This window comes from Uloborus diversus, chromosome 1, assembly GCF_026930045.1.
Source record: "Uloborus diversus isolate 005 chromosome 1, Udiv.v.3.1, whole genome shotgun sequence".
NCBI lineage: Eukaryota > Metazoa > Arthropoda > Arachnida > Araneae > Uloboridae > Uloborus > Uloborus diversus.
The window spans coordinates 145,486,302-145,630,480 of NC_072731.1; the positions used below are offsets into that span (position 1 = coordinate 145,486,302).

At 33.3% G+C, this 144,179-nt stretch overlaps 3 protein-coding genes and 1 long non-coding RNA gene across 12 annotated transcripts in view; 1 reads left to right on the top strand and 3 right to left on the bottom strand.

Moving 5' to 3' along the window:
• Nucleotides 1-11,339: 11,339 nt before the first annotated feature.
• On the bottom strand, nucleotides 11,340-20,510 carry LOC129221852 (heparan-sulfate 6-O-sulfotransferase 2-like). Its single transcript, XM_054856202.1, has 2 exons — nucleotides 19,866-20,510; nucleotides 11,340-15,971 (listed from the first exon to the last, which is right to left on the bottom strand). The coding sequence occupies exons 1-2, from the start codon at nucleotides 20,417-20,419 to the stop codon at nucleotides 15,290-15,292; spliced, it is 1,236 nt and encodes a 411-aa protein (XP_054712177.1). The 5' UTR covers nucleotides 20,420-20,510; the 3' UTR covers nucleotides 11,340-15,289.
• Nucleotides 20,511-27,695: 7,185 nt separating this feature from the next.
• Nucleotides 27,696-68,777, bottom strand: LOC129221859 (protein FAM204A-like). The gene is made up of 6 exons (XM_054856214.1): nucleotides 68,517-68,777; nucleotides 61,741-61,898; nucleotides 47,573-47,687; nucleotides 37,834-37,923; nucleotides 37,430-37,536; nucleotides 27,696-27,839 (listed from the first exon to the last, which is right to left on the bottom strand). The coding sequence occupies exons 1-6, from the start codon at nucleotides 68,673-68,675 to the stop codon at nucleotides 27,797-27,799; spliced, it is 672 nt and encodes a 223-aa protein (XP_054712189.1). The 5' UTR covers nucleotides 68,676-68,777; the 3' UTR covers nucleotides 27,696-27,796.
• A 1,794-nt stretch (nucleotides 68,778-70,571) lies between these two features.
• Nucleotides 70,572-139,889, top strand: LOC129221867 (probable ubiquitin carboxyl-terminal hydrolase MINDY-4). Of its 9 annotated transcripts, none has more exons than XM_054856227.1 (13): nucleotides 70,572-70,707; nucleotides 74,758-74,871; nucleotides 94,218-94,309; nucleotides 106,397-106,495; nucleotides 108,682-108,754; nucleotides 115,650-115,715; nucleotides 117,563-117,633; nucleotides 117,722-117,785; nucleotides 127,554-127,715; nucleotides 131,634-131,817; nucleotides 136,442-136,514; nucleotides 137,659-137,705; nucleotides 139,632-139,889. In XM_054856227.1, exons 1-12 carry the CDS (start codon nucleotides 70,705-70,707, stop codon nucleotides 137,699-137,701), a joined length of 1,044 nt encoding a protein of 347 aa, XP_054712202.1. In that variant the 5' UTR covers nucleotides 70,572-70,704; the 3' UTR covers nucleotides 137,702-137,705; nucleotides 139,632-139,889. The 9 variants fall into 9 exon arrangements, 8 of the variants coding, with proteins under 8 accessions (XP_054712202.1, XP_054712228.1, XP_054712211.1 ...); XM_054856245.1 differs by lacking the exon at nucleotides 70,572-70,707 and adding an exon at nucleotides 77,033-77,116 and having other exon boundaries at nucleotides 74,757-74,871; XR_008580551.1 differs by lacking the exon at nucleotides 131,634-131,817 and having other exon boundaries at nucleotides 139,632-139,647.
• A 4,188-nt stretch (nucleotides 139,890-144,077) lies between these two features.
• Nucleotides 144,078-144,179, bottom strand: part of LOC129232724 (uncharacterized) — an 11,564-nt gene continuing 11,462 nt past the window's right edge. Inside the window, exon 3 of the long non-coding RNA XR_008581385.1 lies at nucleotides 144,078-144,179. This exon is cut by the window's right edge and continues 6,682 nt beyond it. This is a non-coding gene — a long non-coding RNA (uncharacterized LOC129232724).

The window sequence follows — 144,179 nt, forward strand, 5'->3', positions numbered from 1 at the left end:
GCGCATCTATGGGCTTTTGGTGTGGTCTTTTCAATATTTTTCACTTTTATTATATATATCTATATGTGTATATATGTATATAATATATATATATATATATATATATATATTATATATATATATATATATATATATTAGGGTGGTCCTTATTTATATGGGAAATTTTTTTTTTTCGGAATTCAGCAAGTGACGCCCCCTAGTTTTGTGACACTTTAATAAAAAGTAACGTGTGCAAAATTTGAACTTGATCGGTCAATAATAACACGTGCCCCTAGGCCGTTGAACTTCAACACTTTTGATAATTTTTCCCACAAATCTTCGAGTTTTTACTTCAAACTCAGTACATCGTTTCTCCTAGGTTTGCAAAATATTTTTACAGTGAGGTAGCACTAAAATTAATATTTATAATTACTTTATATCATCTAAAGATTTTACGTTGAATAAGAATGAAATACTGCTTTAGAAACTTTCCTTAATCGTACCCTTTTCTCAATGTATCTCCATAGTGTGTATTTTTTTCCGATAGTCTTGAACGGTCTATAAAATAAATTGTTTTTGTGACTCATATTCGGTAAATTAGTTGCGAAATTCTTCGATTAATTGTGTTCCTCTTTCAGTTGTATCATTCACAATTTTCAGTATTTTAACGATCTTTCTTCCCTTTAAAGAGTTTCCTTCATTTTGCCGTGAATCAGGATCAAATAGAAAATAATCTTTTAGTACTTGTAACTTATCAAACAGATTCATCGACTCGTAATTGATTCTATGAAGAGGAAGATCTTTACCAAGAAAGTATTCCAAATCATCTACAGTTATCTGAAATTTGTTAAACAGTCATCAGACACGTCTTCCTTGTCACAAGCATTTTTTGGACTAGTGTTTTCCTATCTTCAAAGTTAAATCCTCTATCCAATACGAACAAAGCTACTAGTTTATTCCCTAAATACCATAAGTGATTTATAAATTTTCCAATCACTGCTTCTGCTGCATGTTTGTCGTCATTTTGTACGCTGCTAGTTTTTCAGACATATTATGTTACTCAAAGGAGCATCGATTGGGTTGCTGTGAAAAACCATGTCTTCATACAGCATTTAATTGTACAACAGCTTTGTAAAACAGCTTTGTAGGGCTTTCTTTTCATGTAAGGTCAATTTAAATTGTTTCCTAAATATAAAAACTTTCAAACAAAAATAAGCGCTTAAATAATTGAATATCTGATCTGGAACTAAGAAAGGCAAGAACTTCTTTAAGGACACACTCTGCAGTACGATTTCAAGTGCATGATGATGGCAATCCTAATGTAATATATCACCGTTCAGTTTTGCTCTAAAAAATTGCATGCACAATTCATTGGTATTGCAAGTCGTTGTATCGAACGCTATAGCTAGAACAGTCAGTAATAAAGAGCTATCATATAAGATATCATAAGCAACTTAAGAAATATCTAAGGAATTCCGTGTAACTGTTCAATATTAGGACCTGAAGCTATCACGATAATTCTGTCGGCGTTCTTTTTCCAGTTACATCTGGATGTAGCTTTGTATCCCAATGAATAACTACATGATCTAAATTTAAATTCATGAAATTTAATTTTACCTCTCGAAGATTTTCTCTTGCTCTCTTAAGGAATGTACCATTGATCACTAGGTCATTTGGATTCAAATTTACTGCATTTATATAGGCTGTAAATAAATGAACAAAATCTTTATCCCTAATATGGCATTTGTCTAACAGTGATGAAAGGCGAGCAGATATCAATAGTTGTCAAGCTTTTTTACATTGAGGTAGACCAGCTGTAGAAAACAAAAGTTCAACATGTTAGGATAGATATCCATTTCGGTTTCTAAATCTTGTGAATCGCAAGAATTTGATGATAATAAAGTACTATGTACTGAAGTAGAAGAAAATTAATTTAAAGTATAGATCTCTACATTGTTCTGATCTGGATATTTTTTCAAAATTTATATTTTAGCTATGGAAAATACAGTATATTTTTATGTTAGGAGTAATCGAGGATTTTTCGAAATTTATATTTTAAAAACTAAAAATTGTATAAGCATTTAGGTATGTTTATAACTAAAGACCAGCGAATTAAAATATAATTGCAATTACTTATATTTATAGCATTGAAACCTTGCGACTCTATTTGCCACACCTATTACATACACAGGGAATTTTGTAAATCAACACCCCCAAAGCCTGGAGGAGGCAATTTGTTGCTGTCAAAGATCATTCATTAATGGTCTAGGCCATTCAATAATGGCCTATAGAATCCCTTGTGTCCATCTTGGTGGGAAGAAACGTTGCACTGTTTCTTGGTTGGAACAAGCAAAGAAGAGCAGTACGTTTGACCCAAGGCCATTGGTGCACATGTACCCTCTGTAACATGTTAAATTTTACTGAATGAAGGTGAGAGAATGGTCGGTCTGGAAGTAACAGCACCTATTGAGGTTCAGAATTACTTCAAATATAAAACGTTAGAATTATTTTTACATAAAAATGAGAAAATCTGCAATTTTTTCTTCGAAACTCAAAAAAGGGGGCCCTAGGGGCACGTGTTAATATTCATGGATTTACTTAAAATTTTGCAGGGATCATTTATTTGTATAATGGAACAAATTGAGGGGGCGTCGCGTAAAATATCTGCAACTTCAAAAATAAGGACCATCCTAATATATATATATATATATATATATATATATATATATATATATATATATATATATATATATATATATATATATATATATATATATATATATATGTATATTTGTAAAAAAAAACTCTTTTATAATATTCAACATATTGAACACACAAAAATATGTTTTCTTCTTCCCACTAGGCAGAACTTTTGGGATTTTGTGGAAACATTTTACAGTATGCTACACAGTGATCTTTGCTTTTATAGCTGACCGCATTATTCATCTATTACAGCAACTATGCATAAATTTTATGCAATAGTTCAATTCAAATTTTGATATATTTATTTTCAAAATTTTAAAGGGTTGTATGTGAATGGAAATTAAAATCTTCTTATCTGTATGAAATTCGGCCATTTTAGTTTTCTATTCTAAAACAACTTGCTTTTACCATACTTTCCTAGTCTTTTAGGCGATGAGTCTCGGGCTGTTATTCTGATTCTTTAGTATTTTGCAATGACTTTAATTTTCATCATGCTAGAGGTTACTAGTCCAGTTTGTATCTTTATTTTTAGTGTAATGTTATTCCGTAAAACTGTTACCCTTTTGAACACATGTGGACAGAATGAAGTGCTTATTGGTGATGTTTACTCTCTGCTGCGGTTTTTCTCTGTGCTTGAATCACATTTGTTACTATATTTGTAATGTTAATATGTATGTGTCTTGTGAAACATGAACTGCCTTTTTCGTGCCATACTTATGTAAATCTGTTACTGTCTAAGATCTTATAACTCAAATAGAATTAACATATCATTCAACACTGTACTGACAGTGCAGGGATTGCCAGACACACTTGTATCATATGAGCAAGCTCGTGTGTTTGTAACAGAAACTGTACCCATAGCTATATGTTCTCTAGGTTTATCGAATTTATAGATAATTTTTATCGAAAGAATGAAATATGTGATGGTTGAATTTGGATTGAGCCTTGTTTCTTTTGTAAAACATATGCATTTCTCTTTTATTGGAAGAAATAGAAAGTAATTATCATCAGTGTTTAATTTTATCATTATTTTATAAAGATACTTAAATGCTTGACTTGTAAAAATGGTTTTTGAATGCTATCTGAAATATTTCTAAAATGTTGACGTTTATCTTGCTATTTGAAAACCATAAAGAAACTTTTGAAAATTATCATTCCTATTGTTTTGCATACATTATAGCCAAATAATGTGACTCTGTAATCTACATTTAATACGAGGTCATAAATATAATTTTTGTTAAAAAAATGTTTTCTTGTCAAAAATGATGTTGCTACTTTGAGTGTGTGTTGCTTTGGTTTGAACATCAAATGTTAATTAATTTATAAGATACTTTTGTCAATAATTGTAAAACAATATTTTGCACGATAGATTAATAATTTTGGCTTGGATTTTCTTAGTCTTTAAAAAAATTTTTTTTTCATTAAAACATTGAATTAAAAAAAAGTTGAATTCAAAAAAAGTTGTCAAAAAAGTTGAACATGAATAGAAATATTTGTATTTACCGTTTCTTGCTTAATTAATGATTATTACAGTGGTATTTTAATTTGTAAATATTCTCTAAAATTTGGACATTCCTATGCTTGAAAAATAAGTGAAATCAAATTATATTTCTTCTTATTTTCTAAATATACTGCATTGTTTTCCAATGTGGCTTGCAACTAATCAAGATCTGGCTATCCCTGGCTTCCACTCTGTGATTTTAAGCAAAGGACTAGAATGTTCTAAATATGTATGGTATGCAATGTATTTAGTATACTTAAGATTTGAAGTGAATACTGTTAAGGGGCTTTTAGGTATCAATTTCTTTAGCATAATATTTTTAATCGTAAAATTATATTTCTAGAGCATGGTGAAACTTTTCATGTATGGTAAATTTTGCAAATTCAATGATATGACTACTTTGCAAACTGAACTAATCTCTATTGTAACTAAGCAAAGAGTTTAATTATTTGTCTGTCAGTTGTTTACAGACAAAACCAAAAGGCTCAGGAATATGAAATTTTGGTCATATGCACTGTATTTGAAGCTTGATGTATTTCTTTCAAAATTCAAATTTGCTCAATTATGAGCAGACTTTTAACTGTGTAATTTCTATTTGAAAGCATTTCTCTACATTTCAATTTTTATTACATTTTAAAACTTGTAAAAAAACAAAGAAGTTTACTTGAAGTTAGTGCAGAATATGCCTAATAAATTTCTAAGCTATTGTAGAACTTAAAAACAAGGAGTAGCAATGTAATCAACTCCTTACACTATATGTACTTGAACAACTGGTTAAATACAACTCATTGTTGAAAGAAGCAGATGTAGTGTATGTTAACCTGCAGAGATTCCCTGGAAATGCAAGAATCCAGAGCAGCTCCATGGGCAGTATAAAGTGAATAGTCAGTGAGACAATACTTTACATGAACATCTTTTAAAATTAAATTCAATAGTTGGACACAAACTGTCATATGAATTTGACAAACGATGACGAATGTCATGTTTTGTCAAATTCAAACAACATTAAAACGATTAATGATTGTCTCTTGCTTCCCCAAGTTTTTAGTTTTGTAACTACATTGTGTTGTGTATAGCTACGCAATTATTTAATCACAATCTGTATGTTTAAAGCTGTGTCTTCAAAGCTCCCAAACTACTCTACATTAATCAGCAGAGCAGTATATACTTGTACTCTAAGGCCAAATGCAGACTTAATTCTCAACTACAAAATCCAATCACTGCTTTGCTGCATCCACAAAACACTAAACAGTCTGAAATAGCCTACTTCTTTAACAATAAATAAGTAACAATTTAATTATTTTCCGAAAACCAAGAAAAATATCTGTGTTCTACAATAAAATTAGCTCATTTTTCACTTAATTTCTAAATTTAGTGTTTACTTAAAAAAAAAGTGCCTATGCTTCAGATAATTTGTAACATTTTCTTGGTTAAACTGCCTCTTGACACATTTTGAGTATGTTAATGTGATCCCAGATAATGGAGCATTATAAAAATAATTTTTATGGCAAAGTAACTCTCCTATTAAGCAAGCCCGATTATATATATATAAATATAAAAATTTAACATGTATACACATTAGAAGATACTAAATAGTAATTTAGTAACGGATTTTCCGGTACTAAATGTAAGTGATATCTGTAAAATACTATTCAAGCATTTGATTTAGTTACTGCAACATTTTAGACATCATCTATTCAGCATATTTCAGCTTTTATCGTAAACAAAGGTTTAAAAAACAGCCTATTGGTCTGTCTGAACTAAACTTTATAGGAGGTAATACAGTTGATCAGTGCACATAGGCAAAGTTTCGGAGGACCGTTGATAGATGTGAAAGAAATCGACTTAAATCACATGCATGTTTGTCATACTGTAACTCCTGGTTATATCGCTCATTTGGATATATCACGCTTTTTCTCTGTCCCCTGAAAAATTAAAAGTTATCAAACTTAGTTCTAAATTTTGAGATCACTAAAGTAGTAAAAACATTGTATTTCTCAGGAAAATTATTTTCCTTTTTGGCTCATAAATAAAACAAGGATGCATTTCATTCTTCTGACTTCTCTACACTTTTAGTTATATCAGTTTTATAAGAAGTTATACTTATTGTAGACGCACATATCAGTTGCTTGAATGTTAGTTCCATCCTTAGTTTTGACGATCTCGGTTATGTTGCAGTTTCAGATTTATTTTGCCCTTTTATTGTCTTTCGACAAGCGCAATATAACGAGGGGCTACTGTATTATGAACAAGCAAGATGTTTTACATAAAACAAGTTAATAGTACATGATCCATAATGAACTAAAATATTTTTTATACAAGCAATTTAACAAATGTTTATAATCATAAAAATATTGTCTTCACATTAGAATTTTTTATCACTTCAATAACTTTTTAATGAGTACCTAAAAGCCACTGTTAAGTGTTTAAATTGTGCTTCTGTATTTCTGAATACTTATATTACTTTTTATATATTAATATTGTTTATCCTAGGCATATTGAGATAATTTAAGTATAGAGATTCAGATCTTATAGATGTGGATGTTTGTCTTTTATTTTGTGAAATATAGAATATAGTTTTTTTGATTATTGTGATAGTACACTCAAAGCCAAATAAATTTTTACAATAAACAATTGATTTTCATTTATTTCTTTTACCTTTTTTGTTTGTTGTTTTCTATAGCCAGCAATCACTTTAATGATTTCTCAAAAAAAAGGGTGGGGGGGGGGGAGAGAAAATGTGTATTATAAACAATGCATTATAAATTTATGTAAGCAGTTGAATCCTGAAAATGTCAGTTAAGTGCATAAGAAATACTTTCGCGACTGCTGTAAGACTTGGAAAACCATAAATAAGTGATACCCATGAAAAATAGTTTCAAATTTACATTGGTGTTTCCCCCAGACATTTTTAGGAGGCTGCTGTACCCTACCTCCTTTCAAGGAATCTTCAACCCTCCCTGCCCTCTTTTTTGCATTGCTAAATGCTCCCTCCTTTCACCTTCAAAATGTATCAACACTTGACCACAAAAGCAAATTTTCTTGCTCAAAAGGTAAAAATTCACGCCAGCATGACTTTGAGAGTTTGAAGACTCCTTGTCTATTAGAATGAGCTTGGAAACAAATTATACTACAAAACTTTGTACTTTTTTACTACAAAATTCTTTTGGGAAAATGCTGTTTTATCAGGAAGCGCCCTGCCCCTATTTAGATCTATGAGAAATGCTGCAGGGGCGGATTTACAGTCGATTCAAGAGGGTGGTGGTTGAAAACTGTAAAAGCCATACTCCTCCCCTCAAACCCGTCATGTAGGGGGGAGGGCAGGGAATCAATTGCCCCCCCCCCCCATTATGCTGTATTTTAAATACTAATCGCCCCGTCATGCCCCCTTGAAGTGTTAAATCTCCCCTTCGGGGGCTATCACCCCTGTGAAAACCTCTGTTCTAACTCAGCAAAATGTATTATCATACCGGTATAGTGTAGTCCATGGAAGAAAAGGGTTGGAAGACACATATAAAAATATTAAAATTAATAAAGTTTAAAAAAGGGGGGAGGGACAAGCTTAAGTTCAAATTAAAAAGTGGGTAATGCTGTCCATCCTCGACTACACTAACTGCCCAAACTTACTTTAAGACAAATTTGTGGAATGTACTTGAGAGAAATTAGTAGCAATAGCTAGTAATTCCTTCAATTCTATATTATTGGTTTTAGTAAATGACAGTCATGGAGGGGGCGGTCGCCCCCACTGCCCCCCTTGTAAATCCGCCTAGTATGAAACTATGCATACTAGAAGTAACTTCTGCAGAAGTTTGGAGAAAGAGAAAATTATTAATTCTTATCTCATGTGACAATTTTCTTCTTAACAGTTTGCAATTTTTCATTCAAACATTTCACTCAAAATATACAGTGGCTCCCAAAAGTGTTCGTACACTTTGAAATTTTTTAGTAAAACCAAAATGCAAAACTGAATTCAATTATGAAGTCCAATATTTTTTCACATCATTCCTATGTCATCTATACATATAATAAAACAAGATGTTTGTATGTATGTGTGTGTGTATGTGTTTGTGGCGCGCATTCTGGGAAAACGGTAAGGCCTAGAAAGATGAAATTTGGTATACAGATGCAGTTTTTGCCGAAAATGTGCACCTCGGGCTTCGATTTTTGATATTTTAATTAGAAAAAAAGTTATTTAATGTTTTATGTGTTTTTTTGCACTTTTTACCTCACAGACCCCAAACCAATCGCACCACACAAATATTTTTTGTACTAGAGTGTAGGAAATTTAATTTTAAATATGATGAATGAAAAAAGTTTGAAGATAGAGCAATTTTTGTATTTTTTATAAATTTTTGAAAAAACCTTTATTTTGTATTTTTTTCTGGGTTTAATTTTTTTCGAAACCCATTCTGCAAAAAGTATTGAACCCTCAATTCTAAAGTTTTAGTTGGTAATAGCAAAAACATTCTGCCCCCTTCAGAAGAAAAAAGTTTTGAAAAATATGCAATAGTTTTTTTTTTTACAATTTTTTTAATGGCAGAACACAACGCGAGCTGTTCGCTTGCCGGCTGAGTTCCGAGCTTACCTCATCACGTGATCCAACTGAAATCGTTTGCCTTCTCTTCACCTTTTTTTTTTTTTGCAAGCGTTACTTTTTGAACACTACGGGGAACACAGAGCCTTTTTTTTGCGGGCTATTTTGATTAAATAAATAAAGCCCGCGATTTTTTGCATGATCTTCGTTTCTGTTACGTATTGGCGGTTAGGTTAGGTAGATACAGAGATAGATAGAGGTTGAGTGGACAAAAAAGATTTTGTTTTCGAATTAATACTTATATAAATAAAAAAAAGATTGTACTGTCAGGAGGTAGATATGCACAGATCGTATAGATTGATAGATAGACAAATATGGAGGTCGATATAGTAGATGGACAGCAAGAAAGAGGCATGCCCGTCATTTAAGGAGTTTCAACGGGGTGTCAGTGCCCCCCCCCCCCCCACACACCATGACTTTGAAAAAACAATGCTTTAACATAAAAGTGGAAGTGCTTTTTGTTATTTTTCGACAAAATTTGCATGAAGAGTACGTCGTTTGTGTCTCCCCCTCCTTTAAAAATATTCCAAACGACGGAACTGGAGATAGATCTAGAAAATATTTTATTCAAACTACTAATGATATAGATAGATATCGATTGATTGATACTGCCACGAAATTTGTTTAAGCAGCCGCTGAAGGCGGCAACATCGGTGTAAAAAGGCGAATGATAATATTGAGAAAAAAGCGAAAAACATTGATTAATACCGTCGCTAAATTGTCTAAGCAGCCGCCGAAGGCAGCAACAGTGGCGCAAAAAGGCGAATGGCGTAAAAAGGCGGACCAGCTGGTCGCCGCAGGCGGTTAGTTCTAAATAAAACCCTGTGGTTTTTTCAAAATATTGACGGATCTTCTTTTTAAAATGGTTCAAAAAACGAAGAGACAGAGAAATAATACACCACAAAAATGATCGTACACTCAAATATTTTCGAATAAATTCATGATTAAAATTATCATATGTCGTTTTTTTATTATTTTTGCATTGTGTTGACCCTTAAAAGTCATTTGGCTTTAATTTTTGGTTATTCATTCCTTAATTGTGCTTATTACTTAAAAATGGCTGCTAACAAATGAAAGTAACACGACATGTGCTGCTAATTGTTTTTTCTTTTTAATTTTTAAATATGTTTTCTTGAGAAATGAAAAATTTTGTTCTTAAAACTTAATTTTATCCTCATTTCCTTGAACATAAATGCGCTAAATAACTTTTCAATTGAATTGTAGTTTCATGAAGATTTATTATTTTTAAATTGTTTTCATGCTACAAATTCAGAAAATTATTTCTTAATTGTTGGCATTGCCGCCATATTAGGTCATTCCCAAGATTTACGTACAGTAGAATTTTTCAGTGCTTATGTTTCCTTAAACGGCATTGGATGTTTATTGCAATGCAAACTATTGAAAACAACGCAAAATGTGCTTTTTTTTTGGGGGGGGGGAATGGATATGCCAAAAAAGTATGAAAACAACAAAGCCAGCTCACTGCACACTTTCAAAATTCCAAAGGGTTCAAAATCCCATTGAGATTTGTGAAATGGTGCAATCTTGCATTATTGGGCAGTTTACATGAACTGGACTCACACAGGTCATTGCAGTTGAATGCTGAGTTTGCTTGCTTTTATTTAACAGAAGTGAAACAAATTTTGAATAATCAACTGAATTTTTGAAAAATGACCAAGACCTTGAGAGGTGGCGTTAACACTTGACTATGTTAGCCAGTATCACTAATGAAAAAACAACTGTTCTTAAAAAACATGCATACCTTTTTACGAAAATACTGTTTGTGTTTGTATTTATTTTTTCCTTTTTTCAAAGCCAAAAAATATGTGTCAGGCTTGTCAAATTTTAAAGGTTCTAAAGTTGATTATATGACTTTAAAATACTTTTAAAAAAACTTTAAAACTCACTATTTTTCATCTCAAATTTATAAAATTTCCCACGGCAAGACCCCCCGGTATGCCCCCCTCCCCAACTTTTGTTTTATCTTAACTCAGAGTCTCTGGGAGTGCCTTTCCATGCAAATCAAGTGCCCTAACTTATATCAATGCCTAGCTACGGCAATGCATGGCTCCCCATAAAATAGAACAAAAAAAAAAAAGTCTCTTATTAAGACAAGTGACATGATCTAGTAACTAGTTGAACCAGAAAAATTGAACACCAATTTTTAGATTGTTTTACTTCGGAATCGCCATTCACATACTGTTCGTTTGTTTAAATTATACACACCAGTGAAATATGAAATTTTCAAGGTATAAAAATTAGACCTTTATTTGTTGTGGGGGGAGGGGCTCTGTGGGATTACATAATCCCCTAAACCCCCAGTGATGTCTGCCCCCCCCCTCCCCTATAATTTTTGAAAGTCGGCGCCCCTGGTAAAACCTCTTAAATGCGGACACTAACGGGACAATTTTTTTTCCCACCTTAGAGGGGTGTCCGTATTACAAGGGTTGAATAATGTTATTTGCCTTGGAATCAGGGAATTGAAAACTATCCCTACGAAAGGGGTGTCCGTTAAGAGGGGTTTTACCGTATTTGAGATCACAAATAACAGAAACTATACAAGCAAACATGTTTTATTTTCATAATGTACTAAATATACACATATACTAAAACTTCCATTAGCTGCACAATTTGACTCATATTGATAAAATAAAAAAGCTGACATTAGCTAAAATTGTTTTATTCAAATTTCAAATTATAAGTCAGGTGAACAATTGAGTATAAACCTATGATGAATATCTCCAAAAAAAAAGGGGGGGGGGGTGCTAGATATATCAATAAATAGATGCTCTTTTTAATGCTTTTATAATAGTGAAATATCTATATGATAATAAATACTTTGAAGATAAATAAATATTCTAAATTATGATACCTAGCAATGTGCTGCAGGTGATTGTCTATCAAAGTCATTCAAAACAATGACTAAAATCATGTTATATTTACAATAGTTCTGTTAGAACAAAAAATATTATCATTGCTGATAAACAGTTTTTTTATATTCCTCCAAAAGGCATAACAAGTCTAGAAAATTGAAGGACTTAAAAACATAGAATATGATGATGATTTGAGAGCTGATGAATTTGCATGAAAGTAACCTGTTGACATATTTTTAGGGATGTAAGGATATTTAGTTTCGTTATACATACAGAGAGTGGACAAATTATTATGCTCAAACAAGCTTGTTGTTACATTTTTTTTATTATTTGAACATGTTTTAAAGTTTATTTAAAATATGAATTAAACGTAAAGTAAGATAAATATTTAATATTAAGTAACTAACTCTGCCTTTTGCTGCTATCACAGCTTGGATGTGCTATGGTATGCTTTCAATGCATAATATGGCTATCTAGTATTATATCTGAAGTCGTTATTTTTTTTCAAAAAATCACACTTACAAGAAGAAGCTTGTAGCTTCAAATTTTAACTGTCACTTGTGTCTGCCATTAAAAATAATAATAAAAAAAAACAACAAAAAGTTAAGTGTTGCCAGAATAATCTTTAAACCTTTTAAGTACTTTTTAAATGTGTTCAAATAATAAAACTAGGTAACAACAATAAAAGTACAGAAAAGTTTGAGCATAATAATTTGGCCATCCTCTGTAATAGGTGGCCCATCAGTTACAGCTAAAGATCATGTTTAATGTCGCTCAATCACCACCTATTCCCCACTCTCCACAAGTTCACCTGTGATATCAAAAATTTGAAATTGTTAGAAAATTTTCCTCTTCAGAATGAAATATCCTGCTTGTGCACTCAGTTGCACAATTAATGTCAATGCCATCAATGTGTGCCATCATCAATCTTTATTTAAACTAATAACATACTTCAGCAACAATTTAAAAGGTAATATGGTATTTAAAAATGATTGATATACTTCCCTGTTGTATAACAGGGAAGTAAAACGTTTCCCTGTTATACAAAAGTTTCACATCTATAATGTGTCTTTATGGCACACTGTTTTTGTGTTTGAATAGCATATGACACCACTTCACTCTAATCACATTTTTTTCGAGGTTCATATCCTCCAGATGACAAAAGTCAAACATTAGAGCTGCCAACATACATACATTTATTTAAAAAATTGTGGGAAATGTAAATGTGATGTACTCAACAGGCTACTTGTTATAACTATGTAGCTGAAGTCAAGAAAATTTATTTGTGGTTTGAAACTATTTTGTCAAAAGCAAAAAGATACAGTATTTCAGATCACATCTGATCTGTGTCATAGAAAGGCGGAGGTTGCCATGTTCAGACCCCTCCCTTGAAATTAAAAATTTAATTCCTAAAATTAAAATCCAAGTAAGTCTTCCACTTAAATAGTTTTTCATTATCTAAATAAATTTCATTCGTGTATGATGACCATCAATGTAAAATCAAAATTTTCAAATTCTGATTACATCAACTAACATTTTTATGTATCAAAGTTGGCTCTTCTTAGATCTGGACAAAAATTTCTCGAAGCATTTATTGTAAAGCCATCTAGTCTCAAGTTGGCTGTTTTGCTGTTGTAGCATATAAGCAAAATATGGGCACAACGTTTCATTTTTTAAATTAATAATGGAAGTAAAAAGTATTTATAAATACTTCCTTGATAAACCTATAACTTACAAATTGTTTTTTCAATATGAAAAAATATATTTGCAAATATAAATGCAGCCTCATGACTGTTTTTCAAATAAAATAGTTTCTACTTAATGATGAATTTTTCTTAAACCATGTCCACACTTGAACACAATAAAGTTGAGCAAAGTTGAAATATAGCTTCAGCATATTTCCCCAGTGACTAAAGTAATCTAAGTGATCTACTGATAGATTCCTAATAGCTCAGGTTGAACTATGCTCACATCTAGACATGGTTGGACAGGCTTATAACTTGGTTTGATTTACCAACATCTAACATTAAAAGGAAATGATTATATATTCAGAAATGAAAGTTGTCAAAAAGTTGTCAGTTGAGTAATTTTGAGTGTTTGATCAAAGTTAAATAAATGTACTATCTGACCACGTTTGCTATGGAATTGGCTGGTACCCAGTTAAGAGATTCTATCTGAATGAGGGGGAAAAGGAAAAAAAATGTGTGTGTTTCATTTGTACTAATATGACTCTACTTAATTAAAAGGCTAACACACATCTCTAACAACAAATTGGCACCCCTGCAAACTAATAGATGCATCAGTTTTCACCAGTAAACTGGGTGTTTACCTTTCCATCTCATCAGTGGACAAACAGTATCTTTGGCACTTGCCTAGTAGGTGATCAACTTTTAGTAGGGCTCAAGTTGAGTCATACTCATATCTGGACATGGCAAAATAGACTTTTTACTTGACCTGCTTTATGAACATACAACTTGGCAGTGTCAGAAAATGGTTCTAGACATAAATGATAGCTGTCAAAAGTTGAAATTTATAGCAGTAATAGCTATTAGTATAATTAAGTCTTTCTTCTTCTTTCAAAACAAATGCAGAAGTTTTTTTGTTTAATGCATTGAAACTTTGATGAATTTTAAACATTGAATTTTCTTATCAGTTACTTTCCAGAACAAGGCATGGTTATTAAAAGACATTTACATGCAGGGCTTAATTTGCATTGAAGCTTAGATTATGATTCTTTTTATTTTTCAATGAATGTTTTGTACAGTTATAGAGAATTCAAACTAATTCCAGACTAATATTTACAAGAGAATGAGTTCAGAAAAGTGTAGAGCTTCTGAGCGTTTTATGTTAGCAATTATGCGTTCATGAATAATGATTTTAATACAGAATATTTTTCCAAACATCAATATAATACTAAATGGACAGATTTTTGCTTTAAAAGTGACTTTAGGATTTAAAATCTAAAATTCAATTTTTAAAAACTCAACCACTAAAAGAGAACTGGTCTCCCCCCCCCTTTAAAATAAGCTCATTTTTATTTGAATTAAAATACTCAAAGTATTTGAGAAAGAGAAAGAATAATGTAAAATCAAAACAGCAACAAGTTAACTTTGCATTTTGATAAAACTATAATAATAATAATAGTAACGAGGAGCAATACATTTATCTACAATCCCTAATTTTAATTTTTATGGCACTCAGAAAAAGAAAATATGTAACATTGATATGGTTGAACAAAGAGAGATTAAGAGAACAAAATTACTCAGAAAAAAAGCATAAAAAATCATTTTTGATATAATACTGATAAATGAAAAGAAATTAAAAACTATTTTCATATTATAGTAGAATTTTGTTAATGAATTTTCGAGGAATCATGAATATTTCATATACTTTAAATATTTATCCAATGAAAATTTTACTTTAAGCCAAGAGAAAACTAATTTTTGGCCCTCTCCCCCACAAGTTTTATTATGAAACCAATATATATATGTATTTACCATTCAGAAAAAAGAAACATTTTGATTGGAAACATTTTTAGCAGAAATCCACTGAAATGAGATTCTACCCTGCATGATTTTTAAAATGAGTAACAAAACTATTCAAAAAATTTGCAAAATTTTAAATTTGAGAAACAAAAATTTAGTCAAGAAGATTGTCAATGAAGTCTTCTCTATCTGCCCAATCTTCCACTGATAAATTATTATGGTCCAAGACTTCAAAATTATTTTTAAAAGAAGGATCATTTTTTTTAAGTTTTTCAAATCTAAAAAAAAGAAGTTCTTTGGCATAATGATAAAGTTCTATGTCTAAGTAATTAATATTTTTAATGGTTTCAATATCTTTGGCACTAATCTCTCTAAACAGTTCTTTTCTTGTGGATCTATTGAGTGAGTCACGAGACAATGAATTTTTTACTTTAAAATTCATGCCAAATGTTATTTCAAACATATACTGTGACACTTTAGGAAACTCTGAGAGCCCAAAAAATGACATTTTGTGTAAGTTGTTTTTAGCACTGGTCAAAATTATAAGATCTCTGTCTTGTTTTGAAAGAGATGAATTATAGCAGCCGACTAGTGCAAGATCAGAAAGCATTCGCGCTTGGCGATTAATGGCTAAATTATGGCGACACTTTATAAAATGATCCAGAGTTAAATTTGCTAGTTCTTCATTGTTAAAACATGGTGGTAATTCATTTTCAGTTGCTTCAATTCCACTGCACCAATGTCGAGAAGAAAACCAACTTTGGCCTTGACGAACATGCCAAAATTCACTCAAAAATCTCTTAACAGGATCACGCAAAACTGTCATAAAGAAATATCTGGAAAAAATCATATTATTATTTAAAAGCATAGCAGAAAAAAAAAGAAATATATTTCATAAAAGCTCAAACAGTTACATAATTAAAATCTATATTTTAAAATGGTTGAATCCCATAAAACATCAAAAATCCAAGGGCTGCTCATCTCCAAGAGTTATATTGCACTCCAAAACAGAAAAATTCCCTTAAAAATACCCTTTAAAAATTTCAATGGTGCAGTCTGTGTAACAACTCCCCTTTATGGGCACTGCTGGTAATCAGAAAGAATGCATACATACTAAGATGAAAGTAGTTAATTATTAGTATAAGATATTTATAACAATTCAAAATATTACTATTTTAACTATAAATATATTCATTGTGTTATGGCACTACATCCTAGCAAAATTTTTCCTACAGTAGAGACCCAATAATCTGAGCTAATTGGGAATATAACCAGTGTGGTTAACATATAAGCAGCATTCGGAAAGAGGCACCGGTGACACCACCTACTACCCTTCAAAAATGCTGAGGCGACACTCTGGTGGTCGATCCCCTTGCAACCGCTCTTAACATGGTGTCCTAATTGGTAAGGTATCAGACTTGTGATCACCAGGCTTCAATCATAAGTGAACACAGCTATTCTACTGGGCTCACTAGAAAAATTTCTCCCTGTTTATCTGGATCGAATTTAGCTTTACAGAAATGTGTTCAAAAATACAATCTTAAATTATGATAGCAAGGATGTCACTACAAAATACTATGCCTATCATTTGCTTTTTATTTTGATTAAATGTACAACAGCTCCTGCATTGATTGTACAAATGTCAACCTAACAAAAGACAAAGCCTGTACTATAATGATAGAACATTAAGACTGACGATGCTTTATTCAAACCACACACTTGTTTGAACCATGAGACAGTTGACCAAATCTTTGTTACGAAAATACGAAAATTGGTTTGATAGAATTGTTTCAAAGACATAGGGTCTGGTGGGGTAAAGTGGTCATAAAATCGTAGGTTTTTAACTTAGTTGGATAATAAATACAATTAATTCTTTAAACACTTCAACTTTTTTTGTTGTTATTTTACATTGCATTATTAAGGAACACGGTACATAGAATTTCAGGGGAAAAAATATTGATTTAAGTTGTTTTATAACACTTTTATTTCCCTATGTATTTATGACCACTTTACCCCATGGGGTGGGGAAAAGTGGTCATAGCATGGGGTAAAGTGGTCATAGCTAAAAATGGATGCAAAACCATTGTAAATAACCTTAATATTTGTATATTTCGGTTATTTTTATAGTTACCAAGTATATGCACAGGTATATGTGTGTATGCACGAGTATATAGTGTCGTGTAAACATGAGTAAACACATTTATATATGAGGGGAAACATATATCAGGTACATGTATGTTCGTGCCTACTCAAGTATATACGTATATACATGAGTATATAAGCATGCATACGTGATTACCTACAGGAGTGTATAGTATACGTGTCTACACGAGTATATACGTGTCACGTGTATATACGAGTATATACGCATAAACGAACGTCATATGCGCGTATACACTTGCATCTCGGGTATATACGTGCATACTTGAGTATATACGTGTATAGTAGACGTATATACGCAAATATAAGTATACATTCTTACATAAACGGGTATACACGAGTTAATTCGTGGATACATCCACTGCGTCTTTGTACGTGTCTACTCACGCATATATATATATATGGAAGCACAAGTACATACGTATGTATACGTGTAAACACGATTATATACCTGTATAGACGCATATACGTACTATTACGCGCATACACCAGTATATATATGCATACACAAGTATATACCCTTACATACATGTATGCCTACAGAGTGCATCCAAGCTCTTGGGCAAAAATCTAAGGGGTGTGAGAGGGGAGGATAAGAAGTAAAGAATCATAAGGAACTTATGGTCGCAGACGCGCTACATGCACACAAAGCCAAAAATTGATGGATGCAAAACAGGTCACGAATTTGTTGCACAAAGATGATTTTACCCAAAGTTTTAGTTTTTAAGAAATATTTAGAGCAGTTCTTAAAAGTTACGGTCTGTAGTAGCTCTAATACAAGCATCGCAACAAAGACGCAGCGACTGATGAAAGTTTTTCATAAGTCTTGTTATTGCAACAGAGTGATTTGTGATTGGGACAGATATAAAAAACAGCTGAAGGCCGCAAATTTTCATCAGTCGCTTTAAAACTTTCTTAAGACCTCAAATGTTGTGTAAAATTGTCTTTGTGTAATAAATTTCTGACCTGTTTTGCATCCATCAGTTCTTGGCTTTGCGTGCATGTAGCGCGTCAGCATTGTGTTTATGACCATATGTTTGTTCCTATGGTTCTCGCTTCTTATCCTCCCCTCTAACACCTTTTAATAATTTGCTCAAAAATGTAAACTCACCCTGTATACTTTTATATCATATGCTTGCATGAAAGTGTCTACTTGAGTACGTATGCGTATATACGTGCCTACCTGAGTATATAAGTGTTCGTATCTATACGAGTGTAAGCGAGGATATACGTGTATATATGTATAGAATGTAAATATGTATAGATAAAAATGTTTGCAGATGCCCTTATACGTATTCATTGGTGCATTTATGTGAATATATTTGTACACGCGCCTACACGAGTATATATACGTATGCATAAGCATATACACGTATATTTAACCCCGTTTACTGTAAAAACAACACATTAAGTAAAATTAATAATTAATTTATATCTGCCTTATACTTAAAGATTAAATGACATTAGATGAACAATATTCGTTAAGTCTAATATTATGACCACTTTACCCCATCTTATTTAAACTGTTCTAAAAAAGTATCTAAAATGGATTCAGATAACTGCTAATGAGTAAGAGTTCTTGAGACATGTAGGAAGCGACCTGTGCAGTTAATTTGTTCATAATTTCAGCAAACAAAATTTCCCAAGCAAGTTAAAAAAGGTGTTTAGATTTTTAAATTTTTCAAATTCCCTCATAATATTTTTTCTTACCAAATAAAGTTTTAGCAGTTGTAAAATTTTGTGTTCAAAATGTAGTTTCTAACTGTCCTACTCTAAAATAAAATTTTCATATTCATTCGAACATTTATTTCCAAGCTATAACCATTTATTTGACGAATGACCACTTTACCCCATTGACCACTTTCCCCCACCAGACCCTATTAAATGTGTTATCTTTCACCAAAATGTTTATAAAAGATGTGCAGACTCAATTTCACAAAACTTTTATTATTTGAATCAAGCTTGTTCTTTTTCATTATACTGTTAACCGGAAACAAATTGTGATTGTATTTAAAAAAAAAAAAAACGGTGCATGGTTCGTGCTCAGTGGAGGAGTAAAAAACATTGATTTTGAGAGAAATTTGGTTGGCAGTAAACTTCGTACGCAAATCTAGACTCCTGGAAATGCGCACCTAAGGAGTTTTTAATTGAAAGTTATTTCTTATTTTAAACAAACAAAGCTTCAAGGAAAACTTTTTTTTTTTGACAGTGCTTGATTATAACAACTCACACTTGCTTTCAATCGATTTTGTAGAGCACATGTCCATGGAGGAGTGCAAACAATCCTGAGGTGCATTGTACTAGTTGTAATATTGCTATTTACCATTATTGTTAACTACACAACATTTGAGCTCAGACACTAAGAATAAGTTAAGCTTTTTGTTAAACTTGAAACAATATTAATTATTTTCAGGTGTATATTTTAAGACATTGCATTTTCTGCTTTCCAATACCTAACAGAAGTTCAAATCTGCTGTTTGCATTTTTGCCATTGAGGAAAATTTTAACATAAGATATGAAACAAAAAATAAATAAAAAGAGATTGAGACAATTATTTTTGGGAGAGTTACCTTCGTTTGACAGGTTTACCCTCATCTTCATCCATCACTCTGTCGACACAAGTAGATAATTCTGACCAATCGGGATGGACGCCACATTTCCATCCTGTTGTATACCGGCTGAAAAACCAAGTACTTCCATAATTATTTGGCCTATAACAACGACAAAGGCGTCGATACTTTTTACAGCGACAAGGTCTTTCCAAAATCAAATCCTCCACCATATGACGAGCAAACACGCTTCCACCAGTGTTTTGAATATGCAAGAACACAATGACATCATAACCTTTGATTTTAAAATCAGATTGAGCAACGATTATTTTATCATCAGGCACTCCATTATCATCTGTCATAATCTTTGGCTTTGGAAGAAAGTTCCGACTAGTTATGAGTTTTCGCCATCGTGATTTCGGGTAAGATTCACTTTGTGAGCTTAAAAAATCAAACTTTTTCAACGTACATGTTTGATTTGAACATAAATACCACATGAAAGACGCAGCAAAAATACAAACAAATATTATAGACAGTCCACAATACCTGAACACTCGACTTGATAATATTTGCATATTTATTATGCCACATTAATGCCATTAAACACAATGACAGATAGTTAACATATGATTGATTCTTTTTTAATTTTGTCAGACAGATGTCAAGACCCATAACATATCAACTTCCAACAATAACACAAACAAGTTTGTTATTAAATTTTACAGTTACAGTTAAGCTGCTTTAACTGATGATGGGTATGTTCGAATAGAGCAACCGGTAGGGTGAAGAAGGACTGATTTTAAGCTTTTTGTAGAGCTATCGATGAAAAGTCGCCAGTTAGAATATATGCATGGCATCCAATGTCCTCGAAAAAACCCGTCAGGGCCGATTCTAGGGTGTCGGCCGCTCCACAAGAGTAATTTGCATATTTTGACTAATCTTTAACGTCTATATAAATCTTTCTTCAATTTCTATAATACTAAAATTTACTAGTCGTAAAAACGCATTTTATAACCTTTCTTCGGTGACATCAGAGGCAGGACGGAGGACGAGGATCAGGGAGGAGGATTGCTCCGAGAAAATTATCGAAATTGGCGCTGGGGAATGAAAAATACTTGAAGTTAATCTTTGGGGCCGTGGTAGCCCGATCGGTAGAGTGTCGGATTCGGGGCCGGAGGGCATAGGCGGATTTAGGACTGAGTTCCTGGGGGGGCAGGATTTTTTTTAGCAACATTTTTATTGTCCCCCCCCCCACTCTCATGTTTTTGTCTTTTACCTGTGATGCATAAGTCCATGCTTTACTTTTTTGTGTGTCGTTTTCATTAATGTGTGTTTTCATGCTGTCCTTTTTGAACTGACCTTAAGAGAGGGAGCCGGTATCAAGAGAGTGATGCAGGGCTCCCTTTAAAGTGGGAAATAGAATATCTCCAATTTTAGGGGGCTGGGGGTTTCTCCTCCGCAGGAAATTTTGTAAAATGGATATAAAATTCTGCATTTTGAAGCCTTTTAGAGGTTAATTGGATAGACATAGAAATTGATAACTAGATTATACAGTTGTACAGTTTAGTTCAAACTTTGTAAGAGACAGCCATTTTAAGTTTGTAAGAAAAAATAAACTATAGATTTCTCATTATAACAACCTTTTTTTTAATTATAAGTAGAGTGCAGAAAATGAAAAGGAATAGAGGTAGTGTATCATTCTTTTTTCCTGGCTAAAAAGATTAACAATCTGCAGTAGAATTAGAGCCCATTTTGCTTAGGATTTTCAAAGTCTTATCTAATTATTTTCAAGGACTCTAGAGTAAGTAAAATAAATAAAATTATTTAACGCACTTCATTTGTACTTTCCAGTCTCTGATATTTTAGTACTTGATTGTAAATTTTTACAATCCTGTTCTAACTTTGAGAAATAGCTATTTTAAATTTAAAAGAAAAAAGTAACCATAGATTTCTCATGACAGCAACTTTTCTTCTGTTGCAAGTGGGGCAGAAAACGAAAAGAAATAGAAGTAGTGTATTGTGTTTTTTTTTCCCCTGTGCTAAACAGATAGACAATATGCAGAAGAAGTAAGATAAAAACAATCAATACAAAAGAATTTCCAAATTACTGCATTCGGGATTGAATAACTAGCAAGATATGAAACATATGAGTCACAAAAATTTATTTCAAATATAGTTACAAACGTGAGAACCATTATTTTTACATTTTTAATACAGGATGTGGCAAGGAGCTGAATTTGACATAGTTTGGCATTCCTCCCCCCTCTACCATTTGTTAGACATTTTAAAATTTAAGGTTTGTAGCCACACGTTTTGAAGTATTCAAGGTTTTCAAGCACTTAAAAATGAAATTAGTTTTTTCAAGCAATTTCTATTTTTTAAGGAACGAATTTTTTTTTTGGGAGTTAGGGACCCACTTCAAAGCAGGGGCCTTAAGCAATAGCTTGTTTATCTTATAGGCAAATTTGGCCCTGTTTGTAATTCACTCTTACCTGCAAATTTTTGTTTGATTTTTTGTTATTTTTACGAAAATTTGTCAGCTTTTACGGCTAAAGGATTTTTACAATTTTACCAATCTTTGTTAGGTTTTTATAGACTTTTATGAAATTTCAGCAAAATTTTCCAAAAATTTTGATGACTCAATTATATAGATTTCAATAATGGCAAGGATTTTTTGTTTTAAAATTTTGGAAGATATGTTGTTACTATATAAAGTCCTCCCAAAACTGGGGTTCATTGCCCCCTATGCCCCCCCCTTATAAATCCACCCATACCCTTCTGAAATATTCAAAAAAGAAAAAAAAAATTTTTAATTTTTGGAAGATGTGTTGTTACTACATAAAGCCCTCCCAAAACTGGGGGGGCATTGCCCCCCTCTGACCCCCCATAAATCCGCCCATGCCGGAGGGTCCGGAGTTCGAGCCTCGATGGTCGAAGATCCATCTCGTCATTAAAGGGGACTTATCGCGACGTTAAATATGCTCGTGGTCACAATGTCCTCCAAGTGAAACGATACCTCTGGGGGTGCTAGCACCAGGTAGCTATTGGCTCCTGGTCCCAGTTCTAAATTCTAATTAACTGTTCGATCCGGTGATGGTGCTGCCATCTATCAGTATAAAAAAATAATGGAGGCAAGGCACTGAGTATTCAGTCCTTGACATAAATACTGTTGTACTCAGTTGTGACTCGGAATCGGAAATCTTTGGTTGTGTTCGGTTGCAAAGACAAAAGAGTCGAGTATATTCAAGGTGCATGGAGGAATTTTTGAAATTGACGTGAAATATCGCAATTTTAGGAACTTTTTCGAGACTTCAGCGAAAAAGTAATATTGGAGCTTAGGAAGGATCGGCGTTCTTCAAGAAAATTTTCCGAAACTGAACTTTTAAACACACAATTTTGGGTTACTTTTGTTGACGTTGCAAGAGGGAGAGAGAGGGTCTACCATCGAAAGTTTTGAAATGGAAGTTCAAAACGCAAATTATGCTGTGTTTGGTGACGGTAGGGGATCTTGCAGCTTTCCTCCGGTAATTTCTCGACACTATTGTTTCAAAAACCCATTTTTGGCTGTATTTGAAAACGATAGGGGGAACGTGAAAATATTCCGAACCGAAATATTTTTCTGAACTCAAATCCATTATAGGCTATTTTTGGGAAGGAAGGGTTTTGGAGTGCTTAAGCGGATACTTCTAAAAGCGCAATTTTATACTATCTTTGGTGACGTTAACGAAACTGGGAAGCTTCTACGGATCTTTCAAATATTTTTTGATATTAATAATTGAAAAATACAACTATAGACTTTTGTCCACCTCACGTCGACAATTGATGCGTATGCCCTAGCTCCGTGAAAAGTTATTTAAGCCAGGCAGTTCTCCTTCGGAATTTTTTAGAAATTGAAGTCTCAAAATCGTATTTTAAGCATTGTTTGACAACGATGGGACTAAGATCGGACGGGGGTTCAGTGTGCCCTCACGAACTGTTTGTTTTTGAAAGTGAAGTCAATTTCAGGCTAGTTTAGGCAGGAAGCTGTAGCTCCACGGAACAGTCTAAAAACGAAATTTTGAGGTAAAGTGGTTGCGTTGGAGAATTGAGGGATCCAGGGTCCTTCCCTGAAAGTTCTTGAAACTGATGTTTGAAAAACGCAATTTTAGTTAGTTTTTCAATAATACGTTAAGAGAGAGGGGGTGGGATTAGGGGCCTCCCTAAAGACGCTAATTGAGACTGGGGTAGGAATGTTTGCAAATGGATTTCGGGGTCTCCATCGCAAAAATTTTGAAAAAGAAATCCGAAAAGTGACATTAAGAAATTTTTGATGACATTAGGAAGGGCTGTGCTCTGAAAACATACACTGCTGGACATTGAAAATGCAACACCGAGAAGGATTCGTCAGAAAGTGATGAAATTTGGAAAAAAGACAGAGACAACAAGGAATAATAAATGATCTTAATTTCAAAATGATAAGAAGAACGGCGTCGGCTCAGTAGGATGTAGGACCACAGCGGACAGCAATACACGAAGAAACACATCTAGGCATAGAGTTAATAAGGGTGCAAATGGTGTCCAGAGGGATGGCTCTCTATTCCTTTTCAACCATTTGCCACGGTTCGTCTCCTGAATGAGGCAGGGACAGAGTCTACAAACGGCGTCCAATCACATCCCATACATGTTTGATTGGTGACAGGTCAGGAGAGTATGGTGGCCAGGGAAGCATCGTGTGCCTTGGAGAGCATGTTGGCATATGCAAGCACTGTGTGGTCGGGCGTTATCCTGCTGAAAAATTGCATTAGGTAGCCCTTGAAGGTAAGGGATTGCCAGCAGAAGCACATTATCCAAGTATTGTTGGGCCGTCATAGTGCCCTGAATACGAACTAGAGGTGATATGGAATTTTACGCAGTTGCGCCCCAAACCATTATGCCACGTTGTCGTGCGGTGGGACGTTCAGTTACTGCCGGATTAGATCTGTCTCCACGTCTACGCCATACACGTATGTGGCGACTATCACAGGATAAACAGAAGCATGATTCATCTGAGAACACGACAATTCACCATTCTGAATCCACTTCGATCTAGTCCGGCACCATACTAAACATTGCTGTCTATGTTGTGGGGTCAATGGCAGTCTTCTTAGCGGACGCCGTGATTGCAGAACATACAGGGTATCATTCACCTGCTACAGAAATGAGGAACAAGTGACTTGTGGGTCTGCTACAGCTTGTTGGTGGATCACTCTGGCTGCCCCTGCACCCCTCAATCTTGCCACATTTTGTTGTTCCAACCATCTTTGGCACAACTGATGTACCGTGCTTGCATCCATGTGGGTATCAGCTGCGATTTGACATATGGATCAACCTTTCCTTCTCAGTCTGTTCACCATATCCCTCGTAAAATCGTCTATCTGCTGGAAGTTCCTTCGTTGACGTCGGCCTGGCATTCTCTCGTGTTACACGTATTCTCCAAGATAAAATATTTCTTCGATAATTCTCCAGTCAGAAATAACGACACGAATATTGCCCATTCTGCAAGTTCCTTCCCTTATATCTTACTTCATGTGTGTTGGAGAGCTGTGCATTTCACATCCTTTACATTACTCAGTGATGTACTTCTACTCTAAAATTTGCATAAATTTTTGAACAACTTCTTGGTGTTGCATTTTCAATGTCGAGCAGCGTATTTTGGATTTTGGAGCCAACATTTTTAGGCTATGTTTGATTAAGTTAAGGTGTAAGGGGTGAATAAGAGACTTAATTGGGTGCTAAAGATCGATGGTTTAACCAGCGAAATTTTCCGAAATTAAAGTCCTAGAAACGCAATTTTAAGCCTTCTTTAGTTTCGTCATGGAAGTCATGGTATGTATTATTATCTTCGTTTTGGAGATACATTTAAATTTGCTTCTGGGGGCAAGAGACGTGTCCTCCTACCTGATCTGAAACCCGGCAGTTCATTCAGGATTTTAATTAGAAAAAGTCGTTGTAAAGGGGAAAAATTGCAAAATTTTGGTTCGTTACTCATATGTGTTTGACTCTCAGGGGAGTTCGCAATTTTCCACTTTCTCTCCACGCATCCACGATTGTTGAACACAGAGTTCGCTGTTTGAAATACTTGCAAGAGTATTTAATCAGTATAGCTTTTTTTTTTTAATAAATAAAATATGTCTTCATTGTTTAGGTCTAAAAAAAAAGGTTTGGGGGTAAACATTAGTGGCTGCCACTGTGCTCCTTTTAGAAAGCACCCTTTCATGCTTCAGGACCGAAGGGGCCATTTCCCCTCCCCTGTATCCATGCCTGATATCAGCTCTGTCACAAATTTTGCAACCAACTGAAGCATGTGTGTTAAGAGCAGCTATTAATGGACAATGAACCAACACAATGTTCCTTAACATTCTATATTTCTCAAACTATGCTATGCTGTCAAGAAATCAACACATACTTTGATAATTGAACATTTAAAATTCAGCATATTTATTCGACTTATTATAAGTGATCTTGTGAGAAATTCTTGAGGAATTTTGCTTGATTATAAGAACTATATGATGTGGCATGCGGTCGCCCCTTGCTTTAGGTCGGTGCACACGCTGCACACTAAGTAGGATCGGCCCTGAAACCCGTCACATTACTACAGTAACAAAATCCATCTTCTTTGGTAAAAAACACAAAAAGAATTTATGACAATCTCTTTGATCAGTTATTTTCACTTCATTTTCAAGCAAGTTCCACTGTTTTAATCAGGAACCTACAGTCTGCTTTATGCTTGGGCACGTTAATGTCTCGTACTAATTCATTGAACTTTGTCGAGCTGATGAGTGGGATCCTAGTGTTGATGCTGTCAAACTTTTCCAAGAATAGTTTCTTTTATTTCAAGAGGGGGAGGGGGCGCCAAAACGAGGTCGTGCTCTGTTTGGAAATGGCCTAGTTAAGTCCCTGAGCAGACGATAAATTTGCAAGAAGCATATTTAAAAATCAATTGAGGCAGTGAGAAGCAAAGGGATGCAAGTGGGCATTTCCGGGGAGATTGCCCCACTCGCCCCCCCCCCCCTTGAGACGGCCCTGTGAAGGTGTAACGCTTCTGTCTGATGTCATCAACAATGAAACTCGCGCCGCAGCATGATAACTTGATAATGTTTTTTGGTAATGTTTGACCATAGCTCCACTAGATGGCGCTGATGCTTTATTTGCTTATAAGTGTAAGCAAACCAAGTGGGGCCATGATTTGACATGCAGGGAAAGGCCTTATTGTGACAAGGCTGAACTGGATCCGGTAACTTAACAGTTTTACTGGTAAGACTGTCAATTCAGGGGAATGAAGAAACAAAAAAGTGGTCAGAAATGAACACTATTTACTGGAGCTTAGGGTTAATTCACTGGCGTTAGGCTTAGAATTTCAACTATCAAATTATCACCAAACAGGCAATTGCTTCGTTCAAATGTTCAAATGACAATTTTCACCCGTCATATCTTGACGGGCGATTTTCTAGTTTACTGAATGAAACACCAAATAATAAAATGTGAGTATGACTATATACCAACCTACATCAAATGAGAAGAGACATTACGAATCATTATAAACAGATTTTTTTGAAATTGCAATACTTCATTATCGTATCCAAATTCGCCAAATAAAGATTTTTTTTTTGGGAGGACCTTGCATGACCTTGTACTGGGGCCCCCCTGTTCAGAGGGATGAATGTATACATTCTCCAAAAACAAAAGAACTTTGTACAGTAAAGTACATTTTATAAAGATTTTTACTTTTTAGTATGCATATAATTATTCACCAACTGTATATGTCATAGTAATAAAAACAGAAAGCAAATGTGCTCGGTAAAATTAAGGTTGGAACAAAATTGAAAAGGAGCAATACAAAGTAATTTAAGTAAAAACATAAGATAATTTTATTCAACATGATGTATCTTAAGGTCTAAAAGCACAAAATGAAGAGACATCTTTATGTATTCTGATCACATATTTCCTTTCATCTGCCACCTTTCTTTAGCTTCAAAACTAAATTTAATGTAAAAAAAAAATCATTAAACTTTAAAAGCATGAAAGTATGGTTATAAGTAAAACTGAGTAGATTTTCATAGAAAGAAACTGGATAAAGGCACATCATTCTTTTGCAGTGAAGTGCTTAAATTGGAAATTTCAATATATGTTTAAAGCAGTACAGTTTAGCTATTTTTATAAGTTTATTTCCATAACACAAAAATACCATGCACGTTTATAAATATGTTACAAACAACTAAATTTTGGAATTGAAAATTATTTCTTTGTTACACAAGTTTCATCTCTAGCTCCATTAATACTTTGAGAATTTATTTATAGTTATCATATTACCGTACTCGAATAAATAATGTTTTTATGCATAACCTTTAAAATATAATCGCAACAATACATCTACAACATACAATTAAAAAAAAAAAAAACCTAAGTACTTTTCATAATGTCCTCATCAGAACAAAATAACTTTTCCCGATCAGAAAGGACAATTTAAGTATTCTTATAGTTTTAAATTATTATTCCGTCAAAATGACACCACAATCAAAGAAAAGTGCAGCTCAAGTCATGTAGAGAATGTTTTATCATTATCTAGCTTTTAATCATAAATTTCAGTGTTGAAACATTCATACTTTTCTTAATAGGAGAGTTTGGTTTGAAATGACTTGAGCTGCATTTTTCTTTGTTTGTGGTGTCCTTTTGATGGAATAATTGAAAACTACAGGAATACTTAAAATTTGCTTTCTGACCCAGAAAAGTTATTTTGTCTTTTTGAGTGCCGAATGAAAAGTGCTTAGTATTTTTAAAATCTCTTTACATAGCCAGGTAATTGATTATTGATACAGATGAGGATAAAAATCCTACGAGAGCAACAGTAGTGAATAAAAAATTTCCTGCTTGCTTTAGAGAAGCCATAATTCAAAATTTTCACTATGGTTACTTTTAATGTTACTGCTGTAATGCAATGAATTTTTGTAACAAAGTAACAACGGGTTTTATATTTAATCATTAAATGGAGAAATTACATGAAATGTACTGTTTTCCATCTTAAACCAAAGAAATAATTTTTTTTTCAGAATTATTTTTTTAGCGCTGAGATGTACCTTGAGATTAAACAAATCATTTAGTAAAATCCCGAAGCCTCTAAGTGGTTTAGATGCTGAGATATAAGCATCAAAATTTCTGTGACAAACAAGCCAAATAGACCCTCGTTTTACGTTGGGGGAACGTTTTACGTTCCACAGAAATGCCAAATTTCTCCAAATTTTAGCAGTAACAGAGCACCCACAGATAATGAATAGCTAGCTCCTGCTGGGGGAGAAGCAAACTTTCTCTCACATAGACAGTAATATGTAGATTAAAAATAAGTTCTGGAATTGCATTCAACTTAGTGCTTATATTCTAATTATACTCTTTAAAAAAAATTGAAAGTTTTTGCATCAATCTTACTTCTTCATGGGATGTGAGCCACACAGTAGAATCAGATTACCCTAATGTGAACTCAAATTCAAAATATTATTGATTGGTACGGAACTTCTTCTAATCATGTACTAGTGCTTTAGATTCTACTCTCCTAGCAAGGAAATTCCTGCCTAGCCTACTTAGCCAAATATAAGTGCACAACATGGTCAATCATTACATTAAACCTTAGAATTATAATAAAATGCGCTAACGTAATTATTACTCCTCCTCCCCCCTTTTACTTTGTGAGGAAGTATGAAATTTCTATTTTTATGCTTAGGTAAAAAATGGCACAAGTTAGTGCAGAAAACCTATTTTGGCACTCTCTAGTAATAATCAAGGATTCCTATCCCAGGGGAGAAAATTGGTTCCAGTTCGTATTTTTATGCCTTATATGCAGGGGTGTGTGCAGAGCTTCAGTAATGGAGGTACCACTATACCAGAGGTAAAAAAATTAGGTGACTGTATGAACAGGTGGCATCTAATTTTTTTCAAATGCATCTTGAATACAGAGGATTTAGCTTCTGGTTTAAAATGGACTCAGAGGGTCAAAACTAGAGCTAAGTATTAGAAATATGAACCTAATCGTAAGCATAATATATTCACTCAGAAATGGGGGGTCTAAAGGTTTCTCCCCCGCTAATTTTTCAAAATTATGGTCAAAAAAGAATATTTTAGACTATATTTGGTAATGTTAGGAGGGAAAGTTCAGGATCCCTCCTTACTTCCGTCCATTTTTTCAAAATTAAAACTTTTAAAAATGCAGTTATTATCTCTGATTATGTTGATAAGTAAAGGTTAAGGGGCTCACTCCCACAAATTGTTTGAAATATAGCTCTAACAATGCAATTTTAGACAATCTTTAACGATGTGGTAAAGAAAATTTGGTGGTTCTTCTTTGGAAAGTTTTCAAAATTAAATGGAAAACTTAAAACAAAGTTTAAGACCATCTTCAATGATGTTGGCGAGAGTAGGGGGGTGTTGGATGCTCTCCCGGAAAATTTCCGAAGTTAGTTTTTAAAATGCAGTTTTTAGAGGATCTTTGGTAATGTTAGCGGGCAGAAAAGTTTGCAGACACTCCCTTAGCATTTTCCGAAACAAATGCAATCGTAGATCTTCAATGGTATTATCAGGGAGTTCGGGTGAGCTCCTCGGAAAGTTTTCGAACTTGAAGTTCTAAATTAGAAATTTTAGACAATCTTTGGAGATATTAAGTTGAGGGGTGGTTCGGGGGTCCCCGGAAATTTTTACAATATGAGGTCCTAAAAACGAGATTTCAGACAATCATTAATGATGGATAGGGTGTGTTTCTTGCAGATTTAGGTTGAGCGTTTCTCGAGGATTTGAGGGGGAGCGCTACCCTTAAAGCTTTTCAGAATTAACGTTCTAAATATGTAATTGTAATCCATCTCTGATGAAGATAGTGGAGAGGATGGGGCTTTGGAACTCTCCCCCCGGAATTCTTTCAAAGTCAAACTTTCAAAAATGCTCTTCTAGGCTACCTTTGGTAACGTAAAATAAAGGGATAAGTTTCGTGGATTTCTCTCCCTTCCTCTTTTAAGCTATGTTCCTATCTTCTTTTTTGTTTTAAATTTTCATAAAAATATTGTGGAAACCCTTTCTTGAGTTTTTCTTTTCCAAAAATATTTGAGTGCTTTGGTTTTAAATAATGAAATTTACGATTTCCAGCCTGATAATTTTATTTCTTGGAATTACAAGCATTTGTGGTCTCAGTAAAAATATTTTAATATTTTAGACCAGCGGTTTCCAACCAATGGAGCGCGGCCCACTTACTGGGCCGTGGACACTGGTTGAGGATGTTAACCTAGACAAATCTTGGGGTGTCAATTTCCATTTTTTGCGAAAATTCACCTTTTAGATGTACCACCATTCAAAAGCTCACCCTGGCTCATAATACCAATAAGGAACTTTAAGATTAAGATTATTCATATTTCTTAGGAACCTTCCCTTATACCTGAAAATGAAATCTAATGAATCAGAAGCTTCTCTAAAGAAAATTGCCAAAGAAACTAGAATTAGCTTCAAGCTTTTAGTTAAAAATGGTTCTTCTTTGTGGTACTGGCATGATTAACCAGTGAGTTGAGACACTTGAAAGGCTTTTTGACAATCTACCCATTTGAATGAGACTTTTCATTGCAGTTAAAAAAAAAAAAAAGGTTGAAATGCATTGAATGTTGCAAGTTATTTGAGACTAAAACTCTCCAGTTTCAATCCAGCTATTAACTCTTTCAATAAGGAAAAGCAGCATCAAAAATCATATGGAGCTTTAACTTTGATGACTTGTTTTTGAGTTTTCTTAAACTATGCCAGCTAAGTGAATGCAATAAAGTTATTTTCGTAAAAATTATTTTGCAAATTGTTCTTATACAGTGTATTTATATCAGTGGTTCAGTATGAATGGAGAACAGGATTAACGTCTCCAGAACTCTTGTTTTTAACACTTTCAATCCTAACACCGTATATTATTTACATTTAAGGACAGTTATGAGCAGATTAGAGACGTACCGAGTACTCGGTAACTATTCGGTACTCGGCCTACTCGGCCAATTTGCCGAGTACTCGGTACTTGGCCAAATTTTTACCAGATACTCGGCCAATACCGAGTAGTTGCAAAAAATTGAATATTGTTCAAGACAGATATTACAATTAATAATAAGCGCAGTATATAATATACTGCAATCAGTAACAATTCAAATTTACAAGCCAAGGTTAAATTTTGAGAAGAATGAAGTTTATATTGCTTCAATGGAATAACCTTTATTTTAATGTCCCAAAGGTAATAAAATTTATTTATGAAAAATTGGGCAAAAAAGGTAAGTATAAAAAATATGGAATTTTTATATCATTAAATGGATTTTTGCTACAAACAAAAATTATTTATAAGGAATATAAAAATAAAAGCAAACAAAACAGCGTTAAAAGCACAAATGTGCAGGAACACTGCAGACATGTATTTTGGCATGACAAGGAACGCCTTTTTCAATTCATAAAATGTGAGCTCATGGATTTAAAGACATCCGACAAAAGTTGGATTTTTTTTGTTGAATGTCTTTACGTTCATTGACTCACGTTTTATGCCCTGAAAAAGATGTTCCTTGTAACGCAGAAGCACGTGTCTGCAGTGTTCCTGTATTTGCTTTTTCAAATTTTTTATGTTAGGCGGACTAGAACTATAATAGATTGGTATAATTTGTTTTAATTCCAACTTGATTAATCATACCTTTTATTTATTCGTTTATTTTTAATTTAAAAAATAACTTTTTTCTAATATTTTTGACACAAACAAAATCTTTTAAACAATGCATAATTAAATTTCAGCTGGAATTTTGTTTTAAAACTATTATATGGACATGAAGGTCTATACTACTATTCCAATAAGTTCAAAATGTACTACGTATGTGTCGGCGGTTTTTCTTAAAACATAATTGGTACTCGGTAACTCACTACTCGATAACTCGACCAAAGTGCTACTCGGTACGTCTCTAGAGCAGATGCCACCCCCTACCCCCTCCAGAAAGTAAATTTTGGCTGTAAAAGCATTTAGAGGACCTCAATGGTGTTTTCCACAAAACTGGTGGGCTGCAACTATAAAGGTTGGGAACCGCTGTTTTAGACTGATGAGGTACCATTTAGTGATACAGGAGGGCTCTTGCCAAGTGTGGAACAGGAAGAGGGGTGGCCATAATTTGCCAAGATTATTTCGAAAAAATATTATGAGATCATTAAAGTTAATTTATTTAATGATTTTTTCAAAGAAAATTAGTTACAATAGAGCTAGAAGGAAAAATGAGACAATACAAACCCTAATGCCCCCTCCCCTCCAAAAAAAATTAGAATTTTGCATGCATTTTCCTGGGTCTGCTTAGTACTCCTACACTGCAGTGACCTACCTGGGAGGGGTGAGGGATTTTTGAGACATTATTCAAATAAAATATATACTACAGGGTTCGTACTCAATTTTAGAAATAAAATGAAGGAGTTTTGGAGGAGTTTTGAAGGAGTAAAATGAGATGATTTTCAAGGAGTACTAATGGGCTGTCCTTAAATGATGTTGCACTTATGTTTTTCAGCATGTTTGACTTTAACCCCTTCCGCCTTCATCACAAAGTGCAACACTTCATCTTTCTCTTCCTCTTGTCACATGTAATATTGTTTTAAAACATATTGTTATAATAACTGTGTGATGTTACTTTTTGTCACCCTCTCTCTTCCCCTTGTCACAATTTCATGAACCTGTCTCCCTCTGCAGGCATGACATCACTTGTGAATGAGCCATTTTACAATATCATAACTGCGATTTGCTAAACAATTGTTTTTCTTTTTAAATCACTAAATATAGTATATCTGCTTAGGTATTTTCAAACATTTAAATAATAATTAGACAAACTGACTTTTGCAGTTGAGAGTGTGGTGGAGGGAAAAGCAATAATCATAAAACTTGAAAAAATAGCCAAGCACCATTTAAAGCATGGTTTACTTCATTTATAAAACTCTTAGTCACCTAATAATATTTTCACCTTCAACTTTTGTAACTTCTACGATCAATATGTAAATCGCATCTTTACGAAAAAATAAACACTTGAAAATACTTCATTAAAATCACCCTTATACCTACGCCTTTGTGAGGAAGTTAAGTTGTCAATCGAAGTATTTCAAGTTACTGTCATAGAGGAAGACTATGTAGTCTTGAACTAAAAAAGAAGGAGTTTTGAAGGAGTTCAAACCAAAATGAAGGAGTTTGAAGGGCCCTTCGAAAAAATTTCCTAAATGAAGGAGCGTACAAACCCTGTACAAATTAAAAGGGGAGTAAACTCCCCCCAGAAATAATACAAAACATCATCTAAGCCTGCATTTTTAACCAAAAAAAAATTTCCAGAGAAGCGTCTCCCTGTCTATCACCAAAAACATTCTAAATCACCTCAATTTTAGCTTCATACATGTTCAGAGTGGGAGTCCCAGAAAACTCCGCCCCTAATATTATCGAAGGTCGGCTAAAAATAATATTTTTGGAGCTTCGATTTCGAAAAGTTTCAAGAGAGGGCATTGAATCTCTCCTCGTTCTAACACCACTTGAAATCGTCTAAATTTGACGTTTTTTCAAACTATAGTTTCGAAAATTACTGGGAGAGGACCCCTTGCAGCCCCCTCTCTAATTTGGTCAAAAGTAATCTACAATTGAGGCAGTGATAAGCAAAGGGAGGTAAGTGGACATTTTCATATTTTGAGTAAAATGCATATAAAGATAACTTCCCAGGTAGGCTTCCATTGATTTTTTTTCTTCTAAATCATGCTGTACAGTAGCACCTACCAGGGCTACTAGTACTAGTTCCTGCCTCAAGATAGAGGAGAGGTTCACCTACCATTTGCACTGGTTCAAGGGTGCCCATATGCAAAATTTTAAGGGGGGAGGGGAGCTCAGATATTTTCCCCATGGTTTAACAGGATATTTTCCCCATAGAAACTGATTTCAGTACAGATTAGAGTTATTGAAATTTGACATTTTTAACAACTTATTCATTAATTACTGGAGAAGAAATGTTTTTACATTTCTGCAAAGAAAAAAGTATTAAAAGCAAGAAAGTCCTAACTTCAAGGGGGGGGGGGGCTTCAGCCCTCACTTGCTCCCTCCCCCCATAAGGGCGCCTTTGTACTGGCTATCTCTGAATTTTTGATTTTGCCAGTTACATCCCTTTGCTTCTCACTGCCTCAATTGCGTTTTTAGAAATTCAACTGCAAAATTTGCCAGGGCAGGAATCGTGAACCTCTCTTCCTCCAACACCTAACATAATGAAAGATCGTCTGAAACTGCGTTTTTACAACTACAATTTCGAGACTTTTCTAGGGGAAAAATGGGGGGAGGGTGTCATCCTTAAAGTTCACTTGAGATGCTAGACCCCATAGGAGCTCTTCTAAGCAACTTAATTTTTCACACGAGCATCTTTATTTTTATTTCATGAAAATTCCTTGATATCTTTTAAAGAGTTAAAATGTTATGAACTTCATTTGTGTAAAAAAGGGGCAAACAAATCGTTTGAAGGGTGTCAAAAAGAGCTCTAATTCAAATTTACAACCTGACTTGATTTTACAAATCAAAAGTTATTCCTTTCTGCAGTACCGTTTCATGAAAACTTTTTTTTAAAACTATCATAACAAAGATGAAATGCGTAAACAAAAAGAAATGATGAAAGCTGGGTGAGTGATGCAAAAGCTGGTTAGGAAAAATTTCTTTGTCAGTCAGCCACAGCCACCTGAGCCTCATTTCAGCTGCCTGCACATTACAGCAAAACTAACAATATGGTGCTCTGGACTTTTAATCTCGTTGTTGTTTTATTTTTAAACTAATGGCGGTACCCCTGGTGCACGCCTTTGGCTATATGAAGTTCTACTCTCTCCTGGCATTGGTATATGACTAGAAATGGGGGCTAACTATAGACAGAGTATCTGCTACATTTCCAGTTTTGAAATCCATGACTTTCCCTGACTTCTGCTTGTACTTTAAATGACTCACGGAATGAAATTTTTCCAGAAAAAAACATTAATTTTTCACAAGGCTATACCAATTAAAGTTTTGTGAAAATTCAATTGTAACCATCTGATCTATGCTTTGAACACATGTTTCTAAAAACTCAAATTAAAGTGAAACGTAACTAGCTCAGGTACTATTAATTATTAAAAAAAAAAAAAAAAAAACTTACAAAACTTTTATGGCAGATAAGAATTTACATGTAAACAAATTTATTTTTTTTTCCGAAAAATTTGGTATAATACACAATATTTTTTAAATCAATAAAAATAGTGAAAAAAAATGCAAAATGATTTTTCAAAATAAAAGAAACTTCAAGCATGCAGCAATGATGTAAAACTACTGGTCAACAGCGAATTATTTAAACTTGACGTCTATTATTGTTTTCTTTATTTTTTCTTTTGAAATTTTATAAATAAATATTTTATTTTATGAACAAATAATGAATCAAAAACTTTTTTTTCTAAAGCTAGTAATTTTCTAAAAAAATCTATCACTAGCAATAATTTAGTAATTATTAAAATTATGTTTAAAATAAATAAATAATTAGAAAAAAAATATTAAATTAACAATTACTTAGTTTACCAGACATTACCCATATATTACCAAAGTTTTAGGATAAGCTACAAATATTGTACAATTCCTAAATTTGGGTGACTTTCAACATTTTCAGACTGTTTAAAAATTTTACATTTGAAACTTCCTGATTTCTGAATTTTATCAATGTGCTTTATGTCTTTAATTAAATATTTAGACCAATTTTACTTTCTAAAATCTTCATTAACTTAAGACACTGCTATGACTCTGTTCAATTAATATGGATGACTTAAAAATCTGAGCAGCAAAAAATGAGAGCAGCAAAATTAGAAGTCTAAAAGTCCTCACTACACAATTAGACACATAAGGAGGGCTAAAAATAATGCAGATCACATTATTATAAATGTCCAAACGATAGAATCACATAATAAAGAAAAACGAGCGAGTATTATAGAAGCAGATGTAATTGGATTTCGAAATGTGTGAAAACTTGGAACTGCCGCGTAAAAGTATAAGAAACGGCTAAGATGCGTAAGTTTTGCACTTAATCTGTAGAGTTCGATAACTATGCACATTCTAGGACTCAAAATACATGACTAGTTGTCAGTTTCTACGATTTTTGAGCATTTTTTGCTCAAAATCATGACTTTCTATGACCATTTTCAATCATAATCGAAATCCACGACTTTCCAGGTGGGCGGACACCCTGTATAAAGAAAGAGGGAAACTTTTTGATAATTGATTGAAAAAACTAAAAACAGGAGAAAAAACGGGAAATCGGGAGATGGACGGACATAAAAACCGGGAGTCTCCTGTAAAAAACAGTATATCTAGTAAGTATGAATATTTGAATATGTAAAGCAATGATTTTCATTGTTGACAAAAAGTTAAAATAAAAATTAAGATGCTGCAGATCGATAGCATAGCTAGAAATTTTAAGCAACTTTTATTCTGGAACCTATTTCTAAATAATTCTAAAATAAACAAAAGAAACAAAATAACAATGCCAAGATTTTGAAAATTAAAGCATGTACAGGAAAATTATAATACTTACGTCCAGTGAATTTTCTGTTGTTTTTTCAATGTTTTAATAGCATTTTGTTGCTCTAATTTTTCAGAACATTTTTTTGCTTCAAATGCTTTTGCAATTTTAACAGCAAACTGAAAAAAGATATAAAATAAATGAAAAGATCAATTCCAAAAATTTTGAAAATTTTCTTTGTGCACGTGTTAAAATTCCATCAACCATTTTTGTTAAACTAGAAAAAGCTTTGCCAAATAATGAGATTACTAGAATATACTACTAATACAAAACATGCATAAAATAACTTGATGGTTTTTACTCCTTTCCTTATTACTATAATAATTTGACACATTAGAAGAGTAAATTTGGGCCTGAATTATGCTAACTTTCATGGTTGATGGTATTTTGCACATATTTTAAATCCAATATTTTACCTGTCTGTTGGCAAGACTATCACTTAAAAGTTCTGCTTTTTCAAAGTCACCTTCTTTTATTGCATCTTCTATCATGTATTCTAGTTCAGTCTTAAAAACAAAACAAGATAATAGTTAATATAGCAAAATTAACAAACTTTAACTGTTTTCACCCAAAAGCTCTTTTTTATTTTTTGCATTGAAAATGGGTTTATGCTGAAACATTTCTGATATTCTTATTGCTGTTTGGGCAACTTTAACATTGTTATTGTGCTTTTAACATGCTGTTAAAATGTGAACACTTTATTTATAATACTTTGCAAGGATTAACTAATAGGGATGAAATTCAATGCACAAGAACAAAGTTTAAAATAAATAAATAAATGCTCAGTTACTTAAAAACTAAAGCAGGACTTAATGATAACATTAAAAAATAAATTAAAAAAGTCACTTATATACCTTTATTTAAATAAAGTTTGCATACATTTTGGGTAGGTAAAAATAATTTCAGTTTTAGAAGAAAAAAAAAATTCTCATATATTGAAACATTAATAAAATTTTTAAAATTATGTTATGTGTGACACATGCCAACTCACATTGAATTTTTCTACATTTTGTTTTCTTTATTTTATTTTACCTGCATGAATAAATTAGGGCTTTTTTTATAACAAAATGTATTGGAGCCCAATATTCATGCATAGTCTGAAACTTCATTAAATCTAAAAATTCTTCGACAGAAAGAAGTGCAGAAGTTGAGCTCTTGCATAAGCTCTCATGCAAATATAAATAAAAGCAAATGTGATGACTAGAAACAGGCTCTGGGCCCAGCTAGGCTGGTCTTAGTCAAATTATTAGTCTCCAATGAAGATCAATGGTCTTCTTAAAGCTATCCACCCCTTGCTCATTACCGCCTCTTTAGGTAAGCTATTCCAAATGCCCACACCCCAACTAAAGTAGTAATTTTTTCTAATTCCTAGGTTAGCCTGAGAAATAATAATTATTATTGTGGGTTGGGTACTAAATTTAGAACAATCAACCAGTTAAGTTAGTGGCAGTTTTCAGGAACAGGATATGCATGGATTTTGACTAAAGTATTTTTACAAAACTCATTTTTAGTTCTAATGAATCATTTTGCGACACTATCATTAAACTACAAATTTGTATTAGTATTCTAATGGTGAATATGTATTTAAAATGGAGTGATGGTTGGGAACCGTTTGAGGATAAAAACTTAATTTCTTTGATAGCCATAATTGAAAGATATTTTTAAAATTATGCTAACTAATATGAATACAGGATATTACTATCATTTACTAGTTTCTCAATTTCTGGTTAGCACAAGCCAATTCTATAGATGCAGTGCAGATGTTAGGCCCAAAGATCAACGCCACGATAACTCAACGCCAGGAATTGGAAGATGGAACCTCTACCAAAAATAAGAAATTTCCCTTTTTTTAACCATAGAAAGTAATCATATCCTTTCTAAAACTTAATCACATCCTCCTCTGAATTTTTATTTGAGACTGTGCCACAGCAATTGTAGTAAATGTATATAAATGTCTTTAAAAAACACATTAAGATACTCCACTTGAGAAAAAATTAAATGACTTTCTCAAATGAAATACTTTTATAGCTATACTATGTAATGATACATATATACAGTAGACCCTAGTTCTACACTGATTTGATTATACGTGGATTAAGATTTGATCCTTTTATTTTATTTTACGCAAATGAGTTTTGATTCTATGCGGATGCGTAGAATCCTCATCTGCCACCGGGTTTTCTTCTCTGGGTCGGTTGACTTGTAATCATTATCAGTTTCTCTCTTGACTGAACAACTTGGTTGTTCTTCATTTGAAAGATCAGATTCATCTTTCATGACTGAAACGCACTCAGTAACTTTTCGTTTTAAGGCATAGGCTTTTCTTTGAAATCTTTTTTTCAACCAAGTTCCAAAGTTCCAACTTTTCCTATGCCATGTTTCCTCTGAAGATAGGAAATCTATGTTCAGAGATCGGTATCTTCTTAGATTTTTCACAAGTACATTTCATGTAAATTGGACATTCACAAATGTCTGGGGTCATTTTACAAGTGCAAATAACATTCATTACGCACTTACACGCAGAGACGTCAAAGAGTTTCCTTGCTTCACTTTTAAATTTATCAATCTTTTCTTTAAACTTTGGTTCATCCTTGTCTCGGTTGTAAGATCTCATGAAATTGAGATATTTTTTGTAGAAGATATCAATGAGCTGAGCAATTCTTTTCAGGGAAACTGTAGGAATCAAGTCCTTATCAAAGATATATTTTGCGCCACTATGTCCTTAACAATGGAAAAACTTACTTTCGTGTTATTGACTTTTATAGCTAACTCAAATCTCTCTTGAAAGCAACTGTGAAGTACATTTTCATAAGTAGGGAGCTTATTTGTTGGCAAATCTCTCGGGTGGCCAAATATAGGGCACTCAAAGGACTTTCTCGTAATTCTTTTCTGCAAAGATGGATTCATGTTTGAAACACGTTTAGCAGAGCAAATCGACTTCACACGAACATTAGAAACATTGAGAAATACTGATGCCAGCACGACTGCTTTATTCATTTATGTAAGATACCTATAGATACAAGCCAACTAAAAAGCTCATAAATTCAAGATCGTCAGGCGCTAATGGGGCGTATTAGTTGCATACATTGTACTGAGCGGCATAAACAAATATGAGTCTCGTGGGATTAAAGGGCCATGTGGACAATATCACAGGCAGGCTAATACTAAAATATCACATTTGTTTTATAAACAAACGTTCTTTCATAAGTATTTCATACCGAACTTATGAGGATCGTTAAACTAAAATAAAAAAAAAGCTGAAAAAGAGCTTAAAGTTTACATTTTTTCAAACATGTAGGTTCGTTGCGCGATCGGAAGATACTGTTTTATTTCAAAAAGATATATATATATATATTTTTTTTGCTTTGAAGTCTTCACTAAACGTAACTTCTCCGTTCTGTAGCCTGAAAAAGTACATTGAACCAAAAATGTTAAAAATTAGGAAAAAACCTGAAATTCTCAACTTTTTCGATTTTTTAGGCTTGTTTCCGGATCAGAAAGTATTATTCGATTTCAATTTTTTTTTCTGAAGGCTTTACCAGTCGTAACTTTTCCATCTTAGAGCCTTAAAACAAAACATTAAAACAAAATTTTTGAAAAATCACTAAGAAAACGCGAAATTTTCCATTTTTTTCAAATATTCAGGCTTGCTGCGGGATCGGAAGATATTATCCGATTTTTAAAATTTTTGTTTTATTTTGTAAGTCTTTACCAATCGCAACTTTTCCGCACTATTACGATTCGAAAATAAAAACTTTGTTTTTTTCGTTCCACCGTAGTGTACAATTTTCTAAGAAATGTGTTTCACAAAGCCTTTCTTCCCTTGTAAGCGATTGCGCTGACAGAATTTGTTCTAATTCCCAAAAAGACTTAACTAGCTCACCAGTAGTAATACTTAAACTATTAACAGACCTAGATTCTAAGTTACAACAACTAAATGTTGTGGCTCCTGCAATTATCCACCCTAATCCAGAACTTACTGCGAACGGAAGATTTTCACCATGTTTTATTACCTCTCCGTTTGTTTACAAGCGAAAAAAAATACATTTACCCCAAACAGAATGTTTATACTATCTTTCTTAAAATAAGAAGGATCTGCCAACAATAAGTCCTTACACTCATTTAAAAATTTCACAGGGGTAGTTGAATTGGGTAATTCCTCACAAATTTTATCAATTACGTAAGCGGAGTTTGCTATCTTAAATTCAGTGTCAAAATGAGGAGAAAATATTAACTCGACTGCTCCATAGTTTAGCATGTTAAAACTTCCTAGACAAGAAACTGAAATTTGAGTAGGGTTATTTTTCAATCCCAATTTCTTAGCACACTTTTTCCTAATGAAATTTTTTTTGGATGCCGTATCAAGCAAAAATTTACAACTAATCCACTCATTTTGAGAATTCCTAGTCTTAATTACAGCAGTGCATAAAAGAACAGATGAATTTCTATTATTCATACTAGTTCAGAATTGATTGCCATATGAATTATTTGTTCATACTATAGGCGTTATTCATTTTTATGATTTAAATCTAAACCCATTTCTACTAAACTGGAAATAAATTCTTTACACCTATAGAAGGAAAACTAGGTTTCTCCCTATTTTCATTTTCATAATGTGGTGGTTCATTTTCACTATGGTACTTTTTCCCACATTTGAAACAAGTATTACCGCTTTTACATTTTCTAATTAGATGCATATTTGAGAAGCAATTGAAACACAGTTTGTTTTGTTTTACGAAATCAAATCTTCGCGGTACAGTTAGATTACGAAATTTTGCTCACTTCAATAAGTAATGATTATCTTTACAATATGAACATACAGAAACCGCAACCAACGCATTAACTTTAGAATTCGTAGGTTTTTGAACTTTACCGATTCAACTCTTACTGTTTTGAAGCATTCTAGTGTAACTTTTTAGAAACTCGATTAAATCCCTAAGTTTTGGAATTTCAGAATTCTTTAACGGGCGTTCCCACCATAATTTAGTGGAAGTGTCTAATTTTTGTAATGTTAAATACAATATTAAGGTATCCCCAAAATTATCAACCCTTTGACCCAGCGTTTCTAATGAACGAATTATTTCATTGACATTATCTACCAAGGTCAACAAAGCAGAAGCAGATTCATTTTGAATGCCTTGAAGATCCAAAAAAGCGTTTAATATGAGCAAAAGTTTGCTCTCTTGTATTTGAATATCATTCATCTAACAAATTATATGCAATTTTAAAATTACTATCAGATATTGGAATAGAATTGATAATTTTTGCAGCATCACCTTTCAATGAGGCTTTTAAATATTGAAGCTTTTGAGCATTAGATAGATTCATTTTTTGTTACTGTTGCATTAAAAAAGATTTTTAAACGTTAGCCAGTTGATAATATTGCCACCGAAATTTGGCAAGGAAAGTTTCGGTAGCTTTATTGTTTCACTCCTGTAATTTGTTTTATCTGCGCTATTTAAAATGGAAACGTTTAACTCTGGTTTTTTCTGCTCGTTTAGTTTTTCTCAGCACGAAATTTGTATTAATTTTTCGTTATACGCATTAACACTTTCTAGCTCGCTATGTAGTTCTTCAAGATTTTCAATTAGCGCTTCAATCTTGCAGTCAATATCTTTCAATTCAGACTCCTTTTGCTTTAACAGTTCTAAATTTTCAGATAGTTCCTCAAAGTTAATGTCTTGGTCTTTTAGATTGCCTTCAATTTTCTTTATGTAATTTGTCACTGCTCTTCCTATGATAGAATGTTTTGCTTTAACACGTGTCAACTCAATTTCACTTTCCTTGGTGTCTTTAGACATTTTCGGCTATTTAACAGTGACTAATTTGAAACTTGAAATTGCTACTCACCTCCTTTCATGTAAAGGATTCGAATTGTAATGTGTAAGCTATTTCACTCTGTACGTCTTCAACTTGCGTTACATTCCTTCACAAGCCATTTTTTGTAACATCTGGCTCAATGAAGCATGTTTCTTCTTTAGTTTAACCTATCAACAAGTGGACTGTACGATTTTTATTGAAACTTAATTACTTACAAGTGCAAGCAACATGCTTTCAGCCGCTCGGAACCATAGACTGCTCATTCGGTTCACAGTCAGGGTTTTTAACCAAATATAGGTGGCGCTCCAACCGTGAGTAAACAAATAAGCAAGCTGCTCTTCCCCACCCTGTGTTATGCTGCTGAAATACACCATTTTGCTTTCATCTATTCAAAATTCATTAATTGCATTTTATTTTTCCTCTATAGATTACAAAGTTAAATCTTTTTGAATTTTTTACATATAGTCAACTCTCGATAACTCGAAGCCTTATAACTCTAATATTCCTTTATCTTCTCATTTGATCCCAATCCAAACACTGAGAGAACTTCCTATAACTAAAAGGTTTCACCTGGTCCTTGTGACTTCAAGTTACCAATAGTTTACTATATAACTATAAGCTAAACTTAAACTATACAATATTTATCAAATTTTCTTTTTGTTCAACAAAAAAAAAAGTGTTTTGCCTTTAAACTTGAGTGTTGCAAAAATGCAGCAGGTAATTTATTTTTAGGCAAAAAATTATCACTTTAAAGTTTTTAGAGAATAGGGAGGGGATAGATATTCAGTACACATTATAGTAAAAAACAAAACATGTATAATAAAGTATAAATACAGTATGTTTCCACACCTTAGGCTGGGAGGTAGAGGTGCAGATTAGCAATCACCATTAGCCAAATGGCGACCAAAAATTCTGAATGGCTACCAAAAATTTCAGTGCCAATCACCACTGGGTGACCAAAAAAATAAAAAATAAACTTCTCTGAAATTTTTATTATCTCTTGCATTGTGCTTCGGAAGCAGTTTTTCATGCCCCTCTAGAGCGTGACATCACTTATTGACGTGCAAGAAAAGTTGAAATGTTGCCTCTCTCCTTACTGATTCACTGATGCCTTGCGTTTGATACGTAAAACCAGCTGCAGGCATTGTGCATTCAGGGGGGGGGGAGGGGGAGTGAAAAGCCCCTACAGTCCAGTAGGAACGATCCCCAAATCCAATCAAAGTCAAATGATTGATTTTATTTAGGGAGCCATGTTGAATTTGAAATCGTATTTCGCGCAAAAAATTGCATCTTGTGATAGAAATTTCAATCCTTTTGTCTCTTGTAAATATTTTAATATTTTTGATAATCAGAAGTTATTTTGACACAGGCTACCTTAGATTAGCTTATTTTATGTTTATGTTTAACCAATGGATTTATTTTTGGACCAATTCTTCCATTGTGATCGTACATCGTGGGGAACTGCTCCTCGTGATTGAGATTTCGATCTCTTTGCATATATGAATCGATCTTTTTGCATAATCTTGTACATATTTTGATATTTTTGACAAGAGAAAGTTGTTGTGACATATGCTACTTTAGATTAGCCTGTTTTATATTTTAATTTTAATAAATGGATATGCTTTTGAAGCTGAACTTTGAAATCATACTTCACGGAGATTTGCATCTCGTGCTTGATATTTCAATTCTATTGCATCTTGTAAATATTTCCATATTTTTGGCATCTGAAGTTATTTTATGGCAGGCTACCTTAGATAAGCTTATTTTATGTTTAATTTTAATGAATGGATTTATTTTTGGACTCATGCGTCCCTTGCAATTGTACTTCGCAGGAAATTGCATCACATGCTTGATATTTCAATCCTATTGCATCTTGTACATATTTTAATATTTCTGACAATCGGAAGTTGTTTCGGCATAAGCTACTTTAAATTAGCTTATTTTAAGTTTTATTTTAATAAATAATAAATGCATTTATTTTCGCGAGACATGATGACATTACACACGGGATTCATGAAAAATTATTTCCAGCATTTGAAATTTCAATCTATTTATACCCTTCAAATGTTTCAAAGTTTTTGACACTTGAAAACTTTATTTTAATGACTAAAAATGAATAAATTCTGCTTATATATTTATTTTTTGTAAAAGGCTCAGTTAAAAGTTTAACATCTTATCCCACTGTTTTTTTTTAATTTGCCTTTGCAGAGTTTTTAGACATTGTTGCAAAAACATCTCAAACATTGGAAACAAGGGATATTTTATAGCATGTTGCTATGTCAGTAATGAAAAATTTTGTGCAGTGACCAACTGGGTCACCTCAAAATAATGCAAAAAGTTCTGGATAGCTAAGCTTTGCATTACCTACAGTAATGCTGAGGTGAAGAGTGGAGTTTCAGGAGATATCATAGGCATGAAGAGCATGTCTCTAAAACGAGACACACTTGAAGCAAGGTTGAGAATCAAGTGTAATGCCCAAAAAATAGCAAACAAGGATTTCAGTAGAGATTAAACTTATAGTGGCAGGCATCCATTAAATCCAGTCGGGTCAATCCATACAGGATCGACGGATGGGTGCGCTCGACCAGCAGTATGAACTACTCATTCATGCCTAAATATTTCTAAGTTATCAAATTAAAATAATTATTTTTATACTTACAATATGTTTTTCAGCATAATATATAATGTAAAGCACAATATACATAATTTAAGAAGGTGCAATGAAGTTTTCACACTTTTTATTTCTGTTTTAGTGTGTGAATTAACTAGAAATATTGCTCAATTTCAAATACCTGTATCTTTTTTACAAACCAAATACACAAAACAATATATACAACATGTATAGTACTTGAATGGAAGAAATGTTATTTTTAATTCCATCCCCTTTTGGTTTACAGGAGTCTAAAAATGTCATTTTTCCGACTTTTGAGGGGCAGCGGTCTATAAAGGGTTAAAAAAAAAACACACAGCAACAGTTACATATACTTATTAGCATGGTTCCAGTGATTAGTTTTTGCCGTATTTCATTTTGTGTTTCCGTCCTCAACACATGTCATCCCCCTTTAAAATGAGTAAAGAATTTTCATTTGACCCTGAACTTTAACTTGTTGCTATTATTTTAAGTATTAAGTTACAGCCACGTAACTCAGCAGGTAAGACTATCATCTTATGCACTTTAACATCAAAGCATAAAATTAACTGCCACAAATGTAATTCAAATGGATTTTGGCCAAAATACAAAGGTCTAAAAGTTCCATTTTTGACTACGAAAACCACTTTTGATGACCTCTAAAAAAAATCCAAGGTCCCGTTTAGAGAAAAAATATAAGTGGCTTTAAATATCTTCATATGCAGCTTTTAGGGATATGAGTTTCAAAAAAATTAAAAATGGTCGAGCACACCCATCCATTGAACCTGTATGGATATTGACCCACTCGCTCTAGGCGTCAAATTTTGCAGAATTATATTAAATTGTTCAAAATGTACTAAGTCTAATTTTTTCTGTTTTGATTACTGTAGTAGATGCTTTTTAATATTAATATTGTATAAAATCAAATTAATCTATGCCGAATTTGTTGCATTTAACAAAATATATATTAATATCCCTAGTGAAATGTCTCTGCTATTAGAACTTTCAATGATTTATTCTTTTTGAAGAACATAAATAAATTCTGTTAATGTAACAAAGTGTTTCTACATTTTGACTTTTTTTTTGGCTTAAAATATGCATTATATGTGCTAATTTCTTCTTCAAAAATAATATTTATATAGTACAATTATTTCTCCATATTCAAAATATGTAATGTGACAATGGTGTTACACATGTACATATTATCATATACAAGCTGTGACTAGTTACTGTAGAATATTTTCCAGAAGATTACTAACTAGTTTTACACATACATACGTGCATACTGCATGTATCATGTTTTATATTGAATGGATCTGTAAACTGAAATTTTAATTAGCATTAATATTAGCAACATTATATTTCAATTCAAATCATACTCTGATTTCTTCAATGAGAAAAAGAAAATAATGACTGGTACTGATCTTTATTGGGTAGGGTAAAGATTTTTAACGTACACATAGAGGTATGTGTGTGTTTGGCTATCAAAAATTTGAAATGACTACCAAAGTTTTTGGTGTTAGTAGCCACTGGCTACCAAAAAAAAAAAAAAAAAAAAAAAAAAAAAAAAATACCAGTCTACACCTCTACTGGAAGGGGGTGCAGGTTGCCATCTTTCACCTTCTAATTGACAGTATAAATATGTGAGTTTGTTAAATTAAAAAAAAAATAATAATATGAAAAATATACATTGCGTTATTACTGACTTTTGGTCCACAATCTCCATGGGATACAGGTCCCTGTAAGTGATCATTTATAGTCAAAAATGGTTTCACTTCTAACCACTTCTGAGTATTTTCTGGATTAGAAGCTTTAGTACAACTGAAAAAGAAATGAACAAAATGTTACTAGCTTAAATGCAAACACTTCAGAAAAATACAAATCTACAGACATTTAGTGTCTGAAAACCAATTTGAGCATATCTATTGAAAAGTAGACATGATGTTTCAAATGTTAAAATTGTCCTTTACTGCAAGACAACACTATGAAGTTTATTATATTACAAAGAAATATTCATAAAAAGTAATGTTTCATTAGTCATTTGAGCTTAAAGATAGTGAAATAAAAAATAAAAATTAATTAAAAAAAAAAAACTTTCAATTAAGGAGAAAAGAGTATTTTTATGCACTCAGAATGCCTCCACATAAGGCCTGTTCACAAACAATACTTATACCACTGCAATAGAGGCTGGAATAAAAAAGGTCCTGATAAAAAAAAATTATTATTATTATTATTATTATTTTTTTTTGTATACCTATTGACAAAAGTTTAAGAAGTTTGTGGCAAAACCTGGCACAAAAGATCGGCCCCATGCCACTCCAAACTTTTTACATCACTTGCATTTTCATTGAATGAATGACCTTTGTCTTTTGGAGCATTTCATCTTTCATAAAACAAAATCATTAATCCTGATTATTAAAACAAACATATTGATAGGATCTTCTGTTATGCCAATCTCAAAAATGATACTTACTCCATACCATAGCAAATGCAACCTTCAATGAAAAACCATGAAGCTTTGTGAAAGTCTAATTACTGTAGTCTTAATAAACATGAAATCCTAAAATTTGATAAAATTTTAAATTTTGTAAGAAATTTTGACATGATGAGTTAGACAAATTTCATTGTGGAAGTTTTGAGAATATCTCAGAAAGTTTAAAAACATTTCTTAGGTGGAACAGAAGATTAGACCATTATAGTTTCTAAGAAACATTGTAGTTTTTAAAAAAAGTTAACGGTCTATTTTGTAGAAATTTAGGCCTGTTAAAAGACATTTCACAGAACATTTCATCATGAAAATGGACTGTTTACAAAATATTTTATTGAAAAATCAACAGTATTTTCAATTTTAAAAAGAGACATATAAGGGTTGTCCAAATGAAAAGTGGACAAGTTGAATACAAATAATACTTCTAATGTAAATCAAAAGAAATCACCATAGGCGTTGAAACACAAGCGCCAGCGTTGGGATTGATTACAGGCCTTTTGTGTAGAAAGATCGGGGCTGATTCCTGAGAAAGTCTTACATGGCTTCCTTCACTTGATCATACGAATGGAAACGTTTCCCCTGTAATGCTCTCTTAAGTAGCCCAAAGATGTGGAGGGTTGCCTGGGTTTCCTAGGAGAAGTGTGGGTGGGCATTATTATGCAGAAGGACCAATCGTTGTATGAGAAGGCTCAGCGATTTGTTTTTTATTGCTTTTCACAGCTTCATCAGAGTATTGCAATAGTGTGCTGAATTGATAGTGCTCCCTCGGGGCAGGAAATAGATCAAAAGTGGTCCACGGCAATCAAAGAAAAATGAAAGAATCACTTTCCTTGCAGTCACTGTTTTTTTCGATTTCTTTGGTGGAGAAGATGAGCAGTCTTTCCATTACATACTCATTTTCTTGGATTTGGGAGTGTAATGGTGGCACCAGGACTCATCGCCGCAACGATGCATTCCAGAAATGTGGAATTCTCCTCATAACAGATCAAGTGCTGGGGACACAAGCTTATTTGTCATTTCTGATGATCAAGGGTCAGGTTTTGTGGTACCCATTCCCGCACACTTTATTGTCCCGCAGATGTTTGTGCATGATAGTGTGAACCGTTCCTTTACTCAGGTTGAGTTTGTCACTGATTTCATGGGTGTTAATCCTTCAATAAGCTTGGATCATTTCATTGACAAAGTAATAGAATCATTAGTGATTGAAATGTTTGCTTGACCCGGTCTCGGCAGATCCGATGTCGTTTGCCACTCTTCTTGAAAACTTTTAGACCACTTGTTTACAGCTGTACAACCTAAACAGTGGTCGCCACCGACTACTACCATTCGCTGATAGATGTCCGCATTACGCTCACGTTCTGCAACCAGAAACATTACTACCGCACATTGCTCCAATCTGGACGCATCCATAGATAGCACAACTTTCCTTTTGTAAAATTTCCTCTACTGCACACAGGTTTCACCGCTGAATGGCATTTGAGGTGCATACCTCATATGTTTGTGTAGTGGTGCTGTAATCGAATCATTCATTCTGACATTATTGCATGTGTCCACTTTACCCATTTGGGAAAACCTTATATATATCATAGAGTAATAATACCGTTCCTCAAAAAAGCTGAACTTCTCAATTTCCAAAATTGTTTTTTAGAATCCTTAGATGGATTTAAAGAAAGTGTAGTCAATATTTCACATCTACTATCTCTTCTGCCAGAAAACAACTAACTTATTTTGAGTTTAAGCTTTGAAATCTACTGGCAATAGATTTAGTTTATTCAAGTGATTTTCTATCTATATTTTAGTTGCATTAATAACTCATCCTATCTCCTTTATACTCCTTGAGTCACAACTAATTAAAAAACAAATCTAAAATTTTCACTTAAAAAAAAAGGTATAAAAGGCTAAATCCTCAGAAATTCTCAAAGTGGGTGCTGCAGGGAAAGGCCAGGGGTGCCACCAATTGTCCATGGTTTCAATGTACAGTGGAGCAACGATTATACGTTTCTCTTTTATATGTTTTTATCAATTACATGTTTTTCAAATTGGTCCCTGCAGAGTCTAATACACATTACCGTTTACCTATTATACTTTTTTTTCATTTATACACTCTTTTCATACAGTCCCTTCAAAAACGTATAAACTGTGTTTCACAGTATATATACAGAAGTACATAACAGAGATAGACCAGGGTGCCATAACAAAATTCTAATTCTTCAAAGGATGCCGCGAATCAGAAAAGTTAGGGAATTCCTGATAGATAGTCATTGTTAGGGGTGCACCAAATATTCACCGTATTTCAGTGGAGAGAGAGCTTGGAGTACTGATTAGTGATTTAATCCAAACTTTGAACTAAAGTTGTTAGCTTCATCTTAAAAAACTATATTGATTGCAGGTACTTATTTTGTGCAGAATTTCAAGCTCTACAAGTAGTCTCAGTAAATGTATGAGCAAGATAGGAATTAATTTTGAGATATTCTTACATTGAATGAAAAATATGTGCTTTTTGTCACAAATTTATATTCAGCAGATAAAGCTTGGTATCTTGATTCCAAACTCATTATTTCAGAATTCAACTTCCTAACAACTGAGCTAATACCAAGTACCATAGGCGGATTTAGGACTGAGTTTCTGGGGGGGGGGGGCAGGATTTTTTTTTAGCAACTTTTTATTGCCCCTCACTCCTATGTTTTTGTCTGTTTCCTGTGATGCATAAGTCCATTCTTTACTTATTTGTGTGTATTAATGTGTGTTTTCATGCTGCCCTTTTTGAACTGACCTTAAGAGAGGGAGCTGGTACCAAGAGAGTGACGCAGGGCTCCCCTTTAAGTGGGAAATAGAATATTTTCAACTTTAGGGGGTAGGGGGTTTCTCCCCCGGAGGAAATTTTGTAAAATGGACATAAATTTCTGCATTTTGACGCCTTATAAAGGTTAATTGGATAGACATAAAAATAGATAACTAGATTATACAGTTGTACAGTATAGTCCAAACTTTGTAAGAAACAGCCATTTTAAGTTTGAAAGGAAAAATAAACTAGATTTCAAATTACAACAACCTTTTTTTAATTATAAATAGTGCAGAAAACGAAAAGGAATAGAAGTAGTGTATCACTTTTTTTCCTGGCTAAACAGATTAAAAATATGCAGTAGAAGTAATTGGAGCCTACTTTGCTTAGGGTTTTCAAAGACTTATCCAGTGGTTGGAAGTAGCGCGCTACAAATAGCGACGCTACTCTAGTAGCTACATTTTATAGTAGTTTGTAGTGTAGCGTACTACTTTTTAAAAAAAGTAGAGTAGCGAGTAGTTCGCTACAAAAAAAAGGAGTTTGTAGCGATTTCTTGAAACTACTTTTGAATAAAGTTTGAAAAAAAAAAAAAAAGCATTTTTAAACAAATCTGGCTAGTGCAAGTCTTACGCAAGTAAAACTCGCACCTATCAGATTCGTAAGACTGAAAAATACGAGCTGACCTCTGACATATTATTTTGATGCCATACATTGTATTTGTTTGACGCCATTAGTTTGTTTGGCGTAGAAACTTTCACATTTTCCCAATATTCGCCTTGAATAGAGCATGGCTTAGAAAGAAAGAAACGAATTTTTTCCGTTTCATGAAAACTTTGCCCGTTAAGCAAAAAGCTTTCGGCATCAATGCCATTTGCACATTCAGTCGAACCTCAACTTACGCGAGGGATGCGTTTCAAACTTTAGATAAACAGCTCGCTTATGCGAAATTATATTTCACTAACTTCATATTTAGAAAGAAAAAAATGTTGAGCGGCGATTTGTACGTTAACAATCTGATGTTTCGACAAGTACGGTGCAGGAAATTTTGTCTTTGAGTGATGCTAAAGGGAAATTCCATTCACCAAACTAATATTCAGTACCCAAGAAACAACGTGATATAAGCCCTGCGCTTCTGCTCCAAAAATTTTCGTGTTGCGGGTGAGGAATTCGCGTCAACTGCAAAATGCGTTTCTCGAGTAAAACTCGCTATATAGACATTTTGTGTTAGTCGAATTGCGTTGTAGTCAGAGTCCACTGTTGTTTAAAATTGCACATTGAAATAAAGTAAGTATTTTTAGTTAAGTTTCATGTTTCGGATAATTAGTAGCACCGTTTGGGATATTTTTCCTTTTTTTCTTTTTGTTTTTCACTGATCGAGTATTGATATATTGACATATTAAAAGTCAATGAGATGGTGTCTAGGTCCGGAACCCTAGCTTGAAGCTCAAAAGCAATTAATTCCTACGAAATATAAGTTCCTTTAAAATTAACTCATATAATGAAAATTAAAGTTTCTCTTTTGTTTAAAAGATGCTTCTCATCATCTAAATCACTTTCATGTATATGTATGTCTATGTAAAATTTAAATCAAATTATGACTGGATTTATCTCAATTTCAAGTAGCCGAGTTACACTTCTTGAATGAAATGCTACTTACTGTCAGGAAAGGATTAAAAATTTGAAGGTTCAATTCCTTCCACTTCTTAATCCTTTCTTGCAGGGAATACTCGTGCAAATGGTAAAAAATGTTTGGATTGACGAATTGTTTCAGTAAAGGAAAGAAAGAATAAAAAACTTATTGCAATATTCCATGTTTAAATGAGCCAATATCAGGGTTCATACTCGATTTGAATGAAAAAATTCCATGACTTTTCCAAGACTTTTTAATGACTTCAATGAAAATTTTCATAACCTCGTTATACGAAGAGAATAGCACTGTTTAATCTCAAACTTGGTAATATTTGGAAATGAGCATTAGCAAAACATCTATATGAATGCCACAGCCTCATTGAAGCACTTACTCGTAATAGAAAAAATACAAATGCACACTTAAAAAATTAAACTATTCTTATTTGTCTTCATCATATAAATTTAAGTAAAGCAAAAATGCAGTGAAGCGAATATGATGATGCTTAAATGTCTGATATTTTTTTTAAAAACAGGCAGAATGATGTTGAATGGGACAAAGGTTGAATGAGTCATCACTAAGTTTCAATACATTTATTTCAAAAGTTACCTTTTAGTGTCAACAGTGCCTTTAATCATCCACGTAACTTCACAGTATTTTGGTTCTTTAAAGTAAAGCCACATAGTTTAGTTCTTTATATTTCTAAACCAGATCTTTTTTGAAAAAACCATTCAGTAATGAATCAATCTTCTGATTCAAAAGTATATTTGTTTTGTTTACAAATTTGCATACTTTCAAATGCATATAAATTAATAGGTTAAGAAATTCCAGAACACATTTACGAGTGATGGAATCAAACCCGCATGCAATTGAATTGCATTTTTTTTTTTTGAGTGGGCGTGGCAAAACATAAAATTTTGCTGCTACAGAATATGAAACATAAGAAGTGTTGAAACTAACAGAAAATTCAAAATAAGTGATGTCCAGGCAGTAATCACATCGCAAAAAATGGCAAGCGGCTGCGACAGAAGTGGAAGCAATGAGATTTCAAAATTCAGATTTGATCTTTGGATCATTCAATTTTCCACTTTTAATAGCTTTTATGTGCTATACTGTTAAATCACTCAAGATTTCTAATGCTCCTTTAGCTACTGTTCCTTTCCCTTTGTCCAGGACATTTTTCCATGACTTGAAATGAATTTCCATGACTTTCAATGAAAATTTCAATTTTCCATGACTTTTTTAGGTCTGAAATTCTGTTATTTTTTTTCCATGACTTTCCAGGATTTCCATGACCCGTACAAACCCTGCAATATATAATCTGAACATTTTTTAAATTTTTTCATTCAATCCTCAACTGGTGTGTATGTGTATGTTATTTATTTATTTATTTTTTAAAAAGTAGCAAAGTAGCGACTACATTTCAAAAGTAGTTTGTAGTTGCTACATTTTGAAAAAAGTAGTTGTAGTTAACTACATTTGTGCCAAAGTAGTTGTAGTTGTAGTTCGCTACAAAAGAAATGTAGTTTTTCCAACCACTGGACTTATCTAATTATTTTCAAGGACTCTAGAATAAATAAAATTATTTAATGCACTTCATTTGTACTTTCCAGTGTCTGGTATTTTAGTACTTGATTGTAAATTTTTGCAGTCCTTTTCTAACTTGGGGAGAAATAGCTATTTTAACTTTAAAAGAAATCATAGATTTCTCATGACAACAACTTTTCTTCAGTTGCAAGTGGGGCAGAAAACGAAAAGAAATAGAAGTAGTGTGTATTTTTTTTCCGTGCTAAACAGATAGACAATATGCAGAAGTAAGATAAAAGCAATCAATACAAAAGAATTTCCAAAATACTGCATTCAGGATTGAATAAATAGTAAGATATGAAACATGTGTGTCACAAAAATTTATTTCAAATAATATGTTACAAACGTGAGAACTATGATTTTTACATTTTTTATACAGGATGTGGCAAGGAGCTGAATTTGACATATGTTGGCATTCCTCCCTCTCTTCCATTTATTAGAAATTTTAAAATTTAAGGTTTGTAGCCACACGTTTCCAAATATTTAAGGTTTTCAAGCACTTAAAAATGAAATTAGTTTTTTCAAGCAATTTCCATTTTTTAAGAAACGAATCATGAATTTTTTTTGGGGATTTAGGGACCCACTTCAAAGCAGGGGCCCTAAGCAACAGCTTGTTTATCTTATAGGCAAATTCGACCCTGTTTGTAATTCACTCTTACCTGTAAATTTTTGCTTGATGTTTTGTAATTTTTACGAAAATTCCTCAGTTTTTACCGTTAAAGGATTTTTACGATTTTACCAATCTTTGTTAAGTTTTTATAGACTTTTATAAAATTTCAGCAAATTTTTCCAAAACTTTTGACGACTCAATTATTTAGATTTCAATAATGACAAGGACTGACTCACTTAGACTTAGATTATTATGACTCACCTTACTTTTTAAACAGTATTTATAAAGTAAGTAAAATTGTACTCTCCCTCTAAATAAAAAGATTCATTTAATCAGAACACTCAGATAGCTGAAAATTATTCCGTTTGCGATAGTATTTATTCTCTCTCTTTCTTTCTCTTAAAAAAGAGAGAGAAGGAAAAACACTTATGTTTTTTAGAATTTCTCAAAAGGTCAATTAATATACTAAGAACATAAATATTATGCACAAATAAATACTTGAAATGTGGACACAAATCATAATGAGTAGATCATTCTGTTAGCGCGAATGGGGGAAGGGGAGTTTTTCTCCTTTGCTTTAGGTTCTAATTTGTTAAAATAATCGTCAATTATTATAAGTGTTGCAGCTTATTGTATAGCTCGTTTAGCCTATATTTTCGTTCATATACTTGCCCAAATAGTTTTCAGTTCAAAATAGGGAATTTAGACACATTTTCAGCACCCCAGTGACAGCTGTACTATTTGTATTTAATGTTCTTTTTTTTTTCCTTTTCTTTTCTTTTCTCCCATCAGAAAAGGACATTTGCTTTTCTCTTCATTTTCATTGAACTATTCAAAAAAGAAAAAGTCATGATTTTTTTGTTTTAAGATTTTGGAAGATGTGTTGTTACTACATAAAGTCCTCCCAAAACTGGGGGGCATCGCCCCCTATGCCCCCCTATAAATCCACAGATGCCCTTCAAAAAGAAATATATATATATATTTTTAATTTTTGGAAAATGTGTTGTTACTACATGAATTCTCCCAAAACTGGGGGGGGGGGGCATTGCTCCCCTCTGCCCCTCCGTAAATCCGCCCATGCCAAGTACAGGTAAAATTTAAATATTTATAAGAAAAATTGAAGGTAACTAATATTTAATTTATAAAAAAAGTATTAACACATGAATTAATAGTATGCTTTATGAAAACATTTACTAATGCTTGACTCATGAGATATGACTAAATTGCATAAGAAGTTTAAAAAAAGTTTCACCATGTGAAATTTATGTAAAGCAAATTTTAGACATGCATTCAGTTTCTACCAATGCTTTTATTAAAATTTTTAAAGATACATTTTTTAAAAAAACATTATAGTTAAAGAATGTGAAACTATTTAGAGCTGGATTTAGACTAAACGGAGCCCTAAGCTATTTCAGGTATGGGGCCCCTTTTGTAGTTTGAACGTTTCTCTCGGTGGTGTAAGAGGTAATTCCCCTCCCCTTTATTGTGTTTGTCTCTTTCCTCTGATACATACAGCAATACTTTGACTTTTTTGATCGTTTTTCCCTGATGTCCTCTTTTTGATTTGACCTTAAGAAGGAGAATGGTATCAAGAGAGTGACTCAGGACTCCCTTTAAGTAGAAGTTAGAATGTCCCCAATTGTAGGGGGTCCAGGGGTTTCTTTCGAAAATATTAATATAAAGTTTCGAAAAATATATATAAAATTCGCATTTAAAGCCTTATATGATGCAGTTACAACAGCAAAAATATCAGGACAGAAATAGGCAAACAAAACTTTTTTAAAGTTATATACTCTATCACAAATTAAGATAATGCACAGTAAAAATTGTTTTTGATTCAACTAATCAATGAAAGCAGTTGAAAGAGAAAGAGTGCGGGAAGAGAAAAGACACTGCAACTGCAGTGTTACTTGCTCAACATTGGCTTTTGGTACAATTAGTTTTTAATCACTCCTCAACCCACCGACAAATACAACAATGAATTAAATATAAAATGATCAATTGTAAAAAATGCTTTAAAAGAAATGGTGTACAGATTTAGAAAATAGGTAACAAGAGCCCATTTGAACAATTCATAATTCATACACTTGAAAAGAAATAAAATTGGAGCTCACTTTGATCGGGATTCTCAGAGACTTATCTAATTATTTTCAAGGACTCTAGAACAGTTAAAATCATTTAACGCACTTCATGTGTACTTTCCAGTCTCTGCTATTTTAGTCCTTGATTATAGCTTTTTACAGTCCTCTTCTAACTTTGTAACAGCTATTTTAATTTAAAAGAAAAAAGAAACTATAGATTTCTCATGTCAACAACTTTTCTTTAGTTGCAAGTGGTGCAGAAGAAGAAAACGTATAGAGGTCAGATTTTTTTTTTCTTTTTTTTCGTGCTATCCAGATTGACAATATGCAGAAGTAAGATAAAAGCAAGCAAAACAAGTTTTTCTTTTCTTTTCAAAATGGTGCTTTTGGGATTAAATAAAAGTAGCAAGGTATGAAACATGTGAGTCACAAAATATTATCTCAAGTAATATGTTACACAAACATGAGAACCATGGGGTTTTTCATTTCTTGGTGCAGGATGTAGCAAGGAGCTGAATTTGACTTATATTGGCATTCCTTCTCCCTAATACCTCCCATTTGTGGTTTGTAGGCGCACTTTTCCAAATTTTCAAGGTTTACAAGCACTAGAAAATTAAATTTACTTTTTCAAGTAGGATTGGTTGGAGGAAGTAGGTCACTCTGTGTCACCCCCCCCCCCTAAAACTGAAACATGGATAAAGTTTTCAAACTTTTTTGAACAGATTATGTTAAATTTTATCACAGTGATTGGTTTTGCACACATTTGGGTTTCGTGGAATTTTTTTCTATGTCATAACACTTAGTCAAAAAAAAAAAAAAAAAAAAATCTGAAAAAATTTTTTTTGCGAGTTCAAGCAACATTTTTCAAAGAATTGTTTACAGGTTAGTTATTATTATTTTTTTATGATAATGAATTTTTCACGTTTAGTTTTTCTTAAAGTTCATATAGCAACAAGAATTTTAGCATAAAATATTATGAATAAGTGTTTAAGAGGAGGGGTCCCACTTACCCTATACATTTTTGCTATATGGGGTAAGTGGGTCCCCTTACAATAATTTGGATTTCAAAATCAACAACTCTGATTAAGTATTTGTTTTGGTGAAATACAAGACAACTATGATGACTTAGTAGGAATTGATAGTTTAGCTACAAAGCTGCTAAAGCTGGTGATTATGTACTTGGGAAACAAGAATGAAAGAAAATCATTAAGATTTAAGTAGGTCTAGAGGCCTTGGTGGCCGTGTGGCTGCTTTGTAAGCAGAGAAGCGCGGGTTTGATTCCCGCCTGTAGCATTGGGTGTTCTTTCATTCCCATGTAATGTATATCTTTCATGTGTATTGTCCTGGAAATAAAATATGGAAAAAGGTTGTGGATTATTAGAGGTAAAAGCTTCTCCACTGAGAATAGCTATACACCCCAATGTGTGTTATTATAAATCAAATCAAATCGAGTAGGTCTAATGTTGAAAGTTGATGATAAAAAATACTGTTGAATTTGCAAGATTGAATAGAAATAGTGACACTTTTTACTGGTATAATGCAGATGATGTTGGAGTTGGAATAATTACTGAGGATGAAGCATTCTTCCTTAGCCAACCTTACATTGACGCAGTCATTTAGTGTTTCCAATTTCTTTTTCAACTTGTAGTTTTGGCAAATTTACTCAAATTGATCCTAATCAAATGTATTGCTTTTATTAAACACACCTTTATATGTAAAAGTAAAATATATCCCTATTAGGCATTCAATAAATTTCACAAATGAAATTGTTTTGTTGCTCACTTTAACATTTTCCGTGATAGATTTAAAAGACAGTAAATATCTCACATAAATGGATGCATTTACAAAAAAAAAAAAAAAAAAAATCACGCTAAAAATTTACATACTTTATCATGTAAGAACCCCTTTTTACTTTCTTCTATACCTAATATATAGAAGAAAGTATTGGATTCGTGCAAATTTTCGAATTTCGAATTTTGACGGATTCGAACGTTTTGAGGTGTGCTGAGTCCATTTCGACCATTTTTGGAAAATGTCTGTCTGTCTGTATGTGTGTGTGTGTGTATGTGTGTCACGTCTGTGTGTGACCAGTTTTTTGTGGCCGCTCTACAACAAACACTACCGCATGAAATCGAACGAAATTTAGTACACGTATGTGCCCCTATGTGAACTTGTGCCCATTAGTTTTTGGCGCGAATTCCTCCAAGGGGGGTGGAGCAATGGGACGTTTTTCGAGTTACGCGTGCTTGCTATTCCTCAGGAAGTAACTGGCGGAATCAAACAAAATTTGGTCCATATGTTGGTATTAACAGGAACAGGTGCTGATTCAATTTTGGTGTCAACAACTCAAACGGGGGTTGAGCTATAGAACGTTTTTTGTCGTCAATTGTGACTGCTGTATCTCAAGAAATAATGAACGGAATGAAAGAAAAATTTATCGGCAAGTAGCCCTTAGTGGGTATAAGAACTGATTTTATTTTTGTGTCAACAGCTAAAAAGGGGGTAGCGCAATCACCCGTTCTTTTTTTCCATTTTGAGTGCCCTATCTCAAGAAGTAATGCTACGTTCTGGTTGAAATTTGGAATATATGTGAATCCATATGTAAACAGGCTTTGGTTCAATTTTGACGCCGATCGCTCCAAGAGGTGTTGATTTTTTTTTTTTTTTTTTTGCGAATAAAAAATATTTTTATTAATGCAACAATAAGAAAGATAAATCGTAATAGATTGTCGTCTGCGTATTTCTCGTGATCTTAATTGTATGGAAATGATAGGAAATATTATCTCAATGATTTAAAATTTTTAACTGTTGCCATCTTATGTTTGTTAACAAATAAAATATTTGTAATTAATTCAAGCAAGGCTTTTAAAATAACTTTCAATTTTCGCTCTTTGCTTTGCTTTTGCAATAATTCAGACATTGGAATAGTCGTCAAGTTTTTGCATGTGTAATTTTGTTTTTGTTGGGAATATTGCTTCCTTGTCAAGCATGGGGAGGGATCAGAAAAAAAAAGAAAAATATAGAAGAAAGTTTCGTGATGGCCACAACATACTAGTTTAGATATGCTTCATTTAAATTTAAATAAAAGAGGGGTGACCCACTTACCCTTTACTGTGAGCTAAGTGGGATATCCATCCGATTTTTAAAAAAATATAGTTGTTAACAATATTTAAAGCATTATTTTAGAAAAAAAATGATGAAATTTTGTTTATTAATAATGTTCAAGATAAAATAAGACAATAAGGTTTTTTTTTTGGTTGTTGTTTCAAAACTTTTGCTTAAGTTTTCAAAAACAAACTATTCTAAAAAGGGGTTCCACTTACCCCCACCAATCCTACTTTTTTTAGAACAAATCATGCTAATTTCCAGGAGTGGGGGGGGGGGGGCTAACAATGCGGGGCCCTAAGCTATAGCTTGCTTAGCTTGTACAACATGTCCAGGCCTGAAACTATTACATTTATTCAAAAACTTTTATTACTAACAAAAATCATTCATAAAGTGGTAAATTTTTAATATTAGCCAGAGCTAAAACAAAATAGTTTACATTTCATCTGCATAAAGGCACTTTTCCCAATATATGCTTTAAAAAAAATCACAACTGTAACATATTTTTTAAAGTTCTTAAAGGGTCCTTAATAAAATTTCAAATTAAATTTAATTTAAAAAAATGATCACATGCTCAATATTTGTATTGATATTCCAATAAATGGAACATTTTTTACATGTATGTCAATGGTTCTTTTTATAAAAACAACTACTAATGCTTAATCTCTCAGAGATGGCAGATGATCTTGAAGACAAAACATCATTTGTAATAGGTTATTTGTCATTATTTTGTAACTAGAAAATCGCCTGTCAAGGTATGACGGGTGAGAATTGCTTCTACATTTGAACGAAGCCATTGCCTGTTTGGTGATATTTTGACATTTGAAATTGTAACCCAAACTCCAGTGGATTAACCCTAAATTCCTGTAAGCAGCATTCATTGTTGATAATTTTTTCATTCCTCTGAAATGTCAGTCTTACCAGTAAAACAGTTAAGTTAACGGATCGAGTTCAGCCTTGTCACAATAAAGCCTTTCCCTGCATGTTAAACATTACCAAAACATATTATCAAATTATCATTCCGTGCCATGAGTTTCATTGTTGAAACATGCTCGTTAATCGATCATCGGCTATTATATATAAGAGGATAGATAGAATCATACAATATGCACCTCTTACTACTCAGTGCTTTCCGGCTGATTCTACCTATTAGAAATGATACAAATGATGTATCGCTTCAAGCTCATCCCGCATCTCTCTGTGATCAAGCTTTAGGCACTCGGCCGAAGTGCTAATCAGTACAATATTCGTTTTTAGTGGATGGAATTTCGGCTACAAATATTGATACTTATGATTGGATGAACTGTTTAAAAAAAAAAAAACTTATTGATTAGTGGGAGCCAGAGAATGTCGCTTATTGTCTTGTTTTTATTTGCATAACTTTCTAAAAACGTTTTTAAAAAGAACTTGTAATGTAACTTTAGAAGTCAAGTGTACCGAAAAACAATTTATTTAATGCTCAAGGTAAATATTTTTACAAAAATATTTGGTTAGAAACATAGTTAGAGTTCAGATATGTTACATTTTTAAACAAAAGACCTAAATTGGTTTAAAAAAAAAAAACAATAAATGTCAGAAATAATAGTTATCTTACTTGGATACTGGACCATAATTTTCAACTAATTCTTTTATTTCTGGACCGTTTAAAGCCCTTTTTACCAACTTACGAGACTTTCTTTCCTCAGTTATTTGATGTCGTTTTGCAGCACGGCATCTAATCTGCTCCACTTTTTCTCTCAGTGCAGTAAACCTCTAAATAGCAAAACAAGTACCAGTTACTCAAATTGAAGACAAACACAATTTTTACAAAAAGGAAGAAACACATACAATACCAGGGTTCGTGATTTTTTTTAAACCAAAAAAGTCATTTTTTTTTTAAAATCGGATTTTTTTAAAATCGTCAAAAATTTGTGGATTTTAATTAATTTACATTTATTAGCATAATATATATTCATACTATAGATGAAAAAGCAACTTTTTAGCTATTTTCATTTCATGGTATCATGGCAGTAGCTGTTTTTTAATAATAGTTTAAGTAGACATGTTTACAAAAATACATGATTCAAATTAAATTCTATGTCCCCCCCCCCCCCAGCTACAACCACCAATCCTTCAACTATAATTCTAGGAAACAGTAATACCATTATTTAATAGAATTAAAATTATCATACTTTTTAGAAGAAAAGATACTTAGAATTTGGCAGTTTTCTATGTTAACAGCTTAGAGTCAACAAAAGTTCTGAAATTCATTCAATTGTTCAATTGGGATGAAGAAGGCAAAAAAAAAAAAAACCTTGAAAGCAATCTGAACTAATGAATCCATTCAGCATCCCCCAATAAAAGTACTTTAAATATTCAATATTTTATAAAGATTTATTAATATGTTATAATAATTAGATAAGATGTGATTTTGTTTTACACTTTGCTAAAAGATAAGGTTTCCACCATCATACATTTTTAATGTAAAATAATATGTTGAACAATTACTTTTGATGACTATAACATATATTTGTCATGGTGTATGAGAAAAACTGGAAATTTTTATTTTGTTTGTAAAACTAAGCAATATTGAAAGAGTTTGAAAATCTGTTACACATACAGAAAGTGGGATCGTGTAGTTTTGTCAGTTCAAGTTAAGACCAGGGTTGCCAGACGTCCCGGATTTCAAGGGACAGTCCCGTATTTTGAAAAATTGTCCCGCGTCCCGGGGAACTTCCATACGGGACGGCTTAGGTCCCGTATTCTAGCTAATACCAATATTTTATAAAACGAGACATTATTTTAAGGGGAAAAAATAAAGTAAAACAAAAAATGTGAAATGAAGAACAATAAGAAAATCAAAGAGCAAAAAGTTTCGAGACGGCTGACTCTATAGCAAACTGCTTGACTAACTCATTGATTGAGTCAGACTTTGATTTTCTGTCAGTTTTAACACTTTCAACCTACAATAGCAACGCTAATTTTAAAACAAAGCGGTCAGCATATACCCTACTTAGAGAGAAAAACAAAAATTTACTGAAGTCAGGGTGTTTAGCTCGTATAGTTAACACTGCATTAGGCCATGCTGTTGATGCTTTAGAAATTGATGTCAAAACTATTGTTTTAAGTCATTCACATTTTTCTAGACCTGCAGTTAAGCGGAATGAGCTGAAGGAGTTTTTTGAGTTTGCTAACCTAGAGTTTAAAGAGCAACTAATGTTTATCCTGACACGATGGCTAAGTTTAGCTTCTTCTGTTAAATCTTGGCCTGTTCTCATGAATTATTTTATAATCCATCCCTAAGCCTCTGCTGCAGAAAATTATTGCTTTTAAATAAAGAAAGTACAGCTGAAACATGATGTGAAACCAATGAGGTTGTGTTAGGTTTCCATTTTCTTAGTAGAGTAACGGCACCAGTAACAGACATGCAACAGACATGCTTAAGGCATCGCTCTCGGGTTAACACAATTTTTTGAGCCTTTTATTTATTTAGACCTTTTAAACTGTTTTTCTCTCATGCAACAACGTCTCATCTAAGATTTGGCTGCTTCTGGAAATTAGTTGGGAATTAACTAATTCCTCGGAATTTGTTAATTTTATTTTTATTTGCTCAATTTCGGAAAAAAGTCTGACCTCCAGTAACAGACCCCAAAAAATCTGATGACACCCAGTAACAGATGGGTTGAGGAAAAGATGAGTAATGGTCAACATTCCCTTTTTCTCTTCAAAATGTGCAGAAGTTCTTTATTTTTAGAGCTGAAGCCGTATTAAATTTTAAATGAACATGAAACACCAGCTGACCTCGTGGTGTCTGTTCCTAACCTTCCACCACTGCCTTCTAAATACCAATTGGCTCATAAAATTCACTCTGATAAACACTAAAGGGTTGCACCATCTAGTGGGAGCATTCATGGGCCGCAACAACATCAGTTTTACCAGCCTAAAAGTCTTATTATTTAAATCCAATCTTATAACTGTCTGTTACTGGACCCTTCTCTGTTACTGGTGCCGTTACCTTTATGTGTCTCCCGTTTTTGAAGTTGTCCGTAAAAAACTTCAAATTGAATCTACAACTGCAGCTGATAACTTTATGATATGACACATTTGATAAAACAGCTGGAGAGCAGATTTGAAGATAAGTTTTATGAATCGTTCGTTACTAAAACCCTAAAACATCTAGACGGTAGAATAGTACAATGTCTTATTGAGGGATATCAGACATTTTTTGAAACAGCTGTGAATTTGCATGAGAAAAAGTGGTTTGATTTCACAGATAAAAATCCCCTTTTTGTTTTAAAATCGATTGCACCGTTTAACTTATAGCGAACGCAAGTAGAAAACTAATTAGAACCTGTTTCTATCAACTTCGATTTGTTTACTGAAATTTGTTCTATTGCTTACTTTATTCTTTGAGTTAGAGTTCCTCCAAAAATGTGCTCACCCATAAACATAATTACTAAGAGAAATCTTCTGAAAGTTATTAAAACATAGTTGTTTATCACCCTTTAAAAATACATAAGCAGTAATTGCCCTCAACCTCAAAAATCCCTCCCCCCTTTCACTTCTCGAAGCCTGTCTTGTATTTACGGTTCTTAAATCTGGTAACACTGGTTAAGACTCAGGGCCGATCCTAGGGTGTCGGCCACCTGTGTGCAAAGACCTAATGTGCTGCCCCTGAAGAGAAATTTACATGTTTTGACTAATACTTAACGCCCATATAAATCTTTCTTCAGATTTCTGTATCAAGTTCTAATTTAAAAAAAAAACAGAAGAAGGATAAATTTATGTAAAAAGTTAGAAACTCCTTAGGTACAATTTATATCTTTGAAGAAAGTAATAGGTGCCAAAATTTACTAGTCGTAAAAACGCTTTTTATAGCCCGTCTTTGATGACATCATAAGAGGAGGGGTAGAAATCGCCCACAGAAAATATACAAAATTGGCGTATGAAAAATAGCTGTAATTAATCTTTGGTTGTGTTTGGTTGCAAGAACAAAAGAGTCGGGAACATTCAAAAGGTCCATGGAGAAATTTACAATATTGATGTCAAAAATTGCAATTTTAGGAAATTTTTCGAGACTTGAGGGGAAAGTAATAGAGTTCTTTCCTGAAATTCTTTCAAAATTGATGTCAAATTGCAGCTATTTTTTGTGACCTTAGCTTAGGAAGGATGAGCGCTCTTCCCGAAAATTTTCTGAAACAGAAATTTTAAACACACAATTTCGGGTTATCTTTGTTGAAATTGCAGGAGGGAGGAAGATTCAGTCGTCTCCTATCGAAAGTTTGAAATTGAAGTTTAAAGCTCAAATTTAAGCTGTCTTTGGTGACGTTAGGGGGTCTGGCATCTTTCTTCCGGTAATTTATCAGCACTACTGTTTCAAAAACACATTTTTGGCTAGATTTGGACACAATAGGGGAAACGGGAAAATATTCCGAACTGAAATATTTTTTGGGATTAAAATCAATTTAAGGCTATTTTTGTGAAGAAAGGATTTTGGGGCTCTAAAAAGTGCAATTTTGTGTTATCTTTAGTGATGTTAAGGAAACCGGAAAGCTTCAGTGGATCTTTCTGAATATATTTGGATATTAATATCTGAAAAATACAACTAAAAGACTTCTCCACCTCACCTCGGCGATTGATAGGGGATGCCAGATGCCCTAGCGCCGTGAAAATTTACATTAGCCATCCGGAATTTTTAAGAAATGGAAGTCCCAAAATTATATTTTAAGGCATTGTTTGATAACGATGGGACAAAGAGTGGACGGGGGTTCTGTGTGCCCTAAAGAATTGTTTTTTAAACTGAAGTCAATTTCAGGCTAGTTTAGGCAGGAAGGGTTTGGTGGCTCCACGGAACCATTAAAAACGAAATTTGAGCTGTAGTGATTATGTTGGAGAAAAGGGGGATTGGGGTATTTCCCCCAAAGTTCTTCGAAACTAATGATTGAAAAACGCAATTTTTTTAGTTTGTTTTTTATTAAGTGAGAGGGGATGAGATTGGGGGCCTCTCTAGAGACGCTAATTCAGACTACCTTTGGTAGTAATGTTAGGGAATGGATTTTCGGGCCCTCTACTGCAAAAATTTCGAAATGTTTTTTCAAAAAATGCCATTGAGTAATTTTTGATGAGGAGGGGTACACAACGGGGGGAGACAGCCCCCCCACCAGGGCAGATGTGAACAAAATGTAACATATTTTAGAATTAATTTTTAGGTTGGAATTTACTCTTGTAGAAGGGGGATGACTGCATGAAAATATTAGCAAATGTTTGATTTATCATATTTAGCACCTTTTTCTTTTTTATCTCAAATCAATAATGAAAAATATAGAAAAATATCGTTTTTGTTCACATGTGCCCCCCTCTCCCCTATTATCCCGGAAAATATGATGTAAAAAAATAAAGTTATTATATTTTTTTATTTTTTAAACATAAATTTAACATATTATTTGAGCAAATAAACTAAATGTGAAAAAATAATTACTTTACAGGTATAATCAAAATTAATCTGAAATATAATCTAAAAAAATTATGATTTCTTCTTGAAATCATGATTGTAGTACACTAATTACTTGAAAAACAAAGAATCTAGACAAAGGCACAAGCGGTCTAATTTTGTGCAAATAAAAGCTTCTTCCTTCACTGTATTGTTGTTTATTTTAAATGGCCTGAATAGCGAAGAGGATAATCCGCAGATTCTTGAGAAAATCTGGAGACTATTTATTTAGCTAAGAGTGAAAAAAAAACTGAAATTATTAAAGAAAAATAATTTTACCTTTCTGCAAGTGAAGATTTGTACCATATTTTGGGGGATATTAATCCATTTGCTTTCCTGTACTCAATCGCTAGTTGCTTTTTTAACTTTGAAAACGGCCTTATGAGCAGAATCCTAGAAACATTGTTGGGCCATTTCAGTATTTTGGGCAAATGAAAAGTTTGTAATGTGACATTTTTTTTCTCTTTTTGCCATATAACCAGGGTTGCCAGACGTCCCGGATTTCAAGGGACAGTCCCACACTTTGAAAAATTGTCCCGCGCCCCGGGGAACTTCCGTACAGGACGGCTAAGTCCCATATTTTAGCTGATAACACTATTTTATAGAACGAGACATAAAGTAAAACAAAAAATGAGCCATAAGAAAATTATGTGGCAGCAAACAAAAAAATTATTTTTCTTTTAATTTGGTTTGCATATTTTTGTTTTAGCGGCAGACCACGACAAACTGAATGGATGCTTCTTTGCTCATTGACTGATGTTGAAGAATATATGTCTCAGGAGTGCTCATCTCCCAGTAGCCACCCCCCCCAAAGGGAAAATTACAACCTAAAACACCCCCTCCCTAAACATTTCAATGGGGTAGTCTGCGCCATGACCCTCCCACAGGCAGTGGCGTAGCTAAGGGGGGGGCGGAGGGTGTGGTCCGCCCAGGGCGGCACTTTTCTATCGATCCCCTAACGTCAACAAAGAAACACTAAAAGAGACTAATTTTGAAAAAAATCGGGAGCAAACTCATGTGCTCTTTCTAATAACTTTGACTTAAAGTTAGCAATTTTCTCCAAGTGTGGGCCCTTTAAGAGAATAATAAGGTCTTATTTTTTCTTCAATTAAATTTCTAGTTTAAATTTAAACACGTTTGACAGTTTTGTGTATTAGCTATTTCACAACGAAAGGGCGGCAAATTGAGGATCCGCCCCGGGCGGCAAACACTAGCTACGCCACTGCCCACAGGTAGGCAACCCTGTATTTCTGCGCATGCGTCGTCAATTGCAACGAAAACGGTTTTTATACTTTGATAGGCGACATTTTGTGAAGTTTAATGCTTCGTTGCGATTGAATTTTTTAGATTTATCATGCATAGACGTGTCATTAATACCCCCCCTTTTCACTCCTAGAATCCTCTCCCGTATTTACTGTTCCTAATTCTGGCAACCCTGTATATAACTATAACTATTTAATTTACCGTTTGATTAGCACATTATCTTAACTTGAGTTGGTACGGTGATGTCGGTAGGTTACACTCAAAACAAAAAATTATTCTAATCGAACAATAAATTAAATAGTTATGGCTAAAAAAAGTCATGTAACAGACTCTGCATAGTTGTCCAAAATACTGTGAAATGACCTTGTTCTGTTTTCTTTGTTTTAGTTTCAAATACGAAAAAACTTAAAATCTACAACAAACATTATTTACATTATAAAATTTAAAAAAAAAACATGTTTTCTATAACAACAACACAACAGAATATATTTATGAACAAGTATCTCAAATGAAATGAGACACAAGTTAAGTCATGTGCTGGGAAAGGTAAATAATTTAAAATAATCAAGAAAGCTGCAATTTACCCATCCCAAGTGAATACTTTACCGAGAATGAGGAAAATAAAAAGAGGCTAGTACTTCTTGTTGTTGGACTAAATTAAACTTGTTCTGAAGCCGAGTTTCCTTTTCATTTAAAACAGCCTTTTTATCAGTTGAGTTACCATTCCTATTTTCAAATAGATCTGCATCAAGATCATCTGTCTCAGAGGCACTGGAGCTGCTTGAAGCATTATCCATGATTTTGAGAATCAATAAAATATGCTTAATCGTTTACTACAAATTATCCCCAAATACCAAATATTGAAATTGAAAAGTAAATAATATAACGTATAGGCACCCGACGAAACAAACTCAATCGAAAAAATTTGGTAGCTTAGGGTGCATGTGCTGCCTTCTATCGAAGATATTAGAAATTAATAGCTAAATATTTCACAATTTAAATCTGCGTTTGTCAACAGTTTTTTACCCGCGGATGGGAAAAATATTCGCGGATCGGTAAGATTTTAATTCATATATGTTTAATAATATAAATAAAGAAAGAAGGAGCAATTAAGAAAGAAGTAATTTATTTACTAGTGATGATATTTAAATGTAAAAAACAATTATATGCGTAATTAAGTAAACCTTTAAGAAAAAAAAACTATAAAAAGCAATCAAAAAATCAATACTAAAACTATCGTCAAAGTTTTTATTTCTATCAATTCATTAATTTTTAAAAAATAATTAGAGTATGTATGATACATTTTTTATAAATTTTAATAAGCATTTCTGTTCAAATTATCGTGGATAGATCTTTTAGGTTGCGTTCGATGAGTACGACCGAGAGCGACCGGTTAGTTAATCACGTGACAACTAATGATCACGTGCTCCAATCAACCAATCAACTGCTTAGAATAGTAACCAGTGAGGTAACCGGTTGATCATAGAACGCTGCGGTAAGTAACCGGTTACTTACTGGTTAACCGGTGAGGTTCGTCGAACGCACCCTTAGTAGAGGCGGACTGTCCCGCCGGCCGATGTGCCCTTCCGGCTGTGCGCCCTCGAAAGCCCACTGTCGCTGTTTTGTTGCTATTGTTTTTTTTTAAATTTTTTATTAGAATTATTTTTAATTAATTAATTTATTTATTTTTACACCCTCAAATTTGTATGACTTCCGTTTCGTTTTTTTTTTGAGCAATCACAATTGCTTATTGCTTTCATTTGACTGTTTTTGGCGTGCTATCATTTTATTTTCCCACCGCCACCCTCCGCGCCCTGTCACCGTCGACCGGCTCCTGACGATGCTGCTCCTATAGCGAAAGCCGTCTCCAGGTTGCATCCATGTCCTACACACACGTGCATACATACGCAGCTACACACCCACACACACGCACGCACATACACACGCACGCACATACAGACACATACACACAACTACCCACACATTCATGCCTGCACACTGACAGAAACACATACGCCTACACACACATACACATACCCCCCCCACACACATACACACATTCATATACACAACTACCCACACACTTATGCCAGCACACAGACAAACACACATGCCTACACACACATACACATACCCCTACACACAAACACAGATACCCCCACACACAAACGCACACGCCTACATACACACACTTGTGATTGCGAAAAACATAATTTGAATTCAAGATGTCAAAATTCAAATTATTATATATATATATATATATTTTTTTTTTTTCATTTCTTTACGCTCTTGAACCTGTGCTTCTTCATTTTTTACGCCCTGTGTCACCTAGGGTGCGTTCGACGAACCTCACCGGTTAACCAGTAAGTAACCGGTAACTTACCACAGCGTTCTATGATCAACCGGTTACCTCACTGGTTCCCATTCTAAGCAGTTGATTGGTCGATCTGAGCACGTGATCATTCGTTGTCACGTGATTAACTAACCGGTCGCTCTCGGTCGTGCTCATCGAACGCAACCCTAGAGTCCCGTCGGACTAACCGCGCGGTATAACCGGTGGATTATTTCCGAACGCAGCCTTATTAATGTAACCAATCGAAACAGCGTTGCAAATTCGTAGCCCACCAGTGAAAGAGCATAACATTTTAACTCCAGTTCAGGTGATCTCCTAACGAACACTACTGCAGCTTTTCAGCTTCTAATCTCCAGCGTTGTTATGACGACGGCCTATCTCTTTAGAGCTGTTTTCATTCAACTGAGTGGAATTTGCAGCTAAAGACAAAATTAACAATGTGATTTCTGGGCAGTTGTTGATTATTTTTTTTAATGGTGAGAACATTTTGATGATTATGTTGCACAATTTTAAAGAACATCATCGATTTTGCGTCTAATGTTTGCTTATTTAAAAACATTTCTTCCCGGACGCAAAGTTCTGTTTTATTTATTTAAAACACTTTGCTTCTTGGCCGTAGTATGTTTTATTCGCAACTCCATTAAACTATAAGGGACGCTGCAGCCACTGTCTAATGGCGAATGAAAAAGGTAAAACAAACAAATGCCGTAATTTATAACTTGCTTTGACGCTTAGCGAATGATGGTAATTTTTCATCATGTTTGCGGGAAGATTTCTATTCTATTCTTCTGAAATTACATTACATCACAAACTGTCTGAAGCCTGTAATTTACCCCAAAGAAAACACGTGGAATAGAATGTTTTACCTTTTTCTTTAGTATTGTTAATCACTGCAAGGTAACATATTCGAGCTCTGGAGTTGCGAATTAGTTTGATCTTTAAAAGTAAGTTTCTAGCAGGTGACAGCAACTTGTTAACTATTCCAAGCATACGTATGAATTTTCCGTTTTATTGTCCTTTAAGGGAGAGGGGCACTTTTTTTTTGCTTAATACTGAAGTCTTTTTCATTTTATTTTCTAAATTTTTTTTACTGACTTTTTACTACACCTAATGTCTTCAAATGCACATGCTTAAATATTAGGAGATGTAGCAACATTAAAAAATTGATAAAAATAAAAATGTACAAAAATCTTCCACATGTTCCCCTCTGCATTACTATCACTGAATTAGGTTCATAATTAGAAACATTAATTCCAAGGGCGCCCATATTCAAAATTGTAAGGGGGGTCAGGTATTTTCCCCACAGTTTAGCGGGATATCTTCCCCATGGAAAGGGGCCATTCAATAGTTACATAAGGATGATTTTGGCAGTTTTTGCCCCTCCCCCATGTAAGGGTACATAAGATTTTTAAAACCCTGCTTCCTATTCTTATGTAAGATTCCATTTCATTTTTTAAAATAATAAAATGTTGATAGAAAAGGATCAGTTTCATTAAAAATTCCAGTTTGACGTAAATCAAAGATTGTTATTTTTCAAATATATGATGCGATACTAATTAAAAATAAAACGTGCCAAGAATAGTGCGATTCTTCAATTATATTTTAGTGCAGATTAGAGTTATTAAGATTTGACATTTTTAATAACTTATTCATTAACGACTGAAGAAGAAATATTTTTACATTTTTGCAAAGAAAAAAGGGCTCTCCTCTGATATGCCCCCCTCTTGGCGAGATTTTAATTTTTTGCTCGATACGAAAATCGCCAATAAGGCGATAACTTGGCAACCCTGGTTTTGCAACTTGAACGCTGGAAAGTAGTTTCTCGAAGTCTGTCTTTTTGCACCTGTCTGTGTGGTAGGAGGTAGGTGCTCATATGTTCCGCTCTTAGGGAGATTTTAAGTTGAATACTCTAAAATAAAGTTTCAATTCAAACTTTATTTTAGAGTATTCTTTTTCTTGTTGTTTTTTAATGTTAATTTAGTTGAATTTTCTATTTTAATTATGAGTTTGGTTTGTGATGTTGTCCAAATGTATCAATTGAAATTTTTGAATGAATCTTCTTTTTCTTTTTTAAATATTTTTGTAAAGTAATGATAATAAAAAATGGGATAATTTCCCTAAGAGCGGAACATATGTGCACTGCCTCACGTGAGGAAGTAAAAGAAAAGTAAAAAAGGTAAGTGAACATATTTTGAATTATTGTGTTTTTAGTGTGTTTCTGGTAGTTTGTATTTTGGTCTGGTTGGCATTTTTGTAGCACAAAAATGGTGTTAATTTCACATAAAATCTGTGACTTTATTGTATACTGAACGGAGGAGATCTGTGACTTATATCCGACTGTGATGTATATTAAAAGTCGGAGGGATAACGGACCGAGCGGCAGCGAGGTCCTGGCGAGCCCGAGGTCTCATTACGAAAGTACTATGAGACCGAGGGCTCGTATCCCGGAGAAACAACGGAAAAAAATTAATGCATTAATTTCATTAAATAATTAATGACATAATTTGAATTTTTCCTGTTGGCGCTAAAAAAGCATCGCTAAGAACGATGTATGACATATGACGTCATACATAGTTTTCTTGGCGACGCTTTTTTGGTGCCAACAGGAAAAAGTCGCCAAGAGGGGGGTATATCAGATTTGTTCCGAAAAAAGTACTAAAAGCAAGGAAGTTCTAAAGTCTAGGGGAGGGGGGGGGGTTGAGCCACCCATATAGGCGCCCTTGATTAATTCATAGTATTAGAATGAACTACCATAGACTAATAATAAGAGTAGACCGAGCTATGGCAACCCTTTTGCTGCTCATAAACCAAACCATGTGACTGGTGGATATCCTAGCAACAGCTGGCGTTGATCGTAGCAGACGATCAACGCGAGCGAGAAATAAAATAAATAGAATTGATGAAACACGGAAGAATGATCTTTTATGGAGTCTGATTTGTAAATTTGTTATTCTAAGTTGTAAATATTTTGTTAATATAGTGAGTTTTTCGTTTAGATAGTATTGTGCATTTTCTTTATTCAATTTTAATAACCGTCTAAGCAATTAAAGATGCAAACGCCCAAAAAGAATCGGCAAACGGTGAGATTTTTACCTACAATTTAAATTTAAGATACCGATTAGTACATTTTTGCGTTAACGCAAAATGTTTACACCATTACGTTTACGCCAACGCTGATGTAGTAGTTCCGAATGAAATTAAAGTTACTGGAAACTGCAATCAAAAACTAATTACTAATGTCAAAATAATGCATAACTAAAAGAAAAACAGTTCAATCATCTCTGCACCTGGGAAAAAAATTATAATAAAAACACATTACCTCTTAAAATACATGCCGAGTGCCAAACTATAGATAATCCGGCCAGTTGGCAACCATGCCGCCAAAGTTTTTGCCGAGCCTTCCACCAGTCACATGATGTATCCATTAACCAATTTATTCATCAGCAAGTCTGGGGAAGCTCGGTCTACTCTTATTATTAGTCTATGTGAACTACCCTCTAAAACAGGAGTTTCCAACCATTTAGGTCCTGCACCCCTCTTTGAACACTGATAAGGAATCTGGAATTGATTAGGATATCTATTAGTTAAGTAAAATCCCAGATAGTTTCATGCACAAACTTTAACATTAGTGCACAAAACTTTATTTTGAACACATTATTACCAGAGCATATGAGATTCAAAAAATAAATTTGAGGCAATCAAGGATCAGGGGAGGTTGGCGTGCACCGTCATTTATTTTCACATCATTAATAAGAGGGCTAACACTTTTTCAATATTCACATCTGCTGACAAAATTGAAAAAATCAGTTTTTTTTTTTATTTTCTCTATAACATTACACCTCTTTTGAAATTCTACATCCCCCAGATTGAGAACCACTGCTCTAAAACTCTGAAACCCAAGAGTGGGAATCCTTCTGAGTACCCGTGACATGGAGCTTCCGGGGTCCCAGTTGAACATTTCAAATCAGCCTACTTCTAATTTGGAAAAACACCCCATCATAAAACAAGGTCTTGGTTGAAACTTAGCTTTTTAATATAATTGTTTTCATTTAAGTAAAATATTTGATTGAGTAGAAATATAATCTGTTCACTATCTTTATCAGTTAAAATGTATGTAAATTTGCATATGTTTTGGTAATTGATAATTATGATATGTTTCTTGCCCCCTAAATAGCAAATTATAATTTTAGCTAAATTAAAGACTCTTCCAAAAAGAAGAAAAATGATGCTGAAATGAGTATTGAAGAGTTTGAGTTAAGTTTGAAGACTTCTCCAGATTTATTATCTAGTCTTTTGAGTGAAGAAAGGCCTATTACTGTAGATGAAGCTTGTGTAACTATTTCTCATAATAGATTGTTTTATCATGTTGCAATTTTTTCGTCTTTATTTAATGTCGCAGTAATAAAAATATAATTTCTGTTTTCAATTTAAATTAAACTTTATTTGAATCAAAATTTAATGCATATTTAACCAAAGTGCCTTAATGTCTTACTCATACTATTCCCATTTTCTTTTTATTACTTCAGTCTTTAAGACTCTTGCTGTTTGGAAATACTTCAAGTACTTTTGGAGAGGAATGGACTGCTCAAGGCTTTTGTTTTAAACCTCGTCCTGTATCATATGGGCTTATTCAAAAGAGAGTAAGTATCTGAATTTGAACTTTTTACCTGTGGCGAAAAAATTTACATAATAGAACCAATTTTTTCGTCTAAAAATTGATGCATTTTTAACTTGTCATTTATATATCTCAAGGTACTGACCAAAACAGTTGTACAAATGAGAATGACACAAGCATATTTTTAGTGATTTAATTTACTCACGCACACATATAGGGGAAATCCAGGCAACGTGAATACCTTAAGCTTTTCTTGATTATTGTCGTTTATTTATAACTTTGGAAATTGAAACAAATGTTTATAATCAGTCTTCATTTAATGAACTTATGTAATGCAATAACAGTTGTCCCTAATACTAATTACACTATTAGATATAAGGCCAGTTTTCAACAATGGCAAGAATATCCACTTTGCCCTACGCCCCGGGTAAAGTGGATTCGGTACTGGGGCAAAGCCAAAAAGAACATTATTGGCCATGAAAGTAAATATTAAAAATTAAATAACCATCTAAAATCAAAGGAACATATCCATAAAACATTATTTTTGCTACAATGCCATTTATTGTAGTTATTACAAACAAAGAAATTGAACTAAAAATAAAATAAGCTTCGAAAATTAAAGGCGCATATAAAAATAGGTTTCTCTTCAACACTAATTATTGCAGTAATTATTATAACAAAGAATTGAACTAAAAAAAGTCAAAATCCAGAATTTAGGAGCATATTAAAAAAAAAACATTTTTCTGCTACAATACTAATAATTGCAGTTATCACCAACAAAATCATTACCATTTTCGAATGCTGAAAAAACTTTATGACACCAAGTACAAATACGACATTGTATCCAATTTTTCTGTTGGCTGATCATCTTCTTGTATGAATATTTCATCAGAAAATGCACCTTAAATCATCAAATTTCTTTACTTCCTTCTTTTTAACATTCTTTATGCAATCCTATGTTTAATAGCAGAGATTTTTGATTAAGTCTTTTTTGAAGTGGTCTTTTTAACAGTCTTTTGAGAAGCTTAATCACAACATCATCTGGTTACTTCATGACAGTCTTTTTTGATTTTTCAAATTTTTGTTTCTGATTGTCATTTACTGGAGTCCTTGTCAGGAGTGTAGATTTCTTGAGCTTTCGTTTACGTGTTGTTATTGGTTTAGCAGGCTGATGAGTAGGTCGTAAAACTGAAGGACTGTAGTAGTTCTTAGAACATCCAGATTCGGGAGAAGCGGCTGGAACATCATTGCCTTGGACTTATTCTGTTGTAGCAGATCCCATGGGAGTATAAGGATTGTCTTCAATGGTAGGACTGACTTGAGATCTTAAAATTGAAGGACTTCTCCAGGTTTGAATGAAGTGACTTGTCATGACCGGGCATAGTGATTATGGTATCCACTTTGCCCAATCCGCTTTGCCCTTCAGGTACATTTTTTAGGTTACTAAAAATTACTAAAAGCACAGAGCATCTAAACTTGCTGTCTATGGATAGTTGAAAGCTACATAATCGTACATCGAATCCTACTCATAACAAAGAACATGTCACAAATAGTATTAAAATTATAAATGAAACACTAACTTCTGTAAACTAATATTGTTTTCCCTAAAACATACTTTGTTAGGTCACTCCTCCCCCGACGTGTTTGCCGCACACGGAGTGGCAACGGGCGACCGTTGCTATGACAACGCGGCTGCTGGCAAACTAATTATTTGGGAGCTGTAGGCAAAATTCACATTGCCCGGGGTATCCACTTTAGCCGGGTTTCCCCTATTTAAAGCAATATGCATAGTTTCAAAATTATTCCAGGTATTTCGCAAGAATCCCTTTTTTTTTTTAAATTTTTCTAAGGAACTAGATGAGTTTTGTTAAGTTTAATTTTAAGCAAATAGGTACTTTTCAGCAATAGGACTCCAAATTTAGGTTTTAATATTAACAGGTCCCAAAGTTTTATATAGTTTTGTGGAGGACTTATTATTTTTGCATATTCAGTTGAATTTGCATGTAATTTTACTTTATGCTGAAAAGTTTAGCCACCGAGTGCGTGGCAACAGCTAAAACATTTATTTATAAAGCGAGTCCCTTATTTGCTAGATTCTGGCTCCCACTTGCATGTCTGCTGGTTGCAGGATGTACGACGTCTATGTTTTTAAATTGTAAATAAAAGAGTTTTATTTTGTATTCAAGTATTCTTCATATGTTCTCATGTTCGCACCAATTGGACCTTGCGACAGTGGTTACCTATTACAGGACTGAATGCAGACAACCAACGTGAGTGATTTTACATTTTGTTTGTCTTGGTTACTAGTAGTAAAATGACTGAATACAAAGTAGAGACTAGCTTTGATAGGATTGGTATGAAAATGCCTCTTTTTTCACCTTTGAATGTGAAAGTGTATTTTGCTCAATTAGAGGCAAATTTTTCAATAGCAAATATAACGATTGAGCAGACGAAATATAGCCATTTAATTGCTTCCATTGATTCTGAGTATTTAACTTACGTTTCAGAAATAGTTTATTTGCCGCCAGCGGAAAATCCGTATACTAAGTTAAAAGAAAAATTAATTGAACAGTTTGAGCGTTCTGAAAATAAGAAAGTTAAAACCTTGTTACAAGACTTAACTCTAAGGGATAAAAAACCGTCACAGCTTTTGCATGATATGCGGGAATTAAGTAACCATAAACTAGATGATAGGTTTTTGAAAAATTTATGGTTAAGTCACCTTCCTTCAAATATGCAGGCTATTCTTGCAATTAGTGCTGAAAGTTTATCGCAGTTAGCTCTTATTGCAGATAAAATTTCTGGGGTAGTGACTCTTCCGTCAGTATCGGTAGTGAATTCCCCCTCCTCGCAAGCTGAAAATTCTAGAATTTCTCGTTTGGAAAGCCTAATTGAGGGTTTAATTGAGCAGGTTCAGAAGTTATCTGGTTGATGATCCCGGAGTAAAATTCGGCGATTTTCTAAATCGCGGTCAAGAAGTAAAAGTTTTAATCGTAACTCGGGTAATTCTGAAAATTGTTGTTGGTACCATCAGACTTTTTTGGATAACGCAACAAAGTGTAGACCCCCATGTAGTTATAACCAGAAAAAAGTGAGTAAGGCTGTCAGTTGATGCAGCGTCAAACGTACAGAAATATTTAAATCGCCGACTTTTCATTAATGACATAAATACAGGTTCAAGTTTTCTAATTGATACGGGTAGTGATGTCAGCTGCGTGCCTAGATTTCATTTTAAAAAGTCATAAAGTAAGCAATCTTGTTCTTTCCGCTGCGAATAATTCAAATATTAAGACTTACGGCACAAAATTGCTAGCTGTAGATTTTGGGTTATGAAGGAAATTCACATGGCATTTTATAGTTGCAGATGTCAGTAAACTGATAATTGGTGCTGATTTTTTGGAAAACTATGGCTTAATTGTAGACATTAAACGAAAATCTCTTATTGACCCACTTACATCACTAACCTGAAATGGTCATACTTTAAAATCTTTGATACCGGCAATAAAAAGTACTTCTGGCAGTTCTAAATTTCATAAATTGTTGCATGAATTTAAAGTATTACTCAGCCCGCTGCAGAGTTGCAAAGTGAAATAAAGCACAATCAGTGGATGGAAGTAGCGCGCTACAAGTAGCGACGCTACTGTAGTAACTACATTTTTTAATAGTTTGTAGTGTAGCGCCCTACATTTTTAAAAACGTAGTGTAATGAGTAGTTCGATACAAAAATAGAGTAATTTGTAGTGATTTCTGGACACTACTTTTAATTAAACTTAAAAAAAAATCAAAGTTCAAACGAATTTGACTGGCGCAAATTTTACACAAGTTCATCAGCGGATGCAATGATAAATAAGACTCATAAAAATACGAGTTGACCTCATGCATATCATTTTGGCGCCATACGTTCTATCTGTTTGCCGCTATTTGTTTGTTTGCAATCGTAGTTTTCATATTTCGCCAATATTCGTGTTAGATAGAGCTTAGCTTAGAAAGAAATGAAAAAGAATAAGCGATAACCGCAAATTTAGTAATTTGTTTGTGTTTTCTGGCTGCCGAGAATGTCCCGTGGATGAACGTTTTAGATTTCAATGAGATTATGGTTTCAACAGTAAAAGCACTTTTTTTTGGCAAAAATAGAGGTATCGGCGATTTTACGAGTTGAAAATTTCGTGAATATTATATAAACAGATCGAAAGTTAAAAACAAGAAATATTTCGCGAGGCTTAAATTTTCGTGATTACGACGGGCATGCGAAAATCGCAAAAATTAAAGTCCCATAAAAGTAAGTGCTTTTACAGTATTCACTAAATAAAGAAGCTACTGTAAATGTTATGGAAGAGGATGATATTGAAGTGCCCTGGCCGGCTTACAATACATAAATAAATAAATACGAGCATTACATTGTTATATAAGAGTACTAGCTGTACCCGACGCGCGTTGCTACGCCTACAAAAAAATACATTATTAAACTGATTTTCATGACAATCGGTTGAACGGGGCAGAAGTTGCTACTCTGCTGTGCCACCTGGTGGCGAGTGGCTTCAATGAGCATATTATGCACCTTCTCCGTGGAAAAATACATATATATAGCAATTTTCATAATAATTGGTCCAGGTATCAAGTGAAGCTGTGACTATACTCAAATTTTGTACTCACGCAGTTTGCAAGATCAATCAATCGCTAAAAATATCAAATAGAAAAAGTTTTAAATCCCCCCGTTGCATGAAAAGCCATAAAACAATCAAGAAAGTATTTGTTTGTTCAAACTCAAGAAAAATGGCAACAACTAACTTCTTATCAATGAGATCTTTCACGCGAATTAATTTCTGCAGCCGATAATTTTATTCGTATTTATCCAATGGATTGTGACTTAAATTGGAATAAAAAAGGAACTATCGATCGGATTTTTTTCAAACTGGTCTATAAACATTCCCAGTAACAAAGATAACAAACGGTGAAAGTTTCAGCCAAATCTGCGGGGTAGTTTTTGAGTTCATGGATGACATACAGACAAATATTCATTTATATATATATAGATGATGATAACGGACATTTGTGGGAAAAAAAGGAAAAAAGAAATAATAGATAATTCTTCGTATTATTCCATGTTCAGATGAGATAAATTATCAATCTAAACCTTTTTTCGTTCAATTCTCTTACGATGTGTGTTCGTTAGTATTAGGGTGTCCCAAAAAGTAAAAAAGTTAAAAGTTGATTTTTCAAACTTTTTTTAGAAACTCGAAATTTCTGTTGATAAAACGTTGCCCCTATACCCCACATGCAACACAAAACCATTTATTCAAATTAAAAAAAAACATTTCGTTATCCCACACTTGGCCTAAAATTTATAATTTTCTTCAAAAAATTGATTTTTTTCGATACGTATTTTTAAAAATGTAAGTAAATTTTGCGAAGTTATCAAGCTGAAAAATATTAACAGTAAAGTGAGTAATGGCGTTGTTTCCTGCAACCAAAAGTAGTACTTCTAGTCACTGAAATTAATAGAATAAGCAAAATAAATAAATAAAACATGAACCCAGAAAATTCTTTCATTTTCCCAACAGTTATTTTTTAATTAATTTTTTAAAGCGTCCGATTTTGCAAACAAGACATGGTCTTGATGACGTCACAAATGATGCTCTTTGACGCATTTTGTACCGCGTTTCCACTTTATGATAATCAAGAAGTGAATTAAACATCGCAATTTACGCTTGCTATCAACCATATTGTTGCCAATACACGTGGGTAAAGATGTGAATTAAATATTTTGCTCTGTGAATGGCAACACAGAATAGCATTTCATTATTTGTGATGTCATCGACAAGAAATGCAAACAATGAAAGCGCAACGATTTAAGTAATTTTTTAAAAATATTAAACTTAAACACATTATTTAAAAAATGGTTAGATCCTATGTTTTCAAGCATGCTCTTTCAAAAAAAAAAAAAAAAAATACTTTTAAATTTTTGGAAACGACCCCATTAGTGTTAAATATAAATTTTTGCTCTCCTGCAATATTTAAGTCTCCCACATAGTACTCAAAGATATGGATTTTTTTAAGGTTATAAGTTAAGTTTTTCCTTTTAGTTATATTATTTTTTTATTATTCATTTGCAAATGTTGATCTGAAAATGTGTTCGCTAATAAGTTTTGAACTTGTTACTTTATTTAAATTTATATGTAATTTTTTAAAAGATAAATAGAAAAAAAAATCTTTTTTTTTTGAAGTTAATTATAAATTTTAGGCCAAGCGTGGATATCTAAATGTTTTTTAATTTGAATAAATGTTTTTGTGGTACATGTGAAGTGTGGGGTATAGGCGCAACGATTTAACAACAGAAGTTTCAAGTTTCTAAAAAAGGTTTTTTTTTTTTTTTTTTTTTTTTCGATTTGGCCTAGAATACAAAGTGCTGGTTTACACTTTCCAATGCAAGTCGGCACGGGTTGTCGTTGTTCAAATTATATGAAACTGTTTTCACAATTCTTTTACAAATACAAATACAAATACAAATGTGACGACCAGCAACAGGCTCTGGGCCCAGCTAGGCTGGTCCTAGTCAATTAATTAGTCCCCAATGAAGATCAATGGCCCTCTTAAAGCTATCCACTCCCTTGCTCATTACCGCCTCTTCCGGTAAGCTATTCCAAGTGCCCACGACCCTGCTAAAGTAGTAGTTTTTCCTGATTTCCAAGTTAGCCTGAGATTTAAATAGCTTAAAACAATGACCCCTTGTCCTGCTTTCCCCGCAAAAATTTAATCCATTTACATCTTTCATTTTGATAAATTTAAATAATTGAATCATGTACCTTGACATAAGAGGAAAAATATAAGAGGTATGCGACTTGACAAATCGACTTTAATTTTTTATTGGACACCCTAGGTAAGTGGGTATGCTTTTTATTTACTTATTTTTTGAAAAGTAGCAAAGTAGCGACTACATTTCAAAAGTAGTTTGTAGTTGCTACATTAAAAAAAAGGTAGTTGTAGTTAACTACATTTGTGATGAAGTAGTTGTAGTTGTAGTTCGCTACAAAAAAAATGTAGTTTTTCCAACCACTGAGCACCAGGGGTGCCCACGGGGGGGGGGGGGGGGGGGGGATTATGGCGCAAGTTGCGCCATCAAATTTTTTGGGGGGGATTTTTTTCCAGAAGTTTTTTTTTTTATTTAGAACATGAAATTTTTGAATTTCGGGAAGAAAAAATATTTAAACTCATTCAACAAGAACTAGATGCATTAATAATACTTTTTCCGCGTACTTTTCAGGGCCGTTGCCGTAGCAAGCATCCCTCCTCGTTTTTCAGAAATGCGGCCGCCAATTTCATTTTAGCGATGCAACTAACGAAGAAAAAGGAAAACTCTTCGTTGTTTTAAAAAATTTAAATAGTAATTATAAATGAACAAAAGAAATAATAGTGACAAAAAGCATTTTTTCTGTCAAAATTGAATAGAAAATAGAATCTTAAAATAAAATTTAGGAACATCCATGATTCTCTTTTATCAAGAGTATCTTAGTAAGGGCCGCAGAAATGTACACTTCAAACATTTTTATTAACACAAGAAAAAAAAATATATTCAGTACAGTACACTCTTCACTAGGCCGCAGAGTGCGTATGTCTGCCAAGTCGGAAACTATGGGCTCGGCTCGAATTAAAGTATTGTGCATAGAGTAAAATTAGCATAATGGGATGGAGGACAGGCGACCAAACTAACATGTTGTACGCCTTGTCAGGCCCGGACTGGCTCCTTCTGGGGTGGTCGGCTAGGTGCTAGAAAGGGGCCCCGGCCTCCAGGTATGGAGGTTCCTGGGGCCCTTTCCTGCGAAAATGTGAAAAAGTTATTGTTTCAAAAATTGCTTTTTCTTTTTGGACATGTTAAATAATAAAACTAAAGTTAAATTTATGTATAAAAAAAACATGTGTTTGAAGTTTTACTTGACTTACCCTTTAGCAGAAGGAAATTTGGATTCCATTTTTACAAAATCTATTAAAGGTGCGTTATTTTATTTATCATTATTTCTGAATTGAACGTTTTTTTTCTTTATTATTATTATTTTTTAATTTTATTTACCTTGTAAGCGGAGACTATGTGGAGAAGGATTGTGATGCAGGGCCAGGGTTGGAAAGATTTTTCCCACAACCGGTATTTACCGTCCTGGGAAATACTATTGTTTTTCCCGCACGGGAAAACTGATTTGATTATTAAAAATATAAATTCAAAACAATTTTTGAAAATCAGATGCAAAATTCTCCATTTTTAGGCCTAATGGGGGGGAGGGGTAGCTTAGTCTCTAAGAGGGAGCCTCTTATCCTCTCCGTGGATGAGCCACTGTTGGAAGGGGCTAAGATTTTTTTTTATCACACGCTATTTTAAACTTAAAGCAATGCCTTAATAGTAGAAAATTATCATACCTTTTTTGCTTCATCTTGTCACTATTTTGTCCCAATGTATCTATCTTTTACTTTCCATAGTAAAAATAATAGTTGGCTTGCACGCAAGTAAAATACAAACCTTCAATTATCTTACTATAATGCAGATTGCAGAAGACAAAACCCCACGTGGAATAGTTTTATAGCCAATATCCGGTCGGACCCTATCGGAAAGATTTCCATATGCATTCAATTTTCCCATTTATTTACTGGTTTAAAAGCAAAAGGAGATGGGGCACTAAAGCAATCAACATGAACCCATTGAGTCTTGAACGAGTCATGAAGTTTTTATTTACTCCTATTTTTATTACACCTGCATTTCTCTTTTGTTTGAGTTTTTTTCACACGGTCATCATCCATACCCAAATTCTAAGTTCTTGTCTTATCTCATCTTTTTGATTCTACAAGAACTTGCAGAAACGTGGAGAAACGCACCTTTAGCGGCCTGGATCACAAAAGCTGACATCACTCTCCAAGGGGTCTAATTTACTCCTGTCACCGGAGTAACTTAACCATGCGTGGAACCAAATTGACAAAGACAGAACTCCTGTGTAGTACCGCCAACACCCCCGGAGGCCTCGGTAGTACACTTGGAGAAAGAAAGAAGGAAAGAAAAGTTGTTGGTTAAATTTTATTTGTTGGAATTTGCAAAAGATAACTTTTTTCAACTTTAGGATTACTCTGGAGATCTGCGTACTCGCAGGCTCTGTAATGCGAGGAGGGGGAGGGCACACCTCTTAGGGGCCCATGGCCCGAGAAACCAAAGAACCTTTTTAAAAATAAATCAAACACCTAAACACCTCCAGGATCTGATTACTAAATAGGCCAACTAGGCCGTAGCCTAGGACCCTGGATATTTAGGGGCCCTCAAATGGCTGAAACTACTTTAGTTTGCGGCTAAAATTGTTTTAGCCAATGTATAGAGTTTGACTACAGGGCTCCCCAAAACTTGAACCTAGAAATATTGAAGCATACAAACACAAACAACAACCACTCTTTTATTTTTATTTTTATTTTTTTGAGCGGGGGGGGGAGGGCAATTCAGTGGACGGGTAGGGGCCCAGATGATTTTTTGCAGGGTGGCTGAACATTTCTGTTGGGGACCCTTAGGCGATTCCTAAGTTGCCTATTTGTTAATCCGGCCCTGTTTACGGGACAAATTCAGAGAATTTAAAGCCCTACGGGCCCCTAACCTAAAAATAATGTTTGCCCCGGGGCCCTACCTGGCTTTAATTGGGTCCAGTGTGCTATTTGTATAAAACTAGAGATCAAAAGCATCTCAGACAGGGCCTGATTTAGATATAGGAAGGTTCTAAGCAAATATTTTTTGGAGCCACTATGCAGTTAAATCTTACTTTTAGTCATTAGCTAAAATAACTTTAGCCATTGGAGGGCCCCTAAAAAGCAAGGGCCCTAGACCACAGCCTAGTTGGTACATTTAGTAATCAGGCCCTGATCCTGGCAAAACGTATAAGGAAACAGATTGAAATAGTTACTAGGAAATCAAATTGTAAAATCATTTTTTGCTACAATTTTTTTTTCGCTTCATTTGGGGACCCTTCCTAGCTTGGAGGCCCTCGGCGATCGCCGACTAGCCGACCTGGCCAGTCCAGGCCTGCGCCTTGTCTCTCGGCGGCCCTGGTAAAACAAAACCATGCTTCATGGTTCTGCAGTTAAAAAAATAAATAAATAAAAATTTAAATACATAAATAAATAGGACAGCCCATTGGATAGGGGTTGCAGAAACATTCCCATATGATACTTTTTTTTTTATTTATGAAAAATGTTGTCCTGAAGTGTGTCCTAAGTGGAGAAAAATGTATTGGTCGCCGAAATAAATTTGAAATAGAGAGATAGAGGGAAAAAAAAACAGTAAAATGCAAAGAGAGATTCAAAGTATTATAGTGAATACTCATACCAAAAGTTCTAAATGTTTGAATGTAAAAATCGTAAGTAAATCAAAGTTTGATGAAGAGATGCAGGGGGCATATTTAAAATAAAATGAAGTGGAATAGAGACCTAAGGTATCGCTGAAAATTACCACATCCGTTCAAAATGTTAAAAGTCTTTTTTCTAAGGTCGCAAACGCTTGTATTGCAAGAAAACAAAAATATTAGGCGGGAAATTGAAAACTTTATTTTGGAAAATCCAAGCAAATAATCGTGTTTGCAACAGAAAAATTGGAAAAAAATATTACTACAATTCGTTCATCAATTATTGAAATTTACAATGAAGATAGCACGGACGTAGCCAAACTGAAAGGAAGAGTGGGGGACTCCAAATCCTTCTTTTTACGTAACCAAAGCTGGCCTGTAAGTGGGTTTTTAAAACTTATGTTTTGAAAAAGCGTTCTCAAACCCCATTCCTTACCCTAACGTCAATAAAGATGGCCTACACCAAAGTATTGCAATTTCGAAAACCTGTGAGAGTGCTCCCAACGTAACCTCCGAGAAACGCCCTCACAATTAATCATTCATCATCATTCAAGGTCGAATAAATTTCGTCTTTTAGACTTTAATTAAAAAAAAACTTCCTGAGGTGTCCCGAAACTGCCGCTCTCCAAATATTACCGAAGATCCTCAAAAATTTCATTGTTAAAGCTTCAATTCAGAAAATTTTTCAGGGGAGATCTCCAAAACCTTCTATTCCTATAACAGTATTTAAAATCGTCTACGATTGCATTAATTGAATTTTAATTTTTTGAAAATTTGCCAGGGGAGGACTCCGAATCTGTCCACCCATGAACATTACCAAAAATCTTCTAAAACTGCGGTTTCAACAAATCGAAATTTTTTCGAGAGAATGCCCCCCCTCCCCTGTCTCTCGCCAACATCATGGAAATATGTCTTAAATCTTGCTCTTAGTGCTTCAATTACGAAACATTTCTGGTCTCGAGCCCCTTCAAAACTCCCCCTTCCCCCTTTTATCGAAGGTCGGCTTAAATTACGTTTTTGGAGCTTTAATTTCAAGAAACTGGCGGTGCACTAAATTTAAAAAAAAAAAAAAAAGTCTACAATCGCGTTTTTAAGACTTCAAAATTTCAAAAAAAATTCGGGGTGGGGCGCATCTCTCTTCCCCTTAATATCAATATAGATGATCTAAAACTGCATTTTTCAAACTACAATTTTCAGATTTTCCCCGGGGGAGAGCCCCCAGATCCCCCTTAACGTGTCACAATCACAGATAATTCAATTAGGAATGAATGCTTGAAGTTTGCCTTTGCATTTTGGAAAAATATAGAACAATGACCCCGAGTCTCTTCCTCCCTTAACATCACAATAGGTCGTGTGAAACTGTTTTTCAAATAACAATCTTGAAATTCCCGGGGGTGAGCCCCGGACCCCCTCTTCTGAACATAATTAAATATAACGTACGATTGTGTTGAAAACTTAAATTTGGAAAAATTATCGGGAGAGGTTATCCTGGACCTCCTATCCCCCTTCCTCCCAAACTTAAAGTTTTCTCTAAAACTGCATTTTTATGTCTTCAATTTCGAAATAATGCAAGAAGGTAGCCTTCCGACACCCCCTAATTCTGGTTGATTATTATCCTTACGGTTAAATTTATATTACTAGTACTAAGGTCTAGTAATATGACTATCCCTGCTAAACCAGAAGCCAAATCTTCTCTCTCTGCATATTGGAACATGCGTTTGAAACAATTAACGGGCCGCCAAAAGCGTACCTCCCCTCCCCAGTTTTTTGACCTAGCGACGGCCCTGGTACTCTTTCCAAAATTTATAATGAGCGTGTCTCTTTTTCAATGAAGAGAATATCATAGACGGCATGGAGTTGGTGTCCGTTTCAAAGCTGGATCAGACGATTTGATTTCTTTTCAACTTTTTGTAAATTTTCTGGAAGTAGTACAATTCTGCATGATAAATGCGTGTGTAAAAACGATAAGAGGGAGAGAGGTCAAAAATGTTTTATTGTTTGTAATAATTCTGACCAATATGCTTAGTATGCTCTAGTTTTCCATTGATTCATTTGCACCACGATAATCGTTAAGAACTAGTTTTGAAGTTTGTGAAAAACATATTTTTTATCCCTCCAATTGACAATTAATATATTTTTTTCATTAACGAGCTTGAGAAGAATTTTTCTCATTTCACTTTACTCCCATCTTCTCGATCATTTTTAAACTGATTGTTTCGATTTATCATTAAACGATTTTTATTAAAACTTTCAGTGATGTTGTTTAGATCAGTCTGTTCTTAAGTTGTTTCGTAAATCATATTTACTTTCTTCTATGTATAGAAGGATATTTGATTCATTAAATTTCTCTCGAGTTCTGATTTTCGATGTGTGCTGAATAGCTGAATCCATTTTTGAGGATTTCCGAAACATATCTGTCACGGTGTGTCTGATCCATCTTTTTTGGATATGCAACTTCAATTTTGGAAAACTTCCAGGAGAGCGCCCCCCCCCCCCCACTGTGCCCCAGAATAACACCCTCTTTATCATCAAGAGTCATCTAAAACTGCGTTTGTCGAACTGCAATTTTTAAAAATTTATAGGAGAGAACCCCTGATTCCCCCCCCCTCTTTCCTTAAGACGATCAAAGACAAGCCTAGAATTGCGTTTTTAGAGTATAGATTTCAAACAATTGCCGGGGGATTGGCACCGAAATTCACCTTCCACTAACATTATCCAGATCTACCAAAACTGCGTTTTTAAAGCTACAAGTTCGAAGATTTAAGTGGAGTGCCCCTCCCTCTCCCTCCCTACTCTCGTCAACATTATTAAAAAATCGTGTTAAATTTGGTTTTCAAGGCTTCAATTTCGAGAAAATTCCGGGAAAGCTTCCGAAAACACGTTTTTTCAACGTCACAAAGATCGGTAATAATTGCGATTTTAGAGCTTCAATTTCAGAAAACTGCTTTTCCCCAAACCATAGATAGATAAATATCGTTTTTAAGACTTTAATTTTGAAAATGTTCCTGGGCAAGCCCTAGAATCTCTTCTTCCCCTAACATTACCACAGATAGTCTAAAACTGCATTTTTAGAACTACAATTTTGAAAACACAGGAAAATTCTCTTTCACACAACGTTAAACTATCTGCAATCGCGCTTTTAAAGTTTCAATATTGAAAAATTACCCGGGAGGGGCACACCAAACCTTTTCTCCCCCAAACATCACCAGAGATCGTCAAAAACTGTGGTTTTAAAACTACAATTTCGAAAATTTTCCGGAGGAGAAACCTTCGCTCCCCCTATCTAAGTGACGATAAAATAAGATTCATATTGTATAGATTCATAGTGTATACATCTAGTAATGACTCCACCCAAGAAAGAAAGTTGAATCCACTCTTCCTGTAATTGTTCATACGTTTGAAAAAAAAAAAAAATGTAGCAAAATTCAGTGGTACCCAAAACTTGTTTACTCAAGGTTCACGTTGTAAAATTTGGAAAGGCAAGGCGGTCAACAATCCAACAATATTTCAGTTCAAATACTATTTGTTAGCGCTACGCCCCCCCCCCTCCCCCAATGAATTTGACTGGAAATTACACACTCTAAAAACTGTTATATTTAATCCAATTCGAAAGCGCGAAAATTTTTGGGGGGGAATTTGCGCCATTGAGCTTGGGGGGGATGGGCACCCCTGCTGAGCACAATACATTGCATTATATTCAAACAACTTGTCCTACGGTACAAGCACGAGTGCGCCGTTTACATCCAGCTCAACTTAAAATTGCGAAAAGGGAATTTGAGTATATGTTAGAGCATGGCATTTGCAGACCTTCTCGTAGCAATTGATCCAGCCCTCTAGATATGGTTCCAAAAAAGTCCGGAGACTGGCGTCCAACTGGGGATTATAGGTTGTTGAATAAAATAACGCGTCAGGATAGATACGCTGTTCCGTATTTAAAAGATTTTGCACAGCAACTTCATGGTGCAAAAATGTTTTCCAAACTTAATTTGTTAAAAACGTACCACCATAACCCGGTAAATCCGGAAGATGTATGCAAAACTGCTATTATAACTCCTTTCAGATTATTCGAATTTCCGTACATGAATTTCGGATTATCGGGGGCCAACCAGACACTTATGCGATTTTTGCACAAAGTGGTGCGTGGCCTTAATTTCTGCTTTGTATATTTGGATGATGTTTTGGTGGCTAGTGCAAATCAAAAAGAACATGAAAAACACCTTAAAATTCTTTTTCAACGCTTCGAAGATTACGGGATTAAAATTAATGTTGCAAAATGTGTATTTGGGGTATCACATGTAAAGTTTTTGGGGCATTCAATAAATGAATCTGGTTTCAAACCTTTACTGGATCGCGTCAAAGCAATTTCAGAATTTAAATTACCAAAAACAGTAAAGAGTTTGTGAGCTTTTCTTGGAATGTTGAATTTTGATCACATAGTTCCTTGCCAAAAATTGCAGAGATACAAATTCCTTTCAATGAATACTTAAAAGGGAAAATAAGAAAGCTAAAACTGAAATTAGTTTTTCAGAAGAAGTAATTGCAGCTTTTAACAAATGTAAGGAATTGTTGGCTAGTGCTACGCTTTTGCATTACCCGTCAATAGATGCAAAATTAGCATTAATAACAGAGTGTAGTGATTTTGCAATGGGTGTGGCTCTGCATGAGGTAACTCCCCAAGGTCTCAAACCATTAGGTTTCTTTTCACGTAAAATAACTTTAACGCAACAAAAGTATTCAACCTATGATCGAAAACTATTAGCGGTATACTGTGCAATAATACACTTCAGATATATGTAAGAAGGGCACCCATTTGTGATCTATACAGATCACAAGCCTCTCACTTTTGTGTTTAGTCAGAAAAACTATTAAAAAGCTTCCCCTTGGTGTTTACGCCAACTTGATTTCATTTCACAATTTTCTACAGACATTCGTTTCATCGAGGGAAAAGAAAATATCGTGGCAGATACGCTTTCACGAATTGAAGAAATTCCCATCCCCTCTACTGTTGATATGGAATCCTTAGCGAATGCACAGTTTTAAGATTCGGAGCTTTTAAAAAAAATTAATGATGCAAAAGAAAGCCTATCACTGCAAGTTAAAAAATTTCCGGTTCCGAATTCGGATAAATTTTTACTTTGTGATATTTCAACTTCGAACATTCGACCTATTGTTCCTGACTCTTTTTGTAAAAAGGTATTTGATTCATATCATAATTTGTCCCACCCTGGTATACGCGCTACAACAAAATTAATAGCTGCAAAATATGTTTGGCTAGGTATAAAAGCGGACATAAAATTATATTGTCAGGCTTGTTTTGAATGTCAGCGAACTAAGGTTCACCGTCATACAAAATCCCCGAATGGTAACTTCCCACTTCCTGACGGGAGATTCAAACATATTCATGTCGATTTGATAGGGCCATTATCAATTTGTTGCGATTATACTTATTGTGTGACAGTTGTTGATCGCTTTATGCGTTGGCCAGAGGTTACTCCGATAGCTGATATATCCGCAGAAACTGTAGCTAAAGCTATATATTTTTCTTGGATTGCTCATTTCGGTGTTCCTTCAGTCATTTCTAGTGACCAGGGCAGACAATTTGAATCCTCGCTATTTAAATCATTTGCTAATTTGTTCGGAATTAAACTAAGTAGAACGTCAGCATATAATCCGAAATGCAATGGCATGGTCGAAAGACTGCACCGACCATTAAAACAGGCTATTAGTTTCAAGTGCGGCATGGGTAGATGCCCTCAGTGCTTCTCGGATTGAGAAGTCTACTCGGAAGATTTAGCGTCTCAGAGCTTAGCAGTCGCAGAGCTCGTCTACGGTGAGACACTTTGTTTGCCCAGAGACTTCGTCATGGAATCAAAGCTGACGGTTCTGAGTCCGACTTTTCTGCAGCACCTGCAAGGCATCATTGGGTCGTTTCGTCCGACCCAAGCGTCACGACATGGTATTCCTAACGTTTTCATCCCTAAGGATTTGACTTGTGTACCCACATCTTTTTTGCGACATGACGCCGTGCGACGACCTCTGCAGCCGCAGTATGAAGGACCCTTCCCTGTAGTGAAACGGATGGTCAAGGACTTTGTAATATCCGTGAAAGATTCGGCTAAGACTGTTTCAATCGACAGGTTAAAGCCGGCATATTTACTTAACCAGGATTTGTGCCCGGATATTTCAACTCCGACTCCTGTCCCAGTGACAACGCGTTCTGGACAAATAGTTCGCTTTCCAGACAGATTTGTCTCTCCCTGACTGTTCGAGACTCAGAGTGGAGTATTGTGGAGGACTTATTATTTTTGAAGATTCAGTTGAATTTTGCATGTAAATTAACATTTGCAATAAAGTTAACCTTTTCTAGGGGTCTGGCGAGAGGATATTTGAGTCCGTTAACGGATCCGATCAACCAAAACGGACCTTTCACAAAATCCCGATGAACCAAAACAGACCCTTCTTGAAATAAAGCTAAACAAGAACGAATTTTTCAAAAATTGTTTATTGAAAGAGCAAATCTGGAGGCAAAATAACGCATGTTTCCGTGCATAAAACCGATAATTTTTGGAACTTTTTTTAAAGTCAAATTAGAGGGATCAGTTTATACAAAATCTGCTAATTTTGCAAAGAAAAAAAATCGGCACTCTTGTGATGCTCCCGCAAGTGATAAATAATTGCTACTGCCTACTACCAAATAAATATATGCTTGTTGTTTGTTTCTTGAAAAGAAATTAATAGCTGAAAATAAGTTTGGTTTTAAATGATTTGTTTGTTTCTTTTATCACAGCTAATTAGTAGCGGTGTTGTTTTAAACTTTTCTAAAAAGGCATTGGTTAGCACTTTTTTCCCCCTGGTCTCATGATTTAATAAACAATAATAATATATATCAGCGAAATGAACTTAGAACTGCAAAGGCATAGTAAGGGTGAGGAGAAAATATGATTGCTTCAGATAGGGTTACCAACTTCAAAATTATTGCCACACCACTAAGTGTCTTTATAATGACTTGATTAGAAAGTATTTTCATCATTTTACCAGCTTGTCAATACAGTAAACTCCGGATTATCTGCGGAATAGGGTGGCATGGTAACCACGGATAAGCGAAAACCGCGGATAATCCGAATAATAGTTAAAAGACGATGCAACTGGAAACATAGCTAAAAAATATGAATAACACTCACACATACATTTAAATTATTGCTAAAAATATAGCTACATTCCATCTACTAAGATTGAATTTAAAAAATATACAAATGTGAAAGCTAAAAACGAGCAATAACATAATCATAAATTCAAAAAAAATTAACGGCCGTTAAAAAAATTAGTGAAAAGACCCGCTGATAATCCGAGCCGCGGATAAACCGACCACCGATATTCGAGAGTTTACTGTATTTGCGTTTTTTGGTGCGGTGCGATGTTTAACTGTTATTTTGGAAGTAAATTATATGGGTTTGATTTTGCGATGCTAACAAGGATGATTAACTTTAATAAACTCTTTTATTTATCGTTTTTTTTCTTTAGACATCTACAGTTTTCAAAATGCAATCTTTTAACATCCGATATGAGAATCAAATTTTGTTCTTTTTGTCATGCTAACTTTGCTTTATTAGGATGCAAATAAGTGAAAAGTCTCTTTATTTTTGTTAGAACGCTGATTTCTACTTTTTAAAGCAAAACTCCATTTTCTTTTATGAGTCAAATATTAAAATGCTGAATCGATGGTTTATTTATTTATTTTTTACTTCAACTGTGTCCACAGATATTAATGATATGTTTATCATAGGACTCTAAAATGCAATTTAAAAATAATTTTATCAAAAATATTTCTTTTGAGGATTGCGTTCTCTCTGCATCCACTTTGGGAATCCGATTTTGCGAATTTTTGATGTTTAGTACGCTTTGTTAAGAGGTAAACAAAAAATATCTCTTTTTATTTTTGTTAAAATCTCGAAATTTATAAGTTTTAAACGAAATTCTGTCTTTTTTAAGAGTGTCTTGGGTCAAAAAGTTAAATGCTGAACCCTTATTTTAAATACTGTACAGAAATGTTTCTAGTATAATTCAACATAATGTAGAATGATAGATAAATGTTGATACTTGAGAAAGCAATGCCCCCCCCCCCCCGTCAAATACTAGTAAAACACTCACAGAATGATATTCTCTACATAGAAGAGGAAAACTTTCAACTTTAAGTTTAAATGATGCAGTTTGTGTGATCTCTAAATTCTAAAATTTCGTTTTAACAAAAACAAAAACAATTTTTTTCACAAAATTATTTGATTTTTCACAAAAAACGGACCCTGTGAAAAATCTTGGGCAGACCCCTGTCTTCCCCTCCTCTTCCTTGAATATCATTATTTTAAGGAGATTGTTTGTTCTTAGTTAATGAGGTGCAAATGAGTAAAATTATGAATGAAAGTGAAGAACCATTTCCTCACAACTGCCTAATTACATTATATTTGTGTAAAAATGAAATTTATTTTTCACATAGTTAATTATACAGCTGATTCACAATCTCAAAGTACCTCTCCTTGTACTGCTGATATAGTCAGGAATGTGGTTAACTGTCAAAAATCATATCAGAATGTAAAAAGATACAAAGAATGGAGGTAAGGCAAATAAAAATCTGTTCAATTACATCATTCAGAGACTGCGATTTTGCCTGTGTTTTAGGTTCATCAGTTTGGAATAGCCTTAGCTGAGCTGTAAATAATCTCGTAATACTGCATCCGAACATTTAGGCATTTTGTTGCTGTATCGGATTGTTTCAGTATTTATTTCTTTGGTTTTTATTTAAAAGGAATAAAGTAAAATCAAATAAATGTCCAGATATTTTTATCTTTGTTCAAGCAAAATATTCAAACATTGAGTTTAAAAGGATCTTTATCCCCCTGCATATGGATAATAAATGATTAATAATAATTATGTGAGGCATAGTGTTCAATTCATGGTTGTTGAATATTAATAATAATTTAAATTCCTATGATATTAAAAAATATTTTGCAATTTTCAGGCTGGACCATGTGGTGTATTAGCAGCAGTTCAAGCTAATGTTTTGTTGGAATTGCTGTTTGGGTCATCAAATATTCCTTTAGATTCAGGATTGTAAGTAATGGTATTTTGCTGATTTCAAGTGTAAAATAAATATATTTAAACGTTGCTCAACGTTTTTTTATTTTTTTGTACTTGTGAAAAGCAAAAATGTTAATAAAGATGGTTTGCAGTGGTGTTTTTACAATTCCAATTTCAAAAAAATTTCTGGAGGAAGGTCCCTAACCACAACCTTCCCTAACATCACTAAAGACTATCTAAAACAGCTTATCATCAACTAGCTTATGACTAAAATCATAAAAGTGCTGTAGGTGTAAAAGAAGCAGGTATATATTGGAAATTTAGAGGGAAGATAATTAGAACTTAGATAAAAATGCAAAAAAGAAAAAGGTGCTAAGAATTTTGATTTTTCTACAATTAAATCCAAATAGCAGGGTGTGGCACAAATTCATTTCATGTTCTCTCTGTGTTTGAGTGTGCATTAGTGCTGAACGTCAATGTGTTTCTGATGATGTATTGTAGTTTTTTGATTGAAATTTATCAGTACAACAGTTGTGCTAATTTGTATGTTCAATTTTTCCGATGTTCATTCCGTTCTTATGTAGGTCGAGGTGTAGTCTCTGACAGTGATAATGGTCAAACGATGAGAACCAGCTTGCGAAGTCGACTGACTGTGATAGAAATTTTTATCATCCAATGTTTCTCTGCATTGATACTGCTGTCAGTGTGATAGTTTCTGGGTTATTATTTTTTAACAAAATCATTGAAAAATATCAAATTTATTTAAAAACAGGAGGTATATGCTTTTTTCAAATCTAACCAGAAAGTATTCTCCTCACTACCCAGATCGTAATACTATTTCTCTTTCACAGCAATAATGCAATTCTCCTGATTTGTGGGCTCATTGGCATATCCAAGGTTGAGGGATTTGAAAATGTCCCCCCCCCCTTCCCCTAGAGAGAATTCGCTTGCATTAGGACGCAGGCGAGGTATTACAGGGATATTTCAGGAATTGAGATTTTGGAGCAGTTGCCAATTTTGGGCTATACTTCTATATAGCGCAGCTAGAGGGGGGGGGGGGGTAAACCCTCAGAACCCTTGTTTTTAACATATAGCCAATATTGATGTTGTAGGGTAGGCTTGCCAGATTTCTGAAATGTTCAACCGGGACACAGGAGGAGACCCCCCCCCCCCCCCCGTGTTTCGTGTATTAAAAAAGTTTCTCACCCTTGGCTGGTTTTTAAATTATTTTGGACAATAGTTCATTCTCAGTGCTATGAAAAAATGGTTACTAAATTATGAACCAAAACTAGGAGTAATAATACATGACAAAAGCAGATAAATTTAAGCATTTTATTTCGTACATGTTAATATTTTCAAGTTACTTAAGAAAATAAGAACACTTTGAATAAGGAAAAAAACGAACAATATTTACATGTACTTTTCATTAGCTCTTTTGGTTTTAATATTGTTGTAAATACCTTCGCAAGCTAATTCAATATTAATTTTTCATATTAAGGTTACAAATGATTAAGTAATTAATCTAAATAATTCTGCACAGTTAATTATTTTTTGACGTTTTTGGTCATCTAAAGTCAAAGTTATCATTTTTTGGGACGTGAAAAAAACCGACCGGGATGCCGGAGTTATGTCTGAAAACTGGGACATCTAGCAAGCCTACTGTAGGGTCAATCCATACGAAATGAGCAAATCAGCTGTGGCTGACATGTCACAGATTTCAATGAAAATTTTTATTTAGGTAAATCATGCATATATATGAGGGAATGCAAAGTATGGAAGTTTAAAAACTGTTTGTTGCTTTGTTATTCAAATTAGAAGTTGATGCTTACGCTAAGCCTAAATTTTCAGAGTTCATGGCAGCCAGTTTGTGACTCAATAACTCCGTAAATTACAAAGGTACACTTAAAAAATAAATATTTCCACATTCTATAAACAAATCTCTATTAGGAAAGAGGAAAGTAAAATTTATTTGAAGCTTTTTTCAAATCTGAGATATTAACAAAGATAGAAAACTTGCCAATTTACTTCAGATTTCAAATCATTCTCCAGCTCTTTTAATAAAAAAATAACAGGAAAAAGGATTCAGATTGAAAAATTATCTATAACTAACTGTTTGCTCCAATTTAGTAACAGTTTTTGAATTCCTTGATGATGAAATCATATTCTAAAAAATCAAAACTTATATTTTTTTCCTCTATTTCAGATGCTTGTTTGAACATGAGGTTGAACCCTTAATTTACTTTTTTTTTACATAACATATTGAAGTGTCTTTTAGATAATACTAAATTTTAATCATTGGAATCAGCGTATTTTTGTTACTAGAGTAACTTGAACTAAGGTAAAATTCTATTAGTATTTATTGTAAGTTTAGGAAGGCATAACTGTTTCTTTCATGTTTCATTTTCTTAAAAGTATGTTTTTGAAGTACTTGCTGAAATGCTTCCCTAACTATTGTGAAGTATATGATAGTAAAGTATGCATAATTAAACATAATTGTGCCACTGAAAGTTGAATTTTCCTCTCTGCCCTTGGTATAGGAAAAAATAACAGTAAAGTTTCTAGAAAACCTATCATGTCAGCATGACTTAAAGAACATACTGAGTTTAAAGATTAAGAAAGGGGACCATCTCGTCTAATTCTCAATAGCATTTGAGATTGGGCTATGAGTTTTAGGAAATTTGTTTTATCCATGGATAAGTATTAGGACTGGGCGATATCAGAATTTTAATACCGCAATATACCGCTCTCCAAATATCGATATTTTCGATATATTGATATATTCTTGGAGTAGAGGTGAGGGATGCAAAGGATCTAAAAATAACAAAAAACATTTCCAAATATAATATTATTTCTCTAATTCAAAATTTTCCTGGAGGGGGGTGGGTGGGGGAGGAGGGCGTGCTCAATGGTATAGCTCAATACATGACTAAAATGCTTCACAACGAAAAAGTTTTAAACATTCAATTCAATATTTTGTTTAAATCTTTCAATTTGAGCAGTCTCAATAATTTGAATATACTTTGAACTATATTTCGTATTGATGTCTTAAATAGTTTGTTTTTAGTAACTTAATAGCTTTTGCTTTAAGACTTTTTACTTTTTAGTTGAGTAAGATTAAGTAAAATACTAATAATAAATCTCTAAAGAATGCAGCTATAAATGCACTGCAATTTGATATGTAACTTAAATATTTTCGGGGGAAAATATTTAAATTAAAAAAAAAAATTATTTATTTACTTATTTATTTGAAAAAATCTGAATAATATCAAAATTAATGCAGTAAACTTCTTTTTTTGGCGTTTTTAAATAAATTTTAAGGCATTTTTTTATTTCAATGAAATTTTTCATAATTTTTAAAATCTATGAATTATGTATATTATTCGTTTATGTTACATAAGTAAATAAAAAAAAAGCTTAAAAATTGTTCTTACTTTTTATCTTCATCCGACGGTCTTAGAGAATCTGGGTAAACCATCCAATAAATGTCATCAATTGACAAGCTCAGTTTTTTCAATCATGATACTTGTTACTTTTCTGAAAATATGTAGAAATTTCACAAAGAACACATGCCCGTGAATTGTAGAACTCAATTCCATCTTCGTTAATGCGTACAACTTTCACAAACAACACTATGTCTGCGCATTAATGTTAATGCATACAACTTTCACAAAAAACACTATGTCCGCGCATTAACAGTAATGTCTGGCGAGAAGTTCAAATCAGGGTTGCCGGCGATAACGCTTTAAAATTGGATTACCGTGTTATGATCGGAATAAAAAAATTCCCTCTTACTATGATAATATCAAAGATAAAGCTACTATTTTCATTCAGTTATGAGTTGCACTCTTTTTGATACGACAGCTCTGATAGAAATGATTGAGCTGACAGTGTATCCTTATATATTATTTCTGTAGCCTGTTTTTGGTTTCTACGCGAGATCTTCCTCAATTCTTGTTCGATTTCTTTGATTTACACCTTATTTTAAAGCTTATCGTGCAGGCTACTGATGAAAAACAGACCCACAGTCTAAAAATTGTTTTTTTTTCTGCCAAAAAACCTATTTTAAAGAATTAGCATGAGGTTTTCAGTTAAATTTATAACTTTAACTTGCACCATAACCGACAGAGCTGAATAGCTTGATCGGCAGAGCATTTGAGTGGTAACAAGGAGAATGAGTGTTCAGGGCCACGTCCGGAAAATCTGCATCAAAAAATTAGAGAAATATCGCGCATTACATGAACAATGAATAAGAAATGTGAGGGAATAGAATAAATAAGAGGGAAATTCTCTTTGCTGTTATGAAAACTTGATACAACATGGAGCAAAATTACTTTTGAATTGTAAGGCTTTTTTTTGTTTTTTTGTTTTTAAAGCTTTGGCTTTAGTAAGACAATTAAAGCATAATGTAAGCAAAAATATAAGTATCAGGTTTAAGATTTCAGACTACAATGGAATTTCTTTTTGTTCAGAAAAAAATAAATCAAACATTGAAATATTGATTCTTCTAATGAGTTTTTGACTCTTTGTACAAATAAAAAAAAAATACTACCTCAATTTAAAGGGTAAACTCATTTTTTTTCTTCTTTTTGTAAAAAACAAATAGCCTATCGCATTTTTACTACATTCGAAAAGCTACGCTAAAAAAAAGAGCTTAGTTCAAATTATTTTGTATTTTAACCGTGCTGTTAAATGATGAACACGTGCTGCCATCTTAGTCATAACGGTTCAAGCCGCATGCGGTAACAAATTATAAAAATTTTAAAAAATAAAAACATTTCTCTTCAATATCATATCTTATATATTATTCCCCTCTCACTTTAAAACTAATCAGACCGGCTAATGACGAAAAATAGACTTACGATGGAAAAATCAAGTTTTCGGAAACGGCCCTTGCTGTTGCAAAACCTTGATGCAGCCTGAAGTTGTTATGCAGATTTTTTTTCAAACAAAGTTCTAATACAATTTTCCTATTTTTTACGTTGCTTTCGGCAAGAAAAAAAATAAAATTAACCTGTGTGTGTTGTTTTGATAAAGCTTAAAAGCACTGGACTTAGTTGTTTGGTTAAATTGATAAGTTTTTTTTCCGGTAGAGCATTCGGCTATAAACTAAACTTGGGGCAAGCACGAGCTGTCTGACATAATAGCAAATTTAGATTAATATTACACATTACATGCACTCATAACATACAGCAGATAACACACGTAATAAAATAAATGCAATGGGAATGCTACTTGGTGTTTCGACTCCTTTATGCAGGCTACAGTTATCAATCAGATAAGTTGATTGTTAATCGAAGGGTATTCTTCCTTTTTTTTAAAACTTTGACTCCATCCAGACCACTAAGCATAATGTAAGCATAAAAAAATATTAGATTTATTTCAAGGGAATCCTTCTTGTGCAGAAAAACATTTTCATTCCATGCTGAAATGTAGATTTTTCTAATAGCAGTGTTCAACCTTTTGTACAAATGAAAAAATACTACGCCAAATTGAAACTACGAGTTTCCCCCAGTAAAACTTTAATTTTTTATTCTCGCGAATACGATATAAAACATTAAAATTATTATCAACTTCAATAGTAAGAAATCATTTTCTACTCCTCTGCTTTCTGCTGAAATAAAAAATAAATTTTGTCTACGTTCCAAAAATTATACTTAAAAAACGGACTCAATTCAACTGATTTTGGTTTTGAATTTTAAGTGTTTGATTAAAAGAGAAACATGTGCGGGCATTTAAGCCGTAACGGTTAAAGCAGCCTGCTATGGGAAATAGTTCAATATTCAAAAATAAAAACGCTTATTTTCCATCTAATTTATTACTTCTCTGGAATGTTTGTTTCAATCGCTACGTGAGATCTTCGTCATTCTTTAATCAAATTCCATGCTTTACGAATAATTTTAAATCGCATCATGCTGGCTAATGACAAAACATAGACGCATGACCTTATTATATTTTTTTTGGCAAAAAGCTTTTTTGCTGTTTTTTACTACGCATTCCTTCAATGAATAGCATTCGAAAAGGAATGCGCAATTGCTAGGTTTGTTGGGGTGTCGTGCTGTTAATCAGAATGGGGCCAATTCGAATCCATGCCAATAAATGTCTTCTTAATGTTTCTTTTTTAGTTCGTCAGGTGCTCACATGGGCAGGACTATTTGCTATAACCTGTTTTTTCACATACACAATTACTGCTTTTTCGCAAGTCACTTAACCACACTTTTAATGGTATTTATGTTTGCATTGAAAATACCTACAACCAAAAGGTGTGCAATGATCAAATTATCACAACATTGTATTTAATGAGGTTTTGTTACTGATGTCTTCAAATTACATGCCTTCTCTTGTGCGCTTACTTTTTTCCGTTTACTTTTTTTTGGTTCTTCTTCATAATGTTCTTCCTTTAAAAATTTTAAAGAGAGAAATGCTTTATGAAACGAATCAAAGCACAGTGCGGAGTTCCGCATGGGTCGACTAGTTTTATTTAATCTCATTAGGTTTTTTTTGTTTTTCATTTCTTTTTTAATGCAAACATTTCTGTTCAGTATATTTCGCAAACCTTTTATTCAGCGTAATATCAATGGTTTACATTTAATTAGAATTATGAACCGTGTTGATACCTCCATTGGTTAATTTTTAATTGTTGCATTAAGATGCTTTTTTAACCAACACGCATTCACTTTTCAGGCCCCACGAGAGGCCATATCAGCCTTGTCAGAAACTAGGGGCGCGGTCCTTAGAAGCGCCCCCCGCTCTTGAAAACTTTTTAGGGGAATGGGATCCGGAGACCAATCTGACAATGGGTCCACTTTGACCTTCGGCGGCCCTTGTATTATAATTAAAAATAAAATAACTGATTGAAGAATGCAGTTAATTTCTTGAAATTTCAAGCCCTCATCCATTATACAGAACTATAAAAAGTTATGTATTTTTGAGTCAGTATTTCAATTTCTCTGTAATTATGTCCCGTATTTCCGTTTCAACCGACATATCGGACGGATAGAAATCTAAATATCATTGCCGTGGTAATAGTTACATATCGATATATGACAATATATCGGTATATTCCCCAGCCCTAATAAGTATATTTGACGAAATACACCCATTTATTTCAACCATCCGAATAGATGAAACACCTTGCAAACATACTGATTTCATACTATCTTGTCAATGTATCCTGACATTTTCCTGTCATATCAATACGTATGCAAAATTACAAAAGCAAGATCATCTTGCATAGACCTTGATTTCATACTGTCATGGCAACATCTTGATATCCTGTCATATCAATACATATGCAAGATTACAAAAGCAAGATAATCTTGCCTGGACCTTGATTTCATGCTGTCATGACGACATCTTGATATTATCTTGTCATATCAATACACATGCAGTATTACAAAAGCAGCCAACCTTGATATTTTTCTGATATTACGCTGCATACACCTTGTCGGTCAATATTGTGGCAACCTGCTGACAGCATAAATGGAGTAGCATAACAATATTGAGGCAGCATTAATGCAAGATGATTTTTCTTGCATGTCAACCTTTATGCAATACGGAGGCATAAGCGGATTTATGGGGGCGAGGGGGGTCAATGCCCCCCCAGTCTTAGGAGAACTTTATAGATGGTAATAACACACCTTCAAAAATGTGAAAAGAAAAAATCATGATTTTTTTTCTTTTTTGAAAAGTTTAGAAGTGAAAATGAAGAGAATAGCAACTGCCCTTTTCTGATGGGAGGGGGGGGGGCGGCACTGTACACTGTATTACAAAGAGTGAAGCTGTTACCGGGTTGTTGAAATGTGTTGAAAAGGACTACTTTGAATTGAAAACCATTAGAGCAAATATATGAGAGAAAATATAAGTAATCAGTCGCTATACTTAAAATAATGACTGTTTCAACAAATTGGAAACTAAAACAAAGATTTAAAAAAAACACTGGATTTACCTATAAACTAAACAAGCTATAGTTGATGTCACCCGCTTTGTTGAAGGCCCCCAACTCCGGAAAATTTCATGATTTGTTCTTTAAAGAAAAGAAGAAAAGTACTTGAAAAAATAAATTCTCTCCATTTTAAAGTGCTTGAAAACATTGAAAATTTGGAAAAGTGGATACAAACCATAAATTAAAAAATTTATAACAAATGATGGGGGGGGGGGAGGGGGGGAATGCCGAAATGTGTCAAATTTAGCTCCTTGCCACATCCTGCATCAAAAGTATAAAAATCATGGTTCTCACGTTTCTGTAGCATATTACTTGAGATAAATTTTTGTGACTCACATGTTTCATATATTGCGGTTTATTTAATCCCGAATGCAGTAGTTTTGGAAAATTATTTTGTATTACTTGCGTTTATCTTACTTCTTCTGCATATTGTTAATCTGTTCAGTCCAGAAGGAAAAAAAAACACTACCTCTATTTTTTTTTTGTTTTTTGCACTACTTGTAATTGAAAAAAAAAAGTTGTTGTAATGAGAAATCAATAGTTTTTTTTTCTTTTAAACTTAAAATGTTGTTGTTGTTCCTGATGGCCCTTGAAGCACCCAAGGTAATGAATAACAGAGGCGTTAATCCACTTTTGAGGCTAATATGAGCGGCTTCCGTTTGACTGAGCCCCATTTTAGGTGGAAGTCCGACTTTTGCACAGACACATATGACAGATAGCACAATTCAGATTTATTACAATACAAGGAAATCAGAAGAACACCCAGGGGGGGGGGAACAGTAGGGGGGAATCGAACCTGTGCCTCCATGCATGCAAGCAGTTGCTGAGCAATACCGCTTGGCTACCGAAGTCCCAAGCTTAAAATAGTTGTTTCTTACAAAGTTACAACAATACTGTAAAACAGTACAATCAAGTACTAAATTTCAGAGACTGGAAAGACCAATTCCCAGTAAGCAAAATATCTTGCCTCAGTATTGCATAAAGGTTGACATGCAAGAAAAATCATCTTGCATTAATGCTGCCTCAATATTGTTATGTTACTCCATTTATGCTGTCAGCAGGCTGTTACAATATTGACTGACAAGGTGTATGCAGCATAATATCAGGCAAATATCAAGGTAGGCTGCTTTTGCAATATTGCATACGTATTGATATGAGAGGATAATATCAAGATGTTGTCATGACAGCATGAAATCAAGGTCTAGGCAAGATGATGTTGCTTTTGTAATCTTGCATACGTATTGATATGACAGGATAATATCAAGATGTTGTCATGACAGCATGAAATCAAGGTCTAGGCAAGATGATCTTGCTTTTGTAATATAGCATACGTATTGATATGACAGGAAAATGTCAGGATACATTGACATGACAGTATGAAATCAGCATGTTTGCAAGGTGTTTTATCCATTTATTTATTTGTATTATTTTCACTTTAAACTCGAGAATTAAATTCATTCTTTAATTATTTCTGTTATTCTTCAAGATAGTTTTCTAGCCTAAGAATATTTTCTTAAAGCTGACATCTGATCAGAAATTCATATTGAGGTATTAATAGTACTCGCAATTTAATTTAAAAAATGAAAGTTTCTTCATTTTGCGTAATACTTGACTTATTTTTTAAATTCATGCTTCTAATTGTATTATAAAGACATAAAAAAATGCCTAGTTAGGAATAATTGCGGAAGTTTTTATAGCACATTTAAGAGTAAAGATAGCAAAATAATAAATAAATACAGTAAAGTACATTTTCAAATGGATGTCAGCATTGAAAATATCCCATGCACAAAATATATGAATTTATCTTAAAGAATAACATAAATAACCATTGAATAAAATTAATCTTACTCGTGAGATTGAAGTGATAATACGAAATTCTGGGCTTAGTTTCCTTTGTTTCAAAGTCTAGGGGCGAAAAAAGTTATTTTCGGCCATTTCTAATATTGATCACACATCATCTGCGATATGACTTGTTTAGTAAAATATTAATAAACAAATGCAGTTATCAGTCATTCATAAGTTGTTCCTAAAACAATACTATTCCACACTAATAACTAAGCAACCAACTTAACGAAGCCTAAGAATGCAACGCCACGTGCAACTCCTCTGAACTGACTGAATCGAAGGTAGAAGCAGGATGATGTGCCAGCAATGCGAGGGACGCGGGGTAGAAAGAACTGTGCGCATGCGCAAGTATCAACGAAGGTCCACCTGTTCTATTGTGTACTAATTACCTTGGCGGCGACAGCATGAAATCAATATCATCTTGACGGCGTAAACATGTATGCAATGCTGTTATTGTAAGGCAATATCAATATTGATATTTTAAGATGAATGCAATGTTGCATACATGTTGTTATTGTAATATTGCTTTTTAATCTTTATGCAAACTGTATGCAGTATGAAACACGTCAATATTGACGCCATCAGTATAATATCAAGATCTGTCAAGGTTGATGCAAGAAATTTTGCTAGTAGGGTTTAAGTGCCTTAAATAATTTTAACTGTTGTCAAGTCTTTGAAATGGATTAGATGAGTGTTTGAAATTCCTAAGCAAAGTGTGCTTCAACTTTATAAGTGTATAAATTATGAATTGTCCAAATGGGCCTATTTTCTAAATCTATACACCATTTCTTTTAAAGCATTTTTTTACTATTGATCATTTAACAATGCATAATCTTCTAATCTTTCTCGCTTTTTCTCTCTGAGAACTGTTGTAATTGATTTGTCAACCTGAAAACAATTTTTTACGTGTATTATCGTAATTTGCAAAACAGTGTTTTGCTATTTGTTTCTGAGATTTTAGTAGTTCCAATTACCCCTTCTAAGGCTTCAAAATGCAGAATTTTATATCTATTTTACAAAACTTCCTCTGGGAGAGAAACCCCCGGACCCCCTAAAATTGGAGACATTCTATCCCCTACTTAAAAGGGACTCCATTTTCCACCTTAGACCTTATGTATAATGCATGGAGGGGGGGGGGGGGCACTTTAAAAAATGGCCTTTTTTGCCACCGATAGAGAAGCTGACCAGACTACTAAAGAGACCCAAACCCTGAAATAGCTTAGAGGCACGCTATGTCTAAATCCAGCCAGTTGTAATCAATACAACTGATAATGCTAATAAAAAATAAAAAATAAAAATGCTGCCCCCCCCCCCCCCCCCAGGAACTCAGTTCTAAATCCGCCTATGTGAGGCAAGACATTTTGCTTACTGTGTAAATGCCAAAAAAGATCTTGATAACGAAGACTTGTTATTACAAGCTTAGGATAAATCATTTGAAAACTCCAGTTCTGACGGAGAGTCAATCTCAATCTGATGACATATTTGAGACATGCATAAATATATAACGTAAACTAAAAATTTTGATTTTAAATAGTGCAAAATAGCAATATAGTATAAGGGGAAAAAACAGTTCAGTGTAATTTTTCTGAACATTTAGTCAAATGTGCCACCATAGAGGGGGGGGGGGGGGAATCTTTAAGTATATTATTTTGTTTCATTAGGTGAGCCACTGCTTGTGAGATGGACAGTCCTGATTTAATGCATTTCAAATTTGCATGAAATAATACTTCTACTTGAAAGGAGGGGGGTTGGGGATTGGGGTATTATTTTATTGGGGGGCGGGAGTGCTGTAGCTTTAGGAGGAGGTGTGTCATTGCTGTTGGAGGATGAACGCACTTGATTTCTAACTTGAACTTTGTATGAAATAATGTTTCCACTTGAAATGTATGAAGGGAGGTTTGTGTACTGCTTCGTTTTACGAGAAGAGGGGGGGCTCTATATCATTAGTGAGTTGTGTCAACCCTCTTGGGGAGGGGGTAAACACCTTTAATTTAAATTTTAAATTTAGTATGACATAATATTCCCACTTGAAATGCACTCTAAACATTCCGGAAAAATACACAAAATAGCAATTTTTAGATGCCCCCCATTCCGAAACCCAACTCACAATGGGGTGGGACTTTTTACCTGTTCTTATGGGGAGGCTAATAAACAATTTGCAAGTGGTTTAAACTTTTTTTTTTGGATGTTTGGGTCTGACCCCTATTTTTACTGTACTATTAGTATTATGGGATTTTCAGTTATTTTATATGTTTGCATTTCAAAAATTCAGTGTAAATAAAAAGAAATTCTTTCTTAAAATGCTTATACACCAACTTATATGTGTTGTTTAGGTTGAGACCAAAACTTATAGATAAAAGGCGAGCTTTATCTCAAGCATTATGTTCCATTTTATGGCAAGCTGGTGAAAAGAAAAGTGCTGTGTATGCTGTGTAAGTTAATAAACTAATAATTGATATTGTAACTTTTAGTCTGATTAATTTAAAAAGTCTTCATGCTTTCATAAAACCTCATTTTGAATATGCTGTTCAGCTTTGGTCTCCTTATCTCAAGAAAGATATTTCTCTATTGGAAAGGGTTCAAAGAAGGGCTACTAGGCTAGTAAGGGGACTTTCAGATACCAGACTTAAAAGTCTAAATATGTATAGCCTGGAGCAAAGGAGAGTCAGATGGAACATGATTAGGTTGTTAAAATTTATCTAAAGGAAAAATATTAATGGTTTAAACTTTTGCACTGAAAGCGGGACCAAGGGTCATTGTTTTAAGTTAATCAAATCTCAGGCTAACCTGGAAATTAGGAAAAATTAACTAATTTAGTAGGGATGTGGGTACTTGAAACAGCTTATCAGAAGAGGCTGTAATGCACAAGGCATTACAAGGTTAGGATAGCTTTAAGAGAACCATCGATCTTCGTTTGAGACTAATAAACTGACTAGAACCAGCCTAGGTCCAGAACCTGTTGCTAGTTGTCACATTTGTATTGCATTTGTATTTATAATTTAAAATATTCATATGGTTGGCATAGAAATGGTTCCATCCTCAGCGGTGATTGAATATGAATTTGAAGATGTTTGATGTGGAGCAGAAGATCTAAACCTTACTACCTACACCTCTAACTTTCAATCGATCCTCTGTTTTAATTTTAATCATCACAGGGTTATTATCAATGTTGTTTTTTACTGTTACCATATTACTCCGTATTATCCGGCATGCCGCAAAATTTGGGGGTCACCAGATTTTCAATAACGCATGCCTGGTCTTTCCCCCATGCTGGAAAAATCGAGGTTAGGGGAAAAAAATACTATAAAAAACATATGCTCCGTTTCAAAACGAATATAAGTTCGATTCATATCTTATTAGTATTAATAAACAGTTGAATTTCCTAAAAACATTTACCAACAATGTCGTTTGTTATTTTAACAAGAAAAATATCGTTTAATAATGAATAATTTTATACAAATTAAATTACAACTACGTAAGCAAACAAGCTGTATGTTACCGCCCCTAAACTAGTGCTAAAGAATTTACCATAACTATTCAGTAAATAGAACTTAAACGTACCTCTCTAAAAGGAATATAAAATAGTTTATTTGAAAAAAAATTATGAAAAAATCGCAGTAACAATATGCTTCTGAATTGATTTCTTTATTGTCATTTTATGAAATCCATTAATAATGACCTACCATAAACAAGAAGCACATATTATATGCCATGCATTTTTTTGTTTTTGTTTTTGAAAGAAGGTTACTTCGTGGAATTCATTTTTTTTTCTTCCTTACAGTGGTTTGCTTTCTGATTGAAATTGATGGGGAATTTTACTTTGTTGCAAAATAAACCTCAAATTATCCGGCATGCCAGAAAATTCAAATTTCCTAGCATGCTGATCAACCTCAGTTTTTCCTGACATGCCGGATAATGCAGGGGTTTAATACAGTAATATAAAAATTTCATTTCAAAAATCAAAACTTGTTAACAGCTCATGGGTCATTTAAATGGAGGCTCACAAGTCAAATCTTGAAAATGAAATAGGCAAATACAGTGTTACTAACAAAATCCTTTTTTAATATTCATTTTATTTTAATATATTTATTTTTAAAACAAACAAATCAATAACATTTTTATTTAATTTAAGTATGTCATTTGTTATTCTTTTTTCAACAAAGAGAATAATTATAATGCTTAGTCTGTTGTTGCTTTGTTCATAATATTTCTTAAAATTCATTCTTAACTAATTCACTTTGCTAACCACATCAGTTTAATGTCTGGTAATTTTTCATAAAAGATTTTTTTTCCTGATTTGACGGGCTTTGCATTCTGTTTCAGAGAACATGTTCAACTTTTTTGTATTGTGAGGGGAAAAAAAAAATAACAGTAATAAATAAAAAAATTGCAAATGATGGGATTGAATTTGTTTTCATTTATCACATAAAGCTGTATTTTAATATGCATACTAAGTTTTTTTTTTTTTTTTTTGATGCTGTATGTTAGTTTTAAAGAATGACATAAATATTTCTAAGCCTCTGGTTTTAAAAAATGAAGCTGTGTGCATAAGCTGTTATGAAATGTTTTGAACCACTTCAAGCTCAACATGTATTTAATAATAAAATCAATTTTTCAGGCGAAGAAAAACAGCTATTATAGATGACAATATTGCTGAAAATGTTTTGAAAAAAGATGGCCTTTTAGAATATGTGAGTGTTTATTTTGTCATATGAAATTTTCCAACTATGAAGTTAAATGTGCATATTTATGCTTATCTTATGTTTCTTCAAAACACTATCAGTAGTGTAACAAGGCTTTTGAAACAACAAATTCACCTAGCTCTTTTCTTACCTCAAGATATGAATAAGCCATTCAATCTTTAATAGGCTGTCGTGAAAAAAAGAAAAGAAAAAAGATTAATATTGAAATTTTACCCACTACAGATTCTCAATGCACATTTAACTGTGGAAAATTATTGTATGCAAATTGTCCACAAGTAAAGGGCTTTATTTATGTGAAGAAATTTCTCAAAAAAAGTTGGAAACTGCCAAACTTAAGAGTATTTTCTACATGAAGTATATTTAATAATTTTTTTTTCCAAAAAAAGATAAGAGATGCACTTTGGGAGCGAAATGTATACAAATACTTGGATTGGCTGTGTTGCGATAGAAGAGCCGTTCCTACCTGGGTCAAAAAAAGGACAACCTGGAAAAACTGATTTCTTTCATCTTTTTTAGTACTGTATTCATGAAAAATTTTAGCTTAAATTGTCATTATTAATCACCTGTGAGTAGTTTTGCTTACTATTTTTCTTTGATACATGTAGCATATGCACAATGTTCATACAAAAATGCACAGGCAACTGAAATATTTGCATTGCCCTTCTCAAAGTTAATTGCAAGGAGTTCGTTCCCCTTAAGTCTGTATGCATGTTTATGTGCATGTATCTCACTTTACTTAAAAATGGTGAGCTGTAGAAGTTGAAATTTTAAATGTGTGGTCTGTATGGGGTCTAGTTATGCACTTCTCTTCTGGGTATCAATCGTATGTTTCAAATAGACTATTTGTTTCTTGTGGTAAATCAATGTTAACTTTTAATGCAAACTGAAACCACATCATAAATTATCCACCACATACAGTGGCAAATTTACAGGTTTGGAGGACTGTCACAGTGCTTTTTTTGGAGAGGTTTTTTTGTCTATAAAAAAGCTATATAAAAAATTTATCATATGGGTTTTTGAATCTCCTTGAGTCCCTAAGGCCGTTTGGGGCCTCTCGCAATTACGACATTTGTGACATGGCCACCATTAGCAGTGGCGGCTCGTGGGAGGGGCTAGAGGGGCCCTTCTCAGTTTTTAAACAACAATTTATAATTATTTATTTATTTATTTATTTTTTGTGTGCGTATGTGCTTGAAATTATAAGAAACATGGATTATAATGTGCGTGAGGGCGAGGATATATTTTTGAAGATTTACTTAAATGCACATTTTTCCCTCCTGAAATGTGTATCCTACTTTTCCAAAGATTGGCGTGCAGACAGCCGATCACTAACACAAGACATTTGTCCCAGGACCTATCTGTTTTCCCTTTTTTTCCAGAACATTGTTAGGAAATATTCACCCAACAGAATTTCCTCAGATGGTTGGAGACAATATTTTTTTCTATGGCAGCATTGTTTTGCATCCTTTAGAACTTATTCTTCCAAGCAAAAGAAAAAAAAAGTGTGTTTTTCCCGTTCCTTTTTTCTAAAGTTATAAAGGTTATTGCAGAAAGTCTTACTATTCAAAGCTCTGAATTTGAACAAGTTTCAACTCTTCAACTAGAATTAAAAACTACTGTTTCCCCATTTGCATATAGAAACTTAACTAGGATAGTTGAATTTTTTAAATGACTAATCAACTTTAAAACTCGAAAAAATAACTGAAAAGTACCTTTGAAACTCGATAAGGTCTTTTCAAGCTTTTCAGTACTTTTTATGCATTCCCCAACATCTACGTCTAGCAAAAGAGCATTTTGCTCTTTGAAACTTCTAAAAACGTATCTGAGAAACACAATAGAGCAGAAAAGATTTTAATTCAAAGAAATGATGTTAGGTCAAATCTTAATTTCTTTTAAAAAGAAATCTTCGAATTAAAAATTTTCAATAGTTACAGCTAGTTCCTACCCCCCCCCCCCCATCCCCATCCCCATCCTGATTCTTTCTTCTTTTTCCAAGTTTGTCTGAAAATAATAGAGCTTCTCCTCCAAATCCGACCCTCCTTATCCTGCCAAAAACATTATGGAACATCTCAACTATCATTTCCAGATCTTCAATTTTACAAAAATTTCCAGGGAAAGTCTCCGAAAACCTTACAACATCACTTAAAATTGCCATTCAAAAATCGTTTAAAATTGCATTTTTGAGCTTCAATTTCAAAGATTGCTCTCCCTAATATTACCAGACATGGTCCTACAATTGTGTTTTTAAGACTTCATTTTTCGAAAATATTCAAGCAAGGGTCCCCAAACCTCTTTTCTTTAATATCTTCAAAAAATAGGTTTTTTAAACAGCCACTTATGAAAAATTTAAGTGGAATAGTCTCTGGACCCCTTACATCATTGTGCTTAAGTTTTTAGGACTTCAATTTTGTAAAAAAATTCTAGGGGAAAGCTCCAGAACCTCTTCTTGAAAAAAATCTTCAAAATTTGTCGACGATTGCATTTTTGAAACTGAAATTTGGAGAAATTGGAGGGGGGAGGAGAAATTTATTTCTATTTACTTTTCAGTAAAAGAAAAAAAAATGATCGGGGAGGGTCCCGGAGCTCCATCCGTTATCCTAACAGCAATAAATATGGCCCATAAGCGCGTTTTAAGGCTTCACTTTCTACAAATTTCCACGGAGTCCTCTTCATGGTTATTTCTCCTAACATCACCAAAGACCGTCTAAAATTGTGTTTTTAAAACTGCAAGTTTCAAAATTGATGAGATTTCTTTCCTATTGTGCTGCCCCCCTCCCTCTTCCCTTTAAAATTAATTTCTAGTTGCGCCACTGTTGTGTGTTACGTTGTATGTATGTGTGAGCATATATCGTTACAAGATTATTTTTTTAATTCAAAAAAATGTCTACCCATTGTTACACAGAAATTATCTTGTTTTAAATTACTGCTCACGTAGTTTAACCGAAAATAAGTCAAGTTATCAATAATTTGAAGAAAAAAAAGTGTTCAATCATCTTTTTCTTTATCTGCATAAAAAATCTGAATCTGGCCCATGGGCGTCGGCGGCGGCAGATTCATATTCAGAAGGGTACACCCGCATGTAAATCGCTAAGCATTTTTTTACTAGTTTTTTCAATTTATTTACTTTTAGTTTTTTTAAAATTCAGTTTTATCTATTTTTATTATATTTTTAAGCGAATACTGAGATGTATTTATCATTTTTGTTAAAGTTAATTAATTTATAATCTTTACATATTTCTCTGATTACAATATTTTTGCACTTTTGTAATTTGGCTTCGCTTAAAATAAACTTAATTTTACTCATTCAAAATAATTAGTAATTAAAGACTAAAATTAATATTACAATTAAAATATTAGATTAATATTGCTTTTTAAAATTTATTTATTTCTTTTGAAAGTCAGGGAGTGCATGTGCACCACCCTGCTGGCAATTACAGTCGACTCCCGCTACAACGCAATTCAACTTACGCGAAATGGCTATAACGCGAATTTTCCATGAGTAACGAATTTTAGAGCTGACGCGAGCGAATTCCTCGTCCACAACACGAATTTCTTTAGAAGAAAGTAGCAGCTTCGTTATTGACTACTAAATATATATTTTGTGAATGTTATTAAATCCCATTAGCATTACACTGACCATCGAAAGTTCACACATCAAACTAGTCTAGGCATCACGTTGTTAGTGCATAAAAAAAATCGTTCAGCAGCTTTCTTTTTTTACATTCTAAACATTAAAGTTGATGAAATATAATGGCACCTTAGTGAGCTGTTTCATCTAAAGTTTATGAAGATGGGGGGGGGGGGGAATAAAGTTTCTGAAAATAAAAAGAAGATTAAGATTCTTGATATGCTTGGACAGCTACCAAACGTTGACGGTAGCAACGCAATAAGTATGAGTGAATCTTCCATACGTACAGTTAAAAGTCAAAACAAAATGATATCCGTATAAGTTCAGAACTTAGTTTCAATGTTAAAGCTTGCAGAGTCTGAGTAAAGTATATCAAAATGGAAGCTGCTCTTGCATTGTGGATATAAGAGATTGGGAAGAGGGACTTGTTGCAATAAATGGAAACGTTATAAAAGAAAAGGTGAAGCAACCGTATTTTAAAATATATTTCATAAAAAATAACGATCTGATTATGCAGCATAAATCTTCATCATCTTCATTTTTTTGGCTGAACTCATAAATATCATTACTGTATCTATTGTACAGTACTATTATAGTGCAGCATTTTATTATTACTACATACTGTACGTACCGTGTTTTTTTATTTTATCAATCATTCTTTTTGTGCATTTTAACTATTTTATGTTGAATAAAACAGCTTTTTTATTTTTTAAGTACAGTAAAAGTTGAGTTTTTTATTTAAGAAACTGTAATGTATAGTTCAGGAATGCTTTAAAGCAATTTGAGGGGTGTTTACAAATGTCTAAAAAATTTGGTATGTTTCTAAAAAATATTTATGCATACATTTTTCCACAACGCTAAATTTCGACTTATGCGAGGAGTCTTGGAACGCATCCCTCGCGTAAGTCGGGACTCGACTGAATGGACATTGACATAAACATGCGATTAATATCTTTCGTGATTTACGTAGTACTTTAAGTATTTTGTTGCTTGTCCTGTGCTTAAAATTAATTTAATTTTATTTATTTAACACAAATAATCATTTTAAAAAAGTTTATATATTAAAAAGATATTTATTTTTTTTTTCAAAAAAAAAGGGGGGGGGAGGGTTGCGTGTGGGCTTATGATCTGGCCCTCTCACTTATTCAAAGCATGAGCCACCACTGACCATTGGTGATATATATTGCCCAGTTTTTTTCCCTACAATGGTTTTTCAGCATGTTTAGATCAATTATGGTGCCAAAAATTAAATTATATTTTCTCAAGAATGTTTTTAGAAACAAATATATCAAATGTTTTATCTTTATCTTGTAAATAAATATAAGGTAAAATGATTCAGTTGACTTTTAAAAAGGTTAACTCTTTTTTAGGTCTATAAATCTTTCATAGCTATAGTTTCAGCAACTTAAATTATAAAATGCATGGAGTCTGCTTCATTTTAAAATGATTTTTCAGATTTAAGTTAATAATTTCTTTAACTGTTTAAATTTAACGGTTAAGTTTTGAAATTATTTTGAACAGTTAAATATTTTTAAAATTTATATCTTAATGTCTGAATTTACATGTATCTAAAATTAAATTTTAGTGTGTGTAATCAGTGGCGGATCCAGCCGATTGTTTTGGGAGGGGCCATCCAAAATTTTTGAACAAACTCCCCGGGCCGAATTTAGCTCCATGCCGCCCTAAGGTAAATTTGAAATCTGCCGTCCCTCCCCCCCCCTCTAAAAGAAGCAAAATATCCTTGACTCAAAAAAATGTAAAAAAGAGTTGCCCAGATTCAAACTGTCCAACTTATGAAGAAATGATGGCGTTTCACATTATGAGGCACCCCGAGGAAATGAGCACAGTGATCTCCCAAAAAATTTTTTATTCGGCAAATACCGTGATTGAAAAACATTTGACTTTCATAAGATGTCTGAAAGTAATCATTATTAAATTACAAGAAAAAATTGTCTCTGTGGAAAATGAAAGAATGCTAATATTTCAAACAATTTAATTCAAAAAAATGTGTATTGTAATAGCAAATTTGCCCTCCTGAAAAGCTTGCCGCCCTAGGTAGCTGCCTACTCTGCCTATTGGAAAATTGGGCCCTGATAACTCCCCAGAAATTTTATTAAAATGAAGTTTTAAAAACTCAATTTTCGGGGTATTGAGACATTAGATGAGGGGGTAGATTTAGAAATCTCCCTCGAAAATGTTTCAAAATTTAAATTTCCGGGTAATTTTTGAAAATTAGGAAACAAAAAACGCATTTTGTCTATTTTTGATGATGTACGGAGAAAGGTCAGGTTTCGGGCGCTGGCCCCAAAATACTTTTTGAAAATAAAGCTTAGAAAACAAAATATTCTGTCATTATACATTGAGAAGTTAGAAGAGGAGGGGTGCTCTTCTAGCTCTTCAGCTGTCCAGCCTAAAAATGCACTTTTAGGTAATGTTTGCTTACATTTAAGGAAGTGTGAAGGTGCTTAGAATCCTTCCTTCCTGGAAATATTTTGCCTCTGAGGCTCTAAAATTCAATTTTTAACTATATTTATACATATTTTAGAAAGGGATGGAAGATTCGTGAGCTCCTTCAAAAAACCTCCTTTTAAAGCTATTATTACGATATAAACTAGGGAGGGAGGGGGTCCTATCAAAACTCGTTTGTAATTGAAGTTCCAAAAAAATTCATTTAAGTTGCTTTTAGGCAAGTTAAGTGATAAGGGCTGGATAAGCTAGTTTCCGTTGACATTCTTTCCAAATAAAAGACTAAAAATGCAATTTTTTGCTACATTTCAAGGCATTTATGTGAAAGGGCATGTGAAAAGGGGGTTCTCCCCCCCCCCCAGTTTCGAAATTAAAGCCACAAAAACGAAAATTTAGGCACTCTTTGGTCTTGTGAACAATAGGTACACTCTGAGAAGCGCAGCATTTAGAGATCGCCCAAATATCTGTAGTTGGAATCAAGAAATTATATAAAAGATGGAGAAACATTTTGGAAATAAAAGTTTTGTTTTGAGGATAGGGATATAATTTATCTCCCAATCAAGGCCTATACTTCTTTTTCAGTAAAACACATGTGTTAAATTTTGTTATCTTCTCATAATATATTTTTTTTCCCTTAAAAAAATTCCTACAATCACAAGGCTTTGGGAGGGGCCATGGCCTCCATGGCCCCCCTCTAGATCCGCCCCTGTGTGTAATGCATGTAAATGTTTAAAAATTGTTTTGTTACTTACGAATATTTCAATTGTTATTTTATTTATTTAATTTTAGCTTCATTTAAAATATTTCAAATCTAAAGATGACTTACTTGAATACCTTTATAATTACATATCTGAGGTAAGTGAAGAGCAATACTTGTTTTATTGATGAGTAATTTAATTTTAAATTAAAAAGAAAAGAGAGATACACTTTCTTTAAAAAAAGGTGTTTGTTTTTCAATTGAAACTTAAGAACTTCATTGACTTGTTTGCTAATTGAAATCAAGTTTCAAGCGGTACAAGGCACATGTTCCGGTTAGGTGGTCAGCCTAACAAGAAACCCCCAGTATTTGGTTCCTAAGCGCACTTGGTACTCATTTTTTCGATCCACTGAAGGGATGAACGGTTGAGTCAACCATGCCCAACCTGAGAGTAAAGCCCCGGCTTGTGGCGTGGGAGCACAAAGCACTACCACTGAGCCACTGGGCTTCATATATGGGCTTAAATCATTAACCACATTGAAATTTAATGTGTGGTTTTTGTTCCAACAATGTTGGACATCCTAGGACTGCCATAACAGTTGCCTCAAGGTAGTGCTTGCTATTGCTGTGCCGTCCACTGCTCTAGTTGAATTTAGTGCTTAAACTAAAATTCATATGGCATAGGGGTCATGTTGACAGAAAAGGGGTTCACCTTTGCTTTTACGGGGATGAGCACCATGGTTTTGAGAAACAAATCAGCAACTGCTTTAAAATTCGCAAATAATAATAATAATAAAAAAAAACTTATATATTATGAAGCTGTGATTTTCTTAGTTATATAATATTTTACAGTTGAAATATGAATTTATAAAAACTCAAATGAGATATGAGTTTATTTAATAGCCTTGCCCTCGTGTTATAATCATTATGTCAATGTTCCTAAATAAAAACACTCATTTTATAACATCTCGATGAAATTAGAAAGGGTTTAGTATTTAATTGGCTTGAAATGTTAGATATGATGTTGAAATGAAAGATATTTTACCTCCACATTCGAAGTATATTAATGCATGATATTTATGTACTTGAAAGTCGATTAATCAGCCAAGGGATACTAATACAACGTTTTGAAATCAAGTCATGAAAACTTTGTTGTAAAACGTTGTATGGCGGGGGGAGGGGTACTTCTCAAATTCTAGAGCCCTTCTAAAAAATATTTCTGTATCCGCTTCTGCTTTGTAGGCCTTTAATTACAAAAGATATTTACTAAAAACCGAATTAGCATTATTTTTGCCATTTTGATAATGGAAAACTATCTGCACATTTTAAATATTAATGTAAATCAAATGAAAAGATTTTTCTTCATTTGATGGAAAATATTTTTGACTTCTAAGTTATAAAACTGGAATTATAACCCTTTTTATTGAATTTTTAAGCAGACTCCTAAGCTTTTATTCATATGAATGAGAACTATTTCATTGCTGGCTCACAATCATGCAAAGCTCAATGATTTAAATTTTTACCTGAAGCCAATTCCTATTTGTTAACAAATAAAATACTTTACAATTTATTTTAGCAATCAATTTTAAAACTATTTTCAATTTTCTCTATTGATTCGGCTTTTACCACTATCAAACTTAGTAGTTGTGATTCACAAGCTTTCCCTAAAAAATAGTTTAGATTTTATGTGTGTTCTGGCCCATAGGGTTTATTTTAATCTGAGCTAAAGTAATCAAGGTTATTTTTTTTTCTTTTTTTTTAAATTTTAAATACAATCTGAAGTTTTGTTGCTTTGATTATTTTCAATTAATGAATAAATATGTAATCTATAAGGTTTTATTTATTTATTTTTTACTAACTCAATTATTAACACATCTTGCAGTTTCATTTCCAAAGTGATTTATTTGATTCTTGAATGCTTTTCTTGCCAAGTTTTTCATTTATTTTGTTGATTTTTGATGATTAACTCCTTTTTATCAATTTTTTTGCATGTGTTTACTTTTAGATGATGAAAAATGATTGTGAAAGCTGTGTTTTATTTTTATACTCTGTTATTCTGACCCATGGTATAGAAAAGTAATGATTCTTATTATTTTTCTTACAAAATGAAATTATAGTAATGAGATTAAAATTACAGCAAACTTTCTCTTTTTTTGTGTTGTAGAATAAAAAAAGAAATGGATGTTCCAGAAAGCCATTTGATTGGCAATGACGGTTACTGTTCTCAAGTAAGTTAATAAACTTATTTATGCTCAATTATCATACAATCTATACTTTTTATCTGTTAATAATAAATCTTACTTATAGATAAAAGTAGGCTGCTCAAATTAGTGCATTTTAAATCCTACTTATATTGCCACTGAAACTGAAATATTTTTCAAATTTTTCTGTAGTGCATTGTAACTGGGATATATATTTCACTGGGAGAAATCTTCTGCAGTTCAATAGAAAAAAAAAGATCAGAGGACCAAATAAGATATTTGGTTTGGATTCTTAATGGTCAGCATGTCACATGGTGGAAAAAGTTAACATACACTGCTCGACATTGAAAATGCAACACAAAGAAGGAGTGTTCAGAAATGTATGCAAATTTTAGAGTAGACATACATCACTGAGTTATATAAATGATGTGAAATGCGCAACTCTCCGATGCATGTGGAGTAAGATGTGAGGGAAGGAACTTGCAGAGGGGGCAATATTGATGTCATTATTTCTGACTGGAGAATTGTTGAAGAAATTTTGTTTTTGTCTTGGAGGATACGTGTAACACGAGATCGGATTGAGAAGGGGAGGTTGGTCCGTACGCCAAATCGCAGCTGATACCCACATGGATGCGAGCACAGTGCATCAGCTGTGCTGAAGATGGTTGGAACAACGAAATGTGGTAAGATTGAGGTGTGCAGGGGCAGCCAGAGTGATGTCTGAACGCATGGATTCATGCATCCACTGACAAGCTATAGCAGACCCACAAGTCACTTGTTCCTCGATTCTGCAGCTGGTGCAAGATACTATGAATGTTCCTGTGTCAGCCAGAACCATTTCCCGTCGTTTGGCGCACGTGGTCTGTAATCACGGCGTCCTCTAAGAAGACTGCCATTGACCCCACAGCATAGACAGCAACGTTTAGTATGGTGCCGGACTAGAGCAACGTGGATGACAGAATGGGGAAATGTCATGTTCTCAGATGAATCCCGCTTCTGTTTATCCAGTGATAATTGCCGCATACGTGTGTGGCGTCGACGTCGAGACAGATCTAATCCGGCAGTAACTGGAACGTACCACCGCTCGACAACATGGCATAATGGTTTGGGGCGCAATTGCGTACAATTCCATATCACCTCTAGTTTGTATTCAGGGCACTATGACGGGCCAACAATACTTGGATAATGTGCTGTGACCGGTGGCAATCCCTTACCTTCAAGGGATACCTAATGCAATTTTTCAGCAGGATAACGCCCAACCACACAGTGCTCGCATCTGCCAACATGCTCTCCAAGGCACACAGATGCTTCCCTGGCCACCATACTCTCCTGACCTGTCACCAATTGAACATGTGTGGGATGTGATTGGATGCCGTTTGCAGACTCTGTCCCTGCCTCGTTCAGAAGACGAACTGTGGCAAATGGTTGAAAGGGAATGGAGAGGCATCCCTCTGGACATCATTCGCACCCTTATTGACTTTGTGCCTAGACATGTTTCTTTGTGTATCGCTGTCCTCGGTGGTCCTACATCCTACTGAGCCGACGCCGTTCTCGCTCTGTATTCTATCATTTTGAAATTAAGATCATTTATTATTCCTTGCTGTCTCTGTCTTTTTTCTAAATTTCATCACTTTCTGATGACTCCTTCTTGGTGTTGCATTTTCAGTGTCGAGGAGTGTATAAGAGACATGCAACAGAAATTGCTTAAATTAGAAGGTTATGTAAGCCTACGCTCTGTTGGCAAAGAATATCATTTGAAATCTAGGCCATTTAAGCATAGGCAAGCATGACATATCGTTCAAGTACAATGGAGTATTAGATTACCTTGTTAAATACAAGAACTCTACAGGTACTTCTTATGTCCAGACTTGATAACTACTGCTTGAGACTGTTGAAAGTGAGGCCATGGTGGCCTGATCAGTAAGGTATCGGACTTGTGACTGGAGGGACCAAGGCCGTATCAAGAGGGGGGTGACGCCCCCCTCTCTGGAACCCGAAATCTTTTGTAACATAAAATAAAAGAAGGTTTTTTTTTTACTTACTAATGACAGAAGAGGAAAATAAGTTTTTTTATTCTTAACTAGTGGTACCCGCGGGGCTTTGCCTGTAGTAGAAAATTAAAAGGTCTTTTGGTTCGCTTGGTACGTACAAATAATGTATGGTGAATTTCTCGCCAATTGGCTTGCCCATGTTAGGGTTCCACGTTATGATAACTTAGTAATTTACTTGTTCATCTTATGATAATTTTGCACGGGAAAATGTTCTTAAAATTGGAATAGAAAAAGAACAAAATCAAATTTTTGAAAAATCGCTTCGATGTGCACACCCCTATGCTACAAACTAATTTTGTGCCAAATTTCATGAAATTTGGCCAAATGGTCTTGGCGCTATTCGCGTCACAGAGATCCAGACTTCCAGCTTTATTATTAGTAAAGATTTCGAAACTATTATCACAACCTACCTGATCCTTACAGACAATGTCTCTTAAGGATGAGAAAAAAAATATAACACTTACTCTACTCTATTTCATTTTCTTCACTACTTGTGATTGAAGAAAAAATTGTTTGTTTTGAGAAATATTTTGTTTCATTTATTTTTAACTTAAAACAGGTGTATCTTACAAAGTTATAATCATTTTGTAAGACTGTACAATTAACTTCTGGAAAAAGTGCTTTAAATAATTTCAACCGTTATAGAGTCTTTGAAAATTATTTACATTTTTGAAATTCCTTGAAAAGTACTTCAATTTTGTCTCTTATCAAGAAAAAAAAGTATGAATTGTCCGAATGGCCAGAATATTAACCTTTCCTTACTTTTTTTCTAAAATCTCTACACCATTTCTTTTAAATCATTTTGTAGTTTTTACTGTAGAGCATTTAATGAAATGAGGGGGGGGGAGAGGGATGTTGGGGAAATGAAGAAAATGAACAAAAACAAATTACACTAAAAGCAAGTGACGATGTGCTTCCCTTTTTTCCTCCCACGCTTTTCCTCTCTGTTGATTAATGTCAACGATTTGTTGAACAAGCAATTTTGATATTGATTGATCTTGACTTGCAAAAGGATGCATATTTTTTAAAAGGTTTTATTTGAATATTTTTCCTTATGTTTTTGTAGTCTCAATTGCTCCCATATAAGGGCTCAAAATACAGATTTTTGTATCTATTTTTCAACAATTTTCCCGGGGGAGACACCCATGAACCCGCTGAAGTTATGGATATCCTGCATCCCTCATAAAGGGCTACTCTCCTGTTATCCTTCCCACTACAAGGTGAATAAAAAATAAAATAAAATAATTCATCTATGGCAAAAATGTCCGGAACGCTGCAAAAAGGGAAAAACATATTTGCAATATCTCAGTGCCCCGTCAAGTCTAAACCCGGCTCTGCAAGTGAGTTTAGAACTTTTACTTCTATGTTAAATATTTTTACGTGTGTGTGCTTGAGTAATGTGCGAAACCAAGCCCCTCTCGAAATAAATTTCTGGATATGGCTACCTAGCCGGTCGAAGATCCGCTGTCTTCATTAATGGTGATTGAGGGACATTGAATATGCTGGTGGTCAGGGGCGTGCACAGGGGGGAGAAGGGACACCTGTTGGGCCAGGCCCATAGGCAGATTTACGGGAGTGCCAGGGGGTGCGCCGCACCCCCAAAATTTTTGGTTGGGTTTTGAAAAAAAAATTAGTTTAGTATATTTCACTCAGAAACGCAGTTGGGAGGAAAAATTCATAGCTGCTGTACTAGTTAATTTACTTGAATCCAGTGTATCACCACAGGTCGCTAGTGCAAGAAAAACATAACTGTGCTCATATTAAGAATTAAGGTAATTTTATCCATTTGAAAAAAAACCCTAATAAATAATTTCATGCAAATAAAGAAACTTCTCAAACAATTTATTGTTCAGTGCTGTGTTATTGTATAGAATAATTGCATGTTCTGTAATTGGGTATTTATTAGCACATAATAAAACAACAATGGCTAATAAAGTTCAAAAAAGAAAAAAAGAACATGGCTATTGCAAGAAACTTTATCAATAAAATCTACACCGAAATCAACCGAAAACCAACATTTTAAAGGTAAATTTTCAAAAAATTTTGAAGGAGTACTCCTGGACATTTTGCTGCAGTGTTGCATAAAGCGGGGACTGGTGACCCTCCCCACAAAATGCTGAGTAGATGTTTTTAAAAAAATATCCTTTATTACTGAAGAGAAGAAAAGATCTCATTTTGGGAAAACACAGTTATTTTACGAAAAAAAAAAGAATGTTGGGAAAAAATCTTAACTTCTTTCAAAAAGAAATATTGACATTTAAATTTTTCAACAGCTTCAGATCATTGGCTGCGAATTGTGTGCCTCCTCCCCCCTCCTCGCACAATCCTCTTTCTTTCATATCTCCCCCTCCCTTTTTATCATTTTTTCTATTTCGTTTTCATTTTTTCTATTAGTCCTTAAAATTTTTCTTCTCCAAAGCTCTTTCTCCAGCCAAAGTTATTACAGAGTACCTCAAATTTCGTTTTTTGGACTTCACTTTCTCAAAATTTCCAAGGAAGGTCTTTTAATCACCCAAATACATCGAAAATCATTTAAAATTGCGTTTTCGGAGCTTCAGTTTTGAAAAACTGCAGTGTCCCTAGCGTTACCAAATATGGTCTTACACTCATGTGTTTAAGACTTCAGTTTGGAAAATATTCGAACAAGAGCCTCCTACCCCCTTTCTCTAATATCATCAAAGAGTTAATATTTTGGTTTTGAAAACTACTATTTCGAAATATTTAAGTGGGAGAATCCTTTTTTTTAATACCATGGAGTATTGCAGAAGAATTTCCTTTTTCGGACTTCAATTTCAAAAATTTTTCAGGGGAGAGCTCCAGAAAACCCTGTCCGGTAACAGCATCAAAAATTGTCCTCCGTAGTATTTTTGGAACTTTAATTATGAAAAGTTAAAAAGGTAGCGTGGGGAAGGGGAGGGGGGTACGTATTTTTATCTGCTTTTCGAAAAATTGATTGGAGATGGGCTAGGGGCATTCCACGGTATTTTTGACATTTATGTAGAGTCCGTAACGTGACCTTTTTTGCCATAACTTTTTAATTTACTGTTTGAATAGCATATTATTTTATTTTGATCTTTTCCTACCAACACACCAGCTCAAATTAAAATAATTTGCAAATCAAACGATAAATTAAAAAGTTATGGCAAAAAAAGGTCACGTTACAGACTCTACATAATGTCAAAAATACTGTGGAATGCCCCTCTATGAGTCTCATTCCTAACCCAAACTATAAGAATGGACTATAATCGCATTTATAAGATTAAAATTTCTAAAAATAGCCTTGGAGCCACACGTACCTTTCTTGCCCCTAAAATATCACCAAGAACTATAAAACTGCGTTTTCAAAACTACTATTTCAAATTTTTTCTGGGGCGTGAATCCCATTCCAAACCAGTTGCTGGATTTACTCATTGCTTCTAATATCGACTTTCGTTTAAGACTTTTTCTGCAGTTAGAAATATTAAGAATTGCCCATCCCCTAATCTTACTAAATATGGTTTACATCGCATTTTTTAGACTTAAAAGTGTGTCCCGCCCTAAAATTATTTTATGATTTTGCCACTGCTTTGTTATTTCGGGAATACCCTCCTCCCTCCCCAAATCCCTGTTATTGTTGCACCCCCAGATATTTCGGCCTAAATCCGCCTATGGCCAGGCCCGAGCCTGAAGGGGGCCCAATATTTTAAAACTAGGGGCGAAATATAGGGGCAAACAACATGGATGGTGGCCCAGGAAAGTCATTTGTGACAGGCCCCAAAATTTCTGTGCACGCCCCTGCTGGTGATTACAAAGTTCTCCAAGTGAAACATACCTCTAGGAGTGCTGGATCAGGGATTACTTGATTTCTGGTATGTAAAAAAATTCTGTAAAAAAAATCAGAGCTGTCTTCAGAGTCCCATCTAACTGGTTAAATTATAAATAGTGGTAGGTACGGGGGATCCTGAAGTGAAAAGTGAAAAGACAGCTGAAAGTACCTGACTAATTGTGAAATGCAATAGACGTTTAGAAAGTAAGTTCTGTTTCGAAATAAAAAAGAACAAGCACAGATAAAGCAAAAAAATTACCTGCAAAAAAATACACCACCCTTATTCTATTATTCGATATTGCTCCTGTAATTTTACAAGCATTTGTCATAGGGTAGTACAAGTTTTCGTATACCTATTCTTAGAATATTGCCACTTGTATATTCAACCATGACTATACAGGGCTTATACACACTTACAGGGCTTTGTCCGGGACGTTTTTGAACATCCTCCTTACTTCCTGGACCCCGCTCCCAGTAACTTTCGTTTGTTTCGTCATCTAAAGTCTTTGCTTGGTGGTCGTCTGTACAACAGTAATGATGAGCTCAGAGAACATGTTACCCCATGTTTGACAACACAAGCAACAATATTCTATGAATAGTTATACAAAAACTTGAAATTTGATAAAACAATTGCCTTCGAAATCACGAGAGCTATGTCAAAAAATACTGAAGGTGTTAGATTTTTGTGCAATAAATTTCATTGCTGTACCTGTATTTGTTCTTTTTTTTTTAATTTGAAAACGGAACGTACTGCCCAAACCTCCCTCTTAATTCCGTTATTTTAAATAGATTTTGAAACACTTAGAAAGCATTAATGAGCTGATTGAGCTTAATTTTTCTTGTTTTAAGTTTTCTTGGTTCTGAAATAGCAATTAATGAATTTGCTTTAGTTTGAAGTTTATAAAGAAAATTAATACGTAGATGGTATTGTACGGTGAGCATTAGGTGTTTTGATAATTTTACTGCTAGACACAAATGAAATACGTACTGTATTGGGAATTTAAGTTTTATTTTCTTTTTAAAGTTATTTTAAGAACTTTCAAAAGCTGTTGCATTTTGTTTTCAAAACACTTCATGAGATGAACAATAAATGTACGTTTAACTTGGACAGGGGTGCTGACTTGCAAAAATTATTGGGGGCGGGGGGGGGGGGGGCCTAGACATCATCAGGGAGCTAGGAGGTTATGTACTCCCATGGAGTCTCCCCGCCTCCCCCAATAAATGTCAGATTTTTGTACCTTGAAAATGCCAATTTACATATTTTCTGGTGTGTATAATTTAAACAAACAAATGTGACATGACGTTTTCAAAGTAAAACAATCTAAAAATTGGTATACAAATTTTCTGGTTCAACTAGAGCATGTCACTTGTCTTAGTATGAGACAATTTTTTATTCTTTTTTACGGGGAGCCGTAGCTAGGCATTGAAAAAGGTAGGGCACTTGACTTGCATGGAAAGTCACTCCCTGAGACGGCGACTTAAAAAAATATTTGGGGGGGGGGGGGGGGCATACCAGGGGGTCTTGCCGTGGGAAATTTTCTAAATTTGAGATGAAAAATAGTGAGTTTTAAAGTTTTTTTAAAGCATTTTAAAGTTATATAATGAACATTAGAACCCGAAAACTCTACAAGCCATATTTTTTGGCTTTGAAAAAAGGAAAAAATAAATACAAACATGCACAGTATTTTTGTAAAAAGGTAATTTAATTTACTCATGTTTTTTAAGACCAGTTTTTTTTTCATTGGTAATATCGGCTAACATATTCAAATGTAAATGCAATCTCTCAATGTCTAAGTCATTTTTGAAAAACAGTTGATTTTCAAAATTTGTCTCACCTCTGTTTAATAAAAGCAAGCACTCTTGTTCAACTGCAACGACCTGTGTGAGTCCAATTGATGTAAACCGTCCAATAATGCAAGATTGCACCATTTCACAAACCTCATCAATGTATTGCCTTGTAGTACTTTGGGATTTTGAAAGTGTGCCGTGAGCTGGCTTCGTTGTTTTCATACTTCTTTGGTGTACGTCGAGTCTGAGGAAGTGAAGGATGTTTAATTTGTTCATTTTTTCTTTTAAACACAATACCCAAAAGTAGGGGTGCGACATTGATGTCGATGTTTTGGAAACATCAATGTTTTTGTTAAAACATCAGTGTTTTTGTTAAAACATCAATGTTTTTAACATTGATGTTTTTGGACCATTGATGTTTTTTCGATGTTGATGTTTTTGCATTTTAATTGAAAATTATCATAACATTTGCTCCAATTTTCTTGCTAGGTAATTAAGTTTAATTACGAAGTTGCCCAAAATAAATAAATAAATAAATAATTTTTTTACACCCATTTTATAAGATCAATTTTTCTGTGTAAATTATGATTTTTAGGAAGATCACTACTAGGTAGTAGGAAATTAACTAGAGAGTGAGGAAGAGGTTAAAGCTATTGGAAGAACCTGGCACAAGTAGTCTGGTGCCAGAACTTGCAGCCTATTTCAAGGCTCCAGTTCTTAAACTAAAGAAAAATCCTATATGTTACTAAGCTGAAAATTATAACTTTAAAAATTCAAAACTGGTAAAAGTTGCTTTAAAGTATTTGATAGTGATGGCAACTTCTGTTCCATCAGAAAGAGATGTTTCTCTGACTGGTGGGATAGTCTGCGAAAAGAGAAATGCGCTTCTGGTGGACAAAGTATACAAACTTCTTTTTCTCCAAATTGTCAACAAAATATTCTGGGTTACTTATCGATTTCCCCTAACAAGTCGTCCCTCTATTACTTACAATTTGTTTAATTATTAGCTAACAGTACAACACATATTTCTTGCTCTTGAAAATAATTCTTAGAATTAATTTTGTATTTTTAAAATAATTAGCACAGCTTTTTCCCATCATTCAACTGACGGTTAGTGCTATGATACATTTTTCTTAGTTTCTTTTTTGATGTAAATTTACTTTCAGTTTCATTCAGTTTGAAAAATTTTCCTTATTACTATAACTAGTTTGTATTAATCATTGCTTGTCTTATTATAAATTTTTGTCCTACTATAATAACAAGATATTGCGAAATTATTCTTATTAAATTATATTCATGATTTGAGGTTCAGTATTTTCAATACATTCGTCGGGTACGTATTCTTTTGTATTGCTTAAATTAGTGTAGTATATTCAAAAATGTATGTTATACATTGATAAAAAGATCAATGTTTTAAAACAGCGATTTTTTTTTGGTCAATTTATCAATACCATTGATGTTTTAATTTCTAACATCGATGTTTTGAAACATCGATGTTTTGCCATTGATGTTGCACCTCTACCCAAAAGTATTCAAAACTATTAGGCCTCTCATTTAATATACAAATCAAACACTTGTATATTTTTTCTAGATCAGTAACACTTAAATGATCGTGCCCCAGCGCTGTCCACCAGCAACAGACTTGACCCGTAAGTTTGCGCACTCGGACAAATTCTAATAAATGTGCTTGCAGCACCGTAACACTATCTTTATTGATGCCACTCGTTTTCAGTTAACCTGCTTAATACAGCATTTGTTTTAACTCATAACTGAATGTATTTTCCAAAGTAAACTATCTTCCAAACAAAGAAAATAAAAGATAAATTTATGAGTTTAGAAAACATAATATAACTAAATAATTTTCTTGATTTATCCTCGGGCCCCATGGAGTCGGCGGCACTGAACTTGGACAAAATTTATTGTCCATGTCAAATGCACTATTGTCATATTACATTGTCCTACAGGCTTTTTCTTATTCAACAAATAAAGCCATTTGTTTGTAATGAAATTGCAAAAATTTCTTTTTGCACAGCAATGAATTAGTTGTTGAAATGCTTATTTTGGAAGTATTACATTTATTATTTATTTTCAATTGGATGTTTTTCATTGCATCTTTGATATAAATTTCAAATTTTACATTTCATGTTTCAGGAAATTGTTAATTTACTTTTAACTGGCAAAGCTGTTGCTAACTTGTTTGATGGTGATTTAGAATTAAATTTAGGTGGACCAGAAAAATCTCTTCTTCGTGGAATTTCTAAGCGGTCGAAAATTGGGCTTTTGTCATCATATGAATACAAAAATACGTGTGCTGTAAGTTTATATTATGCATATTCATTGCACTTCAAATTCTATTACAATCAAGCACATACGGGGGAAGGGGGGGGCATACGGGCATGACCTCCCCCCCCCTTAAGCAACCAAATATTAGCCTAGATCTGGGTCTTCGACCCTTATATTTGGATAAATTGCCCCAAACTCTCTACTTATTCCTAAGATTTACACTTTGACCCCTTTCCCTTTTTCTAATCGGACTTCCAACAAAAGCACAAGCTCGATCGGGCTTTGATTTTAATAAAAACCAAAGAAATAAATTTTTTACATATATTTCCATTACCAAATTAGATTAAAAAAGAAAAAAACTCATTTCCTAGTTTTAAGCAACTTTTGTTAAACAACTTGTAATTTTATTAAATTTCAAGGGGGAAAATTAATAAATAATTCTTAAATTAAATGTTAATGCATGAAAAAGCCAATTGACATGTGGAGCTACTAATTCTCGGGTTGGGCACTGGATTCAGCCTTTCACCCCTTCAGTTTGTCGATAAATTGAGTAACTAAGCATGCTTGGGAACTAAAAACTGGGAATTCTGGGTTTGGCCAACTACCTAACTGGAATAACTGCTTTTGCACCCTAGAGCCCTTGGTCACAAAAACTTAGATGAGCACAGAATTCCTTGCCCCCCCCCCCCCCTCGAATGGGCTGTTGCACCACTGAGTTAAGTGTTTTTATATCAAAAATCATCCCCTTAATAACATTTGGATATTTTAAGCTACTCAAAATCAAATAAAACATTAATTCATCCTGCTGAAATTTGGCAGTATATTGAATATATATATATATATATATATATATATATATATATATATATATATATATATATATATATATATTAATTTGCTATGTGCCACATATTAACTTTATAATAATTACACTTGATTCAAAATTCGTTAGTTAATGTAAATATAGTTTTTTCTTGCCATATCAATATTTAACTTAATATTTTAACTATGCACAAACAGCATAAAAAAACTTTCCACATTGTGTTTGTTATTTCAAGATTTTGAAAAGTAATATTGTGCTCTAACTAGTAGACTACAAAATTTTAGTAATCTCAACAGCATCTCTAAAATCTCTGCATTTAGAAACCTTGTACTAGACAGAAAAGAATTTTTCTTATAGTGGCTCGAAGATTTATTGTGGCAATCTCCTGGTAAATCAAGCATTAAATCAAAAGAGTTCATGCATTTATTTAATTGTTTTAAACAATAATTTAAGTTTGTGTTTCTTAGCTAAAAGTTGTACAGTTAAATATCAGACATTAACAACCTACAATTCTTCTCACTCAGCCTAACACAACTCCTTCTTAATTCATAATTTACCTTATATGAACAATGCAACTTGCAAACCTTTCAATATAAAAAAGAGCTTTTTCATTGTTCCAATAATACTTGATTGGAACTGCGTTGAAATACAACCAGAACAATTTTATTTCATAGTGGTATCATACATACCATAAATGTGCATCCTATTTACCAAAATGATGGAGGAGGTTCACCTCCTTCGGCACTTATTTTATCAAATCTGTTCCATGTACTATTTGTAAGCAACTTAACTTTTTCATTTCTTTGAACAACCTGTGGGATCACGATTGCTCCATTTATGTCAGTCACTTTTGAGTAATGTTTGAATGTTTTTGTTTTCTACAAAATTTTTGAATGGTGACTTTAAAGCAACATCATTTCACTTCAAAATAGATAAAAATCATTATACATATACAAGCATGTAATAAATCAAATGTAATAAATTAAATGAAGTGTAATAAAAGAAATGAAACAGTTTGTAGCATTTCATGATTGATAAAACCATGTTATCCAAAGCAGTTGTTTTTTATAAGTCAGACCCTCTAACTGTTCCAAAGTAAGACCCAACTTTTTATGTATTTTTACATCATTGGGCCATGCAGTGGCATATGCAGGATTTTCTCAAGGGGTAGGGGGTTCAATTTTTCATATATATATTGCCCTCTCCCTCCCTCCACTTCCTACCCAAACTAAACAAAGTCACCAATTTTAGCTTGTTGACCACCTTTGTAATTTGACCATCTGTCTAAGTTGACCGCTTTTGTCAGGAACGGAATTAGTTCTGTCTTATATAATGAAGGAAAACCTCTGTAACTTGACCACCTCTCTATCTTGACCACCTGTCTATCATGACCACTAATATACACCAGCATTGGTTTGAAGCATTGTAAAAAAAACCCTTTGTAATTTGACCACTAGGCAAAAGCATTAGATTGTACTAAAAGTTTCATCCGTTGTGCCTCAAATAAGTAACCAGACATTTTAGAAAAACCTATAAATATTTATGTTTTCATCGAAAAATATTGGGCTCATGTTAAGTCCCAGAAAATGCACCAAAATTCAATAAGGAGGTATTTTGTTGAAAAGTAGATTGCCATGGTTAAAAATGTACAAGAAAAAATCAAATAAAGAATTTGAGTCCCTTTTGACTTGTTATGAATTTTTAGGAATTGCTAATATCAAGTAAGTAGTGTTTCATAAGCAATGAGGCTTTTTTTTTTTTTTGATCGATTCACAGAAATTTTAAATTTGTATGATACTTTATGCGTCATTCGGATAATGATAAACAATCTCTAATAATTTTTAAACAACATTTTTTCTTATTGTTTTAAAGTAATGTTAAACAATGACAGTGAGTTTAAAGTGATCCAATTAGTTAAAAAATGAATGCATGGGAACAAGAAATAACAAAAAAAAAATCATTACTACCCTTTATAAGTTGACCACCTGTCTAAATTGACCACTAAAGTTGTGCACCCCAAGTGGTCAACTTACACAGGTTTCACTGTATTAGTGCAGGAAATTTCTTAGGTGTGATAGAGACAAATTTTGCCCCCCTTTGCACATGATCTCAATTTTAAAGTCATAATTGTTGAAAGTTGAAATAAACTTTTTGTCAATGAAAAGAGTTGACAATATTAACAATGTATCTTTTGTTACAAAGACAACAAGCTTCATTAAACTTTTACATTAGTGATATGAACCAAGTTGTAAGTGTAGGTCCCCCCCCCAGAAAATTTTCTTAAAAAACTCAATTTTGGCAATGTGAATGATGAGGGAGAATAGTTTTGGGGGCCTACCCCCATAAACTTCGAAATTTAAGTTAAAATGCCATTGTAAGCCATCTTCGGTAACAGAAAGGGAAGGAGTTGTTCAAAAGGTAGCACTCCTCAAAATTATAAATTATCTTTGGTGATGTTCAGAACAAGAGAGATTCGGGTACCTCTTATTGGAGTTTTTTCGAAATTGAAGTCCCAAGGAATTATTCCTGGTAATTTAAAAAAATTGTGGCATTAAGAGCGCACTTTAACTGCTCTTTGGTGATGTTAGGAACAAGAGCAGTTCATGCACCCTCCACCATAAATTTTTCGAAAATGGTAGTTTTAAAAATGCAATTTCAGACGTTTTTTTTAGCGATGTTAGGGGGGGGGGGGCATTTAGTCCTGTCCAAGAAAAACATTTCAAAATCACAGTTCAAAAACTGCTGGTTTAGACAATCTTTTGTGATATCAGTTTGAAGAAAGGTATGAGGGCCGTTTCCCAGAAAAATTTCCAAAATGAGAACTTAAAATTTAAATTCTTTATTTTTAGTGATGTTTTTGTAATTTCATTTTAATTAAGAATAAATGAATGTGTTAGTCATTTTGCCACACCATAACGGTGCTGCCACCAGGAACAAATGTCCAGAATTTTAGTTCATAAAGATTTAGATTTTAAGAGGTATAGCTGACATCGTTTTAACTATGCAAAATAGCTCCAAATTTATAATGTGCTCAATACTTATCATTACCAACTTTCTACAGAATATATAGTATCTATTATATTTGATATTTTAACCATGATTATTATATTTTTGTGATAATATAGGTAGGACAATTTTATAAGAATCCATTATATCCAATATGGCTTTTATTGGGAGAAAGTCACTTTACTGTTCTTTTTGGTACTAACAGAGACATTTTGAAGAAAACTAATGCAAAAGATCCTTTTCTGTTATTTCATTATGATGGTCTTTTAAAAAAGAATGATAAAGAAACAATATTTATTATAAGTAAGACATTTTTATGACAAATTCTTTCACATTCTAATATGAAATTTATACAAAAAAAAAAAAAAGAAAAGCAAAAGAGAGAGTTCTAAGCTGCGCTCTTATGTTTCAATTTAAAACTACCAATAGGGGATGAATCAAAGATTCGTAGCCTACTGGTTGTTTTAGGGATAGTTTGCAAATAATCTATTTTTATCATGAATCACACCGAATGATTGCAGGCAAGTGTTGCAAATTTTCGCACCACCCCTTGCAATTCGTCGCCTATCCAAGAATAATTCAAATTTGTCTCATTAAAACACTGATCTCTTTCGAAATTTTTAAGATATTAAACTGGACTTCTATTAGGAGTTTGCAGATCTACTTAGGTTTTAAATGTTCATATTCCATCAAATTTTCAAAATTTTTGTTTCAAAATTTAATATAACAATTCTCTTACATGCTGGAAAGTTTTCTGAAAGTATGGTACGATTTGATGGAAAACCCTGCATGTTATGAGCCAAAAACATATGAACAAAATTGATGTTTTTGAAAGAAATGCTTATGTCTTCACAAATATAAGTGATACTTTCGTGGAAATGTATAAAATAATTGTATATAGTAAGAAAGCTAATTGCTGAACTTCGGCTTATTCACAGCTATTTACGATGAAGGATGGTCCAAAAACTTTTTTGGTTTCATCTATTTGTAGCTAGTCCCCTAAATGCATGGGCGGTTTAATTCTTATTGAAAAATGACAGCTGGAGCTTTCTTTCATATGACGAAAGTTACAGAAAAATTTATCTCATATTTCTCGAGAAATCTGTAAAAATGTGAATTTTTGTCCCAAGACTTTTGGTGATATAGTGTGTATACAGTAAAATTTGTGTTAACAGGCACTCCCAAATAGTGGACTTCTTTAATTATCAGAAATTTTCTCAAGCTCTAGTCTCTTAATGTAGGTTGTTCCAGACAATTCATTCTGAAAAGTGGACACTCCAAGTCACGTACATAGTTAAAGTAACAAAACAAAAAAAAAAAAAAAAAAAAAAAAGAGAAGATTGCTGTGGCAAAATGTTCTATAAGCTGACCATACACAGTGCATTTACATTTGCAAGAAAAAGCCTTTTTCTTATCTGTGAATATTTTTTTATTGTAACCTTACAAAATTCACTTTTTTCCCCGCAATAAATTTTAAAATGCTTTTTCTGCACTGATGTTGCTCTGTAAATGTAATAAGTTCTAAAATAAAAAAGTTAAATTAGATTTTGTAGTGTCGCATTTCAATTTTTCGATCTTTATACCTCAAAGTCCAATCAAGCAATTAACTTTTTGGCCGATGATGAGGGGGAAGTACTTGTGAATGGAAATGACGTCTGAAAAAAAAAAGGAGTTTTAGAAACTGCATGCAGTGAAGCAATAAAAAAAAATTATCAATGGAAAGGAGATTCCAAGAGATATGCACTAGAAACCTAATTAAATATTTGTATTGAGGAACTGATTTAAAGTGCTAAAACAGATGCTAAATTTTGTTAAATGAACACTTCATTTCCTTAACTAGCTTCCTACTTAAAGTATGTTATTGTTATTTTTTGCAAGACAAAAAGATTAACAAGGCAGTTAAAAGAGCATAGTAACTCAAATCAATTGTCTTAGTTTGAGATAGATAGTCAAATGGAAAAATGTCAAAACATGATCCTCCCGAATAGGGGACACTTACTAATAACAGACAAAACTTCTTGTCCCGTGACTCTCCATTATCTGCGGGCATGGTAGTGCCCCCACCAAGGGTAGCAAAAGCAAGCCAATTCAAAACAAACACAGGCACAGCCGTACTATCCTATTCTCGAAGCAACTCATGGCTATTTCGACCCCCTGTAACTTCATTGTAGGTAAAGCTAAAAGCCTGATTTTTTAGTAACTAAAAGAACATGCGATAGCTAGCTATGGTTGCAAATTTCGTCCCATTTGTACCAATGGTTCACCAATTATTGCCAGTCAAAGTTCGTGAATTTTATCTCTGACAGATGATAGGGAAAAAACCTCATCGAAATTCTAAGATACTTCTAGCAGTCACACAAGCTTGAAATTGTACACAAGCTTGAAATTGTTAACTTAGTTAGTATTCACCATGTAATGAAAGGAAAAATTGAAACATTCCCAAAATTTCAGTCACGTGGTGTAGTTTTAGAGCGACTTTCCATTTTGCTAATTAATTACTCACAGATGGCGTTCTCTTACTATAAAAATGAAATCATTGCCTAGTTAGTTGAGTTTGTAATTGTTGCATTAAATAATGTGTACCAGAAACAGAAAATGGTGATGCCGTAATAATGATTGCCCTGTTCTTTCAATGTCAAAATAGGCGGTTTTGAAGTTAGTATATGAAGACATGTTGGATTCTTACATGCTTGAAACTTGACACATCTAATAACTATTCGTGGAACAAAAATCCTAAATTTCATGACTAGACCTCTAATAGTTGTGGAAGTATCAATATTTGAAAAGTGCCTTTTTTTACAATGACTGGTTGATTTATTCATCAAAATGTTTACTTCGGCATAAAAATAGAGTTTATGCTTGGATGAAGGGAAAAAATCTAAAACTACAAAACACTACATTAGTATAGCAAAAAAATATGGTATTTTTATTTGCATTGCGCCGCAATCACTTCATGGTTCAATTTCAAAAAGTTCGCCAAATGATCAAAACAAAACCGCTTGTCAAACGCTGCCAAAACAAATTTGTTGAAATTTAAAATTAAATGTTTAATTTTTTAACAAAATGGGGCTTTAAACAATACTTAAATTTCCATCAAAAGGAAAAAAAACTATCAAACAATTAAACTTTCAAATCTAGAGCTTGAATACGCTTGAGGTGATTTAAGAAATTAGCCACATAGTTAAAACATTCAATTTCTCCCTTGAGGAAAAATGTAGACTTCAGACATTTGTGATGCTTATGTAATTTCCAAGGAATAAAAAAGAGTGTACACTTGAAGAAAAATGCGATGTACGTTTTGATAATTCCCCCGGACAATATAGAAATTGCGCGAATATTTTGAGAACTGGGAGTCTGAGCAATTTTCCCAATTGTCGCCAAATTTGTGGACGCACAAGACCAAGAGCTTAAAATGTACTTTTGTCTAGCTGATAGTGACAGAAGCAAGCGGTTTTTGTTCAAAATTGGCAATTGTGCCAAGCTCCCAGTTATCGAAATATCTTTGAAATTACTAATAAAAAGAAACAAGTGCACCATAAAAGCTGGAAAAGAAAGTCATGCATTTGTACATGCTTTTACATTTAATTCTCTAATTGTGAACATAACTTTTAATTTAGCTTTTCAAAAAATAATGATATCCCAAAAAACATAAACGTGAAAAAGTAGCCAAGTTCGGTCGACATGAGGTTCAAGTTACTTGGTATCACCGACAACAGTTCAAATCTAACAGGTAGCAAGTTCCGCAGCAGTTCCTCTTATATGTTGAATTGCCTCATGTTCTTCAATTCATTTAAAAAACAACATTTTACTTTTATTGATATTGGATTTAAACCTCTTGGCGTTTTAAAAAGTTTATTCACAAAAAAAAAAAAAAAAGCTACCAACAAAAAGAAATGAGATCCCATCAAAATGATAAAATGTATAACAATGCCAAGTCTCGCTTCCACCGTAAAAAGTAGAGATATCAAATACAACCAAGTCAGGTGTTTTAGTTAGTATTTTGGAAAGCACATATTTAACAACTTTGTCTTAAATTGTTTCCTAGCAAGTTACCATAACCATTTATAATATCCTTATGATTACTGGATACCTTTATTTCTATAATTATTATAATGACTTGGCAATCACACAGCAACTTAATACCATCTACGTACTCGATCTGAGCGAGCGTTTTATTTGTGCTAGTATGAATACTGCATAAATACGACCTGTCAGTCTTTGTTTGAATAGGTGAAAATGCACGGGATACACATTAAAAAAAAATGTTGATTTACAAATTTATAAGTAAACTGATACCAGTGGGGTTATTCCATTTAGCATAGGATATACAATTATTGGTGACTTGAGTGCCTGTGCCGGCAAAATATAAAAATATCCATAATTCTTCTGTCATAATGTAGCCATGTGATTGCCAAGTCATTATATTAATTATTATAGAAATAAAGGTATCTAGTATTAATAAGGATACTTATAACGGATTATATTAAGGCTATGGTAATTTGTTAGGAAACAATTTAGGAGAAAGTTGTTAAATATGTGCTTCCCAAAATACTAACTAAAACACCTGACTTGGTTGTATTTGATATCTCACTACTTTTTACGGTGGAAGCGAGACTTGGCATTGTTGTACATTATATGTTTTTGATGGGATTTATAGGCACTACTGAATCTACTTTCCTTTCAACAAATAACAATTTTAAAACATTTTAGCTTGCATTTTTTCTGCAACTCAATACTGTCGCAGCAAATTAATTACATATTTTGAGAGTTTCCCCATTTGTTTTGATTGCATCAGCTATTTTCTTTCAAACTTTTACTAAAACCTGTATGTTAGTCTTTAAAGTACTAAATATCAAATAGATCTTATCAACAATTGACATAAAGATGTAATGCTTATTTTCCCTTTGCATTTCATTATTTGGTTTAGATCCAATAGGGAGGTTAGAAGAAGAAGATAAAGATAAAACAGATAATTCAGTTTTACAATGTATATATACAAGGTAAATACTTTGAAATTTGATAACACGTGTAGTGGAAAATTTATTATAATAAACACTGTACAGGAGTATATTATTTAAAAATATTTTATGCAAAATTAATTTTGCAAGTCTTATTAAAAATGACAGGGCTTGCAACTAGTCCCTATTTTATTTTCAAGTCTCTTAAAGTCTTTTTTTTCTTCAAAATCTGGTCCATTTTTTCCATTAAAATTTCAGTTGTATTTTTTATTTTCCTTGTAACCTCTTTTAATACGTATGTATAAAAAAAATATTGTTAACACCTATTCTAGAATAATTTGTAAATTTTGAATCAAATAAGACTACAGTGGCTAGAACTGTTAACTATTAGTAAGTGTTAAAAAAAATCATTTAGAATGGTTTTTCGTTATTAGGCTTAGGCAGCGGCGGCGATTCGGAGGGGGGGGATGACAAAATTTTTAGACCATAATTATTTGTTTTAGTTTATGACACATTATTTAGCGCACAACCAGTAACCTTTGGAGTAAATAATGTAAGTCTAATTCATGTCGAAGTGTGTCTTGGGGGGAAGTTATTGTTTACATAATTGAAGGGCTCGCGGTAAGAATGTGATATGCCACATGATGTGAATTTGCAGTAAACCAATTTCCAACTTATAAAAAATATTTGTAGAATTTTTCAAAAGTATTCTACATTCTTTATTCTGTAATACTAAAACCAGATATGTTTTTCTTCAAATGACATAGTCCATTGTAATGTTTATTTCAATTTCAGTTTTGAGAAACAAAAATTTTGATCGAAAAATCACTCCTTGTCTCTTGTCACATTTCTGCCCCGAGCCTTTCAATTTATCAAACTCTTAAGTTAGTACTCTAAAACGTGAGTTAAATTTTACATCAATTAGCATGTATCTGCTCTCAAAACAAGCCGTCACAAAATTTTATTTATTTATTTTTTATTTTTGTGCTGCCATCAAAAGTTCTATGGCCTTTTTTTTTTTTTGCCTCTCCTCCCCCCACTTATAAGCCCCAATAGCCGCCTCTAGCAAACTACTTCCTTTAGTTTACCTTGTAGTGTACAGTTGTTGGTACAGCTAACTTAAAAAAAAATTCACCAATTAATATGATATACAATGTTAATGTATTTATGTTACTTTTTTTTCTAGGTGGCCATTAGCTAGTATTGAAAAAGAGAAGGAAAAAGAATAAAATGGTAATATGGAAATTATTTACATTCTTCTAACCTTAAATTTTAGAAATCATAAGCAAGAAGAAAAACAAAACTAATTAATTTTCATTCAGCTTTTGCTTCTTTTTCTGAAAATAGTTTTCTTTAAATGTCAATGCACACCAGCTAACTCTACTGTTTTTTTTTCTGGGGGATTCCCGGATTTTGATCATTTCTCCTGATTGTTATATGATGTAAGGAACATTTGGTTGTACTAAAAAGGATAATAAAAAATCTTTATTCTTCCCTAAATAACAATGAAAAATCCGTCTTAATCATCTACTGGATTTTTTCCCAGTAGATGTTGGCAGGTATGTATTGTGTTTAATGTTTAATGTTGTCTTTTTAACTGCTGAAAATTTCGCTAAAAAATATCGTCAAAGATTTAATTAAAAAATTCTCACTCACTATAATGTTGTCCACACATGATTTCATTTTTTGAGAAGGGAGGGGGTTTGTGAAATTCTGAGTTTGTGACATGGGGGAAGGACACAGTATATGACTAAAGATACAAATTGCACAGAAACTGCCCAATGATAAAGCTCCCAGTTGCATCCCCATCTTTTAAAGCTTTTTGAACACTTCTGATTTCCATGTACTGCAAAAGATGGCTCATTTAAGTAAAAATCACAAGTATTTGAAATACACCGCCAACTCAGTCATTTCCAGCCGAAGACTGCAGTTTTGTGCTTATTAGCTCTCATCAGCCTGGCATAGGAAAGTGACTGAGCAGGAGATGGAAAACCTCTTAAGGAAGCCAAGTGTGCCAAACAAACTGGTAGCTAATATAAAATTAGCACAGACCAGACGAGTGACCGAAGCAATGGTTCAGTTCAACTCGAATATTGAAGGCTGATGAGTGCTAATAAGCACGAAACTGCAGTCCTCGGCTGGAAATGATTGAGCTGGCGGTGTATTTCATATATTTCTGCCTTAGCCCTGGCTGTAGGGCGGTAACTTGCTGAATATACTTGCCTAGCCTTCAGTATTCTAGTTGAAGCGAACCATTGCTTCGGTCACTCGTCTGGTCTGTGCTAATTTTATATTAGCTACCAGTTTGTTTGGCACTTTTGGCTTCCTTAAGAGGTTTTCTATCTCCAACTCAGTCACTTTCCTATGCCGGGCTGATGAGTGCTAATAAGCACGAAACTGCAGTCCTCGTCTGGAAATGACTGAGCTGGCGGTGTATTTCATATATTTCTGCCTTAGCCCTGGCTGTAGGGCGGTAACTTGCTGAATAAATCACAAGTATTGTCCAGCTGTGACAAATTAGCGCCTACCAATCTTCTATGACGTAAACGGAAACAAGTTCATTGCTATAATAAAATTTTTAGAGTAGAAAGAAAGGGCGTTAGCATTATTTAGGACTTTAGCAACTTTTTGGGGATACAATTGAGACAGTAAGAAGCAAAGGGATGTAAGTGGACTTTATAAAATTTTTTTGTAAAACGCATTTCAAGTTGGAATCTTTAGTAGACTTTCATTGATTTTTTTTTCTAAATCTTACTGTATAACAGCACTTACCAGAGCTACTAGTACCATCTGTTGCCCTATACTAGTTAGCTCGAAATTTTTAGTTTTGCCACTTACATCCCTTTCATTCTCACTTTCTCAATTGTTTTTTTAAAAAAGTTTTATAAAGGAAGGAATTCTTTTTTTTCATTTTAGATTATAAAAATAGTTTTTTTTTTTGTTAGGTTATTAAAAGTCAGGAGCTTAGTTTCAATTAGACATGTTTACTTTTAGTACTTTAGTAATATTTTTGCTATGGGATTTAAAACATTTTACGCAAACGGGTCACATTTCAAAAATGTTGTTTAAGGAATGCATTTTCAACTTATACATTTTTATTTAGAAGTTTTCAGCTTATGCTATACTAATATATGCATTGCCTCTTTTAAATTCTTTCAGTACATTAAAAAAAAAAGGGAAGAATGGCAAGAGAAAAATTGAGACTTTATTCTACATGTTAACTTCATCAACTGCTTAAGTCAACTCAGCACATCGTTTCAGTCAGTAGATGCAAATCATGCAATACATTTATTAATGCTTATTTTTATGAGAAATATTATACTAATGTTTGTATGAGTCAATCATTAAAAGACATAATTATTTATACTCAAGAAATATATTTTTGCACTGTGTGATTCAGTTTGTGAAATTTTAAGTTTATTTACTTATAGTAACTAGATAGATGGATGATTCTCCAAAATCCTAACAATATTATGTCCCAGTAGCCTAACACAAAAATTGTTTAACTCAGAAAGTGTTTTTGTTTTTTTAATAGTTAGAAATAACTTATCTGATGTTATTCTACTCTTATTGAAGCACTAACTCATTTAGTTTTTTAAACAAAAACTTGTAGGTAATGAGAAGGAAACTTTTGTTTTTGTAAATTTTATAATCCTGTCTATAGCTAACTTAAAGAAAGTTTTAATGTAGCAATAAATTTTTTTTCGTTGAAATGAATGTCCGTTATTTGAAGTGTAAGCTATTCAGAGTGAATAATATGGAAATACCTATGTGGGATTTGTACTCGAAGAAATTGGGGGTGTCCGTTAAAGGAGGTTTTACATAAATTTTGTTTTGTCATTTAATAACCGTACTTTTTGATTTAGGCTTCAGTTATTTCTTTATTACTATAGTTATATTTTAGATAACCTATGAGGACATTTATTTTGTAACTCTCCTGGTGCTGCTTGTCCGTCTCTTGCTGTATAAAAATTTGACCCCCTCTTTTGAGTGTGTAACATAGTTAAAGTGAGTTCCCTCTATTTTTCTGTAAATAAGTTCCTAACAAAGAGTAGGTATAATTTTTTTCGACAGTTTTATTTTTCAAAAAAATGGGATTGGAAATTGTCAGGTTTTTGGAGAATCACCCAGATATTTCTTAAACTGTGTTATAACCAGTGGTAGGTCATGGCCCTCTAGTCTAATACATTTTAAAGTTAAACCACTCCTGTTAAACTGATTTCTAAACTCTCTTACTGAAATATTAATATCGTAAAACAAGGTAGCATTAATTTTTTTTGGTTTTTATTTTAACTTGTTTGTGTAAAAAATCAAGGCAATTTCAAAATAAGGCTGAAGGTAAAACAAGGCTTCACTTGATACGTGTTTCTATCAGGCTCTGTTATTTCAATAAAAGTTGTAGTGTAAAATCCATCAATCAAACAAAAAACCCGATCAGACTCCAGCGACATCTGTTGAATTTTTTGGTAACTTTTAACTGCATAAATATCAGATTATTTTATTTTCAAAGCGAGAATTCAAAATTGAGAATGTTCAAGTTAATTTAGAGGCGGAGTTTTTCCTCCTCAAGAAAAGTGTTTGAAAAGATATTTTAGGCAAAAAGTGAATAATTATGAAATTTTGTTTAAAAAAAAATTAAGTTTCAAAACAAAATTCCATGAATATGAGCGGAGGAAGATGTTTCTCCCCTATTAATTAAATCAACGTAAAATTATTTTAATGAAAAAAAAGTTTGATAATTTATTCCAATTTTTGCAATGAAACATTTTCAAAATTATTTCAGTAATTTAACTTTAAAGCTTCAATAAATATAAATAGTAGTTACTAATTTTGAATATTGATAATTTCTTATTTATTACTTATTTATGCATTAAAAGAAGTTTGCTGTTTGGAAATGCATGTTAATAAAATGATTTGGTCATGTTTTTTTTTTTTTTTTGTTTCTCCCCCCTCCCTTTTTTGGATTTGGTTTAATTTCTGCTTTTAATTAATAAAAGAACATATTCAAAAATTTTGATCTGAATGAAATTATGTGTAATTATAAAATCAAACATCACATCTTATGCATGAAACCATAAGGTCTATTAAACATATGAACTATGCCCAATAAATTGTATCAAAGAGAAGCATTTTTTTAGTTTTATTATGCAAGAAGTAGTTAATGCTTCTCTTCAAACACAATTAACGCACATGTTTATTGAAACATTGAAAAGCTTTGTAGTACTTTTTTTTAGCTTTGAGGTTGAACTCAAAATTATTTATTCTTAAAAGTTATTTATTGATTCTGAAAATGATGAATGCAACACAGTCACTCAATTCCATGTCTTCATTTTTTACACAATAAGAAATAATAAAATGCAGAGAAAATGCATAGAGATGCAATGATTTTAAAAGAAAAAATTTGGAGGCAAAACCAGGCCTCAGATTTCTCCGTGACAATCAGGCCAAGTATTAAAAAAAAACCTTGAATATGAAGACGGAAATTTGATGGGATTCCGCTGATTAGCTGAAAAATCACATGTATGAGTTGAATTTTTTATGCAAATGACAATTTACTTATTCTTCTAAATATTTTTTGGAAATCCACTCCTTAAAAAAACTTATCACTTGTAAGCTTTATTTGGGTCTTTATAAAAAGACTAATTTCTGCCCCGATGAGTGGCAGCCACATACAATATTATTAATAAAGACTAAGTAGTTCAATTCACTTATGTTATTTATTTTTACTTGTATTTTGCAGTACAAAAGCAGTTAAAAGTAGGATACACATTAAGCATCTGCCACACATCAATACATAAAGCTCATTTCCAGTATTAAGGCAAAAAATCTTCTCAACAGGGGTGCCAACCACTAATGAAATAACGAAAAAACAATGGTAGCTCAAATGAAATGAAAGCACTTTTCAAAAAAGTCTCATTGAGTATAAAACTCTCTTCAGTATTTTAAAACATTTAACACACCATTTTTAAAGTTTGTACAAACATACTATCAATACCAATGTCTTCCAACATTTACTTAAAAACTTTTTTAGAAGTCATGCTAGAGTATGTTCGATAAAAAGGAATTTTAGTCAGTCTGAATAAGGTCAACTGACATTTTACAAGTTGAATATATTCCTGGTCAATGGATTTTTTCCCCATCAGGGAAGAATTTCTGTAAAAAAACTTTTTTTTTTCACTAAAGATAAATTCATTTCCAGACTAGATTTTATGTTCAATTTAAATTTATAAAACTTAGTCTCAAATTGATCAATCTCAAAACAAACTTTTGTACATAACTGCAACACTGGTTGGTCAGGGTAATAATACTAATAAAATTCTGGTTCATGTTTGAATTATCTTAGTATGCCAAAATACTTAATCTGAAAACTTCATATAATTTTTAAACATATCTGACAATATCTTTTTAATTGTAAACATCAAATTTACCAAGTTTTGTACTTAGTCATTGATCAGATGCTTAACTTTTACATACAAGATAATCTTTAGATGCAAACAAATGAAAAATTTTAAATCAAAATACTCTCAAGTATCATATGTACATATTCAGAAGAAAAACCATGATTGATTGTATATTACTGAATCATTCAATTTACATGTTTCACAAAATAATAATACTACTAATATAAAATAAATTAATTAAATAAATATATGCCTTTGATAGCAAGGAAAAAAATATTAATCCAACAATTAACATACAAATTTCTATTACTAGACAATGAAATTGATGTAATAGAACACATAGCTAGTTTTTTTACATTGAAAATATTTTTTATATTTTGGTTCAAATGAAATTTGACTGTTATTTAATTTTTTTAGATTAAATTTCCATTCTTCGAGTGCTTCAACAGCTTTTTTGCTTCTAGCTTATCATTCTCATGAGAACACCCTTGTTTCTCAAAACAAATTGTGTATTAATTAAGATTATAATTCCATTCCCAAGATGATCAAATTTATCATAACATTACACTAGAACCTCAACTGTCCAAAACTGTTATATATTGGAATCTCATTTAACCAACATCATTTCCTCGAATTTCATAAAAGTAAATGTTTTCTTTTTTGTTGTTGTTAAACAGTATAAACTCAATGTCACTGGAGGTAGCCATTCTTAAGCCCACCATCAAATTATCCATGCATTTCTATCACTTGAGACACAAAATAATTTTCAATACAAAAGCAATAGAATCTAAATGTAAAGTAATGTTTTATTTAGTAATTATTTTTAATTACATTTTTGTTTAAAATTGAAGCACAAAGTATATAATTGCATGGTTAGGGACACAGTAAATATTGAAGTTTACTATATGTTTTATTTAAATTTATATTTTTTTCTCTAGCATGTATGACATTTATTGATCCAATTTATTGTTTATAGTTATAGTAATATAATTTAAAACATATTTAAATCTAGAATTCAAGTTTCAGCAGGTTCCTGACAGCTGTTTTTAAGTTCTCTCAATTATCTGGGTTTTTTTTTTTTTTGATTTAATGAAGCAGGACTGGTTCGGTCCTAGTCACTTTGGTTAATCGAGGTCTAACTGTATTTATTAATTTGCATCTTAAGTAATTGAAATAAAGCAGGATCTCTCTGTCTTTCTTTCTCTCTTTTTTTTTTTTTTTTTTTTTTTGCAGTATCATCAGATACTACAAAACAGAATTTTCAGTAGCATTTTTTTACAGATACATTGGCATGTAAAATGTCATA

Excerpts from the sequence above, each read along its gene's own strand:
- LOC129221852 (XM_054856202.1), bottom strand. The coding sequence starts at position 20,419 with ATGCAAATATTATCAAGTCGAGTGTTCAGGTATTGTGGACTGTCTATA. Across the intron at positions 15,972-19,865 it reads GGTAAACCTGTCAAACGAAG|ATATTTCTTTATGACAGTTT; the intron begins GTAACTCTCCCA and ends GATTTTTTCCAG.
- LOC129221859 (XM_054856214.1), bottom strand. The coding sequence starts at position 68,675 with ATGGATAATGCTTCAAGCAGCTCCAGTGCCTCTGAGACAGATGATCTT. Across the intron at positions 61,899-68,516 it reads ATTTAGTCCAACAACAAGAA|AGGTTTACTGCACTGAGAGA; the intron begins GTACTAGCCTCT and ends TTTGCTATTTAG. Across the intron at positions 47,688-61,740 it reads AATTATGGTCCAGTATCCAA|TTGTACTAAAGCTTCTAATC; the intron begins GTAAGATAACTA and ends TTTCTTTTTCAG.
- LOC129221867 (XM_054856227.1), top strand. Across the intron at positions 106,496-108,681 it reads AAAAGTGCTGTGTATGCTGT|GCGAAGAAAAACAGCTATTA; the intron begins GTAAGTTAATAA and ends TCAATTTTTCAG. Across the intron at positions 115,716-117,562 it reads TTTATAATTACATATCTGAG|ATGATGAAAAATGATTGTGA; the intron begins GTAAGTGAAGAG and ends GTTTACTTTTAG.